Source organism: Argopecten irradians, chromosome 11, assembly GCF_041381155.1.
Source record: "Argopecten irradians isolate NY chromosome 11, Ai_NY, whole genome shotgun sequence".
Taxonomy (NCBI): Eukaryota; Metazoa; Mollusca; class Bivalvia; order Pectinida; family Pectinidae; genus Argopecten; species Argopecten irradians.
Window position 1 is genome coordinate 28,088,174 of NC_091144.1, and position 144,179 is coordinate 28,232,352.

General features: G+C 33.9%; 11 protein-coding genes across 16 annotated transcripts in view; 9 read left to right on the top strand and 2 right to left on the bottom strand.

Moving 5' to 3' along the window:
• Positions 1-3,717: 3,717 nt before the first annotated feature.
• LOC138335189 (tripartite motif-containing protein 3-like) lies at positions 3,718-9,987 on the top strand. The gene is made up of 2 exons (XM_069284169.1): positions 3,718-3,841; positions 6,571-9,987. The coding sequence occupies exon 2, from the start codon at positions 6,603-6,605 to the stop codon at positions 8,685-8,687; it is 2,085 nt and encodes a 694-aa protein (XP_069140270.1). The 5' UTR covers positions 3,718-3,841; positions 6,571-6,602; the 3' UTR covers positions 8,688-9,987.
• Positions 9,988-16,245: 6,258 nt separating this feature from the next.
• Positions 16,246-42,952, top strand: LOC138335188 (uncharacterized). 3 transcript variants are annotated; one of them, XM_069284167.1, is made up of 24 exons: positions 16,246-16,404; positions 17,766-17,921; positions 18,643-18,787; positions 20,050-20,184; positions 21,121-21,202; positions 25,351-25,426; positions 25,742-25,812; positions 26,030-26,108; positions 26,817-26,935; positions 27,826-27,956; positions 28,621-28,685; positions 29,043-29,224; positions 29,705-29,820; positions 30,849-31,005; positions 31,564-31,584; positions 34,294-34,374; positions 34,670-34,870; positions 35,285-35,437; positions 35,999-36,124; positions 36,591-36,786; positions 37,209-37,313; positions 38,290-38,380; positions 39,884-39,926; positions 42,063-42,952. In XM_069284167.1, exons 1-24 carry the CDS (start codon positions 16,350-16,352, stop codon positions 42,069-42,071), a joined length of 2,595 nt encoding a protein of 864 aa, XP_069140268.1. In that variant the 5' UTR covers positions 16,246-16,349; the 3' UTR covers positions 42,072-42,952. The 3 variants fall into 3 exon arrangements, with proteins under 3 accessions (XP_069140268.1, XP_069140267.1, XP_069140269.1); XM_069284166.1 differs by lacking the exon at positions 39,884-39,926; XM_069284168.1 differs by lacking the exons at positions 31,564-31,584; positions 39,884-39,926.
• Positions 42,953-45,159: 2,207 nt separating this feature from the next.
• On the top strand, positions 45,160-52,235 carry LOC138335190 (uncharacterized). Of its 2 annotated transcripts, XM_069284171.1 has the most exons (5): positions 45,160-45,210; positions 46,366-46,444; positions 48,053-48,182; positions 49,291-49,484; positions 50,077-52,235. In XM_069284171.1, exons 2-5 carry the CDS (start codon positions 46,396-46,398, stop codon positions 50,364-50,366), a joined length of 663 nt encoding a protein of 220 aa, XP_069140272.1. In that variant the 5' UTR covers positions 45,160-45,210; positions 46,366-46,395; the 3' UTR covers positions 50,367-52,235. The 2 variants fall into 2 exon arrangements, with proteins under 2 accessions (XP_069140272.1, XP_069140271.1); XM_069284170.1 differs by lacking the exon at positions 45,160-45,210 and having other exon boundaries at positions 46,288-46,444.
• Positions 52,236-53,634: 1,399 nt separating this feature from the next.
• LOC138335191 (uncharacterized) lies at positions 53,635-61,329 on the top strand. Its single transcript, XM_069284172.1, has 4 exons — positions 53,635-53,835; positions 55,592-55,724; positions 59,794-60,023; positions 60,328-61,329. The coding sequence occupies exons 1-4, from the start codon at positions 53,787-53,789 to the stop codon at positions 60,612-60,614; spliced, it is 699 nt and encodes a 232-aa protein (XP_069140273.1). The 5' UTR covers positions 53,635-53,786; the 3' UTR covers positions 60,615-61,329.
• A 3,095-nt stretch (positions 61,330-64,424) lies between these two features.
• On the top strand, positions 64,425-77,190 carry LOC138335194 (NFX1-type zinc finger-containing protein 1-like). The gene is made up of 3 exons (XM_069284174.1): positions 64,425-64,708; positions 73,832-73,894; positions 74,873-77,190. Exon 3 carries the CDS (start codon positions 74,959-74,961, stop codon positions 77,188-77,190), a length of 2,232 nt encoding a protein of 743 aa, XP_069140275.1. The 5' UTR covers positions 64,425-64,708; positions 73,832-73,894; positions 74,873-74,958.
• Positions 77,191-77,215: 25 nt separating this feature from the next.
• On the top strand, positions 77,216-86,386 carry LOC138335193 (uncharacterized). The gene is made up of 3 exons (XM_069284173.1): positions 77,216-80,705; positions 81,287-81,357; positions 81,678-86,386. The coding sequence occupies exons 1-3, from the start codon at positions 77,216-77,218 to the stop codon at positions 82,962-82,964; spliced, it is 4,848 nt and encodes a 1,615-aa protein (XP_069140274.1). The 3' UTR covers positions 82,965-86,386.
• On the top strand, positions 82,964-90,308 carry LOC138334523 (uncharacterized). The gene is made up of 2 exons (XM_069283179.1): positions 82,964-83,128; positions 89,526-90,308. The coding sequence occupies exons 1-2, from the start codon at positions 82,964-82,966 to the stop codon at positions 90,306-90,308; spliced, it is 948 nt and encodes a 315-aa protein (XP_069139280.1).
• Positions 90,309-99,692: 9,384 nt separating this feature from the next.
• On the bottom strand, positions 99,693-118,035 carry LOC138335195 (ectonucleoside triphosphate diphosphohydrolase 7-like). Of its 2 annotated transcripts, XM_069284175.1 has the most exons (11): positions 117,850-118,035; positions 115,356-115,388; positions 113,442-113,839; positions 112,729-112,879; positions 112,011-112,174; positions 107,187-107,314; positions 104,719-104,933; positions 103,964-104,291; positions 103,044-103,126; positions 102,339-102,500; positions 99,693-101,657 (listed from the first exon to the last, which is right to left on the bottom strand). In XM_069284175.1, exons 1-11 carry the CDS (start codon positions 117,855-117,857, stop codon positions 101,423-101,425), a joined length of 1,905 nt encoding a protein of 634 aa, XP_069140276.1. In that variant the 5' UTR covers positions 117,858-118,035; the 3' UTR covers positions 99,693-101,422. The 2 variants fall into 2 exon arrangements, with proteins under 2 accessions (XP_069140276.1, XP_069140277.1); XM_069284176.1 differs by lacking the exon at positions 115,356-115,388 and having other exon boundaries at positions 117,850-118,034.
• Positions 118,036-118,106: 71 nt separating this feature from the next.
• Positions 118,107-123,666, top strand: LOC138335196 (U6 snRNA-associated Sm-like protein LSm1). The gene is made up of 4 exons (XM_069284178.1): positions 118,107-118,240; positions 119,981-120,049; positions 120,399-120,514; positions 121,109-123,666. The coding sequence occupies exons 1-4, from the start codon at positions 118,195-118,197 to the stop codon at positions 121,277-121,279; spliced, it is 402 nt and encodes a 133-aa protein (XP_069140279.1). The 5' UTR covers positions 118,107-118,194; the 3' UTR covers positions 121,280-123,666.
• A 1,427-nt stretch (positions 123,667-125,093) lies between these two features.
• Positions 125,094-129,231, bottom strand: LOC138335780 (homeobox protein Hmx-like). Its single transcript, XM_069284945.1, has 2 exons — positions 128,801-129,231; positions 125,094-125,830 (listed from the first exon to the last, which is right to left on the bottom strand). Exons 1-2 carry the CDS (start codon positions 128,994-128,996, stop codon positions 125,313-125,315), a joined length of 714 nt encoding a protein of 237 aa, XP_069141046.1. The 5' UTR covers positions 128,997-129,231; the 3' UTR covers positions 125,094-125,312.
• A 10,895-nt stretch (positions 129,232-140,126) lies between these two features.
• LOC138335197 (F-box/WD repeat-containing protein 1A-like) overlaps positions 140,127-144,179 on the top strand; it is an 11,891-nt gene continuing 7,838 nt past the window's right edge. For both annotated transcript variants that reach the window (XM_069284180.1, XM_069284179.1), the window contains exons 1-2: positions 140,127-140,280; positions 143,593-143,821. In XM_069284180.1, coding sequence (XP_069140281.1) covers positions 140,215-140,280; positions 143,593-143,821 — 295 coding nt within the window. In that variant the 5' untranslated portion in view covers positions 140,127-140,214. The remainder of the gene's footprint in view (positions 140,281-143,592; positions 143,822-144,179) is intronic.

The window sequence follows — 144,179 nt, forward strand, 5'->3', positions numbered from 1 at the left end:
GTCAGGTCTTAAAACCTCGGTATTTGGAATTACTACATTTGGGACGACGGGTGTTGTATTCATGTTTTTGGATTTATTATAAAAGAGATATTCATTGCAGCAAGAATTCAACAGAAAAACCCCAGCTGTATTAATGTCTGTTTCTTTATATGTAAGTTTGTTACTGATAATTAAATCATTTGTAAAATTCAAGTCCACTCTCTGTATCCGAATGATAAGAAACGATGAAATGCGTTTTAACTTTTTAACAAATGACTTAACTGACTGGATTCATTATACATCGGAATCACACTATGACTTAACCATATTAACTTCACTTTATTGTTATTTCGGTTCGTGTGGGGTTAACATTACAAGGTATCAATAAACGTTCATATTAAGGATGTATTCTTCTGTGGTTTCAGTCCCGCTGAAGTCTCGTTGCAACATAGATCAAAAACGTTATGAGATTTTCAAATACGATTTATCAATATCTGTAGCATGTGGTCTGTAGCAAATTTTGTCAAAAAAATTACATTTCTATTTTTAGTAGAATTTTTTTACACAGCGATTTTAAGAAATGGCCCATTTGGCGGCCATTTTGAAATTGTGTATTTTTTGGCTTTGAGTAGAGCCACCGTTTTCCCATTTTTTACTTAAATTGTTTTTACTTAAATCATCACCGTGTCAGCATTTTCAGCTGTATCGAGTTAATTTTTGCTGTAAATCTTCACTGGGTTCAAGTTATTTAAAATATTAAACATTAATGTGTGAAATGAAACACTTTTGTCACTTTATTTCTACATTTAATGGTAATTTGAGCACTTTTATTTTTTAGTCAAAAATATTGAAAAATAACAAATATTTAAATGGGGCAAAAAAGTAAGCACACGGACCCCCCATTTTTCTGCCTGATTTAGAAAGAACAACCCTTTCCCTATTGATATGCAAACTATTGACAAAAGTTTAATACCAGAACTTTTTCTATAAAGGGTTAAATTTGACAAAAATGGCTGAAAATGGTGCATTTTGGAGCTCAAAATTAAGGGGTAGGGGTAACATATGTTGTTATTTTGAGAAAAAATATGACTCTTATTAATCATATCTGGTATATTTTTAATGAAGACTACTTGAAAATAAATTCTACAAACATCCATACATATCAAACACCTCATTAGGGAATTATGGCTTTAAATTCTAGTGTATGAGGTCAAAACGGCAAAATTCCAATAAAATCCACTATTTTGTCATTTTGGAATCTTTGAGTGACAATAGCTCAAAAACGAGCGCACGGACATATGATTTTTCTTCCATTTTCTTTCATGGTATGAACTCCTGTTTCAAAAAATCTATATGAGAAAAAAAGTTTAATACAAGAAAATTTTGACTTCTCAGAGGAGTACATCCTTAATCACAATTTATAAACCAAACTACTAGACTTTAAGTCATTAATTATATACAATCATATTAATATTACCTTTTAATTAAACATGATTCTTATTTGGTTAATAAATCCGATGTGTTCCTATCTGCAAATGACGAATATCTGCGCTGTATTTGGGGTGTCCCTGTTCACAAACGACAACTCATCATGTAATAACTTCATTGTTTTGATCTTTAAATATACTGTCACACGTAACAGTGACAATAATCTACCTGTACAGCATTGTGTTCTATGATCAAGTCCCCAGATTTACCACAGTCCAAATCACCGTTCTAAACAAATGCCGTATAACCGGTCATTTTCGTGGGCCATAATTTTCACGATTTGAACAACAAACTAGGAAGATTAAATTTTGGGTTTCGCAACTAAGCATAAAGGTTTTTCAACAAATTGATGATATTTCACGGAAATTTCGCGATCACGTCGAAGATCGCAGAATCCTGAACATCACCGTGAAAATTACCGGTTATGCGGCATATAGTTGAATAACGCGTTAACGTTAGCTGAGTTGGTCGTATACAGATAAGCATTTATCTAATTTATCATTTCCTTCTTACTATATGTGAAAATTAGTTTTAATATTGTGTCAACAGCAAAGTAACAACTTTTTTTTTATTTATGTAAACAATTATTGTTCATATTGTATTGTTTATGCATTTTAACGTTAGTTGCATGGCTTTTGAATGGGGAAACTACTTCTTTGGTGTGCAAAATAATATGAAGTAAAACGAAAATATTTTTTTATATTGGAATGCAAAACAAAATGTATTTTTGGTATATAAACATTTACCCTTCAAAAATTATATTTTGCCTCAAAAAACTTACTTTCGGTTTGTGTAGGATTAATCATCATTGCAATGTAGCTACAAGTCAGAAACAATAGGACTTACCAAATGACTCTTCAGAATCGACTATACATAACAAACAAGCAAAACAACCAACATCTCTACCGGTTCGTTTGTTAAAATCCGCTTTTCAAATTAGTGATATTACTTTCGGTTTTTGCAATGCTAACGTTCCATTTGATTTATTACATCCACATCAAACATATACATATACCAATGTACCACACGATTGAGGTATGCAGTGATACCACACAATCACACATCACTACCTGTATTCCCACAGTCATTATCTGGTTTGTTAGGTCAATGTTTCCTCGTCTCAGACTCAATACCGAATATGAGCTATCTTGGTCTTCCATGTTCACGGACGACAACTCATGATCATACGGTGTTAACTATTGTTAGGATAATCAATCTTAATGCACTGTGTTATTTATTCATTTGATGTTTTTTGTCATTTTGTTAATAAGCATGTCTTGTTTCAATTTTGCTCTCCACCCCCCTGATCATGACCACGGGGCATGCAGGCATGGCTTTGTCGTATGATGTATAAATACATGTATATCAATATTTATATATTTGCTTGATATAAATGTAATAAGTCCAATGGGATGTTAGTGTTGCACAAACCGAAAGTAATTTAACTAAATAAAGTTTGATAAAAGGTTATTGGTTGTTTCTTGTTATGCATAGTCAATTCTGACGAGTCATTTGTTTTTGACTTATTGCTACAGTATATTGCAATGATAATCCTAAACAAACCGAAATCAACTTTTTAATCCAATTTAAATAGTAAATATTTGTATACCACATTTTTTTTGCATTCAAATATAATTTTAAAACCAAATCTTTTCGTTTCAATTCAATTTATTTTCTAACCAAAGAAGTAGTTTCCCCATTAAAAGTTCATGCAACTAAGTTTAATGCATAATGAATATTAACAAAAATTGTTTACATATCTGTAAATGATTGTTACTTTGCTGATGACAAAATTTTTAAAATTAACTTTCAGATGTAGTAAGAAAAATAATAAAATAAATAAATACATATCTGTATATGATCAACTCAACAGAACTTATTCAACTGTATACATTATAGCTGGCTACTTTTACAGTAATGTTCGGCGGCATTTCGCGGATCGTCGATGTGTTTGTGAAATATCTGTGAAATATTAACTGGTTGAATTACCTTGAAGCTGAGTCGCGATATCTATATTCGTTAAAATTAAATTTTCCTAGTTTGTCGTCTAAATCGCGAAAATTTTGACCCGTGAAAATAAGCAGCTATACTAGAACTGTATTTGTATTTTCTAGCTATCAGAAACGAGAACTGTGATAAATCGTAGGAATTCATCATAAAACACAATACTGTACAGGTAGATTACTGACACTGTTGTATGTAACAGTAGAATCGATCCATACATTTGAAGATACAGACAAGGAAGTTATTTCATGACAAGTTGTCGTTCGTGAACAGGGATACTCCAAATACACGTACGTAGCTGATATTCGCCATTTGCAGATAGGAACACATTGGATTTATCAACCAAATAAGGATCTTGGTAAATAAAAAGGTAATGTCAATGTGATATATAATGACTTAAAGTCCAGCAGTTTGGTTTATAAAATGTAATTCATGATTACTGTGAACGTAATTGATTCGTTGTAATGCTAACTCTTCACCAACCGAAAGTAACTTGGATCTGTATATTGAAGTTAAAATGGTTAAGTCGTAATGTGATTTTGATGTATAAGCAATCCTGTCAATTAAGTCATTTGTCATTTCACCGTTTCTTATCATTCGCATACAGACAATGGACTTGAATTGGAGAAATGATTTAATTATCAATAACACACTTACGTATAAAAATAGACATTAGTACAGCTGTTTATTTCTGTTGAGTTCTTACTGCATTGAATACATCTTATTTTTATAATCAATCCGAAAAAAATAAAACAACACACCAATATATACATTGTATAATGTACATTCATTATCCCCCGACTGACGTTCCCTCTATATGATTCCAAATACCGAGGTTTTTATGGCCTGGCCTATAAAAAGAATGAGGTAGATCGTATTACCCATTTCCATTTTATCGTCACGACTTTTGACACGAAATAGAATTCAGTGAGATATAAAATGGGCATGTTTCCAATGTAATATGGTAACACAACACTGACATAACCAACACACCACATTCTTACAAACAATGACGAGGTTTACCTGTTTTACACTGAATTCCTCTAAAGCTACGACACAATTCCAACAGCTATAGTATGTTTTTCATTCCATACACCTCAGTATAAAGAATTGACTACTCAAATTGTCGCTCGCTTTCAAGGTGCTCCACCGCTGACAATTTGTATTTGTTTGCTATAAAAAACATCAAAAAACCCAGCAGCAGAAAACCCAGCAGCAGACAAATCAGTATTTTTCTTCAGTTACAAAAGTTACTTACTTTACACCATTAACACCATTGAAATGTCTGAGCTTCTTATCTTACTTCAAGTTAAAAATATTAGAAATGATTAATTACATCCGGAAAAAATTCCGTGGTACTATGTCCTATGTAGAATGAAGTACTGATTACGCATGCACCGAAATCAAAATTAGCTAACTTCAATGAACTTTTGTGTTAATTAGACATATTATATATATACAATTAAACACCAATTATTGTTAAAATTATGAAAATCGTTTATGATCTGTCTGCGATGGAGCATCTTTAATATTCGGCTTTTAAGTTTAGGATTATAAAGAGACTGCTCCTATAGGCTAGATACTTGCATGAAATAATTTGTCACTTTTGTTTTTATATTTGTTTTCATTTAATATTTTGAAGGTTGTAGTAGTTCCTTCATTTATACTAATTTCTTCATATTAGAATTATTTACAATAACTTTTTCATGTGAAAGCAACATTCATCGATTTTACAAACTCCCAGTTAAAATCCGGCTGTTACCGGACATTTTGATTTATAGACCGAAGATTCCATTAACAAACCGTATATAAAGGCTTTGACTTGTGATGAAGTTTTTAATAGATTTGTAAATAGTTTTTGTTATCAAAACTTATAGACTTAAAGGCGAAACTTTCAAATGATTAAAAACCTTCAAGGGGTTAATACGTATATGTCGCACATGGGGAGATAAATAGATGGTACATGTAATTTTTAGTCAAATGAACATTCACGATGGTCAGGTAGATTGAGTAGTTTCCTTTTGTTCTTTCTTGTTTTCATTAATGCCCTTTGTACTAATAATTATTATTGGATCTTGTGAACGCGAATACTTGAGTAAATATAAACCGATCTAAATGAAACTTTGTATGAAGACTAACATTGGAGAGACCTCGGACGAGTTCGAAAATTAACTTGATTCTATTTTAACTTACAGAGTTATTGTTCTTTGCAAAAATAATGATTGAACCTTGTGAACTCGATAACTTGAGTAAATATGAACCGAACTTAATAGAAATTGCTATGTAGACTATCATTGGAAAGATCTCGAGCAAGCTCGGAAATAAGTTTGATTCGATTGTAATTTACAGAGTAATTGTCATTTGCAATAATAATAATTGAACCTTATGAACACGATAACTTGAGTACATATGAACCGAACTTTTGTAACTGTGTATGTAGACTAACATTGGAAATCCCTCGGACAAGCTCGAAAATGAGCTTGATTCAACTGTAATTTAAAGAGTTATTGCCATTTGCACTTATAATTATTATTGAACCTTGTTAAAACGTTAACTTGTGTAAATATGCACACTGCTTAATTTAAACTTTGTATGTAGACCAACATTAAAAAAGACCTCAGACGAGTTCAAAAATCAGCTTGATTCGACTTTAACTTAATTACGGAGTTATTGCCCTTTGCGATCATAATTATTGAACCTTGTGAACACGATAATGTGAGTTAATATGCAACAATCATAATGAAACTTTGTATGTAGACCTTTTAGATATATGTTCCTATTTCATGAAAAAAAGACATTAGTTGGCTAGTAAATGACATAACTAATTTTTATCAAATATCAGTGACCGTCAAGGCCCATGGACCTCTTGTTAATAGGTATTGTTATCAAAGGTTATAAGCGAAACAAATAAATAAAAACAATCATGTGATTAATACGTATATATTGTATATGGGGAGATAAATAGATGGTACATGTAATTTTTGAGTCAATTTCGCGATGACAGATTAAGTGGTTTCCTTGTTTTCAGCAAAAGATTTCTTCTTATATATTCAAAGAGAAAGACTAATCATTTAAATTTGTCATTTCTGTATATTCCAGCTGGACATTTGGAAAGACCATTGACCACATCCATGGCAGAAGCTACACCAATCCATGAATACAAATGTTTAATCTGTACAGAGCCATACTCTGAACCAAAACTCCTGCACTGTGGTCATACATTCTGTTATCAATGCCTTTCATTATACGTCGACGCGGAATATGTCGCAGAAGACGACCAACTCTACTTCCCATGCCCAGAGTGCGAGGCTCCGATACTTCACGATGACGTCAATGCTGACGTAAGTACCTGGGTCACATGTTTTCCAAAGAACGATTTACTAACTACTCCTACATCAAACCCTTCTGGTGTCCGTTTTTGCGCGCCATGCTCACGAGGAAAAGAATCTGTTCCTGCCGACGTAATGTGTACAGACTGTAACGAGAATCTCTGTGGGGAGTGTAGAACCCATCACGAACGCAACAAAGCGTCGGCCTGGCATCGCCTTGTCTTTATGTCTGGAGACGTTGGTCTGCTCCCTGATGTTACCGTCTACGAACGTTGCCACCGACACGGTGGGAGACCGTTTGAAGTCTACTGTGTCGACCATCACGCCATGAGTTGTAGTACCTGTACGCTGGTGACTCACAGACAATGTAACAATGTAAAGCCGGTGGAGGAGGTGATTCAAAAGACTACGGCTACACCGAGTATTGTTGGGGCTGAATTGAAGGAGCTGACAGAAGAAACCAAGAAATTGTTGGATGAAGAAAATTTTGGGATAACAGAACTAAACGTTAAAGAAAAAGATGTTTTAATTGATTTGTCGAACAGAATACAGAAAGCCAAAGACAAACTCGATGATCTGAAGACCATATCACAATCTGAGGTCGCTAATAAGTTCAGGGAGTTCAGGGAACAGCTTTTGTCTAGAAGGAAGTGTATCAACGCATTCCACATCAATGCTAAAAATTCGAATACGCTTTTAGCAGGCCAAGAACAACACTTATCAGAGCGTCATCATTTTTTTCTTGGGGAACAAACGAAAACTCAGATATCGAGTCATTATCGCCGAATGGATCAAAATACAAAGAAAAAGACAAATAGGTTTGATATCACACTAAGGCTAGATGCGGTGATTGAAGAAATCATGAAAATGACAACCATTGCATATGTAGACGTCACCTCTTCAGTTTCAACAGTGTCTCAGAATGCAAGAAGTCGTATAGATTCATCGATTGGACGTTTTCTATCGACACCGCCAGCCACATTCGCAGACTCGACGTCGACTTCTGACTTGGCGGGTTCTTTAGGATGTGTAGCAGTCGAGACTACAGAAGTAACGAGAGCGGTGGATGTATGGTCCGGCTCGGTATCCTGTGTACATACAGTTGACGCCAGCATACTCGGAGGAATGGAGAGACCTGGATTAACAGGAGGTATCTTTACTAACAACAATGGATTAATCATCACAGATTACACTAACAACAGACTCCTGCTGTTTGATGACAAATATTCCTACCAGAGGGAATACAAAGTTGATGGTAGACCCACAGATATAGCACGTGGACGTACAGCTGATGAGATACTTGTTGCTGTAGTTGAGTACTCCAGATTTCTGGCTGTAGTCGCGAACCCCTTACTGAGATGTACACTACGTAATGGTCAGTTGCCCGTGATGAGCAGGATCAGTGCTCCACCTAGTACCTGGGGTATAGCAATACACGGGGAGAACATCCTAGTGGGTACTCCCGAGAGTGTGCAGGTCCTGTCTGTAGGCGGGAATGTCACCAAGTCTATAAAGAAGGGTGGAGATAACACGTACCTCGCTGTATCTTCATCTAACTTCACTCTTTACCACAAAGATGACGATGACGTGGTGTGTAGACGACTAGACAGTGAAGAAGTAGTCTACAGGTACAGGAATCCTGGTCTGTGTTATCCTAGAGGTATTGGACTGGACCGGGACCACAATGTGTATGTTTGTGGTACAAATTCAAAAAACGTTTACCTTATATCACCTGACGGGTCCATTGGGAGGGTAATACTGCCCAAACTGCCCGGTATCACAAGGCCGTACGGTATAGTGGTCCATCCAACCAAACAGGAATTCGTGGTTACTTCTTATGAGGAATCTACTGCACTCGAGGTATACAGATTCAGTGGTGACAAGTAGACACTTTTACAGATAACACAATGACATAATGAGTAGTTCATCAAGCCCTTCATTGTGGTTACAGTTTACCGTCAAAATTATAATGTATAACCAGCAAGCTACAGGACAGAGGAAGATTTACATACACAACACAGATTTATATCAATACTCTTCCCTTACCGAGACAGGATGTGAGAACTATAGATTTGCATTGTTAGTAGTCATGATTTATATTATTCAAACCTTTATTCGTGTAGAGGAACAGGGAAAATACACGTGTGGCGAAAATAGGTCTAACCGTTAAGTCGTGTGTAACACATGTGCTTCGCTGTACGTGTGTTGTTAATGTTAACGTTAGGCAGACGCTTCATTGTAAGGGCAGCATACAGTGTAAGCGTTTCAGTGACTTTAATGTTGCGAACACCTCTCATACGTTAGTTAATCCCGAAGAGTTCCGAGATAATTACGATGATTGCCGCTAGGGGCGCTGCTTTCTCTCGCAGTATAAAAGGGAGCGAGCTGGCGAAGTGTTCACCTTTTTGGTCGTGAACGTCGGACTGTTAACATCAACAGGGTAGTAGGAATTGGCACTGAAAGATATAAGTGGCTGAATAAGTCTTGTCTTGATCAGTGTCATACCGACCGACGGGACCAGTAGTCGTATTGTATAGCTATTGAGATTAGAGCTTTGCAGCTCTTAGCTATACGTTAGTTGGTACACACATATCGACTACAGGTCGCGAGGTACTCGCGACATCAGCTCACGATTACTAGCTAGATAGTCGTGAACATTCACGACATATAGGTAGTCGGGAGTAGGGCTGGTAACAGCTAGCTGTGTTAGTGTTGGCGACACGCTCGCAGTCAGCGGGCTACGAGCTTACAGTGAGTATCGGTGTACACGTTTAACGACAGGCAGTCGTTATATTGTAGCTGTGAAGGGCCGTGATCAGCACTGAGTGTGTTGCGCTCTATTGTTATTGGAGTTGTCTCCCTTCATCTAGTTTATTGGAGTACAGAGAGGTACTCTGTCATTATTTCATGTGTTGTAGATAGTATATAGAGCTTTGGATAGTGTTACTGGTAGTAACCATCGTTATTTGTATATATTGGCTGCTGTAGTGTAGTAAGTGATTCATAACAGGGACCCAAGTGTATCTTGGTAACAACCCCCTTCCGCTACGTTACAGAAATTTGGTGGCAGCGGTGGGATCCCTGTTAGTTTTTAACTCTCTATGCTACAGTAGTACATGTATTGTTTATTCGTAGTTGCTGTTAGTAATTGTGTGTTGAGACATACATTAAAATATTTGATATTATAGAGGTCGTTGCTATTTTGTCACAATTATATTATAAATATGGCAGCAAAGTACAGTTATGATATTAGTCAGGACCTTCGAAATGCTTTAGATGACCAACATTTGAATGATCTTGATGTCTCTGACACAATGGCTCGTAACTACTCGACCCCTGTGACCAAGTCCAGTGGAATATTGAGAATGTCGGACTCGGGTATCATGGCTATATCCAGTTCTGAAACCAAGGACCCTGAGTTTGGGTATGAGCTAAATGGAAAGAGTTTTAGTGAGGATACTCAGAAAATTGAAGATGATATCAAGATGCTAAGGAGCCAGATTTCGTCCACGAAGTAGCATAGTACGGGGTGTTGGAAAACCAACTACATGCTAGTTAAACTCACAACACCAACAGCAAGGATAGAAAATATCATGGCCCGAGATTCGATGATGATCAGAGCAATGGTGATGATGGCCCAGTGACTTATAGGAAAGGTGATACACGTCACCAACGAAGGGGCATCAACTCAAACAGATCTCCTAAACATGTATCGGTTAAAGCCTCGACCTTTGATGGTACTACAGCATTAATTGATTATAAATCCTACTTTGAAGCATGTGTTAGAATCACCAATTGGTCTTACTATGAGAAGGGTTTATACATGGCTGTTGCTTTACGAGGACAAGCTCAAGGTATACTTGAGAATAACAACGTCTCTCAGCAGCAGGATTAAGACTCTTTGATGACTGCGTTGGAGGAGCGCTTCTCTCCGCCTGACCAGACAGAGCTATACCGCGTACAGCTAGAAACACTGCCTGAGCTAGGATAAGCAAATAGAAGGCTGGTAAAGCTGGCATACCCCACAGTGCCCAGTGATGTACGGGAGACTCTTGCTAAGCAGCAGTTTATAGGGGCATTGAGCGATTCTGACATGAGAATTCGCATAAAACAAGCTCGTCCCCGCAATCTGACCGATGCAACTCGGTTAGCAGTGGACCCCGAGGCATACAACTGTTGTGAGAAACAACATAGAGATGGACGTAATTTCCTACGTGCCACCACCACTGAGGCAGGGACCAGCGTGTGTGAGGCCAAAGGGGCTGGTGCCAGCGATGGTAGTGCTAATACCAAACAATCTGAGTCCAGTGAGATGGTCGAACATTTGGAAGATATTCAGAAGAAACTCGCTACACATGAAACTGATTTTCAGAAAATGAAAGAGAGGAGGCGCAAACCGAGTGGAAAACCGCCGTCCTCCTAAATACCGCGCGATACATGTAGTTGACTATCACTTCGCCAGACGGCAAACAGCAAAATGACTCTCCACTGTTATCATATATATATTACGGAGTCAATCTTGCATTTGTTTGGTGTTGTTAACAAGCTCATCTTAGGCCATCGGAATATATTTTCTGATGTTATTAATGTTTTAAGGAAACCTGCAAGTTTTACCCCGGAAAGGTAGTGGGCCTTTAAGGACGTTTGTTGAGGTCCAACTGTAGTGTAACAATGCCACGATATAAAATTCAATTTAGAGTAAGCTAAATATGTGACCAATGTGAATTATATTAGATATCAAATGACAATCAAGAGTAAAGATAAAAACAAATATCCGTAAAAATATCACTACCTATATGTAAATAATACTAACATATTTTTTGTGTCTATCATATACACTTTAAAAATAGTGTCACGCCAACAGTACTGGTAAGGAAAAGGCCATTATGGATAAGTTGGATAAAATACAACTTTGTGTTTTTATACAGAATTAAACATCTACAGCAAAATTATATGATACTACGTTTGCTAAAAAAAACCTACAGAATACAGATCCGTTTTATCACTACGTTTGATAAGAAGATCTGCTGACAACATCCCGTTTAAGGGTCACGTTTTGGTGACCTTTGGAAAGACCAGTAAAAAAATTGCTGCCGCCAGAATCTTAACAGGGGGACGAAATAGTTTGAAAAAGCTGTCAGAATAATTTTCGTGTATGTAGTCATCTCGCCCAAAGAGAACAACAGAGCTCAATGTATATTATACTGGGACGAAATGGCGTTTTCAATTGACGTGGTGAAGTGTAGAAATGCATTTGATCTTCTTCTTCTCTTCTTCTTATGAAGAACACAAATCCATCGATGCCGATGATTATATTGTGCGGATTGGCAGAGGCGTGATTGTGGAAAAAAAAAGAGTGAAGTTATTTACAGTGACCTTGACCCACTTTCAATGTGATTGGGTTTCATATATTGTTTACAAAACATAACAATGACAAAATTGTATTTAATGATTTAGCACGGAGTTTGAAATTGAGTTATAAAAATGATTTCGATGAAGTTTATTAATCTTTCCATATTTAAATTAAAGACGCAAGATAATCTATAGATATTATCATCACGTATCACCTTTATACGATTTCGTGCTATTAACACGAGTTATCTTCTCTTTACACTAGTTATCTACTTTTTACACGAGAGTTATCTGCTCCTTACAAGAGTTACCTGCTCTTTACATGAGTTATCTGATCTTTACGCGGGTTATCTGCTTTTTACATGAGTTATCTGCTTGTGATAACGTATATCCTAACCAGAGTAAACGCAGAGATGTTACATTTCCCATCATAGAAAGACATCTTCGGTATTATAAAGTGCACATGTGTCTAATTACTATCACTGTCGTATATATAGTGAATAACGCGGCAGTGATAGTAACCTCTGGAATATCATGGACGTACAAAGTACGTACGTCTTTTATGAAACGTATTTGTATACAAGATATGTCTCTTAAATATATACACACAAGTGCATTTTTAATTATTATCTGCGAGTACATACATGTATATGCAAGGGGTAAAATTCTAAATTGAAGTCATTTATACATGTATCAAATGCTAAAATGACTTTGTTACCAAGTTTATATATGATAGCGAATTATCCTATCAAAATAAAGTAGCAAAGGCATGTCTATTTGCCATGATATAATATTTATTTATAGTTGTACATTTCTCGCTGTGTCAGCAGGCCCAGAACACGATAGCGTCGGGAATTCCCCTTTAACGTGTACTGAACGTATTTGTACCTGTATATAAGTAAACGTTCGAAAATGGAGTACAACATTCCGAAGCCACGACATAGAACTAGTTTTACAGAATGTAAACTACATTTCACAGCAAATGACCACAATCAGGGTCAAGGTTTACTGGACATTGTAGATCGGACACAAGTCGGGCGATTTAAAGGGGCGTGTTACAGTGTTACGACACCTATCGAAGATGTTGTGAAATTGTACAGACTGCACCACACAGATCCAGGAGTGATCGAAACTGGTCAGTACTGGACACACACGCCGGATTCCAAACACAGACGATCAAACAGTCTCGATATCTCGAGCAGACAATCGGTCGATATTCCAGATGGTCGAGTTAACAAGGTCGATATTCAACTAGCAAAATCGAAATCGGACGATGGACACTGTGTTAATACAGAGGACGTTTTAATTGTGCCGAAAGGAATACTTTTATATGAGGGATTTTCATCGGAAACAGAACAAATCCATAAAGACAAAACTCAAATATTCATTCCAAAAATGGTCGTCACGCCACTTCTGAGATATCAGAGGGAGTTAGTTTGTGGTCACATGACGGATGTTAGAAGACAGTTCTTGTTAGCTAAGATTGACAGAATACAAACACAACAAATATCAGAATGGACAAAGAAATATATAGCCAATGTGCTGTCCGGCAAGCCATTTGACATCCCGTACGTACTTGGTGAAAATACAGATATGGCATGTGGTCAGTGATCATTCTGTTATAGTTGAGGCAAAATATCAAAGTGCAAGAAGTATTCAATAATTCAAATTGTAATTAGAAATATAAAATTCTGATTAAAATCTCATATAGAATATGTGTGTGATATTTCATTCAAGTATTTTTAAAGTACTTGACAATCAATACAATTGGTTTGTGTTTGACTGTATTGTATAATTTATGACGCTTAAGTTTTGTTTGCATAGACTGCTATAATTGATGCAATTTAAAAGCATTTCTTTCTATAGTAAATTTATATTGGTAGATCTAAACACGATGTGAGCAATTACATGGCTATTACAAGGTTACCATTTACTGGAACTCCAGAGGTTACTATCACTGTCGTGGAACATGAATTAACAACTGTAATCGTAACCCCTGGAGTATAGAGGGTGCTAGTTTGAATGTAAATTAATGTTTAATTTACCGAAAGATGCAGGTTTTTTTGTGTTATCTAGAGGACATTCAGCTATGAAATGACAAAGTTTAACTTAAAAGTGTAACACAAATAGAACGAAAAAGAGACAATAATTCTACTGATATTGTGGTTTCCATGTTTCGATTGTTCTTGAAGGAATATTTTCTGCTGTGTACATGAGCTGCACTTCTGATCAAAGTAATTGATAAATTACCTCAACGACTCTAATATTGACTAGTTTTATTATTTTTTGGGACATGCAATAAATGAAATAGTTAGTTGTGAAAGAGCAAAGTGGTTTATATATGTACAGTACTTGCACATGTGTGCACAGCAAAGTGGGTAATATGTACATTACTTAGACATGTGTGCACAGCAAAGTGGGTTATATATGTAGATGTAAAGTGTCTTATACATGAACATTATCTGCACATGTGTGCACAAAGTTCATGTGTTATTTTTTTACACGTGCTTTATGATTTTTTAATAAAATATGATATGTGAGGCAACGTTATTCCTTTTTCATTGATCAATATTTTTTTAAGTTCGTTCCATCAATTGAAATTTGAACTGATCATTTTTACTGCAAGGGTTCGGTTAAATCATGGTAAATTAATCAGATGATATAGGATACTGGTTTGGAAATGACCATAGCTCATTTGTCTATTGAACATCGATTTGCTTCCAATGTAGTTCGTAAGTTTCGAAACATGTCGAATATTGGTTATATATGTAATTTTCAAAACATCAAATGCAATTCGGTCACCTTCGCCTACCAAGCGATACCGACATACGTCTGGTAAGGGGTTAAAATGTATTATCTTGTCTTGACCTCGGAAGATACATTTGGTTGGCATAACTATTTATCGGATGGTATAATGAACATATATATGTACATATTACCCTCGCAATATACTTGCACTACTCGACTAGAGATAACTTCAAATTAGCTCGATCGTTTGAGCCTCAGTTAGTAGTAATCGAGACAGGCCACCAGTTTGTAGCATATTGAAAATGTTTGTCTCTTGCATGGTCGATTCAAACTAAGGGGAGATAACCTAGTAAAGAACTCTGCTGAGAAAGTCTATCAACAATTTAGGGTCTGATGGCCAGTCTAGTAGTTATCCACAGGACCCGAGTTCGATCCGTGACAGAGACAGTGATTCAATTATTATAAATCCTGCATTCTTTATATATCAAACTTTTGCGTCACGGGTATTTGCTGTTTGGTTTAACTGGATGACAAGTGTAAGGATCCTATTAAAACAACAATAACAACACTGCTGTATATATGTGTATTCATGATATGTCATTTGGCTGTCATGGTCTCAAATGAAGTAGCGGGGTAACCAAAAGGATAAAAGGATTTGACACAAATAATAACTACTTATGAAGCCATCTCCTTACAGAGTTACACACATGTAGGTTAAGATAATTTATAATTAATTAAGTTTTCACAAGGCTATAGAGCTCGGGTTCGTAACAATGATAGAGTTTCCATATAATTGATATATGTATGTTTCTGTTGTAAACCAATTAGAACACAATTAACATATACCAAATGTCAAGCATCAGCTTGTCTCTAAAGTTTTGATTTTGGTTCGTCAAGTTTCGCAAAAATGAAAACTTCTTAAGATTCGTTTAATAAAATCTCTTATTACATGAACACTCATATAAGATCATCATTTATTGTTATATGAATCAACTTCAAAGTCATAGGTATAAACCAGATTTTACAAAAATGTACTGTGAATTAAAAATCATGCAATTCAGAGATTTAAATAGATGTTCAATGTCACTGATTTACAGATTTAACATAAAGTGTTGAAATCGAATGTATTAAATTAAGAATAAACTTTCAATTTGATTTTTTGTGCATGTGTACGTTATTTATTTATTTATTTATTTTTTTTTTTTGTATTTATGATAATTTCAGTGTATTTTACTTATATATACTAACCATACTGCATAAAAGCACATGTCCGGAAAATAATACCGTTATTTGGTTTTGAGTATTAGAAAATCTAGGTTGTCTAGACGCTTTAAAACGGGTAGCTCTCTTCCGGTCAAACATACAGCCGATTAAGATCAATTAGGTTTTGGCTTGCCTAGTAACGTACCTAATGGCGAATCAGTGAAAAAGGTCCAATTTACCGCCAGAATGGACACCTCTAAACAACCAACTCGGGTTCTAGACAGAAAGGGATACTCTGCAGGTAATAACGAACTGCATAGCACAGCTGTCCCAAAGTTTAATTGTTTATAAACTCTTTCCAAATGCGAACATATACGTGTGTACATGAACATTTAATTGATGCACAATGTATAACGTTTAAAATGAGAGCACAGTGCACATTTGCACACTGTATCGTAACCTTCCACTACTGTAACATGGCTTAAATTCATTCATATGTGCTTGTGGAAGGCACATATGTTCATTGACCAATACGGTAAATGTACTGTAGTGTACATCACTAGATGTACCGTGCCTACATTTTTGTATATATGCACACATGTAAAAATGTACAATGAGAAAGTCGAGTACTAGGTCGATCGTCAGTTGATCCATTGTAGCTATATTTAATGTGATTGATCGTGTTTTCCTTTAATTACTAGTTTCTAGCCCTTTTATTGGAGTGAGCACCATCTTCAGGCACAAGCTAGTGCTGCTTAAGTATAGATATATATTAATATAATAAAATATATACATATATATTTAAAGCAGTAGCATGATATTTTTATTAGGGCTGGGTATTGGAAGAGTTAAAATGATACAGCAATATACAGCATGTTTACGCACGATAATCAATTTGCAGCTAGAAACTGATGTGGTATATCATTGTATAGATCAAGCCCTAATTTTCATATATTAATGTATCTATTTTAGAGTTAGAACTTCAAGCACCGGTGTTTCAATACACTATAGCTGCATATCTTCTGGTTGAACTGAACATTTCATATGTTATTTACTAAGTTTACATTTTAAAAACATAGCATACTTTGCATGTGTGTACATTGTTTGAACTGTTCATTTGTACAGTAGTAGATAATGTAATTTCAACAAAATCTTGTTCATTGATAAAACTTTGAATTCGGTATATTTATTGTAGGTTTTGTCCCTTTACATATATATACAGTGAAAAGAAAGAAATTCTTATTCATTGAAGGAAAGGTTTCGATTAATGACTGAATTTATTTTATATTGTTTTCACATTTACATTATGATATGGGAACCGCGGTGGCCGAGTGGTTTTATGTCTCGATATATTACCATGAGTCTTCCACCACTGGATGTGAGTTTGAATCCCATGTGGGGCAGCGGTTGCCAGGTACTGACTGCTGGTCGGTATTTTTTCTCCGGGTACTCCGGCTTTCCTTTACCAAAAAAAACTTGCACTTCCTTACATGACCCTGGCTGTTAATAGGAAGTTAAACTATTAAAACCAACACTCTGTATTAAGATATATATGTAGTGAAAACAAAATCACTTCATGGTCAACCTGATTTCATTGATGTATAAATGTACATGTATATATAATTTTGATATATATCTTGCATATGGATATCGATGTTACAGTGAACAAGTTTGAGTTGATGTGCCTTGAGAATCAGGCAAAAGATAATGGTCCCAATGAAGAAAGAACAAGACTTTCCTTTCAAGTTCTGGATGATCTTATTCCCAAACTCGGAGTCTACACGCGTATCTTCGCCAAGGTCAAGGATGACCTCTTCGGTAATCCATTTATAAAAGTTTAAATGAAGTTGCAGATTTATTCATGAGAAACATGACAGTTGCTTTATACTAATTTACGTTACACATTTAACTCTCTATTAAATTAATGTTAAATATGCAAAATTATACTCTCTATATTATATTGCTGAAGTTATTAATATGAATGTTGAAAAGCTTCAAACTATATATATAATATCAATTTAAAAGAAGAAACAGAAACAAATTCATATTACTGTTAATGTGGAAATTTACGCTAGGGAAATATTTCCGCTAATTGATCATGGTTAAAATTCCCCTGAGTATATTGAACAATTGTATTGCTAAAAGTCTAAAGATGCAGTGTATACATGTATATATATTGCAAAAATAACAACTTTACCACAAAGTTTTTGTGCTTTCAAAATTGCAAATCACAAAATTTATGAAATCCATGATTGTACAGTAATTAATTCTCAATCTGACAGTTTCTACAGATCCCAAATTGATGTTGATAATTCAGTACAATTAACCATTAATTAGTCTCACCATTCCATGACTATAACATCATTTTTTGATATGATTTATGTGACATATCATATTTACTGAGAGATGGGACTAATCGACGGTAAACAATACTTTACCCTGTATTAGTCTTATTTATGGTTTTGTGTAATACTTTACCCCATATAGTTTTAAGATCTTAAATCCTCTGCATTAATCTTCTTTATGGTTTTGTGTCCAGCTTCTGTCTACAGTGAAAACCTGACGACAAACAAAGATGGCAGCATTACACAGATTCCCTACTATACTCAGGTCCGACGGATTTACGATGAACACGACGATAAGCTTGACGTCGTTACAGAACAATTAGATATTGTTAAACAAAGGTATTGTTATTTTGACACTCATTAAACTTAGATTGTATGTGACATGTTAATATTACTGAAGCCAACACTTTATAAATTGCCATTACTATTTATATTTACCTATAGTTATAAGAGAGAGGTTTCTTGGTATTCTACCAGACAATTCAATCTAATTATCTCGGCGACATTATCTTCTAATGAAATGTGGCAACAAGTGTCTGCTCTTTATTATCAAGAATACAAAATGCCTGTTATAATATTATTCTTTGGATGTTTCTTTCCTAATCTTTGTGTCAGGACAGATATACACGGTAAATCAAATTCTCCCAACGATGATCAATTCTCTTAGGATTGTATGATTTTGTTCCTTATCAGACATGTCATATGACTGTTATTATATATGGCCTCTGACTGACTGAGATGTACAAGTGTACTGTGAGGCTGAGAGACAGTCTAGTCAGACTGATTAATTAATTTATTGATTTATTTATCTATTGATTGATCTTTTAATTATTTCCTTGGTTGATTGACATATTGCAATAATTAATTGATTAAGTTATTGAAAGATTCATTTATTTGATCATTCATTCATTCAATTCATTCATTCATTCATTCATTCATTCATTCATTCATTCATTCAAAAGTAAAATTATAATTAATGAGACTTTTTAAAGGTGCTCCACCACCGACAGAGCATAAATTATATACATCATTTGAACAATATTTGGTGTTTAATCGTGTATATATATGTCTAATTAGCACAAAAAATAATATAACATAATTCATTTTGCCTTTGGTGCATGCGCAACCAGTACAGTATTGTACTTCATTCCATATAGGATATAGTGCCACAGATTTTTTTCGGGATGCAATTAATTATTTTTCTTATTTTTAACTTGAAGTAAAATTAGAAGCTCAAACTTTTTAATGGTGGTAATGGTGTAAAGTAAGTAACTTTTGTAACTGAAGAAAAATACTAAAATCGTCTGCTCCTGTTTTTGATGGTGAAAAAATACCATTTGTCAGCGGTGGAGCATGTTTAACTGAAGCAATTTATTGCCATTTGAATGGGCAATCAAAACTATAAGCATCAATTTTCTTTATTATATTATTTCATTTTAACAACTTTGATTACTAATAAGATGCAAATGGATTTTGCATCAGGCAAAGCCTATGTATAACCATTATAAAAGCTGCAATATCTTTTAATGTACACAAAAAGTTATATTTAAGAAATCTGCAGAAAGTCTTGTATATTTGGACAATTATATTTGTATTTTCAGACTATTTGAGAAGCATAAACAACTGGAAGAGAGCCAACAAAAAGGCGCAGCTCTGGAAGAAAAAATCGAAGAACTAAACCAGCGTCTTGTCATGGTGGATGGCATGCTTACTGATAAAACATCAGAAATTGTCAGGTAAACCAGTACTTTGTTTGTGGTGTTAGGGAGACAAGTACTATGTCTGTAAAGCATAGTTTTGGCATTCTAGCAATAAATATAAGAATCATTAAAGGCCCATTACCTTTCAGGAGCAAAATATAAAGGTTTCTTAAAAAACATTTATAACATCAGAAAATGCATACCGATGACCTAAAATAAGGTTACGACACCAAACATATGCAAGATTTACTGCGTTATATATGAAAACAGTGGAGAGTCAATTCGCTGTTTTGCCGTCTGGCGCAGTGATAGTCAACTACCGCGCGGTATTTAGGATGATGGCGGGAAACATAATACGACCCGCGTTATGAAAATAAATACTTTATTTATTTTAATCAAATTGTTCAGAAGGTGATGATTATTGTAGTAGTAACGGTAAGTTAATAATTTTTAAGACTCTACAAAATTATCTATCTTGTTTTACATTCCCATTTTAAAAATTAAAAGCCGTTTCGGTAAGGTAGTGGGCCTTTAAAAGAACCAGCTTGCTGCTGTCTGATGCAAGGTCTAGACATTTCAAAGTTAAAATTGAATTTTTTATTGAAACAGGTCAAACTAAAGAACTGGTTTCATTAAAAAGTACAATGGAAATATGTAATAATTGTTATTTTCCTGTATGTGTATCTTATATACAATAAATTACTGTAGAGCGGGTGAATTTCACAATTATTTTAGATAGTTTTCCAGAAATCTGCCAATTCAAAACACTTTCAAAATATTTTGAATTTTACTACTGTCATGCAAAGAGCTAATATTGCATTGAGGAATTGGTGTATTGTGATTTTTTTTTTTAGAATTCTATAAAAGAGGTTTTTTATGATTTGTAGAACAGTTTTAAATTAAATAATATTATTTTGTAAATTTTCAGGTTTTATATAAACAACCATTAATGCCATATATTTATTTGTATAGACTAGAAGAGGAGCTTGCTGATGAGCTGGAGAAGAGTTCAGAAATGCAGGCTCGATTTGAAGGAGATATAGAAGATCTTAAAGTGAGTAACTTTCACTATTTACTGATATATAGCAGTATTATCTGGAAAAATGTGATGTACCAGTACATTTGTTTATTTTTTCTGGGGTACTCCTCAAGGTATTATTGAACTATTTGTAATGGGGTCACGGTGGCAAAGTACATGTACTTAAGATGTCCCAATATATTACCACAAGCCCTCCACCTCTGTGAGTTCAAATCCAATGTGGGGCCTAGCCAGCTAGGTGCTGACCGCTGGTTTTTCCCCAGGTGCTTCGGCCTTCCTCAACCAACAAATCTGGCATGTCCTTAAATGGCCTGGCTGTTACATGTAATAGCTTGTTATAGTTATAAATCCTAAAACTGTTCCTAACACTTAGTTTGCTATGATCAGTTTCTATCAGAACTTCAATTCCCATTGTATCATTGTGACCTGATGATATAATGAACAATTATACTTTGCAGACTGACTAGGAATGTAAAATCCTAGAACTCTCTTTAATACTGCTCATCAACGCAGAACTTACTTTAATTCATACTGCTCATCAATGCAGCCTTCAAATACCGTACATTATTCCTCAAAACTATCATGTACATGTACCATCAAAAATGTTGTCAAAGTGGGTTTTTTTCACGGGTAAAGCATTTCATGGCTTTTACTCACTAAAATGGAAAAATTAAATTGTAATCACTTTGACAGCTAAAATTTCACAATATTGTAAAAGTGGTGTTATATAACTTCAAATCCTCCAGAAGAAGGAAGGGTCACTGATGTAGGAGGAGGGGCACTAATTACAGCAAATACAGTATTATAATAACAAATTCAATCTAGTTTTAATCAATAACAGATACTGATTTTTTGACACATATTACTTTGTCAAAAAGCATTACTGGAAAGATAATAAGGAAAAAAAATCAATTAATCATTAGAATTTTGAAACCTTTTTGCCAGTGGTAATTTAATTGTGTTTCTGACAAAGATGCATGGTGCATCCTAATGATTGATATCCCTAATGTTTATATCCTTTGAATGCAATTGGTTTTCAAAAGGAGTTTTATTAAGACCTTTTTTCAGACAAAATGCTATCATCTCCATTTTGTGGCCATGTCATTAATTTTCTCTCAGATTTTTTTTTTTTAATCTTGATGTGTTAGGTTTCCATGAAAATTGATCAGCTCCTGAGAATGTACTTTAAATGAATTGGAAGTGAAGAAAAGCTTAAGTGCTATATTACTGCATACACCATATCAATGATATTGTATTCAGCAAGAATTAACGATCAATCATTTGTTGTTTGCTGATAGTACCATATCAAAGTCAAACTGAATATTGAACAAAATTAATAAAGTGTCTATTCCGTCTTTGCATATTACAGAGTTAGCTCCCTTGCTGGTAGGTATCAATTGTTACCTACGTCATTATTTTGTGAGCGCAATTCACATCGCTTTCTACAAAAAGTTTGATGTTACGCTTGCAAACACATGATGTCACAATCAATACCTACACACAACGGCAGATAACTCTGTAATATACAAATACAGAATATACATTTATACAACATATATACAAAAAATGAAAATAACGACTAACTCAAACCGTTAATGTTTTCGCTCTTCAGATATGCATATTTGTATGTTTTTTTTTGTTTTTGTTTGAGGCATATATAGAAATACTAAAAATAAATGACATGATAATGCATGTAATAAAATGCTTGTATTTGTATTTAATGACATCATAGGCTATTTGCTATAATTGCTATCATGATGGCTCCTGGTACATAATGTACTGCACATTGAACATTATAATTCAATTGTTTTAAATACTCAATTAGGCGTTGAAACTAAATTATTAATAAGGGAGACTTTTCTACTTTCCCTTCTGAATAAGTTTGTTGGAAAAATATGAATGATTTAATAATTGCAATTAATTATTATTTATTTGTCAAATTTTATAAGATAAAAAAAATCAACAGTTTTGAAAAACAAATCTAAAATTTTGATTTTTAATCAAAAAAGAATACAATAATCATCTAGAGTTAAATCAGAGTTTGATTTGTCAGTATATGAACTTTGTCATCAATATCTTGACATTTGATTTTGAATTTGAAAAAATCCCCACAACCATTTAGAGTTAAATACTTTTGATTTGTCAGTGGATGAACTTTGTCATAAATATCTGTCCTGTACTCTTGAACCAGGAGTACAATGGCCTATCTATATAAAGTACATAGTGTACTCAGTTAGATTGACATTTTATGATAAAACTTGAGTAAAAAATAATTACACAGCTTTTGTGTCAATATTATGTCACATTGTCAACAAGTTGCTGTATAAATGTGATGTAGAGATCTCAGAATAGATTAATTAGTTTACGGTACAGAGGCTTGCCCTATAATTACGTTAGGTTGTGGAATCTGATCTTAATACAATGAATTTCGAAGCTAATGATGGGAGACTAGCTGTATAACGTGATTGTGTATCTCTCCATGTTATTGGTTTAGCTGTCGAATCATGGTTTATGTTGTTGATAAGTTATCAAGTCAAAATCGTCAGTGAACTTGAAATATTAATTCATTTACCCCTGAATTTTCATAATGGACTGTTCTGGCCTTTGATTTAGGGGAGTCTAAATGTGTCCACGGGGATGAGAGATTTGCATTGGAAACACTTGTATGACATTTGCTTTAGTACATTTACTTTTTGGTTGATAGCTTTATAGTTTAAATGGTGGTTAACAGTGCAATACTGGGGTCACAGTGGACACATTGTTTAGGTGCATGGGTTAAACATTTTAGGAATAGCCCTTCACTATGGCCAAGTGGTTTATGTGTCCAACATTCTACAATTAGCCGACATTCACCACAGTTACTGAGTGGTTAGGGTGCCTGATATTCTATAACTTGATTAACTTTCTCCCTCTGGGCATTGTCGACTCATGAGTGATTATAGGTTCTCTGATATTCTATCACTTATATGTAAGCTGGGTCACACTCTAACTCCAAAAAACTGGCTGAGTGGTTGAGGTGTCTGACATTCTACCACCAGCCCTCCACCCCTGGGTAATTGTGGCTTAGTGGTTAAGGTGCCTGCCATTCTACCATTAGCACTTCACCTCTGGATTAAGGTGGTCGAGTAATTCCGATGTCTGCCGATCTACCACTAGCCCTTCACCATTTGGTCACAGCCACGGCTGAGTGGTTAAGGTGTCTGGTATTCTACCACTAGCCTAAGGGGCCTCCATCTCTAGGTTGGGCTAACTGAATGATTATGGTTTCCCACACCACTCACTGAATTTTCACCTGATTTAGCCGTGGAAGATTTTCTTTTCCAACCCCTAGCGTATGACAAATTGTGTGCGCTAACCTTTTAAACCTGAAGACAATTACATGACGTCATGACTTCATATGATGTGACCGTGGTATGTATTGTCTATGATGTCATCAATATTGATGTTCAGACGATGGAACCATGTTCATTTCATGCTGAAAATGCTTCATTTTAGGGAAGCATCTCTGCAATTTCTTTTGTATATGGGAGAAATAAAATCGTTCCCTACCTAAGAGGGTGTGACAACAAAATCACAACCCTCGGGGGAATTCCTGAATATCCAGCCCTCGGCAAGCCTAACGTCGGACGTTCATGAATTACCCCTCGGGTTGTGATTTTGTTGTCACGCCCTCATAGGTAGGGAAAGAATGTATTAATCAAACAAATCAGACTGGCACTCTATCTCAGAGTCGTAAGTTTGAGGCCCAGGTGAGGCAGTTGTCATGTATAATGGCCACCATATAATTTTGTTTTTCTCCACTCAAGGTCTCTGGGTTTTTCTCTAAAAGCCACATGTGCAAAAATGTCATATGAAATTAGCTTAACTTAATTTAAAATATAATGAAAAGCTATTACCAGATAAGAGCTTTACAAAGAAACATATATATATAATCATAGTAATCAAATTTAATTAAAAATGTATCTTATTTCATTAAATTTAAATAAAAGACAATTATATAGCTAGCTTTCTGTAACTTAAGTACTCATTATTTGGATGAGCAAAAAGAAATTTTATATGGAAATAAAAATATTAATAATTTACGGTTAATAAATTTTCATAATTTAGATTTGTGTGATTTAATGAACTATAAGATGAATTTTGAAAGTTATTGATTATTTTAGGAATCCCTGGATGAAGCTCATGGTGAAATAGAATATCTCTCTCGCTACAAAAAAGGCTATGATGATTTGTACAATGGTAAGTGTACAAGGGGAGGTAACTCTTAATTCTCAAGATACTGATATAAATATATTTGAAATGAAAAATGATGTCTTAATCCATGTACGTTATCATCATAGTTTTATGGTAAGCAGGTACCATTATGTTGAAATCTGTATTATTGGAAAGAAAAAAATGTTCTTGGGAGAATAAATTTTGTTCCACTGTTTATATTAATAATCAAAAAAAATTTTTTATATAAAGTTGGTCAGGATTAGTCAATATCTACCTTGCTTTTTGGGCATTGCAATATATTCATCAGCATACTTTTTTTTTGGAACTATTTTTTGACAGCATTCCTTGATCAACCAGAAATGGATGAGCTGCCCAAAAAGAACCATCGCCCTGTTATATCTACAAGGAGGGTGAGTTGGAAGATTTAAAATGAGATAAGGTGTAGATACATTTAAAAGTTTTTAGAGAGAGTTAACTAGATTGAATTTCTTTATCTATAATGAGTGGTCAGTTTAAATTGTTTGCTAATTCATGATTCATTCATCTGCAACTCCATTTGTCTCTTGATGTATTTCATTATAAATTATAGTAATTAGATTCATGACTTGAATCCTTTTGACCTTTAAGGCTAACCTCATGACCAACATAGAGGCTGCTCAACGACTGGAAGAACAGATCATGAGTGTGATGAATACCGCTGTGGAAGGTAAGGATAGCAAACAATGTCAAGGTCATTTGTAAAAATATCTACAATGTCAAGGTCGTTTTTAAGGATATATACAATGTCAAGGTCATTTTTAAAAAATATCTACAATGTCAAGGTCATTTGTAAAAATATCTGTAATGTCAAGGTCGTTTGTAAGGATATCTACAATGTCAAGGTCATTTGTAAGGATATCTTCAATGTCAAGATCATTTGTAAGGATATCTACAATGTTAAGGTCATTTGTAAGGATATATCTTCAATGTCAAGGTCATTTGTAAGGATATCTACAATGTCAAGGTCATTTGTAAAGATATTTTCAGTGCCAAGGTCATTTGTAAGGATATCTACAATGTCAAGGTCATTTGTAAAGATATTTTCAGTGCCAAGGTCATTTGTAAGGATATCTACAATGTCAAGGTTATTTGTTGCAGATTAGGATATCTAATATATCAAGGTCATTTGTAAAAATATCTACAATGTCAAGGCCATTTGTAAGGATATCTACAATGACAAGGTCATTTTAAAGGATAAGGGTTTATGAACTTCAAGATCATCAATAAAAGGTATTCTATGAATATAAGGTTACAATATGTTTTACTTGTTTAAGTAAACATATCTTTGAAAGTGTATATATTAATATTGATGGATTTCAAATGACTAATGCTATTTTCTATTAAAAGTTTTGAAGAAAATTCTTTACAATTTCAGAATTTGATAAATTCCTTGAGGAACATAAGGAAGAGCTTCAGAAGATTGAGATTCGCGATGATCTGACGAATGCCGAGTTTGAAGTCCAGGAAATGGATATTGAACAGGCCGACCAGGAGGTACTGTCTTTACCAAGTGTAGGCCCCCCCCCCCCCCCCCCCCCCCTAGCCCCTCCGGACAAAAGCCCCTTAGGATATAGATAATTAGGAAAGTATGTTTAATTACAAAATATTTCTATCATATAGTGTCATTATTATATTAACATCAATATGATTTTTTACATTTTTTTTATGGGATCATTAAATCAATTTATCAAAATTTTTAGTAAAATCCCAATAATTCAGTAAATTATTACATTGTGTCTTATTTTGAACTACATGTATATTTGAAGAAAAAAAACTTTACAATAAATTTTTTTTTTAACTATATTTTTGAATTTAATCTTTAAAAATGAAGGGGCTTTTGTCCTCTATTTCATTAGTATGGAGGGGCTTTTGTCCAAGGGGCTTTTGTCCTAGGGGCTTTTGTCCGGGGGGGCTTTTGTCCGTACCCCGTCTTTACCAATATTCTATAGCTGCCAGATTTAAACCATCTATAATGTAATGTTTATGTTTAAAAGTGAAGTTTGTTCTGCATAGACTGCCACATATAACTGCATTGTATGAAATCATGTCCTACTCAGCAGATCGAGCTACCTAGTTTGATTAAACAATTAAGTTATTATATACTTAAGCTATTAACATGTGAATAAAAAGCATTACTTTCTTAAGTTGTAAATCATAACTATAATAGGTTAATAATAGTACCATAAAACTATTTTGATCAGCGACTTATAATCTTGTGATGTACTTGTAATTGTAACAATTTCCCAGCGATTTACTTGCGTAAATTGTTATTTGCTAGTGAAATTTGCAAAATTAAATCACAGTTCATGAAAAGTTAATGAATCTGAATCTTTATTTTGATTTTTTGTTGGTAATTTATGAATGATATCATTGATGAAATTCAGCTTGAGGCCATGCAGGAAAGGTTCAGGAACACAGTGGGAGACATCAGTAATGAGCTGCAGCTACTGAAACAACATGGAACTATGCTGATGGAACAGCTACAGACCCTGGAGCAGAACAAACCCACACTTGCGTGAGTAAATCTCCAAAAACACAAACCAAAACTTGCATGAGTCAATCTCCAAAAACATAAACCCACACTAGCATGAGTCAATTTTCAAATACACAAACCAGCACTTGCATGAGTCAATCTCCAAAAGAACAAGCTCTTAATTATAATGCACATTTTCATGAGTCATCTGAAAAAACTGTAAGGTCACACTCCCACTTTTAAGGGAAAAAAGTCGTTACTTGTACTATGGAAAATATGGTATGCACAAGGAAAAGCAACCCCACAACCTTACAGGTCAATGTACAGAAACACAAGCCCACACTAAGCCTGATGTATTTGATTAGTTTTTTAAGGTTTATAAGACTTTAATGATGGAATTACATAATGATTCATAAACACATACTGCATAGTTGTTTAATAATTCATCTTGCCATTGTTAAAGCCACAAGAATATAATACTGAACCTATTCTGTCACGACTTTCATCTAAACTAATATGTACAGCAGGCATGGTTAAACCATCATGTGCTGTAGCCAATTTGTACAGCATAAATACAGCATACTTATCCATAAATAAAGTGCATCATCATGCTAATAAAGATACATAGTATTATATATAATGAATGCATGCATGTGTGCTGCATTTTGGAAATCATACAGATATAAACTTTATTCATATTTTGCAGAAAGAGAAACAGAGAAAGATCCAAATTTTCTGATACTAATGTCCAACCTGGCTTAGGAAAATCAGGTAAGACATTCTGTTGTCTCATAAGCTCAACATAATAAGGTCAAGGTCATCCAAGGAGCAATGACATATCAAAATCATTGCTGAAATATCATTAGTCCAAGGTCACTGTATTGCTACTAGGCGAAATCTCACGACACATGATTGTAAATTTAATGTCATGATCAATAGTTGTATACAGGTGTTGCAATAACGTTGTTAACAGGAAATAATTTCTAAAGATCCGAATTATTATGAATGAAGCCTAAATTGAATAATTCATGTTGATGGAAATTGCTTGCATTAGATTTCATGATTATATTATGATTAATTATTGTAAAATGTATTTTAATTTTAATGTTGAATTTTGATCTCCACCAGACTCCATTTTGTCTGTTGGTCTACATGATGCCGAGGGTGACGAGGAGGGAGATGCTGATCCCTTTATTCCCCAGGAGCGAGTCTTTGCTAAGTATGCAGCCATGCTGTACACCTCCAATAACCTCGGGAAATCCTTCGATGAGTTTAAGGATGCCAAGTTCTGTGCCAGCTGTGGTGAAAAGGTACCAAAATATTGTTAGGACAAATAAGACTTTTTCATATGAGGATTTTACAACATCTTGTATTCCTGAGGATACATACTATATCTCTATATATCCTTCAAAAAAATATCCTCAGTAAATGAATTATGAAAGAACTTTTTGCTGCATCCAAGATTTATAAGTAAAATGCTTCAATAGACTTTGTGCATATAGGATCAAATATATTTTATCTTCTGGATGAATGCATACAAAATGTATGTAGCAATAAAGTTAAATCCTGTTCTGAAACTTTCTTGACATGCAAATTTTGATTAACAAATTTCGCATATTATATGGCAAAATATGAGCTTTAAAAATCACAGATTCAAAATAATGGTGAATATTGTTTTTCAAATATTAGAGATTATAATTAATCAGAGAAACTGTTTTCCTTGATCCTCATATTTTTTACTTGATGACCTAATTTACAGGTTTATAATTTCAATATTTCTGTCATTGCAGACTGTTATTTGTCCACATAAATTGCCTGGTGTCGATAAAGTGATTATTCTACCTCACAACACAACACACATCAAGATCACACGACCAAAGGTCCGCATCAACAAGGAACTCATCGAGTAAGTCTGTTCTGTATTTAACAGTTCACAATTAAATAAAATTTCACTTCAAAATTTTGTATTTTTGTCATGCCCTTGTAGTTAAAAAGTGCATTCAGTATTTCTTAAAATTCTGTTGCATAGATCTTTTATTTCATACAGTGGAACTCGATTAATACGAACTCGAAGGGACCGAGATAAAACTTCGAGTTATCCGAGTGTTCGAATTAAGCGAGTTCTCATGTCTACTGACTATCTCTTTACTTGGGATATATAGACTAGTTTCATGTAGTAAAACGATGCGAAAAAGAGAGATGTCAAAATCACCGATGGTAGTTGCAAAATTATAACAAGAAAATCTAGATATATATTTTGAAAAGCCGCTCTACGGGCAGATGTATGAAAAAGAAATCGGCATTTTTGGCGATCTCGTTGTCCAAAAAAAATCTCATTTCGAGTTATACAAACGTTTTATGTATGATTTTTGTCATTCTGACCCATAATTTACTTCGTATTATCCGAGTTCTTCGAGTTTTCCGAATTCGAATTATCCGAGTTCTTTAAACAACTATAAAGAGGAAAATCTGCCGGGACTGTCAAAGTACTTCGTATTAAGCCGGGTTGTCGAATTAACCGAGTTCGTATCAACCAAGTTCCACTGTATATCACATTTCGTTTAGATGTTAACAGGGGATAGCTTTTGTATTGTAACAATTATTTCTAATTTGTCTGGTTTCTTGATTGTTTTTTATATCCAAATCCCCATTCTTATTATTAATTCTCACCATTTTATTACCATTCTGTAGGGCAATGTTCATAAATTTCCAAGTAGGTTTTTCAAAAATGTATTTGAAAGTGCAAAATCATAAAATGAAATGTTGTATTTGGAAATCCTAAAAACTGTATGTCATTGTAGATATTCAGACATTGCTTTAATTCATTCACCCCTGGGAACACATTTAGGCTCTTCTAAATCAAAGACTAGACCAGTCCATTATGAAAATTCAGGGGTGAATTAAGACATATTAAATCTACGTATATTTTGACAGTGAGATGATGAAGCCAAGGAGTCCAGAACTGTCGTTTGACATGCCATCGACTGCCGCATCTTATGGTCGTCATCGAATGGACAGCAGTGTGATGACCATTCAGACTCCAGCCACGTCCAGAGAGAGTCCAAGCTTGGTGGGCAGTGAGGCTCATATGGTAAATACCACAAATATGTGTCCAGTCTATAGGTGTTAAATGTTTTACTCTGTTAACTTAGTTTAAGGAATGATTTTTTTAGTTAATTTTGGAAAGTTCTAAGAATCCGACAAAGTTGTTTTTTGATGATTTTGATTAAAAGCATAAACAAATAACATGCAATAATCTGGAAATTAAAGAAAACATGTTTTATTAGTTTATTTTTTCAAAGTTTGGGTACTCATTTTAAAATATATTTTGCATTATGAATAATCTCTTATAGGAAATATGTAGAATGAAAAATAATTTTTGTTGTTGTTTTTTCATTTATCTACATTTTTTTTTATCTTCTCCAGTTTTGAGTTTTAAATAGAAAGGAAATATTTTCAAAATTTTGTAACGTATGTATTTTCTAGTAAATATTTTTCCACTTTTTATTCTGTCATGGACCATGATATAAAAATAAATATAATTAAAAACCTTTGAATAAGATAAAAAAAAATCATTTGACTCTAAAGGGTACATTTTTTGAAGAATTTTCTCAGAACTATATGCTATGATGCACTGTTTGCCCTATAGGATGGTTTTACTGGGAGGCCAGTAAGTATATACCGGTAGATACAGAGTTTGTGGAGCTTGTTTTATCAAACAGTACGCTATTTTAATTCTGTTGTCTATATACATGACCTTGCCAGTATGTTGTGGACCTGATGGCTTATATGTTAAGATTTTGATAAATGTTTGTGAATATTAAAACTTCAAGGCAAATCAGTTTTAAAAAATCTATATTTGCACTTTTTAAATTTGTAAAATGTAGTATCAAAAAATTATAAAATGTGGACTATTTTGCCATTATGCTGTACAATACATGTATATGTTAATTTCGATTTTGATAAAGGTTTTCGAATATTAAAACTTCAAAGCAAATTTTAAAAAGCTACTCTATATTTGCAGTTTTCAAATTTGTAAAATGTAGAATTGAAAAAAAAATATTAATGTATACTAATTTGCCAGTATGCTGTGTAATTGATTGCTTATATGTTTAAACTTTGATAAAGGTTTGTGAATATTAAAACTTCAAAGCTAATTTTAAAAAGTTCATAAAATGCAGTTTTCAAATTCAAATTATTTAATGAACACATATTTTGATAAAAGTGTGAGACCTATTATTTAATGCAGGTAAGGAACATAATTTTTAAGATATGAATTCTGATTTAATATATTTGACAGCTACTTTGCGTTTTTTGCTTAATACGACAGACAAAAATTACTAAATCTTTGTGAGTGTGATTAATAAAAGTTCTTCTGAATCAGCATAAAAACATCATACCTTAAAGATGCTCCACCGCTGACAGAGCGTAAATGATACTCATCATTTGAACAATAATTGCAGGTGTTTGATCGTGTATATGTTGTCTAATTAACACAAAAAAAATGATATATTTTGCTTGTGGTGCATGCGCAATCAGTACTTATATAGTGCCACGGAATTTTTTCGGGATCAAATTGATTATTTGTTTATATTTTTAACTGGAAGTAAAATTAGAAGCTGAAACTTTTTAATGGTGGTAATTGTGTAAAGAAACTAACTTTTGTAACTGAAGAAAAATGGTGGAGCATCTTGAAATTAGTGAATTTTAATTGAAATGAAATAATTCAGATTTTTGTGAATAGGGTAATTACTATAAAAGGAATCCTAACATGACAAATTAAAGTTGTTTTTTTTAAATCAAATGTCCATGTTTTCTTGATCTGGTAGACAAATATTCCAAAAAAATATAGATGGCTGTATTCAGTCTTTGCATATAAGGCACTAAAGGTATAAATCTCAAAAGTAGTGAAAATTAAGGAAAATTATGGGGAATCTTAAGGGAAATTGTAAGAATTCTAATGGGGCTAATTCACATACCACGTGATATCTGATAACGTTTGTGTTGGACTATTGTTTCGTTATATCCCAAGCTTACATCATTTCAGCGGGAAGATTTGTAACAAAGAGTGACATTCCATCACCACAGGAGGTGCTAGTCTAGCACAAATGTTATCGGGTATCACGTGGTACGTGAATTAGTCCCATTGAGAATCATTTAATGTCCTGCATTAACTGTTAGTAAAATTCACACAATAAAATCATGCAGATAAGGATATTACTTTTAAGTTATAAAATGCTTTCAACAAGCTGTATGCAAGCAATGGGAAATAGGAGTATGTTTGTCATGAGAAGTTATTCTGCTAAGACCTGCCAAAGTTTAATCAATTGATCAAAAATTTCTCATTTCTGTTATTTTGGAAAATCATTATGCAAACGTAATGACAATTCTGAAGTTCTGTTGAAAAATGGATTGAACACTATATGTTTGAGTGCAAGTATTACATACAACTGTAAGCAATATAACTGCTACTAATTTGAAATAGTTTCTTTTATTTTTTTCAAGCCAATTGCATTGTTATAATATAATTAGTGTCTTCAACTTTGAAAGTTTAATTTTTTCATAATGATATTCATATATATTTTGATTAAAGTGATTCAGAAACTGCTAGAATTGGGCGAATTCAACCATAATTGTTAATCACTATTTTATTACATTTTAGAAAAAATAGTTGAAATGCAATGTTATGGAAAACCGTTTTAGTCTGCTATATGTGATGGTTGCAGTATTATCTGATCAGCATTTTTTACAAGTTTAACTTGTCTAACAATATACAAATGTAAATTTTAAATTAAACTGATTAAGAAGTTGTTAAAAAGAATTCAGCAAATTTAACTTATATTTGTTGTTAATCACTATAATTACATGTTATTATATTCTAGAAAAAAAATTTGGAATTTATTTTCTGCTGCAGCAACAAATTTTAAATGTCTACACATGCTACCTATATTGAGGTTTATTGTAGTCTCGTTACTGTATTTGGCCCATTAAGCACGTCCCCCTCTCCCCTTTTTGAAACCTCAATTTCATTCACCTCAAAAAAGTATGCATGCATGCTGAAAATATCACACCCAAGTCTCTTTATTTGATTTATTTTGAAAATTAATAGATGGTTTATTTTGTGCAATGATTTTGCAAAACGGTAATCCACATTTGTTCATATGAGTGCCCCTTTATTTCCTTTAATAATTTAACGGTCCTGAGCACTTATTAGGTCAAATACAGTATAATATGTAATGTTGGTAAAAGTAGCAATATCAACGGTCACGTTGTATTCTGGATAACACTGAATCCTGATAAACTATTTCTGTATATTTTGCTAAGTTATAATTATGGAATATTTTTTTCGAACTTATATGATTTAATTTATTCTTTTCAGCAACACACAATGCACAGACTGTTTGACGACTACAAGGACAGAACTCACTTGGAGAGGAACATTCCAAGACAACTCTCACTGGTAACATTTTACTTCAAACCTAGCTGATGTCACTCAGACCAGTATGTTTGGTCAGCATTTCAGTTTGTCCTCAAAGACAGACAGGAAGCTGGCCTCACAGTTATAACGTCAGGAATCAGTACATCTGTATTCCATAAACTAAAGATACATACAGGTCTCTTGCGAAAAGAAATCTCCTTTAATGATTTTGTTTGCATTGATTGGCAGAATATTTCATTTCATAGCTTAGGTACCTACCTGACGTAATTTATGTACTTTTTATTACTAATCTTAATAGCTGATATTACCTCTTTAGGATAGAACCTTGTCTACAGTGGAGCAGTTCTGGGCTTACATGATCTGGACGGATGAGAACGGAGATGAGAATGACCTTCATCATTCCACCTTGGACCATGTCTATCTTTACATGAGGGAGAGATACATTATAGAAGACATCATGTTCTTATGTGCTCATGACTTCTTGTCGTCTGTGGCTGAGTTTGGAGTCACCAATAAGGTGAGGGCAATAAATAGCATCTAGTGTCTGAATATAGGAATCTGTATTTAATAAATAAATATAAGGGTGAATTTTGTCAACCATTGTCTGTCTTTAAATTAGAAAAAAATCAATAAATTAGAAAGAACTTTTAAAATATGATTTAATTTAATTGGAGTCCTTCCATAAAAACTTCCTACCTTAATGCTTAATTTATTTTAGCGTTTAATCAAAATAGTATTAAGTGATATAAAATCAATGGATATCCGACATGAACTGCAGTAAGAATTAAATTTAATTAGTTTCAATGTTAACTGTGCTAAGAATTGATAATTTTTACTTTCAATTCATAAGACAGTTACATGTAAGAATAGTCATAAACCAAAACACATAACAAAAGACTGAATAAAAGGATATTATTTTTTCCTCTTTCAGACAGTGCAGGTGTTTGGCCACATTCTAGCAGGTAACTTGGATGGGGCGGTATTCCGCTACGCCATGTTGATGTCAGATTTCATTCAGGCTGTGGAATGGAAGGAAGTGGAGGATTTCCGAGCATTTGCCTCAGTTGTGTACCCATTCTTAGGGGTAGGTCTGGGCTATCTGTCGGAGTTATCTACCTTTGTATATGAATATTAGCGAAATGGAAATGAAAAACAAATATCAAACAACAAAAGATTGTTTCCATCTGTTCACATTAAATTTCATTATAGAAATATAGGCAAAATATCTGTCACAAGAATATTGATGTAAGAGCAAAAACTATAGATGATGTAATTGTTGGTGGGAAATGAATGATCCCATTACATTTCATCCCTTTCTGCAAACTTGTGACAGAGAATGGTGTGAATCTCATCCATATATACAACAATGAATGGCACACCTTGCTGGGCTCAGTTTTATCATCATATTTTTTCTTTATTATTCCTTATCTTCAAAAGCTTATTTCAAAGTTCTTTAATTTCTATTACAAGTATACTGCTTTTTGTTGATAATTAAAGTTAACAAATTCCTTCAAGCTAATGAATTCTGATGAAACTAAACCCTGCATAATGTTCATAAGGCTAATTGGAAACTCAAAGATAAGCACAAATAGGGAGTACATGTATCACAACAATATCTAAAATGATAGCTACATGATGTTTTTAGGAAGACGATGTGGAGACACTACAGATGAGTTACACCTCTTTCAGCGAGAACAGAATCTCAGAGCAGCTCGTCTGCCAGTTCTTGATGCATCTTATCCTGAAGTACAGAGAACCCTGCTTTCAGGAGGTGAGGAATCTGATGGAAAGTTGTCTTATAACCATGCAAGTTTCCCTCTTTCTTGTTTTATAATACAAGCACTGGCTAGACTCTTTCTCATTCTCACTTATTAAGTTTTGTAAATTTTGGTCATCATGCATTTTATAATTCATGTTTAATTTGTAGTAAATGAAATATTACTCAGTAAGAGTCATGAAAAGCACTGATTAAGCTCAAGTAAGTTATTTAAACAAGCAAATTATCTAATTTTATGATAGATTGCCTTTGAAAACATAATGACATATGAAAATATTCTTTATGCTAATATTCATTTTATTAGTGAAAGCTTTAATCCCCGGGGGTTTATCAAAATTGGTTATTCTTAATCACACAATGAATATATTGTTTCATTTGGTGGGTAAAAATCTGTGTCAATGACCTGTGTCATTGCATGATCATCATGCTTGCAAATAATTTGTGATTGAACATCCCCCAGATGGAGCACAAGATCCTGCCATTCCAGACTCAGGAGAGTGGCCAGCCTACTTTGAATGAAAAAGAATTCAAGGATGCGATCGATGCCATTGTACCATTGGCCAGTGACAAACTTAGAAACAGACTTTTCTACGAGTCGGAGAAAGCCGTGAGGATTGATGGATTCCAAGGGAAGGTCCCTATCATGAGACTATCACGTATCCTTTAAATGATTGCGAAAAATATATGTTTACATTATTACATTATCCTTATGGGTGTTTTTACTTTACCTAGACTTCCTCTTGTCAATGAGGAAGTTTTTTTTTTAATTTGTTAAGAGGATCGATGCTGAATTCTTTTTTTTTTAAATACAGCTTAATAAAGATATGTAGTAATTAAACTGCATGGTTTTGAAGTTGGGTGTTGCTCTTTGTAATTTTCAAAATCTCTATGATTGGTCAGGATTTTTTACTCCTGAAATGCCTTTAGCTTCACTATGACATAGTCAAGGAGTGGATGTCATGACAGTGATACTAACCCCTGGGGTTTCGAGTCCTGCCAACATTGAGTTAACCAGGTTTGACTGTACTGTTTTTGCTATATCATTGTAATATGTGTATTAGCCTTGACCACTACACAGAGATCTGTGGCTATCTATACCTACTCCAGATTGCCAACGTCACACGTGAAAATGTAGCCAATAAAGTCATCCAGTGGAGAGAAAGACCACACAGCTCTGGTTCAGGTAGGTTATCTCCCCTGCTTAGAAATTGTCTCCCCTGGATATCAAATATTAGATTTGTATATAAGCATGGACTTTGGGACCATTATGGTAAAGGTGTCTCATTGCTCTCTCAATGTTGGCAAATTAGTGGCAAATTTGAAATATGTGAGGTAGTTGCCAGGGCAGTTTCATAAATATTCTTGAAATTAAGGACTTCTTTATTAATAATTAAATATTCTCTTTAAGACAATGTTGCAGAAGTGAAAGAAGGTATCTTAAGTGAATTGGATATATCTTTTATTATCTGTTATTTTTAAGTGAATTCGATGTCTTGACGTTAAAGAACATTTATAATTTAAATGAAACTGGAGCAGGTTGGCTAATTATGTAAAGGAAATAACTTTGCCCCTGTGCACTCCGTCCCCTCCCAATCTCTAAAACATGAAGGGTCCTTAAAGTAATCTTGATGTTTATTAAGATATAAAAAAAAAAAAAAAATCAAAATATCGAGCTCAATTACATAAATAAGTCTTATAATTATTTCCAACCAGTTTTACCAAAACAATGTAATGTAGCGATTGGGCACACTTTATAGAGTTATCTCCCTTATCATTAGCTTATCACCCTTGACTAGGGTAATATTTCTGTAGGTGTATTTCCCGTGAAAATTTTCACATTAATTTTCACATGAATTTCATCTTGAAGGAAATATTCACATGAATTTCACATGAACAATTTCATGTGAAATTCAGGTGAAGAAACTGCTTGTGCATTGTTTGCTATCTATTCCTAACATCATGATTTGTTTTTTAAATGAGTATCTCCCCTTGTTTATGATAGGAATATGTCCTCTCTACAAACACAAATCCTTATTCATTCATTACCGCTGGTGTTTAGCCTTTACCCAGTGAAGATATTTTCATTTGTTAGAAATTAATTATTTACTCAATGATAGAATACACTGACGTTATCAACAAATTGTTCATTTTATTTTCAGAAAAGAAAGCCCATGAGATGCAGTTAGTGCAAACTGATGAACCCTTGATTACGATGATGTCTGTCAAGAACCTGGCCACAAACATTGCAAGGTAAAAGAACGCGTAGCTCACTATCAAACTAAACAAATCAAATAATTATGCATTAAATGAATTAAAGCTAGGATATAAATTTATCAGACATTCCATCATAGGAAGGATTTATGAAATAGCTATAAGGCATATCTATCGTTCTTTTAATGTTCAGACAAGCAAGAAAACTAATCATGATTTTTCTAAAATTTTAAATATTTTGAAATCAGTGTCAAGTAAGATAACCTTTATATCCTTTGCTATCAATTCTATCATTTCATGTTAGAACGAAAGAGCAAAGTCATATTAAATATTACATTTATACAACCATATTGTTATCATTCCATGTAGAAGAAAGTGCATGATAAAGATGTACAAAAGGGAATGAATGAACAAAGATATTCTGCAACTGACATTATCAGTGATGAATGTGTCATAATACATTTTTCTGCAATCATGTCTGCCGGATTTAGCAATAACAAAAATGTCATTTTTTGAAATTTAGCCAATCCCAATTATTCATTGTTTACAGGACGAATATGTAGCCTTGATATGATCATAATAACGCAAATGCATCTTTGATTTTGAATTACTAGTTTTGTTTACGTAAAACTAGTTTAGTTTCTAGTCTATTATCCAACGTGTATAAAAATGGAATTTGTATTGATATACAGTAGTAATCAGTGTCTTCTTAAAATAATGAACATGCACATTCTTATTGCTTCATAATATAAATTAATTATTAATTATATTACTCTTTTGCGTTAAGCTACAGTTTTCGTTTAGCTTTTGGCTATAGTAGGTGCAGTATTTGTGTTATGCGAAGTAGTGTAACGATATGAAAAAAGAAATCATAATAATTACTAATTAGTGCAGAACCACATGTACCTTATACACTATTTTTATGCCTTTTCATTAATCAATGCCAATTAATGCAAACGTTATTTTCATCCATTTTTTGTATATACTACCTATAATCAATTACTCTATAGGTAGTATATTTTCTAAGATTTCGCAGCACTTCGATGTGACTGCAAAATAGATTTTTCCTTGAAATACTGTAAATGTGGATATTTTGGCAAGTGCTTAATTTTGCGATTTGCATGCAATAACCTTTCGCGGTGTTGTTATTTTGTTATTTTAGTGATATATACACTTTAGACTTCAAACAAAAAGTCCATGCATTTACAAAATATTATGCGAGGGGGGATTTTCGCGATCAAGCGACCTTCTCCTTAACTTAAATTCCCCCTCGCATGTTCTCCGTTTACAGTAAGTAATGATTTAAACATAGCAATATCGCGAAATTTTACGTACTCGTTATATTATATTTTATTGCTTGATTTCTTATTCGTGAATTCTTTAATCTAATAAAAAAAGCCAACAATACTGTAAGTTATTTTAATCATTGATAAAAGTGAGAATGTTTCATTCTTGTATATATGTACCTTTTATTGTGTGTGATGCTCCATTCCGTCACAATGGTCGGTACACATGTGTATGTATGTGTCTAACTTTAAACAGGAGACTGGTATCCCGTACACTCAGAATTGAGAAGCTGCGATTGGTTTGTGACCTTATATGTTTTTGATATCCGTGCATGGTTCTACTGTTCAACACCCTGGTTTAGGCATATATAGTCTGACACCCTGTTTAGTCTGACATTCTTTTTAGTATATGACCTAAATATTTTAAAAGGTTTTGGATGCTATCCACTTTGTACATGTATTTTACATCCGTTTTTTATTATTTATTTCTCATGTTTGCTCAAACACTCTATCGACCCATTTCTGACATACAGTCTAATTTTCTTGGTTATTTATGAAATTTATACAGCCGAATTAAGTACGGTACATATAATTAAATGAAACGATAAACCATATGTATGACAACACTTTAATGCTTGTTCTTACGTCGTTTGACTTAGTGACAGGTTATAAATGTAAATTTTGATATTTTAAAAATTTCAAAATCAGTAAAGTTTGAATTAATAAAGATAAAAATCTAAAACATTTTTGATTAATTCAGCGGTTTTATGATTATCTCGCATGGTTTGCTTTCGTTCTTTTAAATTTTCTAATTATTATTTTTCATTTTTTTATGTGTTTGACGATTTGTTCGTCTGTGTTTTTTGTTTCTGTAGGTTAAGTTTGAAGTATAATTCTTTTTCAGGTGTTGTGTTGAGAATGAGTTACCTCATCATTTACCCACAACCACACTGTAGATAATTAGCGTAGTAATATTTCCGTCTTTGCATATCGCAGACTAGATATTCATTGTGACGTCATGTGTTTGCGAGCGTAACGTCATACCTTTCAGAGAAAACGATGTGAATTTCGCTCACAAAGTAATGACGTCACAATGGATACCTACCCGCAAACTCTGTAATGTGTAAAGACGGTATAGTGATGACATCCCACGATAGATTTTGCTTGTAGTATTTGTTTGAGATTAAATTAGTTCAGAGCCCCCTACAACGCCTTGTTCCGTTGTTTCCCTGCGATTTGTATACGATTCTGTTAGCCTCTATGACATATAATTGGCACGTTTGGCTCATTTCACCATGGACAGCTCATAGAGTGCTAAGGCCAGTTATATAATGCAGCTTTGTACTCCCTCATATACAAAAATAAATAAATTCAATATATCAACTGAGAGCAATTCTTTAGAATTAAGATGTCAAATTACAAAAGTCATGGGTACATATTGGCTTCATAATTACAAAAAATATTTATATGGCGACAAAAATAATAACTGCATTATGCTTATGTTTTACCTATCCTGAATCCCAAGGCCTTAGTGTTTCTTTAGTTGTGATACAATAGTTAGAAAATACGAGCGTTTACCCTCTGCACTAATAGGCAGTATGCACCATTTTTGTGCACAGTTATTAGAATATTGCCTACAGTAGATATATTTGATAGATTTATTTTATTTCTATTCATATATTAACCATTATAAAAGACATGTCCAAAAATCCAATTTAGTTAATAACATTTTTCATAATTCTGGTAAATAAATCTAATTACGTTTTTACTTCAACGCTAATGGTGTAAATGTTCCAATAAATAAACTTATTCAATATCATATTCCATCTGTTACGATTCGTAATGATTGATCCTTATATAGTTTTTATAATCGCAAATACACTTACGGTTGTGGTACCTTCTCTCTGTCTTTCTCCTTTTGGTGTATGTAGAAAATGTCCATATCAGATTATTGTTTCGTAAATACATCGTGCAGGTCTACGTATTGTTGTCAAAGTTTATATATGTGGAAACAATGTAATGTAATGTTCATGTAGTACACATTTGATGACAACCGTTTTGGATAAACACTTATTGTGACATTTCCTTTCGTAAGTTTTATCATTAAATATTATATTGATCAAAATCGGGTTAGTATCGACAAGCATCGATAAAAGATGTGAAGAGAAAGAAAACAATATTGCATCTAAATAGTGAACATTCTCGAATTTAAATACAATGATATGCCATAGTGTAGCATAATTTGTTTCTTTAACAGACAGAAATCCGTTATAGTAATGATACACAAGTAAAACTTCATATGAAAATTGCCCTACTTTCGGCAGCCTTTTAGTGTCTTTGGATAAAAGGTGCCTATCAAAATGTTTTGTTGTAATATATGTACTCATAATATTAATAAATCCTTATAAAACACTTATTTATATTTTTCTTAATAGGAGGACTAGGATTCGCCAGGAGAGAGTGGAAAATCAACAAGATCTCGAATGGTACAATTAAACGGTGGAAGCAGTGGGCTGGAAATCAGAAAAATCCAGTGGTCTGGAATTTACACAAAGAACGATGAGTAATGGCATAAGATATAGTGATCATAATACCAAGTATGGTCAGGAAATAAGAAACGTTTATCATCAAAAGAAAAACTTTACTCCGTAACAAGAAACGCTAATAAGAAAAAAGAATCGATAGTCAGGAATTGGGAACGTTAATCAAGAAGATACATGAATTGGGATAGTGTGTCTGAGTAAGAATTTCACAAAACAATAATTATGATGCCTACATGTGTTGTATCATTATAAAACTGATTTGATTTTTAAACATGATATAATTCATAAATCATTTTCAATCGAGATATGTTTTTTCTACATTATCATACATTGCATATGGTGCACATCATGATGTACTATAATTATAACTTAATATTATGTGCCACCTTTGCTGGCAACGTGAATATGAATTGTTTGTATATCTACGTGAGCTATCGTTTTACCTGACATGGAATACTTTTGATATTTGATTCTATAGTATGGTTACTTCATCTGAACTTTCAAAGGGTTTTACAGTATAAGATATCTCTCCCGAATGTTTTACTTACATTTAAGGATCTGTTTTGAATGTCTTTATCTTCCTGGTATGAATCTCCTGAATACTAGTAAATACATTGTATGGAGTCGCTTATCTTTCTGTGCTATAGCCTGTATTAACTGTGCATTTCATATTTCTTACAAGACTTTATAAAACATCATATTTTTGATATTGATTTTGCCTTTTGTAAACGAAGCTGACATCTACAATTTTGTATGTTGAATAAATGTTATTGTTAAGAAAATATTTGCTTTTGTTTTGATCTTAAATAATATAACTTGCGCTTATGAAAGTTTGTGAGAGATTGGATTTTATCATTTTCGTGTATCTATAATATAGTAATTCATATTAAAATTGAAATAACTGGTGTCAAATCTACGTTGCAGGAAGGTGATGAAATTATCATACAATCCCTAATGTTAGCTGACGTGTTTAGCTAATATTGTCAAAACTGATAATATCTTTCAATCTCCTAGTTCTACACTCGGCTTTTTATGATCAATTCTACATTTGTGTTCAGACCATAGTTCACCAATTGTTAAAAAGGATGTCTGGTTGGATTACAATAGAAACTTAAGTAAAACTGTCACAGGATTAACATAATTATATCGCAACCTCCTGAAAATGGTACAGCATTACGCAACCAAGAAAGACGTCTAACTGTCCTTAGTTTTTTTACAATATGACAAACGAAAATGGTGTCGCGGTGACCGAGATATAAGATGTTATTATATGTGTGTGTCCCAACATATTATCAAAACCTCCTCGGAGTTATCTTACTATTTTACTTTTCATTCCGTAGTGTTCGGCTTCCATTGGGGTGTGAATTTACGAATCAGAATTTTGGGTTAGCGTCAGTTTATTATAACGCCCCACCCAAGCAACGAGTTTGGGATATACTTTTCTGTTCAGCCTTCTGCTTGTCTGTCTGTAGAAAAAAATCTGTCTGGAGGAATGTCTATGAAACTTGTCTTCAATGTTCAGTTAGGACCCTGGTTTAGGTGTACGTGCATGCATATTCCTGGTGGCTATGGTATCTAGATCGCTATACACAGGTTTTAATGTAGCTAAATCTTGCCCGGACAACCCCTTTTACTGGATCAATTTCAATGAAACTTAGCAATGTTGGGGGCTATGTTTACATGTAGATGTGCATACAGGGTTGCTTGGTTACCATGACAACCATACAAATGTGTGGTGTAAAATGACCAATACCTCATTAGCGTTTAGATCATTTTGTTCATGCTTCGTCAATTATCGTATCCGATGAGTGTCTATCATTTAACATATCACATTATCCAACAACGGTTACCATTAAAACACAATGGCATTATATATATGTGGTTACTATTGTCTTAGATACAAAGTTTACTTATTAATTAGTAATCTATTTATATTTCTAGTGTGATTTACATTATTCACTTATATTGTAAAACGAAATGCCATACAAATAATTAGTGTAATCCTAATCTAAAGGCAGCAATGACATGTTGTATACCAGAATTAATTATTATTATTAACATAAAATAAATCAGAATAGCCTTGACTGAAATTGCCATGCCAACAATACATGGCTGTTTCACTCAGTCAAAAGTGATGTCATATGTCCTCTGGTATTAAATCGTTACCTTCCAGACAACTATGTAGCGGTTTGTTTCATTACAAAAGAAATATATAACTGTTATACATTGCATATTGTGATTTAAATCGTATACACACTTATTCAACTAGCACGTCATTAGATTTCTTGTTAGAGTTACATGACTACACATGCTGCATTGCATACCCTGCTCTGTTTTTTTTGAACTTAGTAACAAAAGATAAGAAACCGACTTTAAGTGCAATTGCATGTGTGCACATACATGTATCTACTATAATCACGGGTACGTACGGTAAGATTCACAACATGTGTATTGCCTTACAGCATTCTATGTACTGCAGTGTATTGTTGTCATTGTTACATGCAAAGCAAACCATGGTAATATGAGTAGGCTAACATAACATAGGGTTTTACACTGAAACCGATAAGTGCATACCAAAATATCAACAAGCATTGTCCTCTTTTGCTGAATGGAGCGACTTTAATGAGATGCTCTTGGATTCATTAACACATTTTTAAAGGGGTTATACCATCTGCTAATCATGAAATAGTGACACGGGATGGTATTTGTACACGAACAACCATAGTTAAGAATCAGAGAGATACGCCGACCTACATCCAGCTACTGACAAATGTCAAGGTTTTATTCAGCATCGCAAATATAGCAATTCAGTCTATAGAGGCTTTAAATGCGTTAAATTTTGTCGTCTAAATACAACATGCCGACAGGCAGACATTCTATAAATGCATTATGTAAATGAGCAACAAGATACATGCAAACACAGCTTACATAACAGCGAAATTGAGTCATATTTCAACTGTCAGTGTAACGAAATGGAGCCTACGTGTATCAACAAGCACAAATAGCATAATTCTACAAATCCAAGGATACCTGTGAAAAGGTAATATGAAATCTCTCAATCGTGACGTCGACTTCACTGATGATAAGTTTCTTTGCAAATCAAGGTTACGTTTTAGCAGATTTAAGATTTAAAATATCATATCTTTTTATGTCAACAGGCACTTTACACATCTGGCATAATGCTGCATTTAATATTCATTTTCGTGGATCTTCTTTTTGCGCTACTGAGTAGGGGCTTTGATAAGTTCATTACAGTTCAAACAAATATTCACTTAAAACAACAAAAGTGAACAATGTTGGAGCACCATTTCACAACTCGACAATAAGTAACAAGATATATGTTATGAGGGTGATATATAAGAAATTTATTTATAGATCTTTTGCATTTTTATTTTGTTATATTTTCTTTTACAAATCCATGCTTTACTTAATCTTTAAAAGTTTTCATTTATGTCATTGTATAGTAAACTTGAGGTAAATTAAGCCACTTATCAATATTATCATTTTGTTTGGTAGTCATGGATACTGACAGAATAAGAGAAACTAAAAAATAATGCAGCTTAGCTTTTTGATCAAAGATGCTTTAATCATGTGAAATTTATATCATTTAACAATACAATAATTATTCTACACAGATAAACTTAATGTCGACGTGTGGCAGAATTAGTTAAATGAATAATTGTAACAAAACGGAATTAATAACATTAGCTTCCTATCACTTAATATCTGAAGCATACTAACATTAGAACAGTTGTAAGATACAGTTACTAGAATCTTTATTTTTTATCGAATATATAGTAAACCATAACTTTTTTGTCGAATATAACTATATCATTAACACCATAAACTTAATCATTTATCTACAAATCAATAAGAAACTTAAACCAAAGATAATTGATAACAATGGAAATAATTATAGATCTTTTACGTAATAATGTCGGAATAATAATTAATATTGCCTAACATTTACCTCCTTTATAGTTCTTCAGAAGATATATAGTAACTTATATGCTATATTCCATTAGTATAAGACAGATGTGTATTAAACATCTGTACACCTGTAGTCCGTTATAGGCCCTGACATGTCATGCTCTCTAGTACTCTATTGGTTGGCTATATATGGCTGTGTTCATGTACACCGCCTATGTTGACAATAGCCTTTAAGTGTAAAATCCTTTTCTAATCCTTATAACAGGCATGTTGTAAATCCCCACAGCTGACCAAAATGGCGCAGTTAGCACTAGCTGTGTGTGTCGTCTTCTTACAAATACTGGGTAAGTAATATTTTTTTCTGTTACGACTGATGTGTGTTTTATATAAAGTCGAACTGTCTGTTAGTCTTTGTGTTTACTCAAGTCTAGTGTTTACTCAGTTGTACTCGTTAATTCGTATGAATAACATAGGTCATCATTAAGTTGAGGTTTTAAAGGAAATGTACTTTGTCATATTCATGTCGACAGGTAACTTTCTTGACGAAAAAGCGGTATGATTAGTTAATATGTGTGATGAAAGTTAGTTGTTAATGTTTGAAAGTAAACTCAAATTCATATTCTATATATATATATATACCAATGAAAACACCTCCCGGTCAATATATAGGACGTAAACTTCCGAGAGTCTTAAGATTTCTTTCATTCATTTATAATAATAGTCCATTGATCCATCCATGATTCTTATTTGAATCCAATGAATGTATGATTTACTTACTCATCCAATCACCACCCTTCATAATCCCGATTTGCTTTTTTATTTAAATTACAGAATAAAAAATTACATGAAATATTATAATATTCTTTGTAACTCCCTTCATTGTTCTCTTCCAAGAATGTTATTCATGCCTTGGCACGTAACCAGGTTAATTGATCTTCTACCATGCATATTCAATATAAAATATAACAGCGCATCTAAAAGGACTGATCAATTGGCAATTTATTTGAATAGATTATTTATATTATGGATATAATGACACAAAAAAGTTTTATGTTATATGGATAAATCGCTACGATTATACCACACTCTGTCTATATTACGTTATATCTCCATCAGAAACGAAGTTACAAATTATGACGTCATTATTCACGGCATTGGATAATTATGAAAATTTGCAAATCAAAATTCTTATTGTAATTTACAAATTATGACGTCATTATTTACGATATGGGTTAATCAATACAATTTGCTAATGCAAATGCGTATTGGAAGCAAAATAATTTTAAACGGAATAATCTGGATCAACTGCAATGTACAGTACAGCTTTGAATCTTTGGAAAAAATGATTTGTCTACGACATCTGGTCATTTGATTTTTGTAAATATAACCCAACCGATGTTTTTGGTAAAGGCATGTGGTATATATATATAATATTTAGAAGATTTTATAAGTTTGAGGGATCATAAATCTTTTCTTTGTGTTTGTGGATATACAACATAGGTTTGATATATTCCCTGAAACTGCTAGTATTCATAATAGCCATTAAAACTCGTATAAGTAATTGATTTCCTTATTTTGTAGGCGTTCTTGGTGAACCTAAACTCGTATAAGTAATTGATTTCCTTATTTTGTAGGCGTTCTTGGTGAACCTAAACTCGTATAAGTAATAGATTTCCTTATTTTATAGGCGTTCTTGGTGAACCTAAACTCGTATAAGTAATTGATTTCTTTATTTTGTAGGCGTTCTTGGTGAACCTAAACTCGTATAAGTAATTGATTTCCTTATTTTGTGGGAGTTCTTGGTGAACCTAAACTCGTATAAGTAATTAATTTGATTATTTTGTAGGCGTTCTTGGTGAACCTAAACTCGTATAAGTAATTAATTTGATTATTTTGTAGGCGTTCTTGGTGAACCTAAACTCGTATAAGTAATTGATTTGATTATTTTGTAGGTGCTGTTAGTGACCATGAGTTTTGTTATGAGTACAGTTATCTGCTAGGGCGGGAGACGTACTATGCTTACTGTGACTATGGATGTTGCGGGTATGAGTATGATCGAGAGTGCTGTGAATACGACGGCTGGTGAGTATGCATTATACTGACTTCATTTTATACCCCCGCAACGACATTAAGGGGTTATTCTGGAATCGGGTTGTCCGTCTGTCCGTCCGTATGCCTGTCTGTAGAAACAATTTTGTCCTGCGAACTCCACCTACACTACTTGATAGATTTTTATAAAATTTGGTACACAGAACCCTGACACAATGTCCCCTACAATTACCTTCACAATCATCATGGCCCACTTTCATGAACATTCCTTAACTTTAAGGAATTCTTTAACTAACAATTGCCTATTTGAAAGCATTACAGAAGTTAATGGGAAAACATGAATAAGGATCGCTTCCTTAAAATATGTAATGCTTTCCTATGAAGAATTTTAAATTAAGGAAATTCCACAAAGCTAAGAAATGTTATGTTAGGGCCCTGCATATGTACATGTATACCTGTGTATCTTGCACATAATTTTAACATTTACTGCGTTCACATACTTCTTTTCTTTACTTTCAGACCTTCTTCTGTAACACTATTTGCCTCGCCCTTGTTAACAATAACAACAATGACATATACAAAACCTTTCCCTTTCGCTATCATTAGTCTTTCCTTTACACCCCAACCCATTCAATATCGCTTGCACACATACCTTTTGAGTACATAAAAGGTCATATTTAGAAGAGACTTCCACATCTACTCGTACATAAACACAAACCCCCATACTTTAATCACTACGCACATTAATTCAATAAGTTATATAATGACTTTCTATTAGCCTCTTATTAGGGCACCACCAAATATAATGACATAACCATTAAATGTACGTTATGTGTGAAAATACTTTTAGATGACAGACTCGGTCTGCAAACTATAATATATATAGATTCATTAAGTAAACTTTGTAATTGGTGTCATATGAAATAAGTATCATTTTAATAAGTATCAATTTGTAATAAGTATCAATTTGTCATAAATATCATTTGTATTTCGTATTATTTGTAAAAAGTAATATAAACCTTACAATCTGTAATCATTTGCTAAAAGCATCAGTTGTAATAAGTTAAGTATAATTAATTTTGTAATAAGTATCATTTCTAATTAGTATATCGATCTTATAAAAGTGTAATTATTTTTCCAGGGCTGGTATCATTATCGGCTGTGTTATAGGTGGCTTGATATTCCTGGGCTTATTGGTGTCTTGTATCGTCTGCATTGTCTGTATCAACAAGAAAAATATTGGTAACAGGGGACGGGTTATAGCTCCACTTCAACAAGGAACCACACACGTACACGGGACCACACACGTACAGGGACCCACCAATGTGCCGTATGGTATGCTCTTTTCCTGTAACTTTATGTAAAATAAAGATCAGCGCAATTGAACCTAGATAATGTCATGGTAATTTATGTAACACATGATACTCGATAACGTTTGTGCGGGACTAGTTTCTCCAGTGGTGATAGGACGTAATTCTTTGCAATGTTCCCGCTGAAATGACATCGGAATATCTTCTTTCAACGTCACCAATAGAAACAACAATCACGTATACACTTTATCAGGCATCACATTGTACGTGAATTAGTCCATTTACCAACTAGTGCATATCGATAAACTCGAATTATAATATTTGCTTGTCATTTCATTTTGATGTTTGTTGTCCTCAAAACAAGATTTTAGTGGTATATTTATTTGGTTTTTTAATCAACCATTCGACAGATTTTGGCGTAATCCACATTGAGTCTACATTTAAGTACTTGTATATAATGCGTCTATGTTTTGTTCAATTAAAATCGATGTTTCGATCGCTTATATCTCATTGCTCTTAAAATCGGCACCTGTTTGATGAAATCAAGACACACTATCATGCTTATAATGTAAAGAATATTTCATAAATGCAAAGATTTTTACAATATTTGTTTCCAGTAAGTACTCATATGAATTGGACCACGAACGCCTATCCAACACAGACACAAACTATGGGGTACCCGATGGGGTACACTCAGTACACAAATCCAACAGGAGCTTTTCCACAGCCACCAGCTTATCAGGAACGCGCGACACCAAGCACAGCACCCCCAGCGTACCCCAGCGAGTCAGAGTTATATCAAGATCATCATCCTCCACCGCAAGGTGGCGCTGGTTCTTCAACCCAGCCAAGTGCACCAGTATTTCCGCCTATGTCACACAGTGGATTTGAAACTTCTAAGGTTTAAAAGAAATAAAGGAATCAATAAAGCAAGAAACCGAAAAGAGAAATTGGGAGATGGGATAGGACTTTTAAGTGCAAAATATTTTTTTTTTTTACATTTCAAACATTAATTTTCACTATATTTCTTATTTTTTTAATATAATGATATAAAAAAGTGTAACGTGAACACTGTTTTTTATACCATTGAGCTTATTATAATAAGTGGTTCCGGTTCAATGTCTACATTTTCGTTCAATTCTAAAAAACTGTTTCTCTGATGATATTCTGCACTTTGCTCAAGACAGAAGAATATTTCTGTGATCATGAACCATCACAACGTCATTATATTTTCTTGTTGTTTACAAATAAAACTTTAGGCCAATATTTACATGTATGTATCCCATAAAGTATTTTATACTTACAAAATGTTATTTTTTGCAATATCCCTGTAATCTTAACTTTTGTTCTATAGAATGTAATTGTATGCTGATACTGAGACTTAAGTCTTCTGAATGACGTCACCACTATTACGATATTACAATATTCCAGTCTTTTCAAGGTATTATCATTGTGTACGTTTTACCAGAATAACAAAAGGTAATCACCAACTCTAGAAACCTTTGATCAATTCATCATTTAAACACCAGATAATACTAACATAGTTGTGGTGGTCTTCAATAATAGTGCTCTTCATTTACTCAAACTTCATAAAAATCCCACTTTTATCACCTATAGAAATGTTTTCATAAATTTTGTTTCCTAGGTTACCTAGATTTGTGGTCACATGCGTATGTTGCAAGTATGAAGTTATGGAGTTTTAGCAATTTTTGCAGTCAAAATTCTGCTACTCAAAATGAATATAATCAAAAAGTCGAACTTTGAAAGTTTAACATAATATATATGAGACCGTCTGCCTGGTGTTAACTTAAATGTCTTTCTGCAACACGTATTTAATTATCCAAAGCGAGACTCTGTGATATTTGGGAAGATTGTACTATAATCATTTGTACTATATCGAAATTTCTTATTTATTCCTTATGTCTTCTGTATCAATTAAGATAATTTTTATTGTTGAACACATTACTTTGTTTTTGTTTAAATTGTTATAGTTTGTAAATTTATTATATTTTACATACAATGCACTTTTACCATTGTTAGTAGTTTTTGTTATATCTTGTTTCTTTCCTTTATAAATACATCTATATGTATAATATTCTTATACTACCATTATATCATGTATATATCCCAAACCGAAGCAAATATTACCCGTAGAAATCCTTCAACACGATTTAATGTTTGAAAATATATTTGTGTGGATTGTGTTTTATTTGTATTCTAGATGGTACCGGATACAAATGTTGGAAATTCCAATATGGTACCGGATACAAGTATTTTTTCATTCTAGATGGTACCGGATACAAATATTGGTAAATCCTAGAAGTTACTGGACACAAATATTGGTAAATCTTAAGATGGTTACGGATACAAATTTTGGTAAATCCTAGATGGTACCGGATACAAATATTGGTAAATCTTAAATGGTACCGGATACAAATATTAGTAAATCCTAAATTGTACCTGATACAAATATTATAAATCCTAGATTGTACCGGATACAAATATGGGTAAATCCTAGAAAGCACCGGATACAAAAATTGGTAAATCCTAGATGGTACCGGATACAAATATTGGGAAATCCTAGATAGTACTGAAGGCGAGTTAAATACATAATATACATGAGAGAATGACAACTTGCCATCGTTAAATGGAAGATGGGGGTTGGGTGGTTTGTGGAGAGGGCCCGATATTCATATTGATTTCTCTCTAAGTAACTATTGTTTTGATTGTTTTATACGACATTTATGTTTGTAATAAAATTTTAAAAAATCACGAACCAGGTTTTGCCTTCGTTTTATTTTGTTAATCTTTCTGTTATGATGGGGCATGTCAATCATGTTCCAACTTAAATCGTGACCTATGTATACTCACTTGATAATGGTTTCACTTTGTATATATGTCTACAACTACAACTGTCTACTTTCTAATGTTTCCAATGATATCGCCCAACTTTTTGCCTTGAGCTGAACGTTCGTCACCGTGCGCTGTGTCGAAGGCCCTGGGTTTTTCTCACTTGTTTTGAAGCATCTGGTTCCATATTTTAATCTTACTTTTTGTCTCAGTTCTGATATTAACCGATGAAAGGAACAACTGTTCTTCAGATTTACTGAATATTTAGCTTAACATTTTGATCACATTATATTCATATCATCTAGTGATATTTAAAATGAATTAAAGAAATGAAGAAAAAACATTTAGATATATTAGATTCACATCACCTGATGATATATCTATCCGTTATTCTTTGGAGCTAAATATTCATAATCGCCTTTTACGATATCGTACAATAAGGTTCAGCAGGTACAATTCTAACACCCTCCTAAGTTGTGACCGGGCGAAAATTTGATATTTAATAATTTGGTGGCGAATAACATTGAAAGTGGTTCGTCTTTATGAAAATTATTGAACATATATATATAAGATCATATGCATTATAGAACTAGAACAAACATAGAATATAGATACAAACACTTAATTTTTGTCGATTAAATAGTATATCATACATGTTTTGTCACAAACCTTTACTGTAACAGGAGAGGAGAAAATGTTGCGGCAAGACCTGGACCTGTGAAGACTAGCCAAATGCTCAACAGCTGAGCTACCTGATCACTGATGATCGACCCAGTCCAATACCACACCACTCCTCCCTCTATTTGTCAAAGTTTTCGCCATCGAAGAAATACGAGACCCATATACCACCAGCGTGGATTGTTTAGTTGAGCGACAATGTAGAATAACTGGGTTTAATACACATATGATTCCTGTCGAGGGTTCCGACCAGGAATCGAACCCGGATCTCCTGTTTGAAAAAAACTGCTGCTCTACCGACTGTGCCAAAGACGCATGCCACATCAGCTGAGTGACACAGACCGTATTTTTTAAATTTAAAAATGCTAAAACACTATATCAAACCATAAATGAAATTAAAATTTATTTTGCAATGATTTTACAATGATTTTTTCTTTGTTTTAAATCTAAATCTGGCTTTCTGATTAGCAAGTCCTTTTTTATCACACCACGGGTTCAAACAGTTTGCAATCAATTTTTCATTCCCCGATCAATTTAAAAATAGTGATACCAATTCTTAAATATTTACTTCCTTTATTATACAAAAGCTATGCAATGCCTACCGTTATGCTATTACAATAGTATAGGTACGTGTGCACTATACAAAGGTATGTCCGTGTATTAACCATTGATTAGCTAAGGATGTGTTTATGCTTTGTAAAACTACACCATCCTTATAATCAATAGACCTTTAGTCTAGAACCAATTTAATGACCCTTCTAACAGATAGGTATGTTGTAGATCCCCACAGCTAACCAAAATGGCGCAGTTAGCACTAGCTGTGTGTGTCGTTTTCCTACAAGAACTAGGTAAGTAAATTCTTTTCCGTTACGATTAGTGTATGTTTTATATTCAGTCGATGTTTGTGTTAGTATGTATATTTTGTGTCTACTCTGTTCTAATCGGTAAATAGTATCTGGGCATGAATAGCATCATAGGAAGTCAAGTCGACTTTTAAAGGAAAAGTATTTTATTTGTTTCGCGTTGACAAGTAGCTTCTTCAATGATATCCGGTCTGATTGACAAACATGTGATGAAAGTTGATTGTTAATGCTTGTGACAAAACAGAAATTCATATTCTTTGTATATACCAACGAAACAAATCCCGGTCCATATATAGGACTTAAACCTTCATTTTAAAATAAGCCCATTGATCCATCCATGATTCTGATATAAATTGAATGATTGCAGTGATTGCATGTTCATCCAATCACACAATCTTTTATAATTCTGATTTTTTTTTAAATTAGGGTATCAAGACATGATGTTTTTAGAAATTCTTTTCACGTTTATGGCACGTATCCGGCTTAATTGATTTTCTACCATGTGTATTCAATATAAAATACAACAACGCATCAGAATGGACTGCTTATTGGACAACCTTAGAGAATAAATTAGTTTTGTTATATATATAATAACTCAAAAGCTGTACTGTGGATATATCGCTAAGATAAGAATACACTCTATTCGTATTATGTTATATCGCTATCGGAGTCGAAGTTATAAACTATGACGTCATTTTTACAATATGGAATAATAACAAAACATAATAAAAAACATATCTAAACCAATCAAAAAGCTTATTGAAATCAATATTTATAACATTCTACGAAAATGCAAATTTTCCAGACATGAAAACACAACGCATATACTGTTTTGCATACCACTATGAAAAAAAACCAACTGAGAATGGCGCGAAACCCAGACGCTATCGTGACGTCACAATAGATACATTGACGTTGCGTATTGATCCGGAAAAAAGAATCCCTTGAAAAACCACTATAATGGTACATTTAAACATACTTCATTTTATCAAATATAGTATGAAATTAATTATAAGTATTGATGTCACTATTTTTTAATTTTATCGGGGTATGAAAAAAAAAATTGTTTGCAAACTTTTGTGAGAATGCACTACGCGGATTCACACAGTTTGCAAACAATTTTTTTTTCATACCCCGATAAAATTAAAGAATAGTGACATCAATGCTTAAATGATTATATTTTCTTTGTTTCGAGCTTACTGATTGGCCTATTCATTTTTTGCATTCCACGACGAAAAAAAAATCCGGGAATGGCGCGGAGATCCAACGTTATCGTGACGTCACAATAGAAACATTTGCGTTGCGTATTGATTTGGAAAAAAATAATACCTTGGAAAAATCAATGGAATCGTCCTTGAGAACATATTTCATTGTATACAGTAGCCTGGAAAATTAATTATAAGCATTTAAGTCACTATTTTTTAATTTCATCGGGTTATGAAATAAATTTTGTTTGCAAACTTTTGTGAGAATCTTCAACGCTTAATTGCACCAACTAATGCTTTAGTAAAAGGAATTTATTTACATAATATTCAAACCATATTTTTTATTTTGTTTTGATATATTTATTTTTGTCATCATGGAATTCTAAAAATGTTCTAAGCTACCGTCAATCGTAAGTCCTCGGATGAAACACATAATATACTTCATTTAGATCGGAGGCATTCCGAGTGAGGCTAACATATGAGCTAACTGTAATATTAATGATAGGAGAAGTAATAGATTAAGTTATTGTTTGTAGGAGTTTTATGGGACCATGAATATTGTTATGAGTACAATGCTGCGACAGATGACGAGACTTTCTTTGCCTACTGTGAACATGGTTGTTGTGGGATGATATATAGTCGCCAGTGTTGTGAATCCGACGAGGACTGGTGCGTATTTATATGATACTAACTTTTTTCTTCTCTTCTTCTTCTTTCTTTTTTTCTCTTTCTCAAAGATGAGAACTAAGAGATCAATGCCAGCATAATAGTTACAATAATTCCATAGTGAAATATTCTCCCATTTACTGTTACTTTTCTTTTTTCTTCCAACCCATTCGATCTCACATGTACACATACGTTATGGGTACCCTATAGCCCCAAAACGCCATAGTAACATATACATAAACTCGTACTTCCTTATATTTAAATCACCATGAACACAAATTCTGTACCGGTTTTCGCCTAACGTCATATCAGGACACATCATATATAATGATGTTATTACTACGTGGAGAAAATATATTTAGATGACGAAGTCGGTCCGCAAAAACCCCCAAAAAAACAGGGCGGTTCAAATGTAAATTGCAAATCTCAACATTGACGTTTTTGTTTATTTTTGTGTAATTGTTTATTTTTCATTGGATTTATGGATATATTAAAAAAAAATCTTCTTTGTCCGGGTCTTTTTTCGTGAAATAATTTATGAGTCAAAAAGTCAAAATGTGAATGCTTGCTATATCATGTTCGCCATGTTCATGGAATAAATGTCCAGAAAAAAAGGGACAAAATTAAAGGTCATAATGGCATATATAAACAAAATTAATGTTCTTTATTTCAGTAATATGATGATAATTCATTCTTATTTTCAAACCAAATTATAATTTCAAAATGATGTTGGTCGAATTTAGATCTTGACAGAAATTTCTTAACTCAGTCGTTCCTGAAATTTTCGAAATGAACTGGTCTAGTCATTACTTTAGATGAGCCTTCTTATTTTCAAACCAAATTATAATTTCAAAATCTTTTTCTTTCTTTTTGTTGCATTTTGAACTAGTTAGCTAAAAGCCAATAAACATTATTTGCAATACGTACACTGTATAATTTGTGATACGTATTACTTGACATAAGCTTGAATTGTTTAAAATTTGATCTGTTTTATCTATCAGTTATATTGGAAAGTATGTGTTATACGAAATATTTGATATAAAATTGAATTTGTGTTAACTATTATTTATATCTATTATGAGTATTATCTGTTGAATACGTAGGTTTTGTAATATAGGTATTATTAGTATTATTTGTAATAAGTGTCATTTGAAATAAGAATCATTTGTAATAAGAGTCATTTGTAATGAGAGTCGTTTGTAATGAGAGTCGTTTGTCATTTTTAATTAGTGTTTTTTGTAATAAACGTCATTTGTAATAAATTTCATTTCTAATAAGTGACATTTGTAATAAGTGCCATTTGTCATTTGTAATATTTGTCATTTGTAATAAAAGTTATTTGTAATAAACGTCATTTGTAATAAGTGTCATTTGTAATAAACGCCACATGTAATAAGTGTCATTTGTAATAAGTGTCAGTTGTCAATTGTAATAAAAGTCATTTGTAATAAACGTCATTTGTAATAAACGTCATTTGTAACAAACGTCATTTGTAATAAGTGTCATTTGTAATAAGTGTCATTTGTAATAAGTGTCAGTTGTCATTTGTAATAAACGTCATTTGTAATAAGTGTCATTTGTAATAAACGTCATTTGTAATAAGTGTCATTTGTAATAAGTGTCATTTGTAATAAGTGTCATTTGTCATTTGTAATAAAAGTCATTTGTAATTAACGTCACTTGTAATAAGTGTTATTTGTAATAAGTGTCATTTGTCATTTGTAATAAGTGTCATTTGTAATAAGTGTCATTTGTAATAAGTGTCATTTGTAATAAGTGTCAGTTGTCATTTGTAATAAAAGTCATTTGTAATAAACGTCATTTGTAATAAGTGTCATTTGTAATAAGTGTCAGTTGTCATTTGTAATAAAAGTCATTTGTAATAAACGTCATTTTTAATAAGTGTCATTTGTAACAAACGTCACTTGTAATAAGTGTCATTTGTGATAAACGTCAATTGTAATAAGTGTCATTTGTCATTTGTAATAAAAGTCATTTGTTATAAACGTAATTTGTAATAAGTGTCATTTGTAATAAGTGTCATTTGTAATAAGTGTCATTTGTCATTTGTAATAAGTGTCATTTGTATTTGTAATCAAAGTCATTTGTAATAAACGTCATTTGTAATAAGTGTCATTTGCAATAAGTGTCATTTGTCATTTGTAATAAGTGTCATTTGTAATAAGTGTCATTTGTCATTTGTAATAAGTGTAATTTGTCATTCGTAATAAGTGTCATTAGCATTTGTAATAAAAGTCATTTGTAATAAACGTCATTTGTAATAAGTGTCATTTGTAATAAACGTCATTTGTAACAAGTGTCATTTGCAATAAGTGTCATTTGTCATTTGTAATAAGTGTCATTTGTAATAAGTGTCATTTGTCATTTGTAATAAAAGTCATTTGTAATTAACGTCACTTGTAATAAGTGTTATTTGTAATAAGTGTCATTTGTAATAAGTGTCAGTTGTCATTTGTAATAAACGTCATTTGTAATAAGTGTCATTTGTAATAAGTCATTTGTAATAAGTGTCATTTGCAATAAGTGTCATTTGTCATTTGTAATAAGTGTCATTTGTCATTTGCAATAAAAGTTATTTGTAATTAACGTCACTTGTAATAAGTGTTATTGGTAATAAGTGTTATTTATGATTTGTAATAAGTGTCAGTTGTCATTTGTAATAAAAGTCATTTGTAATAAACGTCATTTGTAATAAGTGTCATTTGTAATAAGTGTCATTTGTAACAAACGTCACTTGTAATAAGTGTCATTTGTGATAAACGTCAATTGTAATAAGTGTCATTTGTCATTTGTAATAAAAGTCATTTGTTATAAACGTAATTTGTAATAAGTGTTATTTGTAATAAGTGTCATTTGTAATAAGTGTCATTTGTCATTCGTAATAAGTGTCATTAGCATTTGTAATAAAAGTCATTTGTAATAAACGTCATTTGTAATAAGTGTCATTTGTAATAAGTGTCATTTGTCATTTGTAATAAGTGTCATTTGTAATAAGTGTCATTTGTCATTTGTAATAAGTGTCATTTGTCATTCGTAATAAGTGTCATTAGCATTTGAAATAAAAGTCATTTGTAATAAACGTCATTTGTAATAAGTGTCATTTGTAATAAACGTCATTTGTAATAAGTGTCATTTGCAATAAGTGTCATTTGTCATTTGTAATAAGTGTCATTTGTCATTTGTAATAAAAGTCATTTGTAATTAACGTCACTTGTAATAAGTGTTATTTGTAATAAGTGTCATTTGTAATAAGTGTCAGTTGTCATTTGTAATAAACGTCATTTGTAATAAGTGTCATTTGTAATAAACGTCATTTGTAATAAGTGTCATTTGCAATAAGTGTCATTTGTCATTTGTAATAAGTGTCATTTGTCATTTGCAATAAAAGTTATTTGTAATTAACGTCACTTGTAATAAGTGTTATTTGTAATAAGTGTCATTTGCAATAAGTGTCATTTGTAATAAGTGTCATATTTTATAAACGTCATTTGTAATTAACGTCATTTTGTTATAAGTGTCAGTTGTCATTTGTAATAAACGTCATTTGTAAGAAAAGTCATTTGTAATAAACGTCATTTGTAATAAGTGTCATTTGTAAGAAAAGTCATTTGTCATTTGTAATAAGTGTCATTTGTAACAAACGTCACTTGTAATAAGTGTCATTTGTAATAAACGTCAATTGTAATAAGTGTCATTTGTCATTTGTAATAAAAGTCATTTATAATAAACGTCATTTGTAATAAGTGTCATTTGTAATAAGTGTCATTTGTCATTTGTAATAAGTGTCATTTGTCATTCGTAATAAGTGTCATTAGCATTTTTAATAAAAGTCATTTGTAATAAACGTCATTTGTAATAAATGTCATTTGTAATAAGCGTCATTTGTCATTTGTAATAAGTGTTATCTGTAATAAGTGTTATTTGTAATAAGTGTCATTTGTATCAAATGTCATTTGTCATTTGTAATAAGTATCACATGTAAAATATCATTTGTGATGAGTATCATGCACAATAGGTATATTTATCTTTAAGATTATAATCATATTTTCAGGACTGGTGTCATTATCGGCTGTGTTACAGGAGGTCTGATCTTCATTGCCTTAGTAGTGACCTGTATTGTCTTAGTTGTCTGTATAAACAAGAAAAACATTGGTAACAGGGGACGGGTTATAGCCCCACTTCAACAAGGCACCACACACGTACACAGGACCACAAACGCACAAGGCACCACACACGTACACAGGACCACAAACGTACAAGGAACCACCAATGTGTCGTATGGTATGCCACAGATATTCCTGTAAATTTATGTAACTGAACTTAATTAATGTCTCGGTAATCAATGGCGTGTATAACAGGTCAAATTATAATAATTGCTCAGCATTTTTTGTTATTACGTGTTTAATTCTTAAAACAATAACAAAAATGGTATAACATCAACACCTGTTTGAATAATTATTTTTTACCAATACAAATTGAAAACAATTTTTTTTACATAAGATTTATTAAAACATGATATTATATTTATAACATAAGGAATATTTCATAAATATAAACAGTTTTTTTTTATAAAATTTGTTTCCAGTAAGTACTCATATGAATTGGACCACGAACGCCTATCCAACACAGACACAGACTATGGGGTACCCGATGGGGAACACTCAGTACACAAATCCAACAGGAGCTTTTCCACAGCCACCAGCTTATCAGGAACATACAACACCGAGCACGGCACCCCCAGCGTACCCTAGCGAGTCAGAGTTATATCAAAATCATCTTCCTCCACTAGGTGGCGCTGGTACTTCAACCCAGCCAAATGCACCAGTGTTTCCGCCTATTTCAAACAATGGCTTGGAAACTTCTAAGGTTTAAAAGAACCAAAAAAATGAGAACATACGAGAAACCGAATAACGGAAGTAGATTGTACTTTTATGCATTTCTAACTTCAATGTAATTCTGATCTGTTGAAGATAATATGATTTGCGAAAATGTTAACTCAGGAATTTTAATTTAAATCTTAAGTGTTTTGTTTAACCAAACAGCTTTAATGGGTCCAGTTCAATGCCTACACTTTCGTACAATTCTACAGTTTCACTCATAACATTCTGCACTCTGATCAAGGCAGGCGAATATCTCTGTGATGATGCATCATGCATATAACCATCAAATTTCATTAAATGTTCTTGCTGTTTATAAATGAAATGTTATGCCCATATGTATTTACTGGATATCCCATGAATTACGTTATACTCTCAAAATATTCTAACTTTTGCAATATATGAGCAGTGTTGCTTTAAAACATCCACATAGATACATGCAATCTAAAGATTGTTCTATAGAATAAAAAGGGACAAATTAAATTGAGAATATAATGATAACACCACCAAGTATTCCATTGCTGTGCTCTCAAATTTCTCTAACATCATAAATAATGCAACTTTGATATCACACATAGAAGTTGTTTCATGAAAATTGTTACTCAATGTTACTTACAGGAAACACTTATCTTGTAAGTGTTAAGTTATGGAATGTCGTCAAATCAAATTCAGAGAGCAGCAACATTAAACTTTTCTCAGACATATTTTTTTAGAAAATGATTTTACATAGACTTGAGTAACAAATCTGTCTGAGAACGTTTTATGGTGACCGGCAACGCTGTTCAAATATAATACAATGTAATAATTATGAGGTGTTTTTTTATAAAATATAAAACATTCAAAGATGTGCAACGGGTGTTTAAAATTTGACTATCACTCAGGTTTTTTATCAATCAAAGCGAGATTCTGTGATGTTTTGGAGGAATTCAGTAATCATTTGTATATTGTTAAACTTCCATTTTTGTTCGTATTTTTCTATATCAATTATTTAGATTCTGTGATATTTTAGAGAATTTCAATTGTACTATGTTGAAGTTCCATATTTGTTCGTATTTTTCTGTATCAATTATCGAGATTCTGTAATATTTTAGAGGTTTTCAGTAATGAATTGCACTATGTTGGACGTCAATGTTTGTTCGTATTTACTATTTTTCTGTATCAATTATCGAAATTCTGTTATATTTTAGAGGATTCCAGTACCCAATTGTACTTTGTTGATTGAACTTCCATGTTTGTTTGTATTTTTTCTTTATCAATTATCGAGATTCTGTGATATTTTGGAGGATTTCAGTAATCAATTGTGCTCTGTTGAGCGTCCATGTTTGATCGTATTTTTCTGTATCAATTTAGATATATTTTTTTTGTTGAACATTTAACGTTGTTTTTTTTTTGTTTTTTTTGTTTTTTTTTTTTTTAATTTTTATTGTTTGTAAATTTTATTTTCATATTTTACGTATAAAATGTTTATCAAAACCAATAGGAGATTGCTTATTTATTGTTTATTTTCTTTATGAATATTCACATGACAGATTACTTTATATACCAAACCGAAGCAAATATTACATAACGATTTAATGTTTGAAATTATAGTTGTGGTGATTTTGTTATATTTTCATTGTATACTGTTGGTAGTAGACCTTTGTGAGCGTTCTTCTCTCAACATACTATATAACATAAAATTTTCGTTGTGTCAAAATGTTCGTTGTGTTTTCGTGGTTGCTTTGGAACCTGGAATACCAAGAAAACAACTAACGTGATACTACCCAAATTGAAACGCTACCCAAAATGAAACGCTTTTAAAAATGTGATACAGAATTTTCCGTGTACAATCTAAACCACCAATCACTGTCCTGAACAAAAATTAAGGTGCTGAATAGTAACTGTGACAATTTTTAGATGTCATTTTCTTTCAAGATGCTTATTATCTGTATTTAAAAACGAAAATAATGCAATTGTGAAAAAATCCGGGATATAACGTCGTGCGACAACCCTAAAAACACCATATATTTTAAAACAAGAAAAACAAACGTACAACGGGATATTTTTGACAGACATGTGACTAAATAAATATTCCTTTAATGAATTCAAACATGTTTTGGAATGTCTATACATTTTTTAATCAAATTATATTTAGGAGGCGTTCCATTTTGGGTACTCGAACCTGCTGAAACACAGGGCTGGAACGGGCATGCTTCAAGCTCTCTATTTAAAAATATATGCACTGCTCACGAGGAAACGAATCATGAAATTAAACCTGAAGGCATCTATTTGTGAAAGTTAAGAGAAAAATCTTGATGTATGCACATGTTAGAAATTTTTCACAATTATCATCAAAAAGTGTTCCAATTTGGGTAGCGTCACGTTAATTGTGAAGGTTAAGTTTTGTTATTGCTATTCCCTCTACCAACCGCGAATAATAATGCTTTGAAAGTTCCAAACAATGAAAGAAAGTACTCACAAATATTTAATGTTATACAGTAAAAGAGAAATAACACGTATCTCGGTTTACAATAGATACAAGATAGTGTGCATGTACTAGGGTTACATTATTTATTTGGCGATTGACGTCTATACTTTCAATCATTTTAATGAGTATGCTTTATTTTCACAGTCCCTGGTGATTTCAATTTCCTGTAATTAGTTGTAAAAATTTTATAACTGTTTTCCGTTCAGCTGCCTCCAATTTTAATGAGATGGTCCAGAGGTGTAGAGACTGTAAGTGATCGGAACCCCTGGATTATCGAGGATGCATCGACCCATAAATGAACACAAATGACGTTGCATGTGTATTATCGCCTCTGATTTGTAATTATGAAGATATTTCTGTAGTAAATTGAATTGATTAGATATCTTGTGTTAAGTGACCATAAAAATGCCAAGCAAAAGTTACAATACATGTGGTTGATTCCATTGAAATGTTTCATACCCGGTATTATTACAAAGATTCACACAATATTCATATACAAGGGATCCCAGAGGAATCACTTCAGTACTTTCTTAGCAATAGTGGTAACAAGCATCAACTATCAAAATCCAAGATGGCGGCCTGTCGGCCATCTTGTTCATCGATCGGTCCCAAAATACAATATGCACAACTAGGGCCCTAGGGGAACCTACATGTGAAATTTGATAAGAATCCCTTCAGCACTTTCTGATAAAATAGCGGTAACAATTTAAACTCTCTTTATCAATAGTAGGATGATTAATGGCGATTGTGTAGTACGTGGTTCCTTAATCAGACAGACAGACAAACAAACAACTCAACCAACAAATGAGGGACAGTCTGCCGACGAACATATGGGTGGTTAGACAGGCAGACAGACAGCTGCACATGTACGTGTATCCACGTGTCTTCCCTTTCATCTCTGTGACAGAGCGACTCTAATTAAATCTAGAACTCCTCGTGGTATCTACGTTATGATTGCCAGAACCTGTATTTCATGAAAAACATGATGAGTCCAAGACAGCTAAAGTAAATAATTCTGCATGTAAAGTCCTACTGCCCAGTTGGGTTTCAAACAACCATGGGCTTATTATATCGTCTAGATCTACAGACATTCTGGAGGTAACCCCTCCTAATCATAATGACGTATGCAATGTTCTATTTATAGATCTAGACGCGAGGATAGGTTCAAATAAATGAAACTGAATATAAATCTAGACTTCATATATGTTGGCTGTACTACGTACAATATCCGAGTTTATCACGCGTCATGTTACTACAGGCATAGCTACTGCTAGCTTATCACCCGGTCAGCTAACAATCACACCTGTCGGTTTGTAATATTACCATGTACAGTGTATAAGTCGGTAAAATACCGATAATGATATATTTCGAAAGAAATATCTTCCTTCTGCATCTCGAAATCAAACGAAAATTAACTTTCGGTTTCGTTTCTAATTCAAGGAAAAATTGTATGTGTGTAATCGTATGCGTTTATTGAAAGTGAAAGTAGGGTTTTTTAAAAACCCTTATGATGTTTAACGAAAGCCTGTAGCCCACATATCATAGATATAAAACCGGATATGCATGAGGTTAGACGTACTAGTCACTGGTTGATCACATGGAAATGGACGCTCAAGAATGAAGTAAGTACAATTAGACTTATATAAATACACTGTATATATGAAACACACTTAGGTTATGTTATGTTTAGGTTATATTATAAACACCATATGATCATAGGATATGTACAAATGTGCATATAATGTGTATTATATATAGGGCTATTTCATATGTGGATATGAAGGATAGGGATATTCTACCCGAGGGTCACAAAATGTAGTAAAACCCGAGGCTTGCCGAGGGTTTTGCAACATTTTGTGATCCCGGGGGTAGAATATCCCTATCCTTCATATCCACTTATGAAAGAGTATTTTTCTTTCATACCACGACGTTTTACTGCAATTTTACAACTATAATATCCCGCCATTTTGAAATAAATTCGAAGAAATCCACGACTGGAAGTCAATTTCCATACATGAAAAATTACGTGATATTTTCAACACAAATTCCGTTGCTTGCATCTTTTATAGTAAAACCAGTCAATTTTGTGAAAAAAATGTTACAATTTTACCGAGGAAATAGAAATTTTGTTGACGCCGTGACGTCACGAGGCTTTATTGCATGGGTAGCCATGCAATACAGCCTCAGGCGACATGAATGTATTGCCCTAGACCAGCCAGTATTACACGTGTAGGTATGAAAGAAATAGGGCTATTTCTAGGCTTGATAATACAGGCACGTTTTAGATGATAAAGATCCTTCTTATTTCATACACAAAGAGGAAGTTAAAGTTTCGTTTGTTTGTGTATCTAATGTCTAGTAATCATCATGCTAACGATTCAGGCACGATTTAGATAAAGATCATTCCTATTTCATACACAATGAGGAATCCATTTATTAGGTCAGCCATTTTACTGATGTCAATGATTTTAATGTCGTAATTTTAATATCACAATCGGTACCAAGATCGTCTAATGAGAATAAGAACACTGGAAGACCATAAAGGCCTAATTTTGACAGAAATTGACCTAATTTTCAAAACAGGCCTAATATTGAGAGAAAATGACCTAATAATCAGAAAAAGTCTAATTCTGAGCAAACTGGTCTAAAAATAACCACCATGGTACTAATTTCCATGACCCCGGTCTAATATTACAGCAGCGGTCTAATTTTCAGTGAATTTATCTTTAATTAATTTTGATCAAATATGTACAGTTTCGACAAAAATGCATATTAAAAAAAATATATAAATAGAACACGTAAATGTGTATGTCTGAAAGTAGCCTATGTGCCTGTACGTACCCGGATGATCACCAAGAAAATCCCAGCGACACCAAGGGGAAATTTAGAACATGTTTAGATTTATTCAATGTTTTACAATGTTCATCCTTATAAAACTGGTTCTTATTTCCAAAATAAAAACACAATACTTCAGTAGAACTATATACTCCATTCTGACGACTTTAAACACGCGCTTGTACGCCAAAACTACAAGAGAGCGAAGTAATACCCCTCAGTTGCCTCTTAATCGAGCGTGTGTACTCGCTTCGCTCTTACCTGTGTAGAGTGCATTGTATATTCCCAAGTAATTAACTTCCCCGGTTAATTCCTTAACTGTTTTCATATCACCAATCTCTGATAATAGTTTTTAAAGGATTTAAAGATTTTAAGTAGGATTTAAATTAATGTTTAAAGAGACCCATTTATAAAAACGACGAAAATAAGATGACAATGCATTAGCGTCGTCTGTCAATATTTATCAGTAAATATACCATGGGTCAAAGGTTATACAAAGCGGTTCTCATAATTATGTGATATTTACCCGCGTGTGGACTCCCCCATCATTGGTGCAATCCTGATTAAACTACGACATTTTAATATTAAGAAATATATAATAATAAATAATAATATATATTTTATTTTCGTGTCACACATTTAAAATATATATAGAATATACATTAAAAATGTTCGGCCAATATTTGACCTATGAGACACGCATACGCATATATATCACCATAAGGATATCAACTCTATCATTTGACGACATTGTGTAATATTGGTTACGATTAAAACGCCATAATTATCTTCCGACAAAGATTTATTCGTCCTTGCTTCTGATGACCAGTTAGGCGGCGGGCACAGGTAAATCTGTCTATCACAGCGGGAGGCTAAAGAGTGTAGTCTGCGGATGAGGCTTGCACACATTTAGCTTAAAATAAAGGTCATCTTCATTAGACAATGAGTATGAAACTCATATTGAGAAACCGATAAGTTCCTTTTTGTAAACATGAATTCTTGGAAGTATATAGCGGTCGTAAGCTACAATAGAGACGATACACTATACGTACACAAAACCGATCTTATGGAAACAAATTAGTTATAACCACAGACTATTTTATTTAGACCTGGCTATAATTTTAGAAATGGCACGATGTAATCGACCAGTGAGGGTAAGTTTAGATAAGGTCGTCATAATTTCGGACGGTCAAATATATTTCAGGCTGGACATGGATAATCAGTGATGTTTTTAGAAAACGGTGTCAAAATTCAAACTAGTAGAGAAACTAAACGGCACATGATAAGGAAATTTGGACTCCATTGAATAATCAGTCAGACACAGTCGTTCATTTCGCCGAGATCTAGTACGTATACGTGGTCCTTCAATAGTGGACTCGGCTTTACTGTCTATAATATTAGACTGATGTCACTAACATTAGTCCCGGTTGCTGAAAATTAACCACCACTATAAAATTAGACTGTCGTTATCAATATTTGACCCGGTCGCTTAAATGAGACCATTGCTGTAATAGACTGAAGCCACCACAATTTGACCCAGTCGCTGAAAATTAGACCCGTCACTGAAAATTAGACCACCGCTGTAATATTAGACTGTGTTCACCAAAATTAGACCGGTCACTGAAAATTAGACCAGGTCACTGAAAATTAGACCACCGCTGCAATATTAGACTGTGGTCACCGAAATTAGACCTGTCACTGAAAATTAGACCCATCACTGAAAATTAGACCCGGTCACTGAAAATAAGCCCCATCACTGAAAATTAGACCAATCACTGAAAATTAGACCCGGTCACTGAAAATTAGACCCATCACTGAAAATTAGACCGCTGCTGTAATATTAGACCGGGGTCATGGAAATTAGTACCATGGTGGTTATTTTAGACCAGTTTGCTCAGAATTAGACTTTTTCTGATTATTAGGTCATTTTCTCTCAATATTAGGCCTGTTTTGAAAATTAGGTCAATTTCTGTCAAAATTAGGCCTTTATGGTCTTCCAGTGAGAACAATGCACATTTTACAATAAACACATTCACAGAAAATACGTTTAGATCGTACCATACACATGCCTGTCTTAGATACCGTTGTCAGTATCGGTATAATGTGACTGGGTGGGGTGTGCTGTGTGGTGTCTTTGATGGTATGCTTCAGTGTGATAGCACTATAAAAAAGGACAATAGTCCCGATATGTCTAGGAGGCACAAAATGAATATATATATCACAACCTCCTAAAACATACAGACATTTATAAACGTTACTCATTCCACCCTAGTCATTCGGACTTGCACATTACATTCAGGTAATGTTTTAAAGTTACATGTGCCGTAATTTTAACACACACACGAATTAAGAAGCGTTTTTAAGATGTTATTTACGACATGTACCAAAAGTCACCAACATTTTGAGAATTAAAATACAATTCATTTGTAAAATTAATTAGAGCCGAATATGATTTTTGGCAGTAGTCGTACTGCTAAAATCTTTATATTTACATATACAGAGCATTGAAATGAGTGCATATGGTTAGTTGTAGATCATAAAGCCAAGTTGTTGTAATCTACAATTACAGAGTTACAGTGTATTAGTAATTGTAAAGTATTTACTGCAGGTATATTTCCATCTAAACATACATAAGCCATAAGACAAGAATTTTACAGTGCATAGATTATGTGTTGTAACTAATGTGTATAAGGCATAATAACTGTTTATCTATCAATTTCAATGCGTTTCACAGCATAATTAATGTTAATCGATATTAGTTGGTCATTAGTTGAAGTTGGTCATTGCTTTGCTATTAAAAACCTTTAATATTGATTTGAATTTAAAAATAAAAACCCTAATAAACAACATTGTATCATATCTATAGGGGCCAAAGTACGCAGTATGTTTAAATGTATTAAACTAAAACTCCATGAAGTGCTACGTAACCAAAAAGTTTGTTAGCAAGCCAATCTTCAACAGAAAATCAATAAATGTCTATAGAGGTACTGTAATGCATTTCTTTTGGTTTTGCCACTGTTGATCGTAACTTAGCGACAAACACTTTTCAGTATATATACATACACATACATACATATGTAACTTATATCAGTATATATATTAACACTTCTTTGATACCACTGAGGTTACTATAACTGTCGTTATATTCAATAAAGACAGCGATAGTAACCTATGGGGTATAATCCGTACTTAGGATGGGGAGATGGGATCAAATATAACGACAATGATAGTAATCCATGAAGCATTGAGAATGGGTGGAGGTTCGACTATATAGGGATTGGATTTCGTTTTTATGTTAACCATGCTTGTATGGAGCAATTCCTCTAAGAATATATTCTATGGGGCGCGTTATATATTTACACTCACACGACTTTTTATTTATATTTTATGCAATAAAATCGTCATTTGAAAGTGACGTAATTATTCAATAAAAGTCGGTCAAAAGTGGGAGGAGCTTACTCAATTGAACAGCGAATGGTGACGCTTCACGTAAGGTAGAATTATTCATCCGCGACGACAAAAAAGTTCAATATTTTAGTGTAAAATAAACATGACAAACAAAGTAAATTTCAGCGATAATTTTATTTAATCAGATCAGAACTTTAAATATATATTCAATTTTGCTAAAAGTTAATATATAGCGTAATAACATAAAGAATTTGTACACGGCCACATGTTAGAACGAATATACGTACCCGGCCTACTATACCTTTCGGCCGGGTACGAATTGGTCCCTATGTGTCGTAGTGGAGCACTGCCTCCGAAAATCACTCAGGCATAGTTTTCTATACTTTTTTGTAGGTTTCCAATTATTTTATGCGTATACATGCATTTACATATTATTTTTGTCCAAAACAAACATAACTACCATTCTTAATATCTATCGTACCGCTCACAAGACGTCAAATTTTTAATTTGTGGACTTGCCGTATAAATTCCCTTCAGAAAGACCTTCATATATATTATGTAAAAAAAATATTGCCTCGATGAGAATTCGATATTTTATATGGTTCAGTTTTATTGCCTAGTAGGTAAGCGATATCAAACAAGTACGATAAAAATGCAAACAAACGTTTTATAATGGTTTGCATAATCATTACTTTGCTCCATTAGCAGTAATAGGCACCAATTGTAGCTCTAAAGACGACATCATTATCTGTCAAAAAGTCTTTTGAGCTACAATATTGCAGCTAGGCCACATGTGTGAACTCGGTGACCGTTATTGTGCAGCGAGGCGAAGCTGACGCACGCTTACACACTTTAGTTTGCCGAAGTTGGCAAAACACCGATTTTCAAGTAGCTCAATGTGCTGACTTGTCGGTATTACATCCTTGGGAGCCATGTGATTATATAATCTACGCTTAGATCCATATCGCCATCGATAGATGAAACAAATTCACTTGTGTTCGATGGATACAATGTATTTGTGGTGACGCGGAACTGTCAACACGTGAATTATTAGCGGTGCATGTTTTATAATACACATGATTAAATACTCAAAGAACAAAGACAAGAGGATATGTTTATAACTGACCTCTATCAGAGGGTCTCACACCCGTCCACCCCAAAGGCTCGATCGTAGGACGAACATAGGCACAGAGGTAATGTTTACATTTGACACCCATCATTTTTAACAAAAATGAAAGCACATCGCCCCGGTCGGAATATTTTTCCGTTTCTTTATTAAATTGTTAATTTAAAAAATGTTTGAATCATATATAAATATAAAACATGTATATATTGTTTACATTTTCCCAAAATTCTATGAAAACAACAATATACACGTAATGTTGCGTCAAAATGTAAACAAAGCCATGTGTTTCTTTTTAAAAAAAGTAGTCCTTTTACGTTGCACAGAACATTTCCTTACGCAAGTTCAAAGTTCAATGTTACCATGCAGTTATGGTAAACAAAATCGGCTAGTATTAGCGTATAGTGACCAAGCCTAGCAAGTGTAAATATAACGATATTGATAGTAACCCATGAAGCATTGAGAATGGGTGGAGGGTCATATATAATGACAGTGATAGTAACCCATGAAGCATTGAGAATGGGTGGAGGGTCGACTATAACGATATTGATAGTAACCCATGAAGCATTGAGAATGGGTGGAGGGTCATATATAATGACAGTGATAGTAACCCATGAAGCATTGAGGATGGGTGGAGGGTCGACTATAACGATATTGATAGTAACCCATGAAGCATTGAGGATGGGTGGAGGGTAGACTATAACGCTAGTGATAGTTACCCATGAAGCATTGAGGATGGTTGGAGGGTCAAATATAATGACAGTGATAGGAACCCATGAAGCATTGAGGATGGGTGGAGGGTCGACTATAACGATATTGATAGTAATCCATGAAGCATTGAGAATGGGTGGAGGTTCGACTATAACGATATTGATAGTAACCCATGAAGCATTGATAATAGTTGGAGGGTCAAATCTAATGACAGTGATAGTAACCCATGAAGCATTGAGGATGGTTGGAGGGTCAAATCTAATGACAGTGATAGTAACCCATGAAGCATTGAGGATGGTTGGAGGGTCAAATCTAATGACAGTGATAGTAACCCATGAAGCATTGAGGATGGGTGGAGGGTAGACTATAACGCTAGTGATAGTTACCCATGAAGCATTGAGGATGGTTGGAGGGTCAAATATAATGACAGTGATAGGAACCCATGAAGCATTGAGGATGGGTGGAGGGTCGACTATAACGATATTGATAGTTACCCATGAAGCATTGAGGATGGTTGGAGGGTCATATATAATGACAGTGATAGGAACCCATGAAGCATTGAGGATGGGGGAGGGGGTCGTAATATTGGTGATTGATTACCCCCGGTAATAATCAACAGAAAGGATTTCATTTGTTGCATTTTGAGCTGTAGCATTAGAGGACCAAAGTCACAGTGTAGACGTAGATAATTTCCGTATTCCAAGTCTTTCTTGTTATTTCTCGGGAGAGCTAGATAGCGAATGATAATGTTTCGGGAATAATTATAAAAAAACGGGTATAAGTATATGAGTAAAGAGTATAAGTGTATTCGAGATAAACTAGAAATTCAGTTAAGTTTTCTTTTCGGGATTTTCAACAACTGTAAATGTTGAAATTTTCGCGAGGTGGGAGTTTACTCTAATTACGCCAAGGTCGCTTGATCACATATATTTCATCAGCGCGTAATGTGTTGTACATGTATGAACTTAATTGTTTAATGTCAAAAAGTGTAATGGCGAAAATAACAACACCACGAAGTTTCATGCAACCAAATCGGAAAATACCAACGTTTACAGTATAAGTTTTAGTATGCAATTGAACAAATGCAAAGACATAATTGGTAAATTATTAAGCATTAAACTATCCTCCTATGGAATATATGGTTCTATATATATATACATATATCTTTTTCATACCTACGGGTGTAATACTGGCTGGTCTAGGGCAATTCACTCATGCCGCCTGAGGCTGAATTGCATGGCTACCCATGCAATAAAGCCTCGTGACGTCACGACTTCAACAAAATTTCTATTTCCTCGGTAAAATTTAAACATTTTTTTCACAAACTTGACTGGATTTACTATAAAAGATGCAAACAACGGAATTTTGTTGAAAATATCACGTAATTTTTCTTGTATGAAAAATTGACTTTCAGTCGTGGATTTCTTCGAATTTATTTCAAAATGGCGGGATATTTTAGTTGTAAAATTGCAATTAAACGTCGAGGTATGAAAGAAAAATACCCTTTCACCAGTGGATATGAAGGATAGGGATATTCTACCCCCGGGATCACAAAATGATGCAAAACCCTCGGCAAGCTTCGGGTTTTACTACATTTTGTGACCATCGGGTAGAATATCCCTATCCTTCATATCCACATATGAAAGAGTTTTATAATATATTGCCAAGGCTTTGCAGACAGTCTCCATACTGCGAGCTAGCACAATAATAGATGATTGTCTTCAAAAGTCTGGCACCTTTAAAGACCATAGATTCCATAAAATAAAGTTTACTGCTTATATTTATATTATCAACTCATTTTGATGCCTCTGCATTAAAATTATTTAAGTTAGATCAGGAAAACTTTTTATCAACGACGATTTAATCCACAAGATGAAACAGCCATTTTGAAGTGATCAGTTGACGTCATCACGTCAACATTAGTGACGTTATAATGGTTACGTTAAGGATGTCAGTTATACCCCCATATACTTCACTTGGCTAGTTTATATAGCAGAAGTGGCAAGTAAATGTAAATATAATGAATATACCACCGAAATTTAATACAATGTGTCTCTTTTTACCTCAACCCAAACCTAGCTCTTCGTTATTTCGTTATCAAACCACAGAAAATTGATTGATTCTACTTACATTAAAATTACGTTTGATGGCTGACTAAATGACCGTTCAATCTTTGAAGATAATGGTAATTATTTTAGGAGCAAAAATTATCATTAGAGAATCCATAAAAAATAATAATCTATTATATATAAAAGCAACGTTTCCTAACGGTTGGAGAATTAAAGCATAGCTCAGATCTAAACTGACATAGGCCAAAAATACGAAATAATATGTAAAGTGCTAATTAAATTTCTTGAGACTAAGAAACTTACAACCTTATAAGGATAGTTCGTTATGCACTAACTCATAGTTAGAATTACTACGTCATAAGAAAACGTAGATCTGTCCGGAAATCCTCGAAAGACGGGAAAGAGATTATTTGTTTTTATTAACGTTAACACATGCTATTCTACAACAGGTAAGGAATGATAATGGTTCATGATCAGGCTTAAATTACTATCGATACCTGGAGTATTAAGAACAAGGGTCAGATATATGATAAGTGTACGGCGTCACTGAAAGTCTTTGAAGACTAAGTTAACTGAATTGTTCTTTGTTTTTTTTTCAGAATGGGAATTTATTTTGATATCAACTGAGATCAAACATGTGACGTAATGAAACCCTACACAAGGTAAGAATTTTAATACACACGTTCGAGACTTTTAAGCAGATACGCCGGGCATGGTGTACATAACAATTACATTGCCACTAAATATGTCATGCAGCGATTATCATGTATATAGTACTTCAATTTCAAAAATAACAGTTTTTGTCTTTCAATTTTTATCACGATCATTTCTTATTGCAGCACCTCTCTCAACACCTAAATACCAAAAACCTTAAAAAAATTATTAGAAACCTATTTTCATAACGTTTTAAATGCAATGCTTATAATAATAATTATTTATTTATTTAATTCGTTTTGAAAATTACATAATCACAGACAGTTTGTCGTTCCCATCATAAACGGAGCAAGTCCAAGGTAATAAATTAAAAAAAACGTAACATTTGTTTTGTACATAAACATATACCTGCTATCCTCAATGGCTTTGCGTCACTTCTTAACTTACATTTGTCATCTGGGTTTCAAATTCCATGTCTTCGTAAACATCATGCAGTGGTGGATTTGCTTAATAGTTTATACCTATATCTAATCGACCGCGATTCGAATCCCACGTCATGAGGGAGTTATATGACCGATCACGTGGGTCTTCTTTGGGTACTCTGGTTTTCTCTCACACTAGGACCTCTTGAATTATTCACAAAAATATGCATGTAAACATATCTATAGTGAATTCAAAACATCTTATGTAATCATTTAATTCCTAAATATAAACCATTTTATCATCGAAAATCGAGCTTACCGAATACAGTATTACTGAGTTCATCCTTTCCCCAAATAAGAGGAAAAGTGCATTTCAAACTGTCTTCAGTCTTATTTTTCTGCATACATATATACAGAATTGTAATACTGAATATTGTTTCTTTCTTTAAGTAATTCATCGACAGAGATCGGATGCTACGGTAGAAAAAGAACAAAATGTTTATCAATTGCTTCAACATATTTTACCAACTAGAACTATACGGAAACGATTTTGTTTCCTTGTAGGTTTCACCTGGGTCGTGTCCAAACAGCCACACTACCACTTGTTTAATGGAAGTCGGTGTATTCTTAAATTAATTTGGATAACGACAATGACTCAGGCAAGGATGCTTGGAGTCTCTCACGTAGGGCGATTGAAGGAGTTCCTTGATGAAGATCGAAGTAACAAAGATGTGCTTGGATACCTGGTATCTGATGGTCGATCACGAACTTTAAATGCCTTAAAGGCACCTGATGTGCCAGCAACCCAGACTGCCTGTTGGCTTTCCGTCATCTCAAAGGCCCTCAGATGCGAATCAGATAAAGACATGGTAATAGACCTCCTCACAATGGTCCTTGGCTCCAGGTTTTTCTCCAGTGGGATCACCAACGCTTTGTCAACACTAGCAAGAAACTCAAGTGAGGAAGACATCGTAATATTCGTACAGGATTTAGTCGACATAATAAATCAAATTTTCATACGTCTTCCACATTCGCTCGCCGACGTGTTTGGGCATATCGTTATCATAAAGAAGACAATCGATGATATTCTTCCTACCACAACCGATTGCAATAAACGTCGATTTTCGGTGTTGTCACATACGACAGAAAGTTTGAAAGAAACCGCGCTAAACAGAATGTCTGTATTCAACAGAGGTCACGGGAAAACTAAGTCCGAGCCACACCAACCACCAAACGATTTCCGTACTATTCCAATATTGCCAGAAACCTCTGATATATTTTTGAATTCTAGGAAAGTGTATCTTCGTAAAAACAAAGCTGTTGGTGAATACGAAAGCCTTGATCATTATTTGGATGTACAGTTTCGTCTTTATCGCGAAGATTGTGTGAGTCCGCTACGAGATGGCATTGCTGAATATGTCAGCGCAGTAGATTCTGGACAACACATCAGTCGTCTTCAAGATGGAAAGCTGTACAAGAATGTTGTCGTAATCTCTAGAAAATCGGCGATAGAAGGGGAACAGTACGTCATCAAATTGGATAAAGAGCATGCTAGTAAATTCAACTGGAAGTCATGTCAACGGCTTATATACGGTTCGCTGGTATGTCTCTCCGGGGATAACTTTCGTAAAATGCATTTTGCAGTGGTGTCCGATTCGGATCGAGAAATCCTTCAGGTCAAAAATGAATTTGCCGTCGTATGTCCAGCTAATGACATCCTTCCAATAAACACAAAGATGACTATGGTAGAGTCGGCAGCCTTCTTTGAAGCATACAGACACGTGTTAGCTGGTCTTCAGAACATTGGGGAGGGGGAACTCCCTTTTGAAAAATATATAGTTAAATGCAGAAAAGACGTCGATCCTCCCGTGTATTTGACGAAGGCAGCAACGGAGTACGATTTGCAACCTATTATCTTGAATCAAACAATATTTGAAAAGTCAAAAACATTACAAAGAGAATCAAACTGGAGAAAAAAAGAGGAACATGACAGTTTGAAAAAGCAGTACATGGTTCAAACTCTGTCCCCAATATCTCAATGGCCAAAATGCGATAAACTTCACTTAGATCAATCACAGTTTGAGGCTTTTTATGCTGCTCTCACCCAGGAGCTAGTCCTGATTCAAGGACCACCAGGAACAGGTAAAACCCATGTTGGTCTCCAGATCGCTAAAACTCTTCTCCACAATAAAGATGTTTGGGCGACAGATACAACGACCAAGGGGGGCTTTAGAGTCAAAAGAAAATGGCCCATGCTTGTGGTGTGTTTTACAAATCACGCTCTTGACCAGTTTATGGAGGGAATCATCAACTTCCTCTGTCCACTATCCAAGTCATCTTGGAGAAACGAGATCGTTCGCGTTGGCGGAAGATGTGAAAATGAAACCATAGAAGAATTTTCGCTGAAAAAGCGTCGACGTTTTTTCCGTCGAGGTCGATGGGATGAAGCTGGAACATTTAAAACTGTTCAAAGTTTACAGCAGAAAATCGCAGACACTAAATACCGATTAAGGGAGTTAAAGTCGGTTATCTTCGATGTTCTGCTCCTACACCCGGTTATGTCGGCAAATAACTACTCAGCATTCAATCATAACAAATTCGGATCACATTTACTATTCCAATGGTTAGGCGCTGATGAAACGACGTGGCTACAAGGAGCACAAACAGCTTACTTTCAGAAGCAATTAGATCCGACTCGTACGGCACAGGTAGAAAACTGGAAAGCTCAAATGCAGCAAGAACTACTAAATGTCAAGTCAGACGCCGATATACTAGAAGACGACAGGCGCATTGAAGACGATACAGTTGCCAGTCTTACAGTTGATAAGAATATTGGCCTGGATATGAAATCTATTATTTCAATTATGCTGCCAGAAGGATGATCCCGATCTTAACAACTCACCAGAAATGGATGATGTCTTTAAGATGATGCTTACTCAGGAGGTTGCGAAGACGTTTGCCAGAGTTATCGAAAAGGATTTAATGACTGACAAGGAGGCGAATCTTTGCTCTAAATACAAGTTGCAGGAGTTAGCTTCGCTTTCCTTCAACGAACGATGGAGGCTGTACAGATTCTGGGTACGGAAATACAAAGAATTTCTAAATGAATCACTCACGAAGTTAGAAGAGGAACTAAATGAAGTTCTTAAGACATATGCGAAAGAGAAGAAGGAAACAGATGCACTGGTTTTGAAAACTGCAACTGTGATAGCCATGACAACAAGCGGAGCAGCACGATACCATGACGTCTTAAAGGAAATTGGACCAAGAATAGTAATAGTAGAGGAGGCTGCAGAGGTATTGGAGACACATATCGTTACAGCACTCAGTCCGCAGTGCCAACACCTCATTTTGATCGGTGATCACAAGCAACTAGAGCCCAAACCATCAGTTTACATATTGGAACAACACTACAATCTGGGTGTTTCCATGTTTGAAAGAATGCTGAATAATGGTATTGAAAACCATTGTCTCCAACGGCAGCATAGAATGAGACCAGATATTTCTACACTCGTACGGGACATATACCCAGTGCTAGAGGACAACGAGAATGTTTTCGAATATAGCCACGTGCAAGGGATCGAGAAGGACGTCTTCTTCATTAACCATAGCAGTCCGGAGGACTTTGGGGGAGACACAAGAAGCTATTCCAATAAACATGAGGCTACTTTTGTTGTCGCCCTTTGCCGGCATCTTATGAAACAAGGGTACGCTACCAACCAGATAACTATTCTCACTGCCTATTCGGGACAGATGTTCAGTGTAAGAAACTTGATGCCAAGAAATGAATTTGAAGGTGTAAGAGCAGTTGCGATTGACAACTTCCAAGGCGAAGAAACGGATATAATAATCTTGTCACTAGTAAGAAGCAACAAAACCGGAAATATTGGATTCTTGAAAAGAGAAAATAGAGTTTGCGTTGCACTTTCAAGAGCAAAGATGGGATTATATGTTGTCGGCAATTTCTCCATGTTTGAAAAGGAAAGTCCCTTATGGGCAAACATCTTGAATAAAACAAAATCAACCGACCAATTCGGTAATGCACTCCCAATCTGCTGTCAAAATCATCCTGATACCCGAAATTTGATAGCAGATGCTAAAGATTTTCTTAAATCGCCAGACGGAGGATGTAACCGGAAGTGTGATTTCCGTCTTCCTTGCGGCCATGCATGCAGATTCTATTGTCATCCATGGGATAAAAAACACACTGAATACAAGTGCAAAGAAAAATGCAAGAAGACATGCCTCAATGGACACCAATGTAGGAAAACATGCCACTTTGATAAGGAGTGTAACTGTTCCGTAAAAATGTTGAAAGGTCTCAAATGCGGACACGAGGCGTCGATGCAATGCTACCAATCCCCCGACGACTACAAATGTCGGGTAATCGTGACCCGAATGCTTACTTGTGGACATGAAGCAGCAATGGAATGCCATAAACCACAGGAAAAGCACACCTGTAAAGTGATCGTGGACCGAACATTATCTTGTGGACATATTCTGCCACTGGAATGCCATATCGATCCAGACAGTATCCGGTGTGATGTGGTCGTTAACAGGACATTAGAGCGATGTGGACATGATGCAAGTATGAAGTGTTTCGTGAATCCTGGGACTTTCAAATGTCTAATAACTGTTACAAGAGTGCTAGAGAGTTGTGGTCACGAGGCGACCATGAAATGCAACGTAGACGTAACCACATACAAGTGCACTAGTGTAGTCACACGGAAGCTCCAGGCATGTAAACACACAGCAGAACTTGAGTGCTGGGTGAATTCATCACAACACAAGTGTAATGTGATGTTGAGAAAGCAGAGAGAGAAATGTGGTCATAGCTTTGATGTAGAATGTAGTCAATACTCTCCAGTGTATGAAGAGGAAACACTCTGCAAAACAATTGTCTCAAAACGGTACCCAAGGTGTCAACATGTGGTGGACATTCCTTGCCATATAAAGATAGATTGTTTCAAATGCAAAACAATCGTTACAAAGCAATGGGACTGCTCACATACTGCCGAACTCGAGTGTTGGGATACCGATAATGCTAAATGCAACCAGAAATGTTTCAAAAAATGTTCACTTGGACACGTCTGTCACAAACCCTGTCATTATCCTGAGATGTGCAAATGCAAAATACTTGTGGAAAAAACATTGCAAAGTTGTGGTCATGTAAAGAAAATGGAATGCCACATGGATGCTAGTCGCGCACAATGCCAAACTTATGTCATGAAAGAACTACCATGTGGACATGCAACAGAAATAGAGTGTTCAAAGGACGTTTCACAAGCACATTGCAAGGAGATAGTCTCGAAACTTCTTGCGCTGTGTGGACATTCACAAGACATGGAATGTTCACAGGATCCATGTTCCTTCAAATGCGCCGCGCTAATCGACAAAATTCTTCCAAAATGTGGCCATACCATGAAAGTGAAATGTTCCGCGGATCCAAAACGTGAAATATGCAATACAACTGTTCTCAAGAGTCTTCCCTGTGGCCATGAAATGGAGATGAAATGTTGCACATCACCAAAGAAAAGTGTGTGCCGTGCTATAGTACAAATTCCTAGGAAAATGTGCAACCATACAGCGAACGTGGAGTGCTCAAAAGTAACCAGGATTGATCTGGACAAAGTGAAATGTCGCACACATACACAACAACAATTAGTTTGTGGTCATGAGCGTATGGTAGAGTGCTGGAAGTCAACCCAACAAACGCCGTGTGACCGCAAATGCACGACGATATTATCTTGCGGACACCCTTGTGGCGGAAAATGTGCCAAATGTTCCGCAAATCTGTTTCATGAGACTTGCAGAAAATCCTGTACCGTATCGCCAAACGAGTTGCTATCGAAAATACCACTTCAAAAAGAAACGAGATATATTAGTGAAATCAGTGTGTATGTAACAAGATTTCGCACGTATCTATATATCCAACAAAAGCTACATCTCGGAAGAAGTGTCGAGTTGCTCGTGAAGTGGGCAGTTTCATTTACAAATATGTTAACACAGTTTTTGACCAAATCCTGCAAAGACACACATCTAACGTTCGAGCAAACCCACTCCATCAACCGAAACATGTGTAAACTTGCAGCGGTTTGGCTTTTCATCATAGGAAGTCAGTTCAAAAGCAGATCGAAATCGGCAGACTGGATAGGCAAAGAGACACAACAACCAGATTCCCAAGAGATGGAAAAGATCGCAGCCGAGCAAGATGTATTGAGTAAGGTTGAGACCTTAATCCGGAAGACACCTACATTCTCAACTTCAGATCTACAGAAAGTACGGGCTCTGCTGCAGCGTGTTGTTACAAACGCCTCTGAAGCAGTCATTGCTTTTGATTTCCCAGTCCTGGAAGGCCTTGGCGTTCATAGAAAGGATTGGATCACTTGTAATAGAGGTAAGTCTGCCCTAACAGAACATTTGATTATGTTAGTTAAAGTTATATGTGCCGACATTTTCACACTGACGAATCAAAAGGTGCCTACATTTTGAGAATTACAATATTTACAATCTCAAAGAGCTCCAAATCATGTTTGCAGCAGCGACAAACTAATTATATTTTGATCAATGAGAACATGTGGTTAGACCATGAGGCTAAATTGCGTAATAGTTTCACGTCACATTATCACAATGATATTAGACATTTTAAAATGACTTCTGCAGATATGTGTTCACCTAAACATACTTAAAACATACATAAAACAATAACTTGTACGGTGTAAAACGTCTGTGTTGCACTTATGTTAATTGGGCATCATATATTTTTATCTCTGTTTTTCAATGATTTACACAACATATTTCATCAATTTTTTTTTCAATAGTTACAGTTAGTTATCAAATATTCACCCGGTTATGGCACATGTAACATTATTGCCCGTTACGCTTTATTTGTGTCGCTTCTATTTCAATTAGATATTAAAATACAATGTAATATAATAAAGATGTACATGTAAATGACAGTATCTCTTTTTTTTCCAGATCATCCTACACCGTCTGACCTTTTGAGTAAATTTTACACGAAGTCTTCCACTACACATACAATTTTACAAGTAAGTTTTATTAAATGAATACTTACTATCATACAGTATTGCGATATTTTAAACCGACATTTTTGGTATTGTTTTTCTCGCTTAATCAGATTTTAAACCATTCATGTTGTGCAGATTTATTGATATTTTCCTCATATACAAGTTGCACTTGTCGTGGATACCATCACAGAAATTTGAAGAAAACAAATAAACGAAATAAGTGAATATTTCCACACCATTTCCACAATACTTCGACATTGATAGTAACACAAGTTCTGAAATTATTGTCTTTTTAATATCACTGTGGATTTAATATTATGTTTGTCCTTTTATCTGTTAAGCATGGAATGGGACTGGGCGGAGAAAAATATAAGGAATCTGGTAAGGAAACTGGAAGCGACAAGGTCAGAGGAAAAGGTCGTTGGAGAGGTCAAAGTCGGCAGCAATCAACGGAAGGCAAAACCGAAGACGCACCCATGAGTTTGTTCCATCAAGTTCTGATGCAAAATCAATTCTCAGAGGATAAAAACAAAGCCCCGATCAGAGGTCACGGGGGTAAACTTGGTAAAACGTCTGTAGACGAAAACCGTGGACTTGTAAAAGGTTCGGATGGGAGCGATACTACAGACAATAAATGTGGTAGACAAGATACAGTAAACAATAAAGAAGAAAGTCACGGGACAAGGCAATTAGGTTTCAATAAAGTGGGACGGAACAGCACAAAAGTGTGTGGTGGAGGGATTGATAGAACTGATTCAAAAGAGCACGACGGTAAGAATGAAAGTGGACGAGGGCAAGGAGGGCGAGGTCGAAGAAGGCGTGGGCGTGGTAGAGGTCGCGGTAGGGATAGCAGTGATAACGAGGAAGTCGTAAGAAATCGTGAGAAAACAGGTCATGGCAGTGATAACGCTAGCAAAGGGCCTCGTAAAATAAGTGAAGGTCAGGATAAAAGTGAGAAAAAGGCGAACAGTAGAGTAGTTGAAGAAGGCTTAGATAGAGGACGTGGGAAAAGCCGTAGTGCTGAGTGTGGTGATGAGAGTACAGTTGGGGATGGAGGCGGAAATATGGGTGGGCGTGGTGGCGGAAGTAGGGGTGGACGAGGTGGTGGCAGTAGAGGTGAGCGTGACGAGGGCAGTAGTAGGCGTGGAGGTGGCAGTGGCAGTAATAGTGGGCGTGGTGGAGACAGTAGAGGTGGGCATGGCGGTGGCAGTAGTAGTGGGCGTGGCGGTGGCTTTGGCAATAATAGTGGGCGTGATGGAGACAGTAGAGATGGGCGCGGCGGTGGCAGTAGTAGGGGACGTGGTGGAGACAGTAGAGGTGGGCGTAGCGGTGGCAGTAGTAGTGGGCGTGGCGGTGGCGGTGGCAGTAGTAGTGGGCGTGGTGGAGACAGTAGAGGTGGGCGTGGCGGTGGCAGTAGAAGTGGGCGTGGTGGAGACAGTAGAGGTGGGCGTGGCGGTGGCAGTAGTAGTGGGCGTGGCGGTGGCAGTAGAGGTGGGCGTGGCGGTGGCAGTAGTAGTAGGCGTGGCGGTGGCAGTGGCAGTAATGGTGGGCGTGGTGAAGGCAGTAGAGGTGGGCGCGGCGGGAGCAGTAGTGGTGCGCGTGGCGGTGGAAGTGGCAATAATGAATAATGGTGGGCGTGGTGGAGGAAGTAGAGATGGGCGTGGCGGTGGCAGTAGAGGTGGATGTGGTGATAGAGATAGACGAGGTGGGGGAAGTAGAGGTGGGCGTGGTTCGAGTAGCAGTTAATGACTTGCGAATTGATTCTGCACCAATATCGATAACAGTGGGCTTCGTAAGAATGTGGAAATTAAGTGTATGACGAAATTGTTGGTAAATTTGCATATAGCTTCTTTAATTATATAAAGACCTATAGGTAGAAGAATGCAGTAGCTATTAGTATATGCCGTGTTACGATATAACTATAAAGCATGATCTTTAGAGCGCCATTAATCGGTGACAACGAAAAAAGAGCAAACTGAGGGTAAAAGAAGAATTCGGTGGACACAAGACAAATGACTGTACATTGTACTTACTATGCACACGAACTTTTATTCGTCAGCTATAAGTTAAACCACTCAGGTACCGCAAGTGATTTGTTTTTTGTCTTATGTATGACTCGACATAAAATGGGTACATCTTGTATATAGCCACATCTGGTATATCATTGTAAAGCTGTGTACGGTTCTCTATATTAATCTTACTTTAACTTTACTTTATCATCTCATCCTATCTATGGCTACATCTGGACAATTTGTATTATTTTAGATTATATGAATTTGACGTGGAAACTTATGTGGAAACTTGTGGATTTATGCTTATAGATCTAACGTTTTATATGATAAACATCTACAAATCGATTTATTTTTGTCTAAAACTTTACATACTGTCATGTACATTATTACTTTTCCACTATTACGTGTACGTTATAACCGGGTACCTGTTAGAAATGATATGGCTCCGATTTCTCGAAACAAAGTATATAATTTAGCTTTTCTCCTTATGTAACTTTATATGAAAATTGTTGACTTTAAAAGTCAGTTTTCGACTTAAGTCTGTTTCGAGAAATCCGGACGTGATTGACCTCGTGTTAATGAAACACCACATAGTACTGTACACCAGCTTATTTTTGCGAGCAATTAAAGAGTAGAAAATCACCGATTAAAAATCCCGAAAATTGATCATCGCAAAAATGGTTCAATCAAGCAGAACATTGCTACTTGATTAATATAAACTGCGTTACCCTCTGTGAAAATGGGCTAGGTATAAAATAAGTAGTCGCAAAAACAAGTTGGATTACAGTATACCTTGTCCGTGGGAGTATGTATATTTGTATGGTACACTGTATTGTATGAATATGCCATGCAGTGTACTTAGTTACTGCTTTATCGCCTTCATGACTCCACATATTACTAACGTGACCTCAACCATTGGAAATGGCATGTCTTTCTATTCATTTTTCAACATATTTGTACTTTTAAGTTACATTTATGTATTTGTTTCATTTTTCTCACGATGAAATATAATTAGTTTCATCAAAGATATGTTTTTCAAATGTCTACAAAATTTCATTTTTTTTTCATGTCAATGCTAAGACATGTACAAAGTTCAGTATATTCATAATAAATACATATATTATACCAGTTAACGCATGATATGGCTGACCATAGTGTGTGGTACAAAAACTTTTTTAGTCTCTAAGTATTGTAACAAAAAAAAACTATAAAACCCTATGGTACACTGTGCAAAGCAAGACTGAAACTGTTACATGTTTAGTGATATACACTCTATGTATACAAAACTTTCTTGTATATCTGAGTATATTGGTTTTGTCTGAGGCAAACTCAAATCTTTATATCTTTACATCTTTTACGGTTAATCATTCAAACATACACGCCTCATATAATTAACTCTTAGATCTATGCACAATGTACAGTATAGAGAATAAACATTGTTGTTGCAAAACGAATTTTGGTATGCCAAATGATACAGAAAGCGTAGTATAGACATCTATTATGTTTTCGTAATGCTTACAGCATACCATGAACTGTGTTTCTTGTGTAAAGTGAAGTTTTCAAAGTATTTCGTGGGTAGAATTATACTTTTGGCTGTTTTGAATAGCTCCTATATCGATTCCAGCATATTGAAAATTGTCTAATTGTATATTTCTCTATAAAGGAAGACCTTACTCTTTCATTAGATTGGTCAGGGTTTTTTCTCCTATGCTATTAGTCCAGGGGTGGGTATATCGACAGTGGAAATAACCCCTGGAGTATTGAGGAAGTATAATGATATTCTTGCCATACAAAATTTATCTTGTCGTATACATGCAGTGATTTTTGAACGGAAATGTTTATTAAACGAATGGTTCTTCATTGTCTGGGAGATTTAATTAAAAATGACCTGGTGTGTATAATACTATCATACATGTGTGGGAATGAACAATATATATTTTTAAATACAAATAATTCTCCGAAACAAAAAATAATACAAATTTCTTAAAAACATTTATAGTGTAAAACATTTATATTGATGGTCTAAGATAAGGTTACAACACCAAATGCAAGAATACGTCATTTCGCTATTTTGTTGTTTGGCGCAGTGATAGTGAAATAACGCACTGTACTTAGGACGTTCCGCGTTATGAAAGTTAACATCTAGTTGATTTTAAAGCCACATTATACGTAACAAATTCAAGTTAAATTCGACTCCGATATCGTTAGTATTTGTAGATGTTGTTGAAATTAAGATATATCAAAAGATTATTTATCATGTTTTTTATAACTTTGGTACAGCAGTTGTTGAAAGTCGATACATGTAAACACGCCTTCATTTTAAACTGGTCGCCATAGAAGTTACGATTATTGCCGAACTGAAGTCGGAAAGTTCATGACCCGTTTTCGGAAGAGTTCAGACAGATGTTACGTAGTTACGGTAGTCACATGACGTCCTCGGCAACGACGTTACAATGTCGGCTAACTTCGGTTTGTTTTACTCAGTGGGACCCACCTAGCGATGTTCAATATTTATTTGATTTTTATCAAAATATTCTGAATCATAATCGCTCATCCTGACTTCGATTTAGTCCTATCTCTGCATGATTTACAACAGGATTTGTTTTTCAACATTCTTCTATATAATGAAAAAAAATAAGAAAGATACGGATATTGGGCCTTTAATTAAATTGATCAGAAGGTGATTGCAAATGTAATATTAACGGTAATCTAATGACTTTTGCGACTCTACAAAATTATCAATCTCGTTTAACCTTCCATTTTAAGATTCCATGCTATGTCGGAAAGATAGTGGGCTTTTAAAAGATATGTAACAGGGTTGTGAAAACGTATTGCTTTAATGTGGCATTGTATTTATGTAATGACCTTGAGAATTGTAACAAATCATTAGTGTCAAATGCGTGTTATTAAAAAAATGGGAAAAGAGTACAAATGTGGATATTAATCAGAAATTGCTGAAAAAAATAATTTCAAAATACATGAACATTTTGTTAGAATGCTACACAATTGTCTTTGTTATTAAAATATTAAAATCATAATTTTGTTCTTCATTTTTTAATTCTTAAACTCACTGGTATTTTTGGCAAACACAAAAAAAATCCAAAAAGGTAAAAAAAAAGAAGATTTATATGATAGATCTATATGCAACAGATGTAGAATGATGGTCTTATTTTAACCTACTCAAGGCATTCAAAGGTAAATTTCTATTCATAACATCTATTTACTTCATATTATACTTTCTTGTACTATATTGCCTATAATCCAGACCACCATCCTCCTTGATTAATTTACCTATAAAACACTTCTGAACTCCAAGAATCGGATGGAAAGTTAATTTGCATACAATACATCACGAGTTAAAAATAAACGTTTTGACCCGTAATATCTTTTGGTTTTATTGGTGTACATGTCGTACAGAATACAAGATTCGAATTCTGTAGTTCGATCCCCGGACGTGAAAAGATTAGGGGTCAACTGCCCGATCACGTGGGTTTTCTCCGGGCATTCCGGTTTCCTCCATACTAAGACCCCTCGCGAGCTTACATCCGGGCCATCGAGAGTGATTTACATAAGTTGTATAACTTGTTTTTTTCAATCGATATAAAATAAACAAGGACATAGTCATTCAGATCCCCCCGCCAACGGAGATATCAAAGCTGAAGTAAGTTTGATTGTGAAGACTTATGTATATGAATAAAACCAGGAAAAAGAAAGTTCGGAGCTAAAGAAAGATGGAGTATAATTCAAGTAGAGCGGGGCTGCAATTGTTGAATCAGGTATACAGCCTTGACATTTATATTAGACTATATATACAAAGATGGGTGGAGTTTTGCAAAGTAACATTTACCATTTACCATGATATTTTCAGTAATGTTTCCATGATTACGGAAAAAATGCAAAAAATGAAAACCTAAAAATAGCAAAAGGCACTACTAGACCATAAGACCAATGTGTGTATGAAGTTTCGTGGAAATATCTCTACTGGTTTTAGAGTTATACTCCGGAAACCATTCGTACGGACGGACGGACGGACGGACGGACGGAACCCATTTGTATATCCCCCGCCAACTTCGTTGGGCGGGGGATAATAAAGTTTATATTATATTATATATGTTGTGGTATTTGACTTAAAACAAAATTTGTAAAACTGTGTTTCGTGAAAAAAATGATTCGTTTCCTAACGTAACGTGAACGTAACAATGAGCATGACATGGAATTTTGCAAAATAAAATAAGATTGAACTATACAGACTTACAAATACACAGAAAACAATTTCAAATGTTTAGAAAATAAAACAGATATCCAAATACTGATTCGAGTTTTTTGGTGAAATTGATGAAAGTGTGTACGTAGAACAATAATTCTCTTATACCACCATATCAACACAACTCATCCTAAATTTATAACGATGCCGTCGATTGCCAATTTGCAAAGACTGACAATTGAGAACAAGAGTGATATTCCTGTCCAGTCTAGGCCGTCATTCGAAACAAAGCTCCTAAAACAGTGCCTGATTGTCCCATCCGCAGGGTTTTTGCCAGCCCTTTGCAGAGCCCGGTAAAATGACCCATTCCCAATTGAAAAATAGCACTGTATTTTCCAAAATTCAGTCAACATTTTCCCCAATTGTGGTGAAATAAAGTTAAAACCCCCAAATGATGTGAAAAGCTTTGACAATATTATCAATACATTGTAAAAATTGAAGGCATTTCGCAAAGATCGTACATTTTTTCCAGAACTTTTCAAAATTGAAAGTTTTTTTTTAATTTATCCTTTTTATATTATCCCAATTTTGAAAAACACTGATGATATTTTCCCAATTTTTGCTTATGTACCTTTTCCCAAAATAGCTGGCAAAAACCCTGCATCCACACCCTAATCGATATTTAAGCCGACCCCCCCCCCCCCTCCCCCCTATTAACAGTATCCTCACTCTTGAGTTCTGATTAGTGCTCGGTGATGGACTATATTTGAAATAGTCCTCTTAATAAAACATAATCTTATGTGTATATCTAGAAAGCAAATTACAGTATTTAATTAACGTCCTCTTTCATGCAAGAGACATAGCATGATAGCCATATTTAAACTTTTTTTTCTAAGCGTTTTTACAGCATATATTATTAATGTGACTGAATGCTTATTAATCTGAAGTGTTGAAAAGTGGAAATCATTTACCCTTAAAATTTATATTTGAATGTCAAAAAGTTTAAAAAGAAAAAAAATCGAGAAAAATGACTATTTTTATGCCGATACCGGTTCCATCATCCAATGACAATGTAACATTGACCCCGGCTAATGAAACGCTTTCTAACTAATTAAATGTGCTCATATAGTAAGCACCATCAACGAATCAATCAACATCCGTGGTTTTGGGGCCATCGCTCGAGTGCATACATTAATAAAATACTGACAAATAAAATATGACATCTATTCACTTAATATTAAATGTAAATGTACTATAAAATAGTGCAAATCTTGTTCAATCTGACATGAAATTGGCATGGTTGTGTGGCACGTTATATGATTATATAGGCTTTCGAAAGAGTTGGCGAAAGTACTGGAAAAGTTTTGGATTTTACGAAGATAATTATCTTTGATTCAGATATTTACAGTTGTGTGAAATGTAACGGATTTCAACTTTTTTTCTCAAACTGTGTAAGACAAGGGTGTCCGATCTCTACATTACTCTTCGTTCGGTGACGATAGCCGAGCCCATATTGAACAAACACATATTTAAGGTTCATGTAAAGGCTTTAACCAGTGATATTTTGCAAGCTTATAACTCATTACTGTGCTGCAATTGAACAAAACTAACTTCATTGATTGTTGGTATACCCTGGCTAACTGTCAGTCTTACTGTGGATATGTAATTTGTGTAATTTCAGTAAAATAAGAGAAAAATGTATATTTCTGGAGAAGACATAGAACTCGTGTAAATTGCATTGATGGCACCAAATAAGCATGCTATCGTGTTCAGTAGTGACTATGCCAGGTACTCCAACAGTTTGTTTGGCAAAATCGGACCAGCGAATAGCGCAGGAGCCTATTGTTGTAAATGCAAATGGCTGCTTTAAATGGCGGATCACAAATATAGCATATAAGAAGACATTAATAAAGCTATTTGCAGATGACACTAAACTATCAGCAAAAATCACATCAGATGATGACCGTTCTAAGCTGCAAGAAAATATCAACAAAATGTGTGACTGGACGTCGACATGGTTAATGAGCCTAAACACAGACAAATGTAAATTCTTGGAAATTGGAAACAACCTGGGAAACCACAATTACACCCTCAACACACAAGGCAACACGACTACTATCTCTCGAGTAACCATGGAAAAGGATCTTGGAGTCACTATAGACAACCAACTCAAATTCACAGCACAATGTAATGCAGCAGCCTTAAAAGCGAATAGGATGTTGGGAATAGTGTTCCGCACCTTCACCTATATGAGTCCGACCATGTTTATTACTCTATACAAAACTTTAATTCGTCCCCATTTGGAGTACGCAACTACAATCTGGTCACCAATGTTGACACGTGATAAAATTACACTGGAAAACGTACAACGAAGAGCAACTAAAAGGATACCATCAATTAAAAACTTATCGTATTCAGAGCGTATCAAGAAACTCGGGCTACCAAGTTTAGAATATAGAAGAAACAGGGCAGATGTGATTCAAGTCTACAAGATTTTAAACAAAATAGACATTCTGGATCAAACAATTATGTTCAGAGAACTAACGGGTATAGCAACTAGAGGACACTCGAAAAAACTCTTCAAAAAACGATTTAGGCTAAACTCAACCGGAAATTTCTTCAGTAATCGAGTAATTAATACATGGAACTCGCTCTCAGAGGAAGTGGTTACATCACCAACGCTTAATTGCTTCAAATCCAGACTGAACAAATTGTGGGTCAACCACCCAACCAAATTTCGACCAACGTTCTACTAGCGAGTTAGTCAACTGAACTGTGTAGTGGTTGTATGAACTGTTAAACAACCACTAACATTTTAAATGGAGAGGTTATTTTTAACACCCAATAGGTGTACCGTATATGTACAAAATCAACATTACAGGAACTAACGAACGATTATTAAGTGTCAAATATAGACACCTTTTAACGCAACCGGAAGTTTTAAACAAATAGTACGCATATGTATAGTACTATACCAGTTGAAGAAAGCATCAATGTACATCAAACATTTCAAGCCCAGAAGCTTACCAAAGATGTCATTCCAGCGATTCAGCGATTTTAATTGATACAAGTGCTCTTATACACACTATAAGGTACTCTGAACATGACAAGAAGACTATTTACGAAAAAAATAGTTATAATGTGGACTTTGAGGCTCTTTCCGGAAATTTGCATTTTTCGCCCCAAAAAGATCGGTTGAACTATTGTTTTCGTGAAGAAGTTAATGGAATTATAAAGACTGAATTACTATGTATCGGTAAAGCGAACATTTCTGAAATGGATGTAGGGTGTTTTAGTTTAAATTGTAAAAAGATGAAATAATCATTATACGGTATACAGCTTGGCTCAAATGAATTACATATTTGTGTAATGAACTTGATTGGAAACCAAAATTGATTCCATTAATAAACTTTTAACAGTTATGGTCACAAAGAATGGCAGTATAGTATTGTATTTTTGTGGTGAAATAAATCGCATCTTGTTTCGTAAAAAGCAACATTATTGAAGAAATGCTGTCTGGAACGAATGTGATTTTAAAGTTCGGCAAACATACCGCCAGCCCGTGTTTTCCAATTCTTTGGTTTTTGAAAACGAACACAAATATATAACAAAAAATTGGATAAATGCATGCTTATACAATCAAAAATATTTCACTTACCATTGATGGTGTGTTCCGGTATTCCTGTGTTCAGATCAGCTATCGTTGAAATAATCCGTGATTTAAATCCAAATATTGGGGAACATGAAACTAGTCACTTATTTTTCACACAAAAGAAAGCTTACCACATTTGTCAATCGGGTACTGGTCAAGGCCATTTTCGTTCATACGGTTGGACTGGTTGGCCCGTTTGTAAGAGTTATTAGCTCAAGTGTATATCCTTCATTCGACACGTTCAGTACATTATCAGTGATGTCATTATCAGTGATGTCATCAGCGTTTGAGACACAGCGTTTGATTTATACCCAGTGTGATAACATTACTTGAAAAATACAATCTGTTTGGATTGTTCCCGAACAAAACAAAGTGGAACTCCATCGTTAAAAAAATGTCATAACCTATGAGAACACAGAGCTTCAACTTCGATTAAGCAGCGATAAAGACTTTGTAAGGTTTAAATACGTACACAACACATACAAAAATGTAATATTCTGCTAAAAACAATCAAAACAGCCGAACACTTGATTTTCGTAAGACATGTTATGAAAATACTGGTGTGTGTTCCATACACAAATGTGATAACAGTGTGTGTATCTTCATCCTCGATACTCCAGGGGTTCCGATCACTTACGATCTGTATCGTAAGTGATCGGAACTCCTGGAATATCGAGGGTGGTGTATCGTGTGACGCATCACATCGAGATGTTGTGCTACATCTAGTAATGCAACGTTCAGTCACTCAAATATTCAGAAATCCTTACTTTAGAATTTTACAAGAAACTTATCACGAACTCGCTACATACTTCTCAAACTTAATTTTTGAAAAGATGCTACAAATTATATTAGGTAGGACGCTTCGGATTTATGAACACCTGGGTATTCCGGTGGAACGAATACATGAACTTCAAGAGTTAGGAACGCGCTTTCTATGCCATTGTATCCCATTGAAAACGGACTTTTATATCACCGCTATATGCCTATCTTAATCGTGTTACTCGTGACTAGAAAGTTTAATAATTAATATTTAGAACTGTATATTACTACATAATTATACAGAACCTATTCAGTTTGATTTCACAGACATTTCCCTGGCTCTTGAAGATTCTAGCTATTTAGAGCCTATAGTTGCACTTATAATGTAATGTTCAATATCTTGAACGATTCGAGTTATATAGTAATTATACTGTCTTTCTATTGATGATTATTTAAAAATATTCTTGTGTTATGAATTTTTAATCTCGATTGCTATAGTAGTTAACTTGATACCATACATCAATAACGTATTTGTATATTATCAGTAAATTATAATATTATCTTGATAAAACCTGATAACTAGTACCAGAATCCTCATAATGTAGATATACAATTGTACATGTATAAATTACTATATAGCTTCAAATGTATATATTTACCTTGTATATCAGTTTTGAGGAAGAACAGAAATGATGATGATGATGATGATGCCAGCACGTGTTTTTCAATCCTTTGTGGTTTTTTAAACGAAAACAAATATAAAACAAAACTTGATAAATGCATGCTTACAATTGAAATATTTCACTTACCATTGATAGTGTGTTCTGGGATTTCTGTGTTCAGATCAGCCATCGTTGAAATAATCCGTTATTTAAATCCAAATATTGAGAAAGATGAAACTCTGGTCACTTATTTTCCACAAAAGAAAGTTAATCACAATTATGGGTTAAAACTGTCGATGAACAAAGTAATCCGATTTCGAATGACGGTATACATCCACATCCTCTCATGACACGCGATTTGTTCGGTCGACCACACCTGAAATCTTCAAGGTGCTCGTGCGCGCGCGCGGCGCGGTTTTACTGAACCTGTGTCAATCGGGTACTAGTCAGGGCTGTTTTCGTTTATACGGTTGGATTGGTTGACCCTTTGTAATTTTAAAGTATTTATTTCAGGTATAAATCCTGAAGGACCTGCAAATTTTGATATGGGCTTCGAGGGCCTTTCATGGCTCGCCTGAAAACAATATAAAATCACAAGGTTTGTCATTAAAATGTAGGCCTAATTCAAAAACAAACGACTTGGTCCATCCAGTCAAAACGTATAATCGAAAAGATTTAAATACCACACATCAAATTATTTAGAAAATGCAAGTTAGGGTTAGGGTTAGACGTTATTTAAAGCATGTCGATTGTATTTTGTTGAATAGAATTATTTTTGGAAAGAATCTTGTCTGATATTGGCCTCGTATATATTAGAATGAAATAAAATTTGAGACAGATCGCTTCAGTTCTTTCTAAGAAATTGAGGTAACAAACTTCAATCATCAAAATAAAAGATGGCCGCCTGTCCGCCATATTGTTTTTCCGATCGGTCTGGAAATCAGCCTGCCATTCCAAAGGCCCTGGGGGATTCTACATTTGAAATTTAGGACAGATCCTTTCAGCATTTTCTGAGAAATAGCGGTAACAAACATCAACTACCAAAATCCAAAATGGCTGTCTGGAGGCCGTATTGTTTTCCGAAAATCTGAAAAGTCTGAAAATCAACATGACACTCCTATGGCTCTAGGGGAACCTACATATGAAATTTAAGAAATATCCGTGCATTTCTTCTCAAGAAAAAGCGATAACAAACATTTTTTTACTGACGGACGCCGTGCGCCAGACGCCGGACGACCAACTACGGACGAAAGGCGATTTGAATAGCCCACCATCATCAGATGTCGGCCTAATAAATGTAGAAAAAATTATCTTTTGTGTCAAATGGCTTATAAATGTTTGAATCAAACGGTAAGTTTAAATATCAAGGGGAGACAATCAAGTACATATTCTGTTGAGAGAATCTTACCAATAACTAATGTCTGGTTCTTCTCTAACGAAGAGTTATCTATTATATACTCCCCTTGTCGTAATACCTAGGGATATTGGTCCCTATATTAATTGAATTCAGTTTGATTTCAATATTTATTCATTCAGATGTCTTTTTGTAACTGACAAGTCCTAGTGTCCTACTAGCTAATTGCTATTTCTATACACTTAACAGTGAAAAAAAAATCGTAGACTTTCCACATTTTCCAGCCATTATTTTCAGATCTTGTTTGAAAAAAACATAGAACATGTATAAGTGTTTAAATCAACACTGAACCCTAGCATAGCCTTATTTCATTGTATAATTAAAAGCTATAACACAATCTGCCATGGACAAAGCCTTTGATCCAGTTTCCTCTATGGCCGTGGTCAACTTGATGACATCATAGTAATGATGACATCACAATGCATGGTACTGTGTATATTGTTTTTTATTTATAGCACAAAGTAAGGTCTGTAATGGTTCTAATTCGTTTTTCCATATTACACCTAGTTATCTGCCCTTGCAAGTACATCTCTGGAAAAAATGACATTCTTGTTAACACAGGATTTCACAATCAACACCTACCCCCAAGGGCACATAACTCTGTAATATACAAATACATACGTAATAGACTATCAGATGACTTATCACTCTGTGAGACCGACATGACATAACACCACAAACAAAAATCACTTTATAGAAACTTTTTTGTGTGTGGTTTTTTTGACATTGTGACTTAGAAAACAAGAATATTACAAAATGAAAGGTTTTTTCACTCATTTATTCAATTTTATATCCTTGATTTCATCAAACCTCGAATAATATATTAAAAAACAATCACTCTGTAGCTGACATCACTCATATCTCTATCAACCAACAAATAGATACAATGTAATAATTCGTTATCAGAGATAATTGAATTAATTAACAACTTCTCTGAAATGTGCTGAGAATGAAATCTCCCTGTATTATTTACATCTCTGCTGTGACAGTGTAAATACAAATGAAGATGTACATTGAATGAAATTTCATACAAATAATATACATACAAAAACACGTTTTACAAATAGAGGAATCTACATGATTGGCTATGTAATATGAAATTTTATCAAACAAGTTCAACTATTGTAATTTGATATGCCTCAGGTCGAGTGGCATATCAAATTATATAATAACAAGTTTAATAAAACGCCAAGAGTGACAGATTCTAGTTATCACATAACTAGTATTTATGGAAACATAGACATAATTTTCTATATTGTTTTTATATAAGAGATGAATCAAACTCAGATGCTATGTTTCTGTCCATCGAAATAATTGTTCAACGTCATATTTTGATTATGACGTCACAAAAGTGTCTTACAATATTAATGACAAGGCCATAACTAACAGTTGAATGAGTTACTTATGTGATAAATAAAACTAAAACATAAATATTGACAAAAGTTGAACATAAAAACACCATTATCTGATATCAATGGAAAGGCCCACTCTTACTATAGGTACAATGTAATGTAAACCTTTGATAGACTAACGAGAAAATCATACCCACATAATTTTTAACCAACAAGCTAAACTCCCATGATTTATATAATAATCATATAACTTTCTAACTTATCAGTTAAATATAACACTACATGTATTTCAAAAAGTTATATCAATCATATACTTTAAGTTACTGAAAAACCCAAAATGATTCTAAATCAATACTTAATGGAGTACTAGATATACATTATATCATGTTCAAAATTACAATGAGAAAACAAGAATATTACAAAATGAAAGGTTTTTTCACTCATTTATTCAATTTTATATCCTTGATTTCATCAAACCTCGAATAATATATTAAAAAACAATCACTCTGTAGCTGACATCACTCATATCTCTATCAACCAACAAATAGATACAATGTAATAATTCGTTATCAGAGATAATTGAATTAATTAACAACTTCTCTGAAATGTGCTGAGAATGAAATCTCCCTGTATTATTTACATCTCTGCTGTGACAGTGTAAATACAAATGAAGATGTACATTGAATGAAATTTCATACAAATAATATACATACAAAAACACGTTTTACAAATAGAGGAATCTACATGATTGGCTATGTAATATGAAATTTTATCAAACAAGTTCAACTATTGTAATTTGATATGCCTCAGGTCGAGTGGCATATCAAATTATATAATAACAAGTTTAATAAAACGCCAAGAGTGACAGATTCTAGTTATCACATAACTAGTATTTATGGAAACATAGACATAATTTTCTATATTGTTTTTATATAAGAGATGAATCAAACTCAGATGCTATGTTTCTGTCCATCGAAATAATTGTTCAACGTCATATTTTGATTATGACGTCACAAAAGTGTCTTACAATATTAATGACAAGGCCATAACTAACAGTTGAATGAGTTACTTATGTGATAAATAAAACTAAAACATAAATATTGACAAAAGTTGAACATAAAAACACCATTATCTGATATCAATGGAAAGGCCCACTCTTACTATAGGTACAATGTAATGTAAACCTTTGATAGACTAACGAGAAAATCATACCCACATAATTTTTAACCAACAAGCTAAACTCCCATGATTTATATAATAATCATATAACTTTCTAACTTATCAGTTAAATATAACACTACATGTATTTCAAAAAGTTATATCAATCATATACTTTAAGTTACTGAAAAACCCAAAATGATTCTAAATCAATACTTAATGGAGTACTAGATATACATTATATCATGTTCAAAATTACAATGAGAAAAGAGGTAAATGGGCCCACATGGACCTGGCACAAATTTCAAACCAATAGTAGTTATATACATATAATATATACATATATTATACTATAATGTGTATGTAACTACTGTTGATTAGAAATCCATGCCATGTTCCTGTGAATAAGCCAATATAAAAACATGATTTAATGAAAATCCCTTGGTTATACATATACAAAACAAATATGTAAAAACAAGCAAACCATGTATATTCCAAGTCATATAAATAACTTCAAGGCCTACATTAAAACAGAATACAATCACACAATGTCATATTTCACAACTGGTCCCTTTCTTTCTCCTTATTTCAAAACCCTATGTATTTTGTTTGTCTCTGAATGGTGAAGATCATCATTGTAATTTTCAAATTCATACGTAAATAAAAAAAATAAAAAATAAATAAATAAAAATTGGTATGATACATAAGGGTATGACAGGGAACATTGCATAGATTAGAAATGAAACCATCATATAAAAGATGAAACCATACTTTCCATACATCCTCGTCTCAATCCAGTGCTCAGTTTCATTCACAATCATTTACCCATCATTTATTAAACACAAAAGAATGCAACATCTTGTCAATTAAGTACAAAAAAAAATTGTATTTTAATACAATGTATCTTGTACCTAATCTTAAATACAAATGTACCAACAACAGATCTGAAATTAACCTTAGCAACAAACATTTAATATCCCACTATATACAGGTACAATTATTATAATAGTCAACAGAAAAAGACTCTTAAATCAAACTGATGAAAATACTAGGAGAAATATATCTTTATTATTATCAATAATAATATAAACTTCTCTCATGATTATTATATCAGAGTCATGTGAATTACATTCATTATCAAAGAAACAAAAAAACAATAGTTTTCAAATAAAAAATATAGTTGGAACAATTTAATAGATATCAGCCAAGACGAAAAGGGTGGTGTATGTGCATTTGATTTAGGTTTTTTAATCTTTAAAGATAAGAGAGTTCTGTTTCTTTAATTCGCTTACACGGCTAACTAACAACGCTAAGACATGTGCATGAATTAAGTGCACGTATACACAAATCTTATTTTTGCATTAATTATATATCTCCAAGAAAAGATTGACTCTAGGTGTCATTATTAGAAAAGTTTTCAGTGAATCGATCAACTTCGCTAGCCAAGGGTATTAAGTCCGATTCTCTTCCTACTACCCTTGGCATATCTCACTTCAGAACAGATGTTTTTGCTTTCAAATTCTGATTGGATGCGACTAGGTTCAGGCAACCAATGACAACTCAGCTTTGATATGTCAACAAAACTGAACTGAAGCGATAGTATAGTGACGTACATTTGTATATTGAGGCATCAGGCATGTCATGCCTGTCAACAACAACTCCAAGCGAAGTTATATTACTATCTATTTAATCTATTACATGTTTTATACTAGCTAAATGAACGTCTTGTAGACATTCCTTTCCAAACAGATTGGAAAGTACGTGCGTGGTTTATGTTTCACAGTTAAATCAATTGATCTCGTTACAAAATTGGACATTGCAGAACTTCTGCATGAAAACACAAAAACTGGTGTCCGAACTTAATAATAAACAAATGACTCACACACATGTTCATCTTTGGTAATTTGAATCTGTCACACACAACACGTGTGTTTCATAGGGCACTGCCATTTTTTCAACCATACAACAATGATACGAGCTTTTTAATTGGTTGCTTATTACGTAAATGGAAGGGGCGCAACTGTGGTGATCCAGCAGGTGACGCAGTGTGGGACCACCTGTTCTGAAGTGAGATATGCCAAGGGTAGTAGAAAGAGAATCGGACTAATACCCTTGGCTAGCGAAGTTGTGAATCAATATGGGGGAAATATCATGAACAGTATAATTATGCTACACACAAAAATATCATCAACTGTTCAATGCATATATACATTTGCACGTCATAAAAATTGAGACTGATATTTTGTGTACAAATAATTGGGACTTGAGCATGGAATTGCAATGATATATGATAATACTGAATGAGAACAGGTAGATATACAGATACATACAAGACACGATTCTGATCGATCACAGTTACTTCCCTTTGTTTCACTCCGTCAGTTTTCTATCAGAGTTACCTCCCTTGATTGTGATCTCACTTATAAATCCTTGGAAACTCTAATAGATCTGAATGACACAACCTCAAACTGCACCAATGAGATTAATACTACATCTGGGTACAGAATATAAAAGGGGTTGCAAAAACCTATACTACACTCTGTTAGTTAATTAATTATAATCAATTACTGGTTTATCACCAACATGACTTCTCTATTACTAGGATTGGTTCTCACTGACTGGTGTCGGTGTTCTGTCAGCTTTCTAAACTCAGTAAACTGGTTTTGTAAGGAATGTTTTCATTGTTATCTATCATCTTCATAGGATTGTTTAATTTGAATATTTGATAATGTCCTGATAATGTCCTAAGCGTTATTAACAGCAGGGTCAATTTTAAAGATGTGCCATGTTTAGGACGTAGAAGAAGCATGGGTAACTGGGGAAAAAGCACCAGCCTATATACGGACAACAAAAATGTAACTGGAGAATTTTTGGTAAGAAAATGAATTCTATTGAACATACAAAGTTAATTGATTCCTTGTAGCACAGAGCATAGTTATTTCATGAGAACATACTTTCTGCCGTATATGAACGAATAAATTGCTTCTAGATCCATTGTCAAGAGGAAAAAATTGAAATAATTGTCTTTTCTTTATATAAGTTACGGCATTACAAGTTAAAATTGCAGTGCTTAAGCTATGGATGAAAACTCAGATCATTATCCTTTAAATAGGACAGAATACTGTACCTATTATATTCTATTGTCCAAAAATATTGTCTTACAATACATAAACAAACAATTTCCAGTAATATCAATATAAACTTTTAGATTATGATTATAAACTGTCACCCTAGTGTGTGTCCTTATCAATTGAAATTGTTTAGAAATTCTCTGATTTCATTTATGAAAATGAAAACAGTTACCATTGTTTTTTGTGTAGATCAAATTATGAGAAAAAGAAGTTTCCTCATATAGCATGAATATTATCTGGTAGGTATCTATACATAATGTATAGGCATGATCATAAATTAGATGAAACAACGAGATCTGCATGACTGCATATAAAATACAAATTCCAAAATTTAATAAACTTGTGTGTGGAAATAATTAAACTTCCTGTATATTTCACATTTGAATATTATATAGTTATATATATATCTGCCCTTGCTGGCATGCACAAGGGAAATAATTCTGCAATATGCAAAGACAGAATAAATATATTGTCTGAAAACACAAAAATGAAAAGAAACAAAATATATACAAACCACAAGTGATTTATAATGTTAATAAATACCTGGTATTATTATTATTATAGTATCGCCTAACTAAACAAATTATCAGAACAAATTGGAGAAATAAATATATATATACTAAAGTCATATCAAGACAGTATTGTTAAATTGAAATGTTGTTTCACCCACTAATTAAGGATTCTAAATTTGCAGTAACAAGCACTATATTTTAGTCAATGGCACACTATCCTAACTTTGATCATCGATTTTGTTTGGTGGGTAATGTTACCAGCTGTTATCTGTACTAGGTACAAACTATTAAACATAAAATATCAATTTTTTCATTGTATTTTTCCATATTCTGTAAGTGTTATGATTTACCGAGATTAAACTTATAAAATATGTATTAAAATCAAAACTAAAAAATAAACAACTTTTGTCATCTGTGTATGGATTTCTTCCTATTCTTCACATTATAATTGAATACTAAATAAATGATATGTAAAACAGGTATGGTACACCGGCTAAACCCTGACCCCATCATTCTGAGATGAGATAGATGTTATACAAGATAAGCCCTAAAATGTACATTGTATACTGATATGATTCACTTTATAATTATATATACTGTAGTTTCTATTCTGTATAGATTCTTTTTTTCAAATGTCGATACAATATTCGACCCAATAAGCGCCCATGGCACTTAAAAATGGAAACAAATATGGCAACACCTAATAGAAACTTTAGACTACCCTCCATAACAGTATTCTACAAAGTAAGCCAAAAATTAATTTACAAAATATATCAGTAAGGAAACCAACACAGTTTTAATTTTCAGTCTGTATTTAATTTGAAGTAAGTAAAATTGAGGCCTAAAAAAGGAGGAGGGGCGCTTATAGGGATGGGGGTGTTTATTGGGTTGCATAAGGTAAGTATAATTTTATTGTCATGATTTTACATTTAAGGATGAATTACAATGAACTTTGCATTATGCATTTTGTAAAATGACTATCATAATTTTAATAGTTCTGCCAAAAAAATGTTTCAGAACAAAAAAGATTCCAAATTGGCAATTGATATTCACAAAATATGTTTTACAATTACTAACAATGTATTTTAAAAATGTTTCAAATACATAAGTAATGATATTACATCACATTAAACTTGAAAGCACTTTGCGTTCAATTCTAACAGGATATTTGGTACATATCAAACACCATAATAATATTTTATAAGAATTAACCTACCATGAAAACCTGTGTTATGCGTACTGGTACCCCGACAAATTATCCTCACTGTTAAATAAAGACAGTGACGGCACTCTCTGTAGGTCTTTTTTCGTCGGCCACAGTCTAAATTTCAGACGATGCATATGTAAAAGAATAGCCATCACTACGACGACGATACACACAATTATCACATAGCTGTTATACAGCGACCAGGAATTCTTGAGACTCGAAAGCTGGGCATGCTGCGCTTCAAATCGTTCTACCTCCCTGAAAAATGAAATATATGCGATATATGTACATGTAATAGTATACAAAAGTAACAGATTTAGGCACCGAAAATGTGACCCTACATTATAGTTTTTATTTATTTGGATCCTGTCAATATTAGTTAAATAACATAAACTTTTCCCTGTTTTTTTATATTTTTCTATATATATACACTGTATGTTCTGATCAAAACATTTTTAGTAATATTCATAAAATTCAAAAGGATCATATATATTATATAATTGTAAGACAGTGTCACAATTTAATGATGAAGAAGACAGCCATAATTGGGACAAATAAAATAAGTGTCACTTTCAGTACTAAATAAACTAATAAAAATGATGAACTGTATTCCATCAATGCATAAATATATTACAGAGTTATATCACATCATGAATTTGTGTGAGAAGTTCACATTTTCTCTGCAAAATAAGAAAACATGTGATGTCACAATCAACATAATCAAACATATCTACCCGTAATGCAGATAATTCTGTAATATGTAATGACGGAATATAATACGATTACATAGTCGGTTTGACAATTATAAACACATGTAAAAGTTTTTAATTACAGCATTCATCAATTGAACTTTTTTGCTAGTTGCACAGTTATTCCTAGACACAACATAACTCTGAAACTGAACTGACTACTTTCTTTTTGTCAGACCAGTTGTCTCACCTGAGAGGTAGGTAACGAGTTCGATGGATGAGAGCTCCCAGGGTCCACTGGATATCCCTGTTGTTAATCAGGTTTACGGAGTGAAGTTGTCGATACGTTTCGGGAAACTTCAGACCGTGATGGAGAACAGTTGTCATCCAGGCTGCTTTGAAGCACTCCAATCTGGAAATTAAGATATAATTAGTTCAAGCAGATTTCTGTTAGTCAACTTTCTTTTGCTTCTGATTTACATTATCCAAATAAATCTGTGAAAGTTTATCTCACAGCGAATTAATATACAGAAAACTATTGATTGAAATTCCATTGCAATTCTTAAATTCACAAATGTTAATCTTCACAAACTCGTTTTGAAACAGAAACCACAGAAATTTGTTGCTGTTGGTTTTCATTATCCTGTCCAAAACTATCCAACTGTCATTCACATTCAGGACGTTAATTTACACACCCCCCCCCTCACCCCATCACCCCCAATCTGTGTTTTGTAAAGGAAGGAGCATAACCCCAGTTACTCAGTCATTTTTAAAGAGGTGGGACTTAGGCAGGTTTTACATTGGAAAGTTTAGAATGTACAGATTTGGACAAAACATTTTGAATTGATTCTTAACGTTACACCAGTATATGATTAAAGAGATTCAACTTGACAGGAACTCATCATCATATTTGTATTTTACATAAGTTTAGTTTATATAGATTTTAATGTCTTACTTCATACGCTCATCATCAGCTTTAGGGTATAACTTCTGTTCCTTACGGGACTGGAGGGTTGTCCACTTTGTACTGCAAAATTCCTGAAGACAAACAAACATTTCAGTTATTTACAATAATTGTAACACAGTATCTGATCTGACTGCAGATGTGACTAGTATAATTTTTAGTGGTGCAGAATTTTATCTTATTTACCAAGCAAAACTACAAAAGTAGGTGCTTTGCTTTATAAGATGTAGTATTGATATTAAAGCAATTTGTGTTTAGGTTTTGTTTTGTTTGTTTGTTATATTATTTTAACGTCCTATTAACAGCCAGGGTCATGTAAGGACGACCTCCCATGTATGCAGTTTGTAGTGTGTGTAAAGTGTGAGGTGCGTGCTTTGGGAGACTGCAGTATTTTACGTGTTGTGTCTTCTTATATAGTTGAACTCTTGCCCTTACTCTTTATAGTGCGATATCACTGAAGCATGCCGCCGAAGACACCAAACAACACACACATCCACCAAGTCACATTGTACTGACAACAGGCAAACCAGTCTTCCATCTCCCTGCAAGCTGAACGCTAAGCAGGAGCAGAAACTACCACTTTTATAGACTTTGGCATGCCCCGGCCAGAGGACAGAACCAAGTACCTAGCTTACAGGGGCGAGCGCTCAACAGAAGGCCATAGTGAGGCGGTGTCATGGGAGACGTTAGGAAGAAGAAAGATAGTTAAGAAGAAGATAAAAGATAAGATCCTAAATTTAGTCACCTTTTACGCTCATATAATAGGGAAAGCAGGTACAATTCTAATACTCTACCTACAAGGCATAGTTTATGTTTACTGTTACCCCTATAGACTCATTTGTGCTCTTCTAATTCAAAGACTGGATCAGTCCATTACAAACTTACAGGGGTGAATGAGTTAAATTAGGTACCTGAGCCTCTTTTTTGAAATCATCCTTAATATATAGGCCTCCTTTGCTGAAAACATCCTCCATGGTATACCAGAACTCAGAGAAGCCGTAAAACTCAGATTTTGTAAAGTCAATATCAGGTTGATGGACCCCATTCATAGAGCATGCTTCCTTTTCACACGGAGTCGTGAGGTTAAGTAGAGGATAAACACCTTTCTGGCACTCAACATAATCCCCAGTCCCCCGGAAAAAGTGGGTGTGGCCTTTATCGTCGTCATGCTCAAAAAACATCCCGGGCGGAAGACAAGGATCGGGCAGGACCATTTTCCCATGGTGATGATTATAGTGACTGTAAAAATAGCAAATGAACATATAAGACACTGAATTCCGGCATCGGATGCGCAGTTGGAATCTACGTATAGCGGATGTACACAGACTCTATACCCAACAAGGAAAATAATAGTACGAGTACACTCGCAATAAAAAGTTATTTAAGCATCCAAGTTTTTTTTTAAATTATCACATGAGTATCATATAAAATGTATTTGCAATAATGTGTGTCCCCTTCACAATTAAATTTGAATAAGATTTGCCAGAAATTGCTGGGACAATGTTTCAATCAGAAGTCCAATACCTTTAAATGGATAATCGCAAAATTAAATTACTTTTAGGAATGAAAACGCAAAATTAAGTTACTGTGGAAATAAGGTGCTTTGCAGTTAATGGTACAAGGAATGTTAATGCTATGTGATCACAATATTGCTAAAAATGCATACCTGTCTGCAGTTGAATTTCCAGCAGTTTCACCGCGTTTCTGTGTGATATTAGAGTGATCAGCATTGGACGTGAGTAAAGCTTCGTAGCGGTCTCTAGCCTCATTTGCCCCGTATCCTAGAAATGTTGATACATATACCCTGTACGTGTGATCAAAGTCATTCTGCTGACAGCCAAGGTTGAACTCAACAACTCGGTGAGGTGGGATAGAAGTAGACTGAAATGAATCATAATCATGGGATAAAAAGTAATTATCTATCTATTATTATATTATATTATCTATCTAAGAAATTCAAACAAGAGGCCCATAGGCCTTAACAGTCACCTGAGTTTGAATATACAATGAGACAAATAATGAAACAAATAAACACTATATGCTGGGCCTTGAAGTTGGGCAGTGATTTATAAATTTGACTTTTTATTCTATGTACCGCTGGTATAGAGTATTAATGCTTCCATCAAACCTGTGAACTTACAAGTATTTTTTGAAATTTTAATCATTTTGACCCTGTTTGGTCCTGCCCCTATGGTCCCCCAGCGGGTCATCGAGGACTGATATGGATGTTAAAATGCTATATCTCAGGCTAATAATTTTAATCAAGTTTGACTCATTTCCTATGAAAATTGAGCAAATAATGTTCATAAATATGTTTTTTCTATATAAACTAAAGTAGACTTGACCCCCTCCCCACGTGTGACACCGGGGTCATATAATTCACAATTTCTATAAAACACCTTATGAACTTTTCATCTATAATTATTTGATTCTACCATTTCCACAATTTTAGAAGATTTTTGAAGTTTAAGCCTATTTGACACTTTTTTAGCCCCCCCCCTCTGCCCCCAGGGGGTCAGCCAGTACCAATATGGATATGATATTAAAATGCTTTCTTAGGCTAATAATTCTAACCAAGTTTGACTCATTTCCTATGAAAATTGAGCAAAAAATGCTCATTAATGTGTTTTTCCCATATAAACTATAGAAAATTTGACCCTTCCCCAAGGGGAAACGTGAGACCCCAGGGTCATATAATTCACAATTTTATTAAAACACCTTATGACCTTTCCATCTATAATTATTTGATTCTACCATTTCCAGAATTTTAGAAGATTTTTTAAGTTTAAGCCTATTTGACACTTTTTTCCCCCCCCCCCCCCTCTGCCCCAGGGGGTCAGCCAGTGCCAATATGGATATTATATTAAAATGAAGCTATGAAGAGTATTTGGTTCTACCACATCTGTGAGTAAAGAAGATAATTTTTAAAATTTTACTATATTTTACCCCTTTTGGCCCCTCCCACAGCCCCCTGGGGGGTGGGGACCATATAATTCACAATTTTGATTGGCCTTGTGCCTTAGAGGTTTGTGAAAAAATTCACTGAAATTGCTTCGGCAGTTTTGGAGAAAAAGTCAAAAATGTAAATTGTTTATGGACATACGATGCATGATGCATGACGCACCACGCACGACGATGGAGGCAATTAGAATAGGTCACTTGAGACTTCGTCTAAGGTGACCTAAAAATCTAATTGACAATTTCCACAGTGATCATGTCAGGATATTGAACCAACTATCACTTTTTCATGGAAACATCCTTTTTTTGGGGACGTGGATGTGGCGCGGTGGTAAAAAAGGTGCATGCGTGTTTGGCTAGGCGATCGGATTGGGTGCCGTAGATTGTGAGTTTTGGGCCCGGATAGGGCACAAGTCACTAAATTGTGATCCTTTGTTAAATTGTGTTTCTTTGATATTTCTAATTATTGAAATTCAATGTATCTTTGTGTGGTGAAGGAATGCCGAAGTTTCTGGCAATGAAACTAATTCGCGTAGCATGTGATACTTGATAACGTTTGTACGAGACTATTGTTTCTATTTGAGATGGTATGATGTCAAAAGATAATTTCCCGCGATAACATCATTTCAGCCGGAAAATTACAAAGAGTTAAGTTCCATCACCACTGGAAATACTAGTCTCGCACAAATGTTATCACGTATCACATGGTACGTGAATTAGTCCAATTAGAATGTAAATGTCTCATCTAGACCTCAAACTGTTAACCCAGAGGTGAAAGTCAAAAGCTATAACATGAGGTGATCATTGGATTTATCCATTCACCAACTCAATGTCATTGGGTTAAGCTACAGAATAACTTGTGAGAAGCATGTCACCAGTTTGGTTTGGGTTGATTGATTTAATGTTCTATTATTAACAGTCAAGGTCACCTAAGGATGTAAGTGCCATGCATGTCATACGCTATTGTACAAATACTGGTAGTTATTCAATTTTGTCTTTATAGTCAGATGGCCTTTATACACAGTTTGAATTGTGTTGAAATTGGTCATGTGGGACCCTAAAAAAGCATCCTAATTCAGTATATGGTCTTTATACAGAGGTGGACACAAAACCAGGTTTTACTTTATTTGAAAATCTGTAAATTAAAAAAATTATCTGCAATCTAAAACAATTTACCTTTGACGTTGCTTCATAAGCTATCTGCATGGAGCCTCCCCCCATGTCAATCATTCCTACTGTTCGCCTACGTATATGTGTCTTCTTGGCAGGCTGACCAGACACCTCCACAGCTACCAAAGGATGCTCTGTAAATGACGAAAGTCATATTACTCAAGACATCAGAGAAATCTTCAAAATTTTCCAATTTCCAAATGTTGTTTGACAAAAAGATGTTAAAATGTCAGTAGGATTAGATATGAGGCATAGCCTGTCTTTGTCTTCTCCTGATAATGGTGGTACAAACAAATAAATCAAGAATGAAGCATACATGTATATACATGTACATGGTGAGGTTTATGAAGATATGGAGAGGTAACTCCTAGATGAAAAATCTTCAAAATCAATTTAGACTAAATACTGATCCTTATTATCGCTGCCTTTCAAAGAGTATTTGACAGTGTAAGGCCGTTAAAATGCATTGAACTAAAGTACAGGCAGTAAAAATGTCATAAGAATGTGACCTGTAATGGAATGCTGTCAAATACTCTACTAGGCCGTTAAAATGCATTTGAACTAAAGTACAGGCAGTAAAAATGTCATAAGAATGTGACCTGTAATGGAATGCTGTCAAATACTCTACTAGGCCGTTAAAATGCATTTGAACTAAAGTACAGGCAGTAAAAATGTCATAAGAATGTGACCTGTAATGGAATGCTGTCAAATACTCTACTAGGCCGTTAAAATGCATTGAACTAAAGTACAGGCAGTAAAAATGTCATAAGAATGTGACCTGTAATGGAATGCTGTCAAATACTCTACTAGGTCGTTAAAATGCATTTGAACTAAAGTACAGGCAGTAAAAATGTCATAAGAATGTGACCTGTAATGGAATGCTGTCAAATACTCTACTAGGCCGTTAAAATGCATTTGAACTAAAGTACAGGCAGTAAAAAGGTCATAAGAATGTGACCTGTAATGGAATGCTGTCAAATACTCTACTAGGTCGTTAAAATGCATTTGAACTAAAGTACAGGCAGTAAAAAGGTCATAAGAATGTGACCTGTAATGGAATGCTGTCAAATACTCTACTAGGCCGTTAAAATGCATTTGAACTAAAGTACAGGCAGTAAAAATGTCATAAGAATGTGACCTGTAATGGAATGCTGTCAAATACTCTACTAGGCCGTTAAAATGAATTTGAACTAAAGTACAGGCAGTAAAAAGGTCATAAGAATGTGACCTGTAATGGAATGCTGTCAAATACTCTACTAGGTCGTTAAAATGCATTTGAACTAAAGTACAGGCAGTAAAAAGGTCATAAGAATGTGACCTGTAATGGAATGCTGTCAAATACTCCTACTAGGTCGTTAAAATGCATTTGAACTAAAGTACAGGCAGTAAAAATGTCATAAGAATGTGACCTGTAATGGAATGCTGTCAAATACTCTACTAGGTCGTTAAAATGCATTTGAACTAAAGTACAGGCAGTAAAAATGTCATAAGAATGTGACCTGTAATGGAATGCTGTCAAATACTCTACTAGGCCGTTAAATAAAATGATTTGAACTAAAGTACAGGCAGTAAAAAGGTCATAAGAATGTGACCTGTAATGGAATGCTGTCAAATACTCTACTAGGTCGTTAAAATGCATTTGAACTAAAGTACAGGCAGTAAAAAGGTCATAAGAATGTGACCTGTAATGGAATGCTGTCAAATACTCTACTAGGTCGTTAAAATGCATTTGAACTAAAGTACAGGCAGTAAAAAGGTCATAAGAATGTGACCTGTAATGGAATGCTGTCAAATACTCTACTAGGTCGTTAAAATGCATTTGAACTAAAGTACAGGCAGTAAAAAGGTCATAAGAATGTGACCTGTAATGGAATGCTGTCAAATACTCTACTAGGTCGTTAAAATGCATTTGAACTAAAGTACAGGCAGTAAAAATGTCATAAGAATGTGACCTGTAATGGAATGCTGTCAAATACTCTACTAGGTCGTTAAAATGCATTTGAACTAAAGTACAGGCAGTAAAAAGGTCATAAGAATGTGACCTGTAATGGAATGCTGTCAAATACTCTACTAGGTCGTTAAAATGCATTTGAACTAAAGTACAGGCAGTAAAAAGGTCATAAGAATGTGACCTGTAATGGAATGCTGTCAAATACTCTACTAGGCCGTTAAAATGCATTTGAACTAAAGTACAGGCAGTAAAAAGGTCATAAGAATGTGACCTGTAATGGAATGCTGTCAAATACTCTACTAGGCCGTTAAAATGCATTTGAACTAAAGTACAGGCAGTAAAAAGGTCATAAGAATGTGACCTGTAATGGAATGCTGTCAAATACTCTACTAGGCCGTTAAAATGCATTTGAACTAAAGTACAGGCAGTAAAAAGGTCATAAGAATGTGACCTGTAATGGAATGCTGTCAAATACTCTACTAGGTCGTTTAAAATGCATTTGAACTAAAGTACAGGCAGTAAAAAGGTCATAAGAATGTGACCTGTAATGGAATGCTGTCAAATACTGGTTACTAGGCGTTAAAATGCATTGAACTAAAAGTATAGGCAGTAAAAATGTCCATAAAAAGTCATAAGAATGTGACCTGTAATGGAATGCTGTCAAATACTCTACTAGGTCGTTAAAATGCATTGAACTAAAGTACAGGCAGTAAAAAGGTCATAAGAATGTGACCTGTAATGGAATGCTGTCAAATACTCTACTAGGCGTTAAAATGCATTTGAACTAAAGTACAGGCAGTAAAAAGGTCATAAGAATGTGACCTGTAATGGAATGCTGTCAAATACTCTACTAGGTCGTTAAAATGCATTTGAACTAAAGTACAGGCAGTAAAAAGGTCATAAGAATGTGACCTGTAATGGAATGCTGTCAAATACTCTACTAGGTCGTTAAAATGCATTTGAACTAAAGTACAGGCAGTAAAAAGTCATAAGAATGTGACCTGTAATGGAATGCTGTCAAATACTCTACTAGGCCGTTAAAATGCATTTGAACTAAAGTACAGGCAGTAAAAATGTCATAAAATGTGACCTGTAATGGAATGCTGTCAAATACTCTACTAGGCCGTTAAAATGCATTGAAAAAGTACAGGCAGTAAAAAGTCATAAGAATGTGACCTGTAATGGAATGCTGTCAAATACTCTACTAGGCGTTAAAATGCATTTGAACTAAAGTACAGGCAGTAAAAAGGTCATAAGAATGTGACCTGTAATGGAATGCTGTCAAATACTCTACTAGGCGTTAAAATGCATTTGAACTAAAGTACAGGCAGTAAAAAGGTCATAAGAATGTGACCTGTAATGGAATGCTGTCAAATACTCTACTAGGTCGTTAAAATGCATTTGAACTAAAGTACAGGCAGTAAAAAGGTCATAAGAATGTGACCTGTAATGGAATGCTGTCAAATACTCTACTAGGTCGTTAAAATGCATTTGAACTAAAGTACAGGCAGTAAAAAGGTCATAAGAATGTGACCTGTAATGGAATGCTGTCAAATACTCTACTAGGTCGTTAAAATGCATTTGAACTAAAGTACAGCAGTAAAAAGGTCATAAGATGTGACCTGTAATGGAATGCTGTCAAATACTCTACTAGGTCGTTAAAATGCATTTGAACTAAAGTACAGCAGTAAAAAGGTCATAAGAATGTGACCTGTAATGGAATGCTGTCAAATACTCTACTAGGTCGTTAAAATGCATTTGAACTAAAGTACAGGCAGTAAAAAGGTCATGTGACTGTAATGGAATGCTGTCAAATACTTACTGTTAAATGAGCTGTGACATAACTGTCAAATACTCTACTAGGTCGTTAAAATGCATTTGAACTAAAGTACAGGCAGTAAAAAGGTCATAAGAATGTGACCTGTAATGGAATGCTGTCAATACTCTACTAGGTCGTTAAAATGCATTTGAACTAAAGTACAGGCAGTAAAAAGGTCATAAGAATGTGACCTGTAATGGAATGCTGTCAAATACTCTACTAGGCCGTTAAAATGCATTTGAACTAAAGTACAGGCAGTAAAAAGGTCATAAGAATGTGACCTGTAATGGAATGCTGTCAAATACTCTACTAGGTCGTTAAAATGCATTTGAACTAAAGTACAGGCAGTAAAAAGGTCATAAGAATATGACCTGTAATGGAATGCTGTCAAATACTCTACTAGGTCGTTAAAATGCATTTGAACTAAAGTACAGGCAGTAAAAAGGTCATAAGAATGTGACCTGTAATGGAATGCTGTCAAATACTCTTTGAAAGGCAGTGATAATAAAGATTTCATGCACATACAATTGTCATGAAGCTATGTTGTGCTGCATGGTCAAGATAATTACATAGATGAAAATAATTCTGACTTCTCTTGCAAACTATTTCATTCTCATCCAAACATTTGGTGGTGTTAAAGTGATTGGTCAATCTGAAAGGTCACCAGAATGTGACCCCTAATGGGATGTTGTCAGATGCTCTATGAAATAAGTATAAGGATCTGTAAGTTAATAAATTAGATTGCTTCTGATTTCCGATTTCCTACAGTCTTATCCGTCTACAGGACATAGAGATTTGTCATTACTTACAGCGAAATGATTATTTATACAAAGATCACATTGTGTTGAAATTGAGACCCCAATAAAGTGGTCATGCTAATGCAGGTAATATTTATTAGAAATATTAATTTTCGGGATGATGCAATGGCATAAAAACCAATATTCATTACAATATAAGCAGAATAAGAATGGCTAAATAAGATGTTAAACAGTTGTGTTTTGCTGAAGTTTAAATACCAAGATAGAAAATCTTTATTTCAATAACTTTTCTATCTACATACCATCCTCCCCGTGGTCAAATTTGTGTAATGCGTAGTTAACAGCTATCCAGGCGTACACCCCCTCCAGTTTACCACTGATTACTTCTAAGTTACTGTCCGATATGACAAAGGGAAACTCCTCCGCTATATCAGTCTTGAGATCATTGAATATTGCTTTCTGTGCACTGTTGAAAAAAAAGTTGCATCTGTTAATAAAAAAGTTTATTTCTAACACTTAATTCAAACTTAAGATCTGTTTACTCAGTAATTGTTTTTTGCATGCCAAGGTAGTATTGGTTGATAACCCTGTTATTTACTAGAATTATTGAGTTGAGATTTATTTCTATTTTAATTAACTGACTGTATTTTATCAACTTATTTTTTGTCAATAAACAGGTGTTTAATACTGTATTTGTACCTTGTGTTTTGGTTTTCTATTACAAAAATGTTGGCTGCATTAATTAGTGCATAGACACAGTCTCAATCACAGTACAGTACATGATTGATAAATTACCACAAAATGAATATGAAAATTTTCAATGTACTCTGGATGATTCAATGAATCATGTATATTTCAGGATTACAATTGAAAACCATTGCTGCATCATATTTGTAATTTGGTGACATTTTGGCACATATACCAGGCAAGTATATCATGCATGTTTGAATTATCAACAGTGTACAATCTATACTACTGACATATTATAAATTAAGTTTACACATTTTCTTTTATACTTACGCAGCTGGGATCATACGCATGCCCGCAGTGGCTAAAATAAATAATAAGGTTTCCTTATGTTGTTCTTTTGGGATGTATGAAGCGGCAAACTGCAGTAATGGACGTATGTATTCATTTGCCTTTTCAGGAGTGTCTTCAAGTTTATCTAGACCTGAAATGAAATCAAAATAATGTATTTAATAATGCAACAAAATAAATTATCTCAAAGAATATTGATCTATATGGAATACAGTGTAAAGCTAAGTCAATTTAAAAAGAGCCAGTTTCACTTTTTTTTTATTGATAACCAGATAATAAGAGCATAGCAAGTAGACTTTTTTTTTACCTAAAAGATTTTTATCTGTGTGCTCTTTCTATCAGTCATATTTGCATTGAATGATATCATCTAAACAATTTAGTCAATTTCTTATGCAAATCCCTACGAAGTATGGAGACAAAGCCTTTTGTTGATGAGCTTTTGACTAACAAAACATACTCCCCAACCCCCACCATCCCATTTCTTTATTTACGCAGTTTCAATGAAAAACTGAAACAACTTGAGAAAGGTATCTTGTTCCAAGGATATAACGAAATTTCTATGATACAATTCAAACACTATCGTATGAACCCTTCATTCAAATATTAATCAGTCTACTACCATTCTGCCTCCAAGAAGTTATTTATATCATATGTAATGATTTTCGTGTTGAAACTCTTTCAGGCTATATACAAACCTGGTGTAATTTTCTTTACTACTGGTTTCCCATCCGGTCCCATTAGTTGTTGAATGTTGAGCAGATCTCTTGCATTTCCAGAATGAGGCGGCCAAAAATAAACGTAAATACGGCTTCCACTACTGCCACAGTCTATAACAATTCCGTACCTCACCCCCGGCCCTAGAACAGGATGTATGTCACCCGTGTTTGTACTCAGTGGTTGCCGTGGAGACTTGTGTGTGTCCGCACTACCTTGATGCCTTGTCATCCCACCCTTGCTGACCTCTATAAGTATAAACAGCATCACTCCCAATAGGATGAAGCAAAAGATGGCAGCAGAAATCTGCCGAGCGGAGAAGCTGTGTTGGATTTTTGTCCATTGTACTGCTACAGCATTTGGTAGATTGAGTGTGATTCTGAAAAGAGATTATTCATAATTTGTTAGACAAATAAAACAAATTATTTAATAAAGTAAATAGAGAGTAATGTATACAGTACCATCAACTATAACATACGTATATGCAAATATATAAGACTACCCTGTTTTGAGATTCTAATTTATTAGTTTACTTACATTCAAAAGAAAAAAAATGTTTTAAAGATGCTCCACCGCCGACAGAGCATAAATGATATTCATCACTTGAACAATAATTGGTGTTTAAAAGTGTATATATATGGCTAATTAACAGAAAAAGTAATATAAAATAATTTATTTTGCCTTTGGTGCATGCGCAATCAGTACTTCATTCCATATAGGATATAGTGCCGCGGAATTTTTTCGGGATGCAATTAATTATTTTTTGTAATTTTAACTTGAATTAAAATGAGAAGCTCAAACTTTTCAAAAGTGGTAATGGTGTAAAGTAAGTAACTTTTGCTACTGAAGAAAAATACTAAATCGTCTGCTCCTGTTTTTGACAGTGAAAAAATACCGTTTGTCAGCGGTGGAGCATCTTTAAAGAAATCATAATGTTATGAAAGTACTTTAAATTTGAAGCAGAAAGGCATTGGCTGTGACCATCATCTCATTGTCTTTTGACTGTGTTGAATGGTTTCAAGTATACATGCAACTGCAGTGATTTAAATACAGAAAATTCCCATGAGCACCCATTGAACAGTCAAGTGCATTACTCACATAATAATGTCACATTAATATCACCTTACCCCACATAGATACAAATATATTTGTGGACTTTCATGCAAAAAACAAATGAATATTAATTCTGCTCATAAGCACAAATATTTTCTGGACAGATGTGTTTATCATAAACATAATGACAATAACTGTATCATTGCAATTGTTCCTTGAAAATCCCCACAGTATACATTTGGTGATTATTGAACTTATTAAGTTAAGTTTTGTTGTTATTCATCATCATTATTATTAGAAAGAAATGGAACAGTTGTACTTAAAAATATGTCATCAGAAAAGTGATGATTACGAGTATAATCCATATGTTTGCATTAAACATTTGGGATATGCATGCCGATAAATATAAATTAATCAGAAAAGAAATCTCTGTATGGTAAGTATTCAAATATTACCAAATTGAATATGCATCATACATACAATTTCACTATATTAATTGTACAATCAAAGTACAATGTATCAATTATCTTGAAATTTTGATCTTAAAGTAAATCTGAAAGAAGAATATCTAAGAAATTTATGCTTATTGAGACAATTTATCACAATGTAAGAAAAACAAAACAGCCAGAGTTTAGCTGGTCCATTTACAGAATGTATACTACATACTGACTCAATATGTGTGTATGCCTTAATGATAAAATAAAAGCAGCTCCAAAACCATAATATTTATAGCACAGACAACACATGTTACATCTATTTAGTATGTATACACTGTACTACGCAAGTGTATTCCATACATGTATGCTAGGTGCTTTAACCAAACACAATCTTTTTATACTTACAGGCTTCTTATTTCATCTACTATGATATGTAAACTGTAACAGCAAATTTATGTATATATACAGATATTTGCTAATAATTGATTCAACAGGAAAAAAAGAGAAATCAACATTTTACCTGTGCTGTTTGCACCAGCTGGTCTTAGCATAACCATGAACAGCTGTAAATTCATATAACTACTCAGGGATCAATCTAGCTCTAATTTATTACCGTTTATGGGTAAATTTCCCCTCAAGGAATGAATTCCCCTCTCGCCTAAAATTCCCCTGAAGATTTAAAAATTCCCCATTTGAAGCTAAAAAATGACCGTTTTTGTAACAAAATTTCCCCTGTGACTTATTTTTCATTAATTATTGAAGACTTTTGTTTGCAAATTTCTTCATATTTATCATACAGCTACTGTACATTTAATGATAAACTCAAGTTTTTAATTATTGAGCTTAAAAATTTAATTTACTAACTCTAAAAATGAAATTAGTTGTTTTACAGTACTTTTTCTTCAAGATGAATATAATTTTGAACCAAAATAAGAAGATTCAAATTCCCCTATATTTCGCCAAACTTTTCCCCTATTTTGAAAAGGGCAGTTTCCCCAAAAACCTAAATTGATCCCTGCTACTACTTTATCAGGTTAGGAGAATTTAAACGTAAAATTGAACTAGAACATCTGGCATTTATCTAACATATCAATGTAATTTATTAAATCTATCAGCATATCTGAAATACTAGCAGACCTTATGTAATATGTCTTTTTTCCTCTTCATTCTACATAGATAAAACCTAGTGTACTGAAATTAAAGAAAATGCCCTGCTAATACACTGTATATCATCTACTGCCCATACAACACAGTTATATTCAATTTTTCTTTTCATTTTCATAATTTTAAATAGTTACTTTCACGATGATTACATCAATAAAATGCAGAACACATGACCTCCTAACATTATAGCTTGATTGATGTTCTATTGATTTATCTGGAGCTTGCAGTAGGCCTAATCAGAACCATTACAATGAACAAGCTAATTTCCTTTCCATTTCAAGTTGGGGGGTTTTTGGCCCGAAGACTTGAAACACAGGCACCAAATGGAAGAGAGTGGGAAAATTGTGTTCAAAATTCACAGCCAGGCCAATGTTCTAATCTCTGACCTCTGAATACAAGCTGGATGCTAGCTCTTTTGATAAGCTACCTGGTTTGGTGATCAACCTGATCCAGAACCATTACAAATTCAAATGCACATCATTGAGTGTACCATTAGAGTTTTTGTTCAATGATACACACTGAATCATATAAAACAGGGTGAGAGCAGTGTGCTGCCAGCCAGACTTCAAGATTTACTGGTCAGTCATTCTATACCAACTCACTGATCAAGCTACATATATATGTTAAGAGAAATCCACCTAGTGTTAAGCTACACATAAAAGTATGAATTATTTTTTCTAATTAAAATAATCTTACATCAATCAATTATCAAATGAGGTCTACATTTGCAAAATGAAGCAACCCATTATAGAGGTTTAATTCAAACTTTCAGCTTAAAAAAAATCATAACAGTTTACATGTTATATCACTTCAGTAAACTTTGATTCGATACAATCCTGTCATTGCGAATAGCTACATACAGTACATACATATACTATATGTGTACATGTATTTACATTATAACAGGTTGGGCACAACCCCTCATATCAGTAACAGTTATCCATTTGAGTAACAGTTACCTGTTTGTAGTAATCAATAAGTTACCCAATTGGGTAATTATGTGAAAAGAAAACAGATAATGTTGTTTTAAAAATTATTATCCAAAAAAAGCCGTCATAATTTTTAGAATGCCTTACAACTGATCCAAAACTCTATGTTTCTGTGGTGGAAACATCAAATTCTGTTGTCTAACTTTGTTGTAAGATGACAATTTAGGTGCTCTCCATTGACTATGGTGTATCGCCATCAGGGAAATTCAGTGCAAATGTCTTGGTTGAATGAGTTTTACCTGTGATCTATTCTTAGCACCATAGTAAGCAATGGAGGTGATTTAGTTTGTGACTTTTACCAAAATTGATACAATTAATTTTGTCCCATTTTGATTAATAATGTACTAAGTTATGTCAGTAATGTTGCCATGTAAAAATCATACCGCCCTTTTTGATAAAAAAAAAGTTTAAAATAAATTCATGCATTTTTCTTACACAGAATTCCTCATTTGGGTAACTTGTTGATTACTCAAACAGGTAACTGTTACTCAAATGGGTAAATATTACCCATATGCAGGGTTGTGCCCAACCTGTTCAACTGAGATAAGAAATTCCTACCCACCATATATTTTATTGACAGAATTAAACTGAAATTAAATCAACCCACAAAGAATAACTAACAACAAGTCCTGATTGTATAAGTATCATAAAAAATGAAACATGTCAAAAAACATAAACAGATCCGGAACCGGAGCAACTGGAAAACATGCGTCTGTCAGTGTCAGTATTCTGTCAACCAATCTTACCTGGCCATGGGAACTCAAAGACAGTGCGGTCCACAGAGAACCTGAATGAAAAGGTTCTACAGGACAACTGACGATGAATCATATTACCATCTTTAAAGAATTAGGAAGCGACAAACGTGTCTAAAAGTGTATATGGTCATTCAACCGTCTAAAATGTGCCGCCTCAACCTCAACGCGACTAAACAGGAAGTAGACGTGTCGAACAACGGAAATTAAAGTTAGGGTTATCTCCCCTAAAAAATGTTAACTGGTTCTGTTCAACGCTTGACATCTACGGGGTTTTAGTGACGACGAATTTTGAGAGCGTACACGTGAAAAAGCAAATGTCATAAAGCAACTCCGAAAATGAGCTATCTTCCAGGAACTGCAAGCTTAGTCGAAGAAATTGATAGTATGATCATAAGTATTGTCTATTATCTTGCTCTGTGCCTACATATTTATATATTTATATTTCTACTGTATGCCTTCTATTTGACAGGTTTCGTTTTATTTTTATGGTGCGGGGTGGGGGGGGGGTTGCTTCCATGCCCTGTCATATTTATTTACTGTAATAAACAATATGGCTGTGGAGAGATTTATAGTCTAAGTCTACATAAGTTTCATTTTTCTTAGTTCAAAATCTAAGTTGTGGATTATATACAGATTTCGTCAGTTATCTAAATGCAGAGAAAACACTATTTTGATTTTTGTTTGTATTTTAGTTATTAAAGTATATTTTAATGCGTAGCATAATGCAAGGGATATTCAGTGTGTAACAAGAGAGGAGAAAATGTTGTGACCAAACTGGGATTTGAACCTGGGACCTCTGAACCCTAGCCAAATGTTTTACCATCATAGAATTAGATGTACCACCTCAGTCCTGGTCACAGATGATAGACTCAGTAAAGTTCCGCTACAAATGAATAAGTGTTTCTATCTGAATTGCTTTGTAAAAGAAGAGAAAATGTAGCAACCAGACTGGGATTCAAATTTTAGCCGAAGTTACTACTAATGATTGACCCAATCCAATCCCACAACAAATTATGCATGCATTTAATTGCAAAGACTGTGGCTACCAAAGAATATGCCTCAGACTTGAAATAAAGTTATTTTTCATTGTGTCAAAAAAAATTCCAAAGCGGTAGTGTTACATCAAACGGCTTTTAAGTTAAGATAAAGGACAAAATGAAAATGTAAGATTCTATAACAAATATATTTGAAGGTTGGAACATTTTCACTGATCTTTTCATTTTGAATATTTCAAAGTGTGTAGTTTTTAATCACCTGAGAGTGTGACTTTGAATACAGCACTGGATCTTGTTTTGACTTCCAGTTTCAAGGTACTAAAATGGATGATTTACATAGAATAACATTACTGAGATACCTAGTTATACTACAAGAGTTTGTTTTGCTCACTACCGGTATATTTACATTAAAGACGACAATATTTAAAATAATTTTCATTCTAGTCCCCTTCTATTATATAAAAATTTAAAAACTGTACTGTTAATAAGAAGTTTTGTTCAAAATTCTAATGTAATTATTTAGTAATATCAGTCAGCGACTTAAAACACTAGTCCAATGCCCACGACTAGTAATATTATGGCTGGGCTATAAAGCTAGTGTCAATTGTAATGAACTAGTCCGATTGGACCACCATTTTAAAATTGGTAAATATATACTATATTTAAAGAACAGTGGTCAATTGCATTTTTCAACACATTTTGAATGCAATCTGTATACAATTATTTCATTGCAGATGCATCATTTTGTGAGAATTTGCATCCACAGACTGACTGAAGTGCTGAAGCAAAACAGCTGTATATTTAATTTGGACTAGCGATTAAATAGTCGAACTAACACAATTTTGGGGTTTACTAATCCAAATGACTAGCAGCGAAAAAAAATTTACTTCACAGAAAAAATTAGAAAGTATACATGTAGCTGCATACTAATAAATTATCAGATGCTAGTATATCTATTTGCTATGATCTCCTAATTAAACATCTAGTGTCTTTACTAACTGTAAAATATAGCTCTGAAATGAAAATTTCTGAACCCAGAAAAATAAAAAAAAATTAAGATATTCTCTGTTATGTTGTAATTTTTCATAGTAAATGTGTTAATGGAAATTTAATTCATTTGTTATTAGAAAAATTACTGGTTGTTTTACGTGATGGAAGAACACTGATTGGATTCTTAAGGAGTATTGATCAATTTGGTAAGTTTTAATTTTCAATATACAACATAAATTATTATGTATATTTTTGATAATTTTAGAAAGTAATATAATGTTAACTTTTTTTTCTTTTCTTTTCATTCAATTAAATCAAATATAGGATTTAATCAGCATGTTTGGTTTGAGTATTAATCAGAATTTAATTCACCAATCCAAATTAAGTTGACAGACCTTATTAGGACTATACTCAGGGCATTGAAATAAATCATTGATTATGTTAATAAAGATGAATGGAAATAGTTATCACTTGTATTAAAAGAAATTTGTGAAAGAAGATATTGTACATACACGTTTTATATATATACTTACTGTTTAATTTTTCTATTTGTAGCCAATTTAGTCCTCCAAAAAACAATCGAAAGGATCCATGTTGGCAAGAAGTATGGTGATATACCAAGGGGAATATTTGTTGTTCGTGGAGAAAATGTAGTGCTGCTTGGAGAAATAGTAAGTACTGATATGTATGTTTACATTGTATTAAGATTGTACACATCCTCACTCTATCATGATTTGTAGATGTATCAATCTTACTACAATGTATTTTAATTCCAAATTTTCAACAACAACAAAAAATTAAAACACATAATTTGTCTTGTTTCCAAAATTATTCTTAATAATTACATCATTTTGTATGTATATATATATAAGTTGTAAAGCTATTGTCTTATTATAAGGCAGTGCTTGGTTGTCAGGTGTTGTGATCCTGAATGTTACAAAAAATATTTGTTGTAATAACGAATGATATATTTCAAAATAATTAGTTACAAATGTATATAAAACAGTTACTGACGTACCAAAACAAAAAAATAATGAATTTTCACTGTAATTAACGTTAAATTCCCATGAATCCATTAAAACACACTATTATATCTTGGGTATTATAAGATAACTGTGTTAGGAATCAACCTAAATCTTTTGACGTATGTTCATGAATAAAAATGGTGTTGTATATTCGATGAACAATAATTGCCTCTAAAACAAACATTTAATCTAGCTAAAATTGTAGTCATAAGTTTTAATATAATGTTTATGACTCTACAGGATCTTGAAAATGAAAACAACCACCCACTTGAGGAAGTTCCTATTGACGATATTCTGGAAATGCAGAGAGAGGAACAGTTACAGAGACAACAGGCAGAGGAGAGAAAGAAAAAGTCGATGATAGAACAAGGTCTTCAGCCACATTCAGAAATGCATGAAGAATACCTGTGATGACAGACAGCAAGGAATAGTGGATTACTGGGGAACTTCTGATTTACAGAGGTTAGAGGAGGAACAAGTGGCTTTAGACCTAGATAAATTTTGGTTTGAAAAGCATATTAACTCATAGTTATATTTCCTGGGGTATAACTAATACAGAAATAGTATTTTCTGTAGCCTGTATAAGAAGACATTTCAGGAATGATTACCTTCTGTATGACTTATGATAGCTGATAAGTATAACCATCATAACAATTTTTAACTGAACTGTCAGGAATATTTTTTTACTGAATTCCAAGGATCATTAATATTCGCAGAAGCATATATACTGAAAGTGATTTTCATTGTGAAAATTAGAAGCATTATAACAGATAAAAGAAGGTGATTTTTGTTCTTAGTGATTCCCTTTTGAACAACTATAAATAATAGTTTTGATTGTTTACATCTGGAATGTTATTGAAAATCATTAATCATAGCCAGTAGTATTGCTATACATTTTATACGTTTTATTATTAAATAATGTTCTTATTATAACGTATTAACCATGCTAAAATGTGGAATTATCAGAATTAAGGCCAGGTCTGTAATTTATAAGCTTAAAGCTGAACTAGAATAGGTCTTTGATTTAACAAATTTGTATTTAAGTTTTGAGTTAATAGATAATTGATCAAAGGAAAGTTATTTGCCCGTTAGATAGAGTGAAGTAGTGATCCTAGGAGAGTTATCTGCCCTTTAGATAGAGTGAAGTAGTGATTCTAGGAGAGTTATTTGCCCGTTAGATAGAGTGAAGTAGTGGTCCTAGGAGAGTTATCTGCCCTTTAGATAGAGTGAAGTAGTGATTCTAGGAGAGTTATCTGCCCGTTAGAAGGGTGAAGTAGTGATCCTAGGAGAGTTATCTGCCCGTTAGATAGAGTGAAGTAGTGATCCAAGGGAATTTATTTGCCCATTAGATAGAGTGAAGTAGTGATTCTAGGAGAGTTATCTGCCCGTTAGATAGAGTGAAGTAGTTATCCTAGGAGAGTTATCTGCCCGTTAGATAGAGTGAAGTAGTGATCCAAGGGAAATTATTTGCCCATTAGATAGAGTGAAGTAGTGATCCTAGGAGAGTTATCTGCCCATTAGATAGAGTGAAGTAGTGATCCTAGGAGATATCTGCTCGTTAGATAGGGTGAAGTAGTGATCCTAGGAGAGTTATCTGCCTGTTAGATAGGGTGTAGTTGTGATCCTAGGAGAGTTATCTGCCCGTTTGATAGGATGAGTTAGTGTTCCTAGGAGAGTTATCTGCCCGTTAGATAGGGTATAGTAGTGATCCTAGGAAAGTTATATGCCCGTTAGATAGGGTGTAGTAGTGATCCTAGGTGAGTCATCTGGCCGTTAGATAGGGAGAAGAAGTGATCCTAGTAGAGTTATCTGCCCGTTAGATAGGGTAACATATTAATCCTAGGAGAGTTATCTGGCTGTTAGATAGGGTGTAGTAGTGATCCTAGGAGAGTTATCTGCCCGTTAGATAGGGTGAAGTAGTGATCCTAGGAGAGTTATCTGCCCGTTAGATAGGGTAACATATTAATCCTAGGAGAGTTATCTGGCTGTTAGATAGGGTGTACTAGTGCTCCTAGCACAGTTATCTGCCCATTAGATAGGGTATAGTAGTGATCCTAGGTGAGTTATCTGCCCGTTAGATAGGGTGAAATAGTGATCCTAGGAGAGTTATCTGCCCAATAGGTATGGTGAGGTAGTGATCCTAATGAGTTATCTGCCCCTTAAATAAGGTTATGTTCTCCTAAGGAAGTTTTATTCTGTTAGCAAAACAGTACTTGTATTTTACTACTTTGCTATCAGCTCTGCCATAAATGGTTTATTTTTTAAAAGTGATGATTTACATAAAATACAGCCATATGAATTTCCATTTTTGTTTCATCTGCATGGGAAGATATCTCACAAGACCAATTTATTATCGCCATCATTTATAAACAAGTATACCATGAAACAATTCTAACGTTCAATCAATTGAATGCATTGCTCAGGGGCTTGATAAACATGTGGCCAGCAATGGTCAAACTAGCATATCTTTTTTAATCAAAGTAATTCCAGGTATAGTAGAGTTGATTACTCTTCACAAATGAAAGAATCTAAATGTCTTATAGCATATACAGTCATGATGACTGACCCCAATGTTTATATGGACTAGCTAATTATGATGATTTTGAAGACAAAACTAATTTAGACGTCATGTGACCATTAAGGCCCTGTGAGCCTCTTGTTATTACCCGTTTTTTTTTCAATAATTAGTTACAACTGTTATGATTTGGAAGCTGGAACTTTTACTGTATTACTAGTACTAGTAATCACTATTGTCAAAAGATTCTGTCCCAGATTTTCTAATAAAAGAAAGAAATCATTATTTTCTTTTGTTTTTCTTTCATTTAGCATATGAAGATGTTTGTAATGAAACTCCACCAAAATTGTATACCTGTTGTAAATAATTAACATTTTGTGATGTACAAATTTTTGCTTTACAGTATTTCCTGAAGACTGTAAATCGGAAATAAAAGAAACTATCTATAATTATAACAACCAACAAGAACAAGGGATGGCATAAATTATTAGTAAGACTTAAACCAAAAAATGTGTTCTTTATAATGACCAATTAGTTAAGTCACAAGATTCTCATTTACCTTTGAGGTCAATTTGGAATATAGATTATAACTATAAAATGAAACTTGTGTACTTTCATTCTTAACTATGTGCTATTGATGTCTACTCATCTTTAAAGGGAGAATTCACTCAGGCAAATTATTTTACATAGCTAAGAAGCAAAATATGGCATAAATGTATTGTTCTACATTTCTTATGCAACATTTAACACAATATATTGACAAATTCCACGTCATTGCTAAGTACTTTAATTGATCCCGTTGTAATTACAAATCGTTGATCAATACGATTAAGCCGGTACAGTATGTATGCTCTACCCATACCTGAGCCAAAGTCACGCACCTTAAAAATGAACTACATAACCACCTAGGAGGTGATAAAATGATTAAAATGACAATTAACCTAATAAGGTAAACACACAAATGTCAGAGCGATTTGAGCAGTTCTAGACAAAAGTTGCTTTACTCTACGAGCAAGGGACAGGGTTCGACATACAAGATGTTTGACCACCATGTGTAATGGCGGACAGCGAGCGAGTTTGAACATTTCGCACGCATTTCACCACCATGGGCTTTTCTGGCAAATCACAGTAAAACAGACTGATCTAATTTCCATTAAAACTGGTTTTTCCCGATATATGTACAAATTTTAATGTTCTCTTAGACTGAATTGTCTGTTTAATCATTGGTATTATATGACTTCCCATTCAGTAACAAAAATTACTACGAATATTTCCATTTTATGTTGACTCAATGCTGGTAGAAGAAATTTGATATTGCTCTTTAACTTTGAATTTTTTTTTACTTTGTCTTGGTTCCTGGCGCAATTTCAGGAGCAGAAACATATATACATATTATATATATATCTGTTCAGGAGCATTCTCATACAAAAAAAAACTTAGAAAAACATCACTGAAATTGTCTTAAGATTTTTACCTGAACTTCAGTAATAATTATGATGTAGAATTTTTAGTAAATGGGTGATCATAAAAGATTACTTAGTTGAGCAGCTTAAGACCCCTTCATATATATGATTGCTTATACAAATGTACGACCTGCTTTCCAATCCAATAAGGGTTTGCTGCCATCTTCGTTTTATGCTGTCCGTCAAGGCGCGCTGTTTTTCAAAATAAATAAATAAATATGAATATAGTATATGAACAAGGATAAAATTGGTTTCTTTTACGTTTATTTAAGTGAACACATAGTGTAAAACAACAGCAATAAGATCTTTAACAACAACGTCCCACATCTATAACAACTGATTTAGTCTTAACAGCGGCAAGACTTTAGCAGATACTAGATTGCATCATAATTCAATATTTATTTAAGAAGCAATCGTCACTGGCCAATACTGTCATTAAGGCAATAAAGCAAAAAAATCAATGTCATCAAAAGTACAGCATGGGGTGGTTCAGCAGATGTGGTGATGGGGGGATTGGTCCTAACCCCATGTGACATCTGGGAGCTAATGGATGACCAGGAAACAAATGGCTCGGCTCCTGATGGTTAGGGAATTTGCTATCTTCTGCCATTTGTGATTTCCACTTGTTGCGTCTATTTTGGAACCACACTTTCACTTGTGTTTCTGATAGATGAAGTGTAAGCGCTAGCTCTGCCCTTTCTGCACTCGACAGGTAACGTTTGGCGTCAAATGCTGCTTCAAGATAAAATATTTGTGCTCTTGAAAACACAGTTCTTGTCTTTTTCTTCAGTTTAGCACTTCCGTTTGTGTGTGGACTAGTATTTGGTGAGTTGAGTTCATTCTGGAGTTTGGTGCTACATATTTCTGCGTGATTGGAGTCCGATACAGTCACGCGTGACGTCGTTCCCCCGGTGACGTAACTTGACGGTGGCGTTCGCTCTCTAAGTTCCTGGCATGATCTGCAGGCACATGATGTGGGGCTTTCTGTAAAGAACAATTCAATTGTAATTCTTTACTTCTTTGAACCTAACAGAACAGACAGTGATATGGTTTTAAATTGCAGTTTAATGCTTTCACTAAGAAATGAAAATAAAGAACCACGAAGCTAATACATAAAATATTTTTGATGTGATAGATACTGGCATGCTTTTTAAAGTGATGCAAGGGACGTTAAGAAAATGTCGACATTCGTTAAAGGCCCACTGCCTTTCCGAAAAGGCTTTTAATTTTTAAAATGGGAATGTAAAACAAGATCGATAATTTTGTATAGAGTCTTATAATTTATTACCTTACCGTTAATACTACATTTATCATCATCTTGTGACGATTTGATTAAAATGAATTAAATGTTTATTTTCATAACGCGGGTCGTCTAATGTTTCCCGCCGTTGTCTTAAATACCGCGCGGTAGTTGACTATCACTGCGCCAGACGGCAAAACAGCTAATTGACTCTCCACTGTTTTCATATATTACGCAGGAAATCTTGCATATGTGTGGTGTCGTAACTTTATTTTAGGTCATCGGTATGCATTTTCTGATGTTATTAATGTTTTTTAAGAAACCTTTATATTTTGCTCCGCAAAGGTAATGGGCCTTTAAAGATGCTACACCACTGACAAATAATATTTTGTCTCTATCAAAAACAGGAGCAGACCGAATTAGTATTTTTCTTCAGTCACAAAGTTACTTACTTTACACCATTACCACAATTGGAAAGTTTGGGCTTCTAATTTTACTTCAATATAAAAATATTGAAATGACAAAATATTTAATTTGCTCCGAAAAAAACACTTGGCACTATGTCCTATATGGTTTGAAGTACTGATTGCGCATGCACAAAAAGCAAATTGAATTATTTTATATTATTTATATAATTTGTTTTTGTATGTGTGTGTTAATTAGCCATATATGTACACACGATTACACTCCGATTATTCTTTAAATGATGAGAATCGTTTTTGGTCTGTCGGCGATGGAGCATCTTTTATACAAAGAATATGAATGCCTTCATTTTGTGTATTTTGGCAAGATTTGGATTTGTATCTTTAATCAATTAAATTTTTAAGCCATATTCTATGAAAGAAAATGCAATGGAATGAAGAGAGAAAAGACATCGATTTTTACAGCTACAATTTCAAACCTATTTAGCCGTATTTTTCCATGCAGATTTCTTTCCGGCCTAGATTATTCTGTTTGACACACGTTGTATTTGGTTACTTGGTTGTTGTTATTTAGGCTCCTCCTGAATAGAGACTGGTGAGTTACATTCTAAATATTGAATGAGGTTTAATTTAGAACGAGATTTAATTGAGATTAAAACTTACTCTGTTATTCATCTTTAATAATCAAACAATTATGTTAACATTGATGGCCTGAATATGGTATAGATTACAACGATGAAAACTATGAAAGGCCGTTCATGTCAGAAACGCATGAAATTATCTCGTTTCTGACATGAACGGCCTTTCATAGAAAAGGTTTCAAATAGTGTACATGTGGTTCTAAATTTTAAAATATAGCATTATGTATTGCAATTAATATGAAAGCTATGATCTTTTTACACTTTCGTAGCAAGATATAATATTTTTTAATCACAGTGCTCGAGTTCACTATTCATTGAAATACCCGTGGTGTTGTTTCATAAATATTTTTGATTAAAATGAAAATAAATCATATTAAAAGATATAAATGAGAAAGGAAACTAACTAATGTTTTTATTTTTATTCGTTAATTTAAAATCCCAATATCCTTCTTTCATTTTCTACATATTAAAAAGAAGAACTGATATAAACTTTCTCAATCGACTCTTACAAAAAAAAACTACTCACAAGAAGAAATTCTATGAATAATAAATCAATTTGATAAAATTTATTGCATCCATATTAATAATGTTTGTTGGTACATTTTAAATATTGTGCGATGACCTTACAGTTACTATATACGTTTAGTAACGCGTTGACGTTTTATATGTTTTATAATCCGGTCGTGTTAGCTTTATCGTAATACACAATAAGAATAATTTAATTATTATTAAAAACAACAAATCACAAGAAAAAAGATTAAATAATATAAAAATAAATTGAAAAAGAAAATTTAGTACTCATTGAAAAAAACAGGTTTTATTGAAAACAGACACCTTAGCACCCTTATTAAGCGGTTTTTGTTAATTCAATCATATATTTGTCTTCCTTGCCTTTCTGCACTTAACTTCAACAAAACGTTCTAATGTTTGTCCTATTTGCTCTGAGGAACAGTCTTTAGATACACTCTGTACCTCTGAAAACTATAAATCCAACTTCTATTCTGCCGTTATCAATTTTTTATGTACCGTATACGTAAGGTCTCGGCCAAACAAAATGCCGAATAATTCGTACTAAAAAAGAATAATTATTGTTCAGACTGTTAGGTACATATGTCCTTAACATTCGCTATTCTTACCCCCTATATGCATGTAGTTCAAGCATCATTATTCGAAATTTGGCATCAGAAACGTGTTGCATTATGCACTGAGAACAATGATTATCAACGATTTGTGTAATTTTACGGAAGCATATTATTGGGTTCACATAAGAACTGTTTTTCGTGAATGCAAAATGAAATCAAAGCACAGGCGTTTGGATCTTAAAGACATTTTTTCTCTCTTTACATATGTAATATTGTGTCAGTATTATGTATATGTAGAGAAAAAAAATGTCTTTAGAGCCAAACGCCTGTGATTAAAGTGCACGTGGTGACCACCAGATATTTTTAACTCAGAAAAAATCTTTCAATTGGCTACACTTCTTCCAGAAAGTGCAAACTTTGCAGCCATGGAGGTGCGTTTGAAACTATTGTTTTATAAAAGTGCAAAAAAGGCAAGAGCGTCGAATTCTTTCCAGTATGATATGAAGAAGCTATATACTAAACGGTTGGACTTTAATTTTTATTTTACAAAATCATTAATTCATATTTACCATAGCAGTTTCCAGATGGCGATTGCTGACCGTATGACCGGAGACACTTGTAAGGACTGTAGTTGGATTCCGTACTTTTACGTTTGGCTTCTGATTCCGTATCTTTTGTTAGAATGTCATCTATGAAGAAAGATTTGCTTGTTTTCCGTTCTTGGCCCGTTGGTTCCATATTTGGTGAATCTTCGTCACTACTCATAATGCGGCTTTATGTTCGCTCAAATGTTGAATGTAGGTGTTAAAATGAAGTTAATTAAAATGAGCAATGTCAATTGTCTTCGAATTACGTCGTCTGCTGTTGTCTTATTTGCAATGCAAACTATATGATATTCTATGACAATGTCAATTCCTTTGACGGATCAAAACTGTTTCCAAAGTAAGCGCAATGAAAGTCATAGCTGTTTTCTAATTCTAGTGGTCAGTTCTGTCTTAGATTTGGAAATGACCACTATGACTAACGGATGGTCAGTTTATTTACCCAAAGATGTGGGTCACTTATAGCAATAAAAACGGACTTGTTAGTGTAAGCTCATGTGATACAGGAGCGTGACCATTGGTCATTTCAATTGGTCATCTCGAATTTAAATAGTTACGACCATTCTTTCGTGAGAGGGAGTCAAGTGAAGTTAAGTGAGTGCTTTGGGCCTTTGACGTGCCCAGGGTAATTACTTGAGCATTTTTGGTTTGATTTTAAAACCTGATAAGTTTCGATATCACCTAGTAATACTACCTTATTTACACAAGTACCGATTTCTTTTTCAAACTTATCTCTCATCGTTACCCGAGGCAAAAGCCGGTAAAATGGTTCGCTAATAAACGCCTTTAAAATGATGTATTCAGAAAAATTATCTATTTCGCCTTTCATCACGCATGGGATATTCGACCAATGAAAAATGATACTAATTACAGAATTAACCAATCGGCGACTTTGTTATATGATTAATTGACCAATGACAATACAAGTAATGATTACCTTCGGAAAGGTGCTGCAGTCATGCGTACGGCCAACAATGGAAGCCAGGGCTGTGAACAACTAGTGTATCATTAGGGATTGGTTAAGGGGCAGAAAATGGCCAAAGGGAAGATTGGCCGGAGAGCGCTGGACCTCGCAGCTTGTAATTTGGCCAGCTTACAAACAGAATACTTTCTTTTGGACATATGGTTAACACATTGCACAAATGGCGCTCACGTTTGACCCTCGCAAACGGACAATAAATAGCATGAAAAGAAATATTGACCATAATTTGTTATCCGTTTGCTGTCAATGGGAAGGTTTCATTTCAACAATGAAGATAGTACTGAATATCATGTTTGCTCACGTGCTCTTCTTTGATTGCTTGTCAATGGGCTTGGTGTCCGTTTCTGCTTTATTGGGCTATTTTGAAACAATTTTCAACAGCATTTGCAATGATAAATGCTTTTACGACAAGGTCACCGTGACTTTCAGAACATAAAACGAGACCATTCTCTTCTTAGTTAAAACCAACACTCAAATTGAAAATGTTATTTGCCACATCCCAATCCAATATTTGAGACATTTAAGTGAACTTAAAACTAAAAACACGAAAAGTCAAAAGGGATATGATAATAATGATAATAATAATAGACTTTATTTAAACCTTATTCCATGTAGAGCTTAGCATCTCGTCCTACACATGATCAAGATAAATACATGTATAAACAATATATACAATGAAAGGTATAGTTATATACAGAGCGATAAAACGACTACTTGGCCAATGTTGGTCTGCAAATATTGTTTTCTATCAAATATTATAATTTTACAATTTTTATGTTATTTATTTATTTGTTTATTTTTATTATATGCTATTCTTTACTTATAATAAAAGTACTCATAGAATTAAAAAAATATAATGTTATTGATTTGAATTTCCAGTTCGTACGTGAACATATAATATGTATGAATTTATATTTGGTGCATTGTGCCGCCATGAAACGTTCATATCATAAGAACAATAGATTATGTTTAATCGTGTATATATATCTAAGTAACACAAAAATACATATAAAACAATTTGGTTTGCTTTTGATACACGCACAATCAGTACTTCATTCCATATAGCACATAGTGCCGTGGGGGTTTTTTCGGGACGAAATTTATTAGTTTTGATATTTTGAAATATTGAAGTAAAATTTGAAGCTCAAACTTTTCAATGGTGGTAATGATGTTAAGCAAGTAACTTTTGTAACTGAAGAAAAATACCAAATCGTCTGCTGCTGTTTTTGATAGTGAAAAAATGTACCATTTGTCAGCGGTGGAGCATCTTTAAAGATGCTAACATCGCCGACAAATGGTACATTTTTTCACTATCAAAAACAGGAGCAGACGATTTAGTATTTTTCTTCAGTTACAAAAGTTACTTACTTTACACCATTACCACCATTGAAAGTTTGAGCTTCTAATTTTACTTAAAGTTTAAAATTATGAAAAATAATTAATTGCATCCCGAAAAAAATCCGTGGCACTATATCCTATATGGAATGAAGTACTGATTGCGCATGCACCAAAGGCGAAATAAATTATTACGTAATATTTTTTGTGTTAATTAGGCATATATATACACGATTGAACACCAATTATTGTTCAAATGATGAATGTCATTTATGCTCTATCGGCGGTGGAGCATCTTTAATGTTCGTATTGACTAACTAAATCTTAGGTCTACCAAATGTTTTGACATCTTTAACCGCTGAAAAATCTTTCTTTTGAATGTATACACAAAAATGAATTGTTACATAACAAATTGCCATATTTGCGGTTAAGATTATGATGTTCACGAGGAAAGGAAGAAAATGATAGTTACAAGTCATATACAGTATAATATAGACGGAGATGCTATATACATGTTACACGCCATGTGCCAGGTTTTAAAGACCTTTTTATTCGCGTCATTTTTTCCGCAAAAAAGTCCAATATTTCAAGTCAAATACTTTTAATTTGAATTTCATTCTTGCTATACGTATGTTTTGTAGATCAAACTATTTTATTTACACCGTTGTTGAATGACTTTAATTTCTTTAATACATATGTTTGATGCAAAAGCTAACTGTGGGGAAAAATTTAAAGGTATTGCTTAGGATTCTTAAACCTTAAAGATGATCCACCGCTGACGAATGGTATTTTTTTCTCTATCAAAAACAAGAACATATTTTATTCAGTTACAAAAAGTTACTTACTTTACTACCATCATTGAAAGGTTTGAGCTTCTAAATTTACTTCAATATAAAACATTAAAAATTATTAATTGCATCCCGAAAAAAATTGCGATTTCTGCAAATATTTTTCCATCTAAACATAAAACAAGTATTTTACAGTGCATAATTTCTGTGTTTTAACTAATGTTTATAAGACATCATGAATGTCTATCCATTTGAATGATTTTCACAGCTTGATTTATTACACATGATTGTTTTCAAAAGGTTACCAAAAAATTGATAGCATGTCAAAACTTTCGCCCAGTTGTGGCATATATAATTTTGAACAAATATATTTGATGCAAAGGTTACCTTCGTAAAGCATTGTAAAGATAATGCCTTGGATTCTTAAACCAATATATATTTGAAGAAAACCAGGTTATCAAAGAATTATCAAATTACGTACAATCAGAATCTGTAAATGTACTTACAACCTATCATTTTCTTGCAATAGGTATATCATTGGCGGCGCTATTTGGATGTTTAACACAACGACATTATACCTACAGAAACCATTCTGTTTACACTTATCACTGCGCTTATCACATAGATTCATTTTGAAATGCTTGCTACTGAATAACACTACAGACATTTTACAGACAAGGGAACAGTATGGTTTTATTTCTTCACGTCGTTAACGAGCAATAACCGGTACGTTTGATGTAATTAAATGATGAGGAGGAATGCGAAATGGACGAATGACATAAAACCGCTCCTTGAAGAATCACGAAATTATAGGGAACATTTCTAAACTGTGGTCATTCCATGTGTAAATGTCTTTTTAAGATAACTGACCAGTGTCCAGCCAAGGCCGACAACAGGGACGGGACGACCTCCGATTAATGGACCTGATAACGCAACACCAAGGTTTTTATGATAACATCTTCGTCTTTGTCCGCTAACCGGTCAGCCGGACCTAGCTTGACCGCAGCAGTAAATTTGAATTGGTCACTTAATGACCATTTGCAGCAAACAAGTGGGTATTAAGATCTTACGCTAGACAAGTGGCTTTCAGCTTAGGATAGGTAAATATCAATTTCCCTTCCGTGCGAAAACTTACACAAGATGTTTACGTTCGATTTCAGAAGGGGCAATGTGTATAGGGTACCAAAAGCCCCGGGGAACGAACCTTATTAGCTACGCTAAAGAGAAACTGATATTCAAAAGAAAATATTTAAAGTATTAGACTTGACGCTTTGACTCGAATCAAGTCGAGCTGTAAAAGAATTACAATCTTAGTGTAATAGGTTTTCGTTATTTCAATCGAAACTCCCATTAGTACCGTCAACATAATGCTGTAAATTAAAAACAGTCGTAATTTAGTTAACGAGGTTTATTCAAATATTGAAACGAACTTAAAAAGTTTAATTAACAAATATTTTTATTGGGTCTTATTTGTAAGTTAGATAATTTAGAGGAAATTCCTCAGCCTCCCGTGGGCGTGTTCAGCTAGGGAAACAGGTAACACATTCTTTCTTGCTCTCAATAATGTGGTCATGTCCATTCTTAGCATAAACCAACAGTGTACAAATGATTAAATTACCTTTTGGCGTCGACTAAGATTGTGATCTAAGTACTATGGTATTCGGTAAGTTAGTCACTAGAACCATTACAGCTTTAAAAAATAAAACGCAAGAATTTTTCATAAAAACGCAAGAATTTTTCATAAAAACATTAAATTTCATCTTTTTTAATATTCTTATTTCATTTTCATGTTTGTTTAAACACCAAACTTATCGATTATATAGCAAGTATTTATAAGAAACTTTACCCGGCGTACTTTAATTTTGAATATATCAACCTAAAGATAATGTGTTTGCACATGAAAATGGAACATGAAACTATTTTACAAAACAAAAATGCATACAAAAATTGAACTTGAAACTATTCTACAAAAAAAAAAAAAAAAAAATGCCAATTTCCCTTTTCTAGAAATTGAAAGTAGATTCATGTTGCTATAGTTTATTAGACATACGTCACGTGTATTATATATATTCTACATCATTATCCCAGAAATTTAGGAATTGGGTATACAATTTATTGTAATATTTTTAAAGAGCAACACATCGTTGTATCTTTATATATAATGCACTTTTCCGTAGTTATTACACATATCATAAATTAGTTTTATATATATATATATAACAACTATACTGGTAATGATAATGATGGTTAATGATAATGAATGAGTTGTGTCTGTTTTGATAAAACTGATTTGGAAAACAATTACGATAAATTGTAAAAAGACATAATTCTAAGGAACACTTCATTATTACTTACATGTACATGTATATATTGATCATAGAAATATATGTGTGTAATTGGAATACAGAGTATAGAATTGTATGGTCGGGGTTTTTTTTCGCGGGGATAATATTTCTGTGAGTTTGATCCGCTAAATTTCACGGAAAATTAAAAAAAGAATTAATTTGGTCATTTTTTGTAAAAATCGCGAAACGTTTGACTCGCGTAAATTACCAGCAATCATAATCACAGGGGTTTGGCTCTGTAGACATTTTCTCTCTCAATATATATGTAATACTGTTGGCTAGTAAATATCCTCTCGATCATCCAAGTTAATATTACTACTGCCATGGGTTTTGTTGCAGGTCTAACATTGCCCAAATGTTGAGTTCTTCAGGGTGGTGTCCTTAGGCCAACGTTCTTCTTGCAACATACTTTATTACATTTTTCTATTGAAATATAAACCCTATTTCATACCTATTATTATTTTTCTTGGTTTTTCCGCCAATTTCATTGGACGTCGGTACCCACGTGACCCCCTATAAAACAATGATCGACTGATAAAAGTTGATTGAAAATAGTTGATTGACTGATCTGTCTATAAATAGATAGGGATTGCCAGATTCAGTGCATCAAAGCGTCGAAGTCATTTCAGCATTTGAATGTGACATGCATTAAAACGTTGATAAATTAAACGTTTCTAATATGCCGATTTTGTTGGTAACACATTTTCGTCGAACACAGCGAATGATAGACAGACGGATTCTGTCTCTCTACCGGTGTTGATGAGAAATGAAACATTTTAAACAACGTCGGAGCTACAAATACAAAGATGTAATTATGATACACGTGATATACTGTTCAATTTCTGGTAATATATCATGAAATACAAATGAAGATGTATACACAAAACGACTACTGCACAACAGTCACATATTTGGATCAAACACCTACTTCAAATGTTAGTAAAACGAGTCCGAGTTTGGATTCTCCACCATGTTATGGTCTAATTACATTGTTGGCTAAATGTATCAGGGGCGTAGGAACCGGGGGGGAGCAGGGGGGCAACTGCCCCCCCCCCCCCCCCGTTCCCCAGGACGGGGGGGCAAACATGTCTTTTTGCCCCCCCATTTTCGCCGACTGAAATTTTCTAAAAAATGCTTATTTGAAAGAAAAAAGGGTCCTCCTGCACATTTTTCGTACTTCATTCCAGAAAATTTTCCGCTGCGCGGCGCATTTCCTAAAACGTTCATGCTCCACCGCCGACAGAGTATAAATGATATTCATCATTTGAATAATAATTGGTGTTTAATCGTGTATATATATGCCTAATTAACACACACAAAAAATAAAAATTATTTGTTTCGCCATCGATGCATACGCAATCAGTACTTCATTTCATATAGAATATAGTGACATGGAATTTTTTCGGGATGCAATTAATTATTTTTCATATTTTTAACTTGAAGTAAAATAAGAAGCTCAAACTTTTCAATGGTGATAAATGTGTAAAGTAAGTAACTTTTGTTACTGAAGAAAAATACTAAATCGTCTACTCCTGTTTTTGATAATGAAAAAATACCATTTGTCAGCGGTGGGGCATCTTTAAATAGTAAAAATTCAATGCACACAAACTAGACTAAAAATGTCCATCAAGGGATTCTATGTACTATTTAAAAAAATGTCTCTAAAAGATCAATTTATTTATATGTCTTAGCGAGACAATAAATTCATTTGTTTATGTTACACAACAATGTGCCGATGGTGTGAAGCCGGTATATTCAGATCGAGTAGGGTTGCATAATGTTATAACGACAAAATTATCATTTCTAAATGCAGGTAGCTTTAAATCGAAAAATTACCATGTTAAGAACGCTTTATAATCATTAAAAATACATCGTAAAACTCATCTCAGCCATTCTAAAAATCGTAATTTTTTTTTCCCGGGGGAGACCCCCGGGCCCACCTAACACCAAATTCTCGCGCCTTTGGGCGCTCACAAATTCATCAAAATGCATCGTAAATAAAACCTCATCTAAGCCATTCTCAATCGTAATTTTTTTCGGGGGAGAGCCCCGGACCCCCCCCCCCCCCCCCCCCCCATTTTTTTTTTTTTTTTTTTTTAAAAATCCACCAAAATCTCGCGCTTTCGGGCGCTCGCAAAATCATCAAAATACATTGTAAAACTCATCTCAGCCATTCTAAATTACAATATTTTTCCCCGGGGGTCACCCTCAGACCCCTAAAAAAATACCAAAATCTTTGTTAATTATTCGTTAATTTCCTTTTAGCGACCCCACTGTCTATAAATGTGTACAAGGATTAAATTTAATGATATATGAAAAATGTACATAAAGCAGATAAAGAGGTAGAACACAGACCATCTGCTTTTCATGTCATAACTTTATTCACTCATTTATTAGAGAGCTCCACATAAGGGGAGACAACACATTTGAACTAAAACTCTGAACAGCAGACAAAGGGAGACAACATATCACGATACAATAACATTTACACACATGGATGGTTCTACAAATAAATATATATATCATATATATAACACTAGATTGTTGTACATGTCTTCTTATTTATTGCTTGTAAAGAAAAATCAATTCAAATAATAAAACAACCTCGGATATAATTTTTCTTTGGTCAATAGAAATATGCATCGACCTCATCAAAATAATATAATTGTATGATATAAAATTTAAGGATATTTAATTCGGTCAATATGGTGTTATACTGCACCGGTAAAATCTGAAATAGTGATCAAGGACAACATAATTAAATTTAATTCTACCAGAGATAGTATAACATCCTATTAACCGTAACAAACGTCCATAATTATGATAAATACATAACAATATTGGCATTTTTACGCATTGCATCCTAGATCGAGGGGCCGCGGTGGCCGAGTGGTTAAGATGTCTCGACATATTACCACAAGCCCTCCACCTCTGGGATGCGGGTTCGAATCCCATGTGGGACAGTTGCCAGGTACTGACCGCTGGTCGGTGGTTTTTCTCCGGGTACTCCGGCTTTCCTCCACCAACAAACCTGGCACGTCCTTACATGACCCTGGCTGTTAATAGGACGTAAAAATAAACAAACCAAAAATCCTAGATCGAGGCATACATGTAGGTATTTAGTACGCTGCATGAATAATTTCTCTAGTCCGGCTCTAGTGGGTCTTTGACTACCGGCGTGCTACATGTAAACAGATCTAGAGACAAAGATAATTATCTGATGTAAATATTTATGACTGAGGTAGAATACTTCTCGTGTTTATTATCAATCATTCTGTAATATTAATTGGTACAATGCACAGTAGCAAGATTTAAACCATCAACCACACCTAGAATGTATTTAATAATTACATTTGACATCAGGTGAGAAAACAGTTCAGAAATCTTAAAGCTCAAATTAAACTACCCGTGTATAGTAAAATTTGGACCTTATCAAGACCTTAATGACTTTAAGTCAAATAAGTATTATCCAAATCCTGTTTCATATGTCTCCCGTTCATATAGGAAGAATAACATATCAATCTATTTTCTTACTCACGAATCAAGGAGAGCTTTTGATAATTTATTCATCATCAAAATTACCAACATTTTGAGAATTACGATAAATTCATGACCGATGTCCTTGATTTATGACATGTGGCATTGAAAGTTTTATACTTCTGAACAGTGAGTCAGATGAAGATTTTGTACGGATCTAAAAGACATAGAGAAAGCATTTCAAAGAAATGGCTCCACGCTATATACGTAAGAGCAGCTTTACGTGTGTACTTATCCTCTAGTGACAGACTATATATGAAAAAAAGGTTAATGTTTCGCGACGTAAATGCGTAAATATATGTCTTGTATACTTTTTATTGAAATTCATGAACTTTAATAGCTAAAAATCCTTTATTTTTGTATTTTGTGAACATAGTTTATGTATTTCTCTATGAGTAATATATGTAAAGACTGAATGAAAGCATAATTAATAAACTTATGGTTTTCAAATGATTACTGAAGAATAAATAAAATTTCAAAGTTGTCGCCCAGTTATGACACGTATAACTTTGAATTAACTCTATATGTATGCATTATGTTTGGTGTACACCAGGGCGGTTTGTTATACCTCTTATCATTTTTCAGTTTTACTCGACTTCGTCAAAGTTTGATACACTCTAAAGCCAAAACAAATTAACATCGTTGAATTCACATTAATTATAACATTTTGATAATTGGAAAGAACTAGGGAGACATATTAGCATTTACAAATACATGTACATAATGTATAGTTTATAGTACCCAAGGAAAACAATCTCGAAAAATTGACAATAATTTTACAATAATTTTACCTGTCCACGTTGTTGGAATTACTTCTTTCATTTGTTTTAAGTTGTCTTATATCTGTATAAAGGGAATGTATTTGAAAAGCAGTGCTTTGCTTTATTCTCTGTATTTCCCCAAGCATTGAAGCTTACATAACGAATGACATTTGACATGAAGTGAAAACATTTATCAAATAGCAAACACATGTAGATATTTACAAAATATGTTCAAGTCTTATAATTAGTTGAGATTTAATCGTAACGATAACTATCCCCTGTTTTAAAAAGTTCTTAACAATTTATTTTTTACATTTCCTAATCTAAACTTCTCTAAATCTCTATTTGAAAAATCAAAGGCTAATTCATTACCCATCAAGGACGACGGCAGAAAACATTAACACGTCATGCATTATAAATATTTTATTATTATTATTATTTTTCAAATGATGATAAAGTAATGACTGTAGTATTCAACGGTAAGTTAATAACTTTTGCGACCTAACAAACTTATCGATATCGTTTTACATTCCCATTTTAAAACTAAAAGCCGTTTCGGAAAGGTAGTGGGCCTTTAGAAAGTCGTAACCATTGTAAACATAGTTATATGGTTATATACCCATAATTCGGCTTCAATTCCTCATATGAAATGAGTTCCGGTTAAATGATTATCATTACAGTTATATGTGCCATAACTAGGCGAAAAGTTTGACATTTTAATTATAATTCTTCGGTTCTCTATTGGAAATCTGTAGAATTAATCTTGTTTGTTTGCCTTATGCATGTTATAAGGAAACATAATTACAAAAATCAATTTACAGTATTGTTTGCCTAATTTTCATCTAGGATACTAAAGGCTAAAACATTTACATTATCATAAAATGTCTGTCAAAAAATGACGTTCATGCACCAGTGAACAACAAAAAATCACGGATAAATATTAATACGTCAATATCCGATCATATATATAATATATGGTGTAAAAGGCCAATATTAATTTATGTAACGTGCATTAGATAATGTATGTGGTCTTTATTAGGGCATGTTATTTTCAGGTTGACCTATGTAAAGGTAACAGAGGGGTCAGATATGGGTTGACCATGATTAATGTACATTATAACTGAATGTATGTGTACTGTATAGATAGGCTATACACATAAAAGGCCTTATTTAATAAGAAAAAAAAACTCGTTTATTATCTAATCAGTCTGATTTAATTGAATAAATTAAAAGTATTTGATTTTTTGTCTAATGCTAGCGATTTTAATCGTTGAACTGTAATTCAATCTTAGCTTAAAAATTTATTTTTCTTCAAGTTAGGTCATGTCGTGAAACCCCGGGAATTATTCCGGATACCGTGTCCGTCATTCTGGTTTCATGCTTAGTTTGTTCGTCACATATGAATTACTATTATTTTAACAGAAGTTTAAATCCAAAACACATTGTTAGTTTTCTCGTCCAAAAATAAAAAATAAACTTTTGTCGGGTATGATGTCCAATATTTCAAACATTTATTGGGTGTGTATTGAACATCCAACAAAACCACTTCCGCCTGTGACGTCACGAAGGGAAAAAATCTCTGGGTGGATGATACACAATTGTTTCATTGTTTTGGTCACAGTCTCCATTAAACATGTCTTCTCTTGAGATGAAGATGGAGACATGTACTTCTTCGGATGAGAGAGTGGATCAAAGAAGGGTATGTGTGCTTCTATGTAGCGGTATTTTGTTAAAAACTGTGTCGGGTTTCAAGGACCGATTTGCGACGCCATCTTTCTTGATTGACAACTTCAGGACAGAACAAAACATTGGAATATCGTGTTCATTATGACTAAAGTTTGTTATGTGAAATATCTTTTTGTATGCTTAGATGTTAACGAAAAATAATTCGCTGTTTTTTGCATACATATGTTTGTATTATGGTTTATAACTCGACATTATTCGAAACATGTAAAATGATCTATGAATCATAAAATTCATGTCCCTTTTCCTTTCCGCGAATACAAAAAATCATGATATGTAACTTTATCAAAGTTATAAGATACTCATATATACACGACAATGATAATAACTATATCGTTTATAGTGTGAAATGTCCGAAGTTGTATTAATTGCGACCAAATACAAAGAAACAACCATGTTTGTATGTCCTAGTTATCCGTCTTTGTTCAACAAAATTACAAGGAATTACATATTTGTCATCATGGTTCATCGTTGTACCAACAAAGATTGGGTCAAGATATATATATAAAAACTTTACATAAACTGTAAGATCAGTGCAAGTATTAAGTTTGATCAAAAGAAATTCATGCTAAATTTGATTTATGTGGTTGTTTTGCAAGATCTCTCTGTAATTATCTTTGTGTAATTAAGTATTATTTTAAGCTAATCTTCATTGCCCTGTTAAAAATATTACTGGCTTGCGACCCATTATCGTGAAAAAATGGACGTTTTTCTCATTTTTTTTCTAAACATTGTATTTAAAGTGAACAGTCGGGCAAGGATAGCTAAAGTCGGTAAAAATGGTGTGAATGTATCCAGTATAATTTCTTAGAAAAATAAAATCTCTCATCAAAAATTGTCTGCATACGAAGAAATTGATTTAAAGTATAGGAATCCTAAAATGTCCTCCCGGCTGACTATGTCCGTGGTTACATTTCCACGCAGCCTCGCTTTCAATGCTTTCAACTTTTCTTTTTTCCAATGATCAGAACTGGGAAACGTAAGCAGAACGTGACCGTCGTATTAATATGTGAGAACTTTTGGAAGGCCTATGAACGCATTTAGACTGGTTTTCTTTGCCCGACTATTCACTTTAATGTATGATTTTTAGGCATCTGAATAATCTTTACCTCACAACAGTTCAGTTAATAACATTTATAACCAATTTTATAACAAAAGCAGTCGTTTGAAAAAGGCTGTAACATATCGTGATCACATCAAGTTACTGTACCTATTATCGTGATTTTTTCCAAAAAAATATTAAAAATAGTTGGGTGTGTTGAAATAAATAAAATTTAATATCAATATATTCACAAATATCTAAATATTTAAAAAAAAAATTTGATGTGAAAACCTTCATGCAAAAGAGAAAAAGATGTCTTGTTTGCCACCAATCATATCGTAAGATTACGATCGATAATGGCATCACGGGGGTAATGATGCCTGTCTTTTCACGATGTACTCTCTGGCAAAATAAGGAATAATTTTAACATGTCTTCATGAATGCTTGGCATTTTGAATAAATAATCAAGATATTTAAATGATTTTCGGTGGTTATTGATTCTGTAAACATTGAAATAACAAACCAAATCAACATAGTGGTCTACCTTGTATTTTGTCGTCTGGTAAAAAGCGCTTAGGTGACCCCCACCAGCGTTATTTTGTGTCAAGTTATTAAGATTGAATTATCTCCCTTCCAATTTTCGTTTTTTGAACGCTGTGTTTGACATCATAGGAAGCAGACGATATATAAGTTGGGCCTATTTATCTTAGAATAAAGCCGATACCATGCTTCCCCCCTGAATAATGTCATTATTGTGAGGTAAGATTTACTGAAATTCGCCATTTTTTATCTAAATATTCAAATTTTCTTCTAAAACTTGAAAATATTGTCGATAATTTTGGTGTGTTATCTTTCTACACACAAGAAAATTATAAAAATCACATTTTGTATATCGCGCCATTCAAAATCACGATAATGGGTACATCACAATAATGAGTCGCCAGCCAGTATGCAAAATTATGCAACAACACAATCTTTTAATTTAATAATAAATGTGTCAGTCATAGTTATGCTAAATATAACTTAATTAATAATTACCCTGTGTGATATATCATGACTGAGCATGCACGCAGCCATCGACACTAATGTAAGACCGGGGTCCAGAGGCCCGGCCCCTTAAAATTTTGTTTAAAAAACCTTTTGTTTGAGCCAAAATAACCGTTCAAATTCACATTAGTTGCAATTTGGTATCCGGATTTTGGTTCCCGATGAATTTGTCAGGGCCCTCAAATTTCCTTTAGGGAGACTGGTGGTCTCTATTTCCAATAAAGTTAGTATTTAAGCTTGAAGTCTCATCCATAACAGTTGCTTCAATTCATCACTTTAATTATTTAAATCAAATAATAATTACTGTTACTGTAATATAAGTTATAACAGAAAATATTTTATTATGAATTACTTTTTTTTATTACTTTGCTATTTGCATACCGGTACATACATGCATGATGTGCTATGCACTGTAATTAATGTTGATATATTCATAAGTGTTTAATTTTGCAATTTTGTACTTGAAATTATAAACATTGCGCAGTGCTATATATTTTCACGATCAATATTGCATGATCGTAAAAGGCGACTAAATTTAGGATCTTCTCTTTTCTCTTCTTCCTAACTGACTTTATCTTCCCTAATGCCTCCCTTGGCACCGCCTCACTTTTGGCCTTGAGTTGAGCGTTCGCCCCTGTGAGGAAGGCTCTGGGTTCTGTCCCCTGGCCGAGACACACCAAAGTCTATAAAAGTGGTAGTTTCTGCTCCTGCTTAGCGCTCAGCATACAGGGAGTGGGACGACTGGTTCGCCCGTTGTCAGTATAATGTGACCGGGTGGGGTGTGTTGCTTGGTGTCTTCGGCGGCATGCTTCAGTGATATAGCACTATAAAAAGGGCAACAGTTCCACTATACAAGAAGACACAACATGAATATACCGCAGTCTCCCAAAACACGCACCTCGCACAACATACACGCAACACACCGCATACATGGGAGGCCGTCCTTACATGACCATAGCTGTTAATAGGACGTTAATTAATCAAACAAACAAACAAACAAAAAAGCATATGTAAACCCTTTGCAACATATTTTCATATAGACACAAAATCTTAGACGAGGGCAGAGGGGCGAATTTTTCGTGATAAAGGCTTATAAAGGGCATTTACATAATTAGCGAAAACTCTTTGAGTAAATTTCTACGTTTACTGTACCAATCATTTGACTAATTGTTGTTCCAGGTGGAGACTGCTGCAATGATCACGTCAATGACTCCTCGTACACCAGAACCGTCACCTCAGTATAATCAGGACCGTGATATATGTATAAAGTGTTTTGATGGGTGGACGGAAAACGATCAAGTTGTATTTGTTGAACATTTGTTATCTCGCATGTGTCATTATCAACACGGACAGATTAATACGTTTTTAAAACCAATGTTGCAAAGAGATTTCATTTCAGCACTGCCAGGTAAGTGGTTCTCTTACATTGCTGTGTATTTTCTATTGATCATATTGTATTGTACATATTTGACACTATTTCCTAATTTTTTAAGGAACAAATATACAATAAAATACATATTTGATCATTCATGATCAAAATTTTGTAAAGATATATATCAATGCATTTTGTAAAGATCTATACCAATGCATCAATCTAATACTGTCACACAAGACGGTGCATTCATCAATTATTAATGACTTAACTCTGGCATGGGTTAATATTAAAAACCGATAACACATATTGCTTTAAGAAACCAATGTTTGTTGATCATGAGTCATTTGTTGAATCTGAAAAAAATTTAAAAGGAAAAAATAATAAAATAAGT

Bases quoted from the DNA above. Each gene is read 5' to 3' on its own strand.
- LOC138335189 (XM_069284169.1), top strand. From the start codon at position 6,603: ATGGCAGAAGCTACACCAATCCATGAATACAAATGTTTAATCTGTACA.
- LOC138335188 (XM_069284166.1), top strand. From the start codon at position 16,350: ATGGACACCTCTAAACAACCAACTCGGGTTCTAGACAGAAAGGGATAC. The intron at 25,427-25,741 runs GTAAGTGTACAA...ATTTTTTGACAG, and splicing joins CTATGATGATTTGTACAATG to CATTCCTTGATCAACCAGAA. The intron at 36,787-37,208 runs GTATCCTTTAAA...ACCACTACACAG, and splicing joins CCCTATCATGAGACTATCAC to AGATCTGTGGCTATCTATAC.
- LOC138335190 (XM_069284171.1), top strand. From the start codon at position 46,396: ATGGCGCAGTTAGCACTAGCTGTGTGTGTCGTCTTCTTACAAATACTG. The intron at 46,445-48,052 runs GTAAGTAATATT...ATTATTTTGTAG, and splicing joins CGTCTTCTTACAAATACTGG to GTGCTGTTAGTGACCATGAG. The intron at 48,183-49,290 runs GTGAGTATGCAT...TTATTTTTCCAG, and splicing joins TGCTGTGAATACGACGGCTG to GGCTGGTATCATTATCGGCT.
- LOC138335191 (XM_069284172.1), top strand. From the start codon at position 53,787: ATGGCGCAGTTAGCACTAGCTGTGTGTGTCGTTTTCCTACAAGAACTA. The intron at 53,836-55,591 runs GTAAGTAAATTC...TATTGTTTGTAG, and splicing joins CGTTTTCCTACAAGAACTAG to GAGTTTTATGGGACCATGAA. The intron at 60,024-60,327 runs GTATGCCACAGA...ATTTGTTTCCAG, and splicing joins AACCACCAATGTGTCGTATG to TAAGTACTCATATGAATTGG.
- LOC138335194 (XM_069284174.1), top strand. From the start codon at position 74,959: ATGACTCAGGCAAGGATGCTTGGAGTCTCTCACGTAGGGCGATTGAAG.
- LOC138335193 (XM_069284173.1), top strand. From the start codon at position 77,216: ATGGATGATGTCTTTAAGATGATGCTTACTCAGGAGGTTGCGAAGACG. The intron at 80,706-81,286 runs GTAAGTCTGCCC...TTTTTTTTCCAG, and splicing joins TTGGATCACTTGTAATAGAG to ATCATCCTACACCGTCTGAC. The intron at 81,358-81,677 runs GTAAGTTTTATT...TTATCTGTTAAG, and splicing joins CTACACATACAATTTTACAA to CATGGAATGGGACTGGGCGG.
- LOC138334523 (XM_069283179.1), top strand. From the start codon at position 82,964: ATGGTGGGCGTGGTGGAGGAAGTAGAGATGGGCGTGGCGGTGGCAGTA. The intron at 83,129-89,525 runs GTAAGAATGTGG...GACCGTTCTAAG, and splicing joins TATCGATAACAGTGGGCTTC to CTGCAAGAAAATATCAACAA.
- LOC138335195 (XM_069284175.1), bottom strand. The intron at 107,315-112,010 runs GTATGTAGATAG...CGTCATTTACAG, and splicing joins ATTTGACCACGGGGAGGATG to AGCATCCTTTGGTAGCTGTG. The intron at 104,292-104,718 runs GTATGCATTTTT...CTATTTTTACAG, and splicing joins GGAAATTCAACTGCAGACAG to TCACTATAATCATCACCATG.
- LOC138335196 (XM_069284178.1), top strand. From the start codon at position 118,195: ATGAGCTATCTTCCAGGAACTGCAAGCTTAGTCGAAGAAATTGATA. The intron at 118,241-119,980 runs GTATGATCATAA...ATTTGTTATTAG, and splicing joins CTTAGTCGAAGAAATTGATA to AAAAATTACTGGTTGTTTTA. The intron at 120,050-120,398 runs GTAAGTTTTAAT...TTCTATTTGTAG, and splicing joins AAGGAGTATTGATCAATTTG to CCAATTTAGTCCTCCAAAAA.
- LOC138335780 (XM_069284945.1), bottom strand. From the start codon at position 128,996: ATGAGTAGTGACGAAGATTCACCAAATATGGAACCAACGGGCCAAGAA. The intron at 125,831-128,800 runs GTAAATATGAAT...TGTTCTTTACAG, and splicing joins GCCATCTGGAAACTGCTATG to AAAGCCCCACATCATGTGCC.